Source organism: Rhinopithecus roxellana, chromosome 9 (assembly GCF_007565055.1).
Source record: "Rhinopithecus roxellana isolate Shanxi Qingling chromosome 9, ASM756505v1, whole genome shotgun sequence".
Taxonomy (NCBI): domain Eukaryota; kingdom Metazoa; phylum Chordata; class Mammalia; order Primates; family Cercopithecidae; genus Rhinopithecus; species Rhinopithecus roxellana.
In genome coordinates, this window is record NC_044557.1 from 15,766,495 (window position 1) to 15,891,942 (window position 125,448).

Below are 125,448 nucleotides of genomic sequence, written 5' to 3' on the forward strand. Positions count from 1 at the left end.
TGTTCGAACTCTGCAAATCTAAGCTCGCTCATCTGCAGCACGTGGTGTGTTCAGCTGGGGAGGGCTCAGCCCACTTCTGCCAGAAGGGCAGGGCTGAGTGTGTCTCCAGGAGCTCCCACCTCAGACCAGATGCCCGGACCTCAAATAAATCACCCAAGTAATCTAAGCTGAGTGTCTTGGGGGTTGGCTCCATTATCCAAATAGCAGCTTAAATCTCCCCCTCTCCTTCTCTTGGGGCCACAGTCCATAAATCTGAATGGCTTAAGAGAAGGGGCCTCAGCTCTCCACAATTCCATCCAGCAAAAACTGAACCTCAGGCTTGTGGTTTCACAGCCAAAGCACCCTCAGCTACCACACCAGGCAGCAGAAGCCGTGACAGGCCACCAACCTCTGCCTCACTACAACCTCTACCTCCCAGGCCACCAAGCCTGCCACCAGCAACAAACCAAAGGGATGAATTTGTCAGACAAGGGAAAATATTTCAAAGGAATATTGACTGCAATGAGAAACAGATGCCTCAAAATCTAGGTAAACACTCAAGGCATCTTCCAAAGCCCTCTGGTCTGGATTGTACTTGGTCAAGGAGGGGCCCAGATCACAAGAACCCACTTCCTGGAGACTAAAATTTGGCATTTATAGATGCACCAAGACTCCTCTAACATGGCTACTGATTGTTGCACAGTCGAGATCTAGGGCAGACTACTGCGGCCAAAATAGGACTGCCAGGGGTCTGCGGGCACTTCCCGGCAGTGCCTGTGGCTATGGGGGCCAAACCAACAGACAGGAAACTCTCCCAGGACACTCTGGGTCTGGAACGCACTTGCTCTTTGAGAATTCAACTTTTTAATATCTTACTCTTCTAAAACAGCTTTCTCTCTTCTAGACTCCTGGGGTTCACAGTGAACATCCCGTGTGATCATAATGCGTCAGTAGATGGAAAATCAGATTATGGGATGCAGAGATCTTAGAGATGAGAGGCAACAGAATGGAAGGAGTATTTATGGAAGCAAAGATTCTGCTCAAGACAGATGCAGCCGAGCAGACCTTGGGAGCAGAGAGGTCACGGCAGGGGCACATAGCTTCATTTAATGGCAAAAGAGACCACCTTAAGAAAAACATAACCTTTGTATCGCAGATGACATTTCACTACAGGGAACAAGTAATGTAAAACATGTTATCTGCCCATCACAGAAACGTTCTTTCCTCATCTAAGAGCTGAGAGCATTGTTTGTGGTCTCTAAAACGCTTCTGAGCAAGTCACAGGCCCCCCAATGAATAAACAGGATCTAGGCACCTACTTGGTCACTGCCACCTGCCTCTGACATGTAAACGGGACTTTCTATGAATGGTACTTTCACGTTGAACAGCCTTAGTGATCTCCACCTGAGAATTCAACGCTTAACTTCAGAAGAAGATTCACCTTTATTCCATTCCACTTACGCTGCTGTCAGGAGAGCCTTCACCCTAGCCCTGAGGGCTCACAGCTGCGGCCAGTTTCCCAAGAACCAGCAAACAGCCAAATCACAGCCTGGACTCACTTTGCAAAGGACTCGCCATGGTCTCTGCTTCTGCTCAGGTTGGGGGGAATGGGGGAGCTGTTCTACAGAGTCTGTCTCTACTACCCCTTCCTCCAGGTGGAAGAAAGCCCCCCACCCCCATTTGCTGTGAAACACTGATTTGAATACCCCATTTCCTTCTCTAGGCCAGTGCAGGCAAATGGAGCAAACCAGGCTGAATTCCCCATCCCGGGCAACAGGGTTCTATCCTGCTCTGAAATAGAAAAGTTTCCTGTCGTGGGGTCAGGTCTACTGTCATGAAGAAAAGCTATGACTTTCAATAACAAAACATTCTTAAGAACCATTCATCTGATGTAAAAGGTTCTCTGCTCTTCCCCTTCCCACACATACTTAGCCACTGGGAATGGAAACATTTTAGTAAAAGCCTTTGAGAAAATCTGGATGTTTGCAGAGGATGGAGAACTTTAAAATGTCTGAGTTTGTCTGACACGGTAACATATTTCAAAGGAGCATTGACTTCAACAGAAAACAATACCTGTCACCCAGCACATAAAAGAAATCCCTGAAATCAAAAAGGTAGCATTGATTGAGTCCCACTGCATCACACAGTGTTACTATTTTCATGGTAATTTGGAAAATAATGAGTTTGATTTTTTGAAAGCACATATAAAGTACTTTAAAAGCATATCATGAATATCAAAAAATGAATCTGTAAGTTAATGCAATGTCATACAAGACTTGAAAACATGTTTAAATACATAATTCAAAATTATATCTACTCTATTGATTACAATTGCAATACAGCACAACCTCATATTAAAAAACAAATAGGGCCAGGAACAGTAGCTCACACCCGTAATCCCAGCACTTTGGGAGGCCAAGGCAGGCGGATCTTGTACCCAAGAGACCAGCCTGGGCAATATGGTGAAACCCGGTCTCTACCAAAAAATGCAAAAATTAACCAGGTGCAGTGGTGCACTTCCGTAGTCCCAGCTACTTGGGAGGCTGAGGTGGGAAGATGGCTTGAGCCTGAGAGGTCAGTGATCCTCTTAAATTTCTCCCGAGAGAAAACACAGTGAGCTGTGTTTGTGCCACTTCTCTCAGGCAGGGGTGACAGAGCGAGACCCTGTCTCAAAAAAAAAGAAAGAAAGAAAAGAAAAAGCTGCAGGTTCCCCATGCAATGAAAGTGACATTCTTGTGTTTAGATATATTTTTGCAACTTATTAAATACCAATGTTACAGGCGATGTGGAGAAGGGGATGTAGGGATGATTCTCCCCAGGGCACACCCAGGACAGGAGCCTGTACGGCCCCACCTCCAGGAGAAACTGCTCCAGCAACCAGTTCATCCTGCAGCTACACGACAGTGACACGAACCCTCTCGTAACACACAACCAAAAGTAAAATCCACATGCTGTACAAATTCATCCCTACCTGACACAGCAAGAAAAAGCACTTGATTTTAAAATTGAAGAAAAAAAAAATCTCTCAAGCCATTAGTATTGTTAGTATTGCCCTAATAAAACCATTGCAACATTAATTAAAGTAATTTGTAGTACACTTACTATCCCACCACCTTAAAAACTCACTTATATCTTCCACATTTTCAAAATATTTCAACCTTATGATAACCCAATAAGCTGCACACAGAAAAAAAATCACTTCCAGATTTGGTAAAACTCAGTTGAAAGAAAACAATCCCCCCCCCCCAGATATTTATAAGAACTAGGAAAGTGACTGATCAAAACAAGGCATGTTTCCTACACAGCGTATTTTGAAACCCGACACACCTACATTTCTTTCTCTCTCAGTTCCAAACATGCCCAGGAGAAGTTGCACAAATATCCTGAGTATAGGGAACAGATATGTAAAGCACCTGACACTGTGACCCAAATTACAATTGACTTTCAGTCAATTCCATCACTAAAGTAGGGCTGGCCCATGGAGCAAGTGCAAGACTTAGAGGCTTCACTATGGTTTCTGCACCCTCTTTATCATAATCTCATTTAGTTCTTACAGCAAATGAAACCGTTTCTAAACAAAATAGTCACCCATGGATGCGGAATCGGAGCTCAGAACTTACTCAACTTAATCTTAAAAGTATGATTCCGGAAATTCATCAGGATTTACAAAGCAACACGGACTTGCTATGTGCATGCTCCTCCTAGTGACTAAACTGGGGAAATAAAAAAGATTTTCCAAAGTTCCATCCTCTCCATGTCTGACTCTCCGGACTGAGAAGCATGGGCTCCGCTAGTCCCGCGCGAAGACCACCCACCAGGCAGTCTTGGCTGTGCGTTCTCCATGTTGTGTAGTGCACTCTGTCCTGCCGTGGGTCTTCAGCTTATAACAACCTCCCAAGAGAAAGGCCTGTTCTGTTCTTGGTTTAGCAGATGACATTTCAGAAGGCCAGTGCTCATGTCCAGCACTTTACAAATAACAACTCAGGCAGACCTCAGCACATGTTTACCTTCAATGTCCAGCTTCTGAGAGGGTCCCGGCATCTACAGGCACTGCTATTTCTGTGTCAATATCACCTTGTTTCACCCTATTTTTAAGCCAGATTTCTTGTGACTCCCATTAAAAATGTAAAAAAGGAGACTAACATGGTGTTTATGAGTTTTAAAAAATACACTAATATTTTTATTAAAATACACAGCATCTGGGGAGACTTGGGGAGACAGCAACATCAGCACTGTGCAGGCGGGGAGGGGCTGGGGCTGGAGGCCAGGCCACCAGGGAAGTGTTCTGGCAGCAAGTTCATCCTACAGCTGCATCACGTTGACAGGGACCCTTTCACAAAGTGGTCAAAAGTAAAATCCAAGTGCTGTACGAATTCATCTTAAGCTCAAAATGCTGCAGAGAACCATATTGTCACAGCATAAGGAAAAGTCACTTGTGAGTTTCCTGAGTCCTCTGGTGTTCCAGAGCCCTGTTCTGTTTATACCATCCTAGGGATCCTAGCCTTCAAGGAGATGAAACTCCACGCCAGACAGAAAGGTGCAAGGCATAGGCTGGGCCCACATCTGAAATGCAAGAAGAGGCGCTTGTCTGAGCGTCTCTCGCTCCCCACGCCCGAGCACCTCTCTCCCTCCTCCACGCGCTGACCCTGCAGTCCTCCAGGGCCCGTTCTTGCCCCTCAATGCTGCAGCCAGGGGGACAGTGCTAAATGTGTGTCCACACATGTCCCTCCTCAGCTCAGGGCGCTGAAGTGGCTGCCTATGTCTCTCAGCGGGAAAATAGTGTCCTCACTGACCAGCCCATGGGCTCTGACCCCTCCCACCACCCTGGCTGCTCCCCCTCCTCCTGGGCCTCCCTTCTCACCTCCACCAAGGCCGGCCTGGCCTCCTACTAGAAGGTGAAACCTGGATCTGGGCACAGTGGCTCACACCTATAATCCCAGCACTTCGGGAGGCCAAGGTGGAAGGATCATTTGAGGCCAAGGAGTTTGAGACCAGCCTGGGCAACACAGTGAGACCTCATCTCCAAAAAAGAATTTTTTTTAAAAATTAGCCAGGCACAGTGGCATGGCTGTAGTCTCAGCAAGTCAGGAGGCAAAAGTGGGAGGCTCACCTGAGCCCAGGATTTCGAGGCTTCAGTGAGTCACCATTGCGCCACAGCACTCCAGCCTGAGTGAGAGTGAGACCCCATCTCAAAAAAACAAAAAAGGAAAAAAAGAAGTGAGACCTCCCACCCCACCCCCACATCCTCATGGTCATTCGCCGGCTGAGAACTCAACGGGATGTTCTAGCTACTTGTTTACTGAGCTATTTCAAGCGTAAAGAAGAACATGGACAATAAGATAAATATTATTTTGTCATATTTTCTTCTATTTTTATGAAACAAAGTCTGTCAACCAGGCTGGAGTGCAGTGGCATGATCTTGGCTCTCTGCAGCCTTAGCCTCCCAGGCTCAAGTGATCCTCCCACCTCAGCCTCCTGAGTAGCTGGGACTAAAGGTGCTCGTCACCACACCCAACTCATTTTGTGCTTTTCATAGAAACAGTTTTGCCATGTTGCCCAGGCTGGGCTCGACCTCCTGGGCTCAAGCAATCCACCCGCCTCAGCCTCCCAAAATGCTGGGATTACAGGCATGAGTCACCGCACCCAGCCTTTACTTCCTTTTCTAATGAACATGAGTTCACGGATCACACTGAAGCCCATGCACCACCCTTCTCCCCAGAGGAAAGCATTTCCACATCCCCATGTATACTCAGACGCTCTCACTACCATGGGCATAGAGGCTCCCTGTGAGTCTTCTGTCGAGTCCGCCTCCAGATCTCCTCATTTCATAAGGACACCAGTCCATACTGGATTAGGGCCCACCCTAATGACCTCATCTTAACTTGGCTTTCTCTGTAAAGACCCTATTCCCCAATAAGGTCCCATTCTGAGACACTGGGAGTTAGGACTTCAGGAGATCTTCTTGGAGGGACACAAATCAACCCAGAAGAGTCTGCTATATTTTTTCTCTCAAAGTTTTAGAGTTTTGCTTTTCACACGTAGGCCTGCATTTGTCTGGAACTGGTTTTTGAGTGTGACGAGGAATCTCATTCATTTCCTGTCTGCATAACTTCTCCTGGCGCCTTGTATGGAAGAGTCCATTCTTCCCCAGGAGTTCTCAAAGATCCCTCTGCCTTGGATCTAGTTTCCATACACATGTGAGTCTGTCTCTGGGCTTTTTCTCCTCTGCTTAATTGAGCTATTTCCTATTTCTGTCTCTTAATTACATAATCGTATAAAGGACTTGCTATCTGGTAGTAATAATACTCTCTCTTGGTACTTCCTCTCCAGATTGGGTTTTTACTGTTTACAGCTGTTAGAGTCTCCATGAGAATCTTAGGATCAACATCTCATGCTTTAACAAAAGTCAGTTGATATTTGATTGGTATTGTACTAATTAATCAGGGAGAAGTGATATTTCTTATATCAAGCCTTCCCAACAGTGCACACAATCTCACTTCCTACTTGCTCATACATTCAATGAAGTCTTACTGTTTAGTCCAAACATATCTGCACAAGTTTGTTTCATTTGTTATAACCTACAAATTGTTAAGTTCTGTTTATCTGGAGAACCCAGATTAACACAATGCAAAACAGTTTTTTGTAACTACTTCAAATTACCCTGTGACTACCTCCCTTCCCCTCCTCATATTAATAAAGACAAGAAAATTCTGTTGTCAAACAAGGTATTGGAGGTAAGGACTGCGAAAGCTCCTAACATCAAAAGCCAATGCTGGCCAGGCATGGTAGCTCACGCCTGTAACCCCAGCACTTTGGGAGGCTAAGCAGTGAAGATCACTTGAGCCCAGGAGTTCAAAACCAGCCTGGCCAACATGGTGAAACCCTGTCTCTACAAAAATTACAAAAATTAGCCAGGCATGATGTCATGCTCCTGTAGTCCCAGCTACTTGGTAGGCTGAGGCAGGAGGATGGCTTGACCCTGGAAGGTCAAGGGTGCAGTGAGCTGTGTTTGCACCATTGCATTCCAGCCTGGGCAACAGACCAAGACCCTGTCTTAAAATAAAAATAAAATAAAATAAACAGCCAATGGGCCTGGCGTGATGGCTCATGCCTGTAATCTCAGCACTTTGGGAGGTCAAGGTGGGCAGATCACAAGGACAGGAGATCGAGACCAGCCCCGTCTCTACTAAAAATACAAAAAAATTAGCCGGGTGTGGTCGTGGGTGCCTGTAGTCTCAGCTACTCCGGAGGCTGAAGCAGGAGAATGGTGTGAACCTGGGAGGTGGAGCTTGCAGTGAGCCAAGATCGTGCCACTGCACTCCAGCCTGGGCGACAGAGTGAAACTCCATCTCAAAAAAAACAAAAAAGAAAGAAAGAAAAAGGCCAATGGTGGCATCTACCATTCTAGTGCAATGCCAAAGATGTCATTCCTCAACTCGTCATGTTACACCTCTCACCCACTAAGATTATAAAAAACACAGCCAATATAGTTTCAGGATTTGTAGTAGGGGGAAAAAAAAAAGATGGTGGCAAAGCTTTACACTCTTGCCTTGCCCTTTTGATTTCCTGAGCTGTGATTCACACGGCCACATGATGCTCCCTGCTCTCGAGGGAGGACCGCACAGGCAGGAGGGACCATTCCACACACTGCTGAACAGACCCAGGGCTGCTGGGCCCCGGCAGCTATGGAAGAATAGGGCAGGCAGCCTCAGCACACACTGGGACATTCTCTAAGGAGCAGTGGGGCCGGAATCATAAATATGCTTGTGAGCACATATAAGCTGCCTATCTGGGGACTTGCAGAAATAATAGGAAAGGGGGTGCTCTGCAGGAAGGGAGAAGAAGTCCTCGATGGGCCTGGAAGGCCAGGAGCCTAGGTTGTCAATATGGTTATCAATAGGAAAGAGACTATCATGAATGCCTGTGTGTTTGCCTGCCCCACACAGCAGTGTCCCTGGAAAGACCCCTCTACCCCACCTTAGTCCCTATGGTCTGAGTGTGGCCCATCCCATCCTCCAGCTACAGAGTTTTCGCTGGAGGCTAGAGGGCTTTCATTCACCTAGGCCAGAGGGCCTGGCAAATGAGGACTATGAGTAGTTGGGCTCCTGGATGGAAAGGAAAGGCCAGATAGAGCAGGCAGCAACCCCAGGACCCCACAGGAACAACTGAGGGGTGGCAATCTGAGTTTCCAGGCAGAAGAGATCCCGCCTAGGGTTGCCTCCACCTCGTGGGTGGAAAGTGGGGTGTGAGAGTGCAGGAGTCCCCCTGCGAAGAAGCCCACACAGAGGCCAAAGCCATGAAGCAACCAATTCCTTGGCAGCCAACTGCATTTTTACTGGCCTGTGACGCATGAGACACACCTAATGCAGGGGCACTCCATGAAGGACATGGATAAAATGTCACATCTGTGCCTAATCAAAACCATTGGCAAACTAACCGTGCAAGAGCAGAAACTTCCTTAAGTGAGAGTCAACCTTTGATGGAGGGCTTCAGCAAACACAACCACTAACAACATCTTGTTCAAGCAGGAAGAAGACAAGACATTCGGGCCTGGCTGGCTGGGCCTCAGGTCTGTAATCCCAGCACTTTGGGAGGCCAAGGTGGGCGGATCACAAGGTCAGAGTTCTAGACCAGCCTGGCCAACATGGTGAAACCACATCTCTACTAAAACTACAAAAAGTAGCTGGGTGTGGTAGCAGGTGCCTGTAATCCAGCTACTCGGGAGGCTGAGGCAGTAGAATTGCTTGAACCCTGGAGGTGGAGGTTGCAGTGAGTCAAGATCACGCCACTGAACTCCAGGCTGGGCGACAGAGCCAGACTCCATTGCAAAACAAACAAAAAAGACAAAGTTGAGGTTCAAACCAATGCTACAAAGAAAGGGAAGAGTACTAGAACGGAAGAGAAAATGCTTGCCATATGAGGACGACTAGAACTTTTTTTTTTTTTTTTTTTTTTTTTGAGGCGGAGTCTCGCTCTGTCGCCCGAACTGGAGTGCAGTGGCCGGATCTCAGCTCACTGCAAGCTCCGCCTCCCGGGTTTACGCCATTCTCCTGCCTCAGCCTCCCGAGTAGCTGGGACTACAGGCGCCCACCACCTCGCCCGGCTAGTTTTTGTATTTTTAGTAGAGACGGGGTTTCACCGTGTTAGCCAGGATGGTCTCGATCTCCTGACCTTGTGATCCGCCCGTCTCGGCCTCCCAAAGTGCTGGGATTACAGGCTTGAGCCACCACGCCCGGCCGACTAGAGCTTTTGAATGATAAAATAGAATATAAGCAGCGTGAAAAGCGACAGGCTGGGAGAAACAGTTTTCAATGCACATGAAACCAATGGATTAATAGCCAACATTTATCAACAGTTTCTACAAAACCAACAGGGGGCCAGGCACAGTGGCTCATGCTTGTAATCCCAGCACTTTGGGAGGCCATAGAGAGTGGATCACTTGAGGTCAGGAGTTTGAGACCAGCCTGGCCACCATGGTAAAACCCTGTCTCTACTAAAAATACAAAAATTAGCCGGGTGTGATGGTGCACGCCTGTAATCCCAGCTCCTTGGGAGGCTGAGACAGGAGAATCGTTTGTACCTGGGAGGTGGAGGCTGCAATGAGCCGAGATCGCGCCACTGAATTCCAGCCTGGGTGATGAGTGAAACTCCGTCAAAAAAAAAAAGAAAGAAAGAAAGAAAGAAAATTATTTAAATAAAGCTGAAAATTTAAATTTGTTTTTTAAAAAACTAATTACCAGTGTGTGTTGGAGTCAAAATATAAAACTTGTACTCAACATTTGCTGAGGTTATTTAAGTCTTTACCTTTGTAGAAATAAAGTTTTCCAAAATAGTTACACAGGGCCAATTAGCTGGACGTGGTGACAGGAGCCTGTAATCCCAGCTACTCGAGAGGCTGAGGCAGGAGAATCTCTTGAACCCGGGAGGTGGAGGTTACAGTGAGCCGAGATTGCACCACCACTCTACTCCAGCCTGGGTGACAGAGCGAGACGCTGTCTCAAAAAAAAAAAGGGGGGAAAAAAAGATACTTTCCCCCTCAAAAAAGAAATTCCCAGAAGAAATGCAAATGGGTGATAAACATCTGCAAAGGGGCACAATATCATCAGTCATTGTGAAGATACAGATTGAATCTTAGTGAAATACAACTTTTTACTCACAGGATCTCTCCTCTAGAAATAATCACACATGTGCACAGAGGTTCATAACAAATTTATTCTTTGCAGCATCATCAGTAATGGTGAAAACTAAAAATTAACCTGAATGTTGGACCAACTGTGTGCAGGGGTCAAAGTGACTAAAGCATGGTGTGGACCCACATGTACTGCCAGGAAAAGGCTGATAAAACACATTGTCAGATTTAAAAAAAAAAGGGGGGGGGGAGGGGGGCGGGCACAGTGGCTCACACCTGTAATCTCAGAACTTTGGGAGGCCGAGGGGGGGCAGATCACAAGGTCAAGAGTTTGAGACCAGCATGGCCAACATGATGAAACGCTGTCTCTACTAAAAATACAAAAATTAGCTGGTGTGGTGGCCTGTGCCTATAATCCCAGCTACTCAGGAGGCTGAGACACAAGAATCACTTGAAGCCAGGAGGCGGAGGTTACAGTGAGGCGAGATCGCGCATCTGCACTCCAGCCTGGCGACAGAGCGAGACTCAGACTCAAAAAAACCTAAAAGCAAGCCATGGAGCATTACATGTAGAATAAATCCATTTATCCTGTTTTAAAAATATGTAAACACAAAAATAACGGAACTTCTCCAAGGCTGTAAGAAATGCGTGTTTTATTTTTGTTTTTTAAGTGTACAATGGTATTGAGAAACCATCTATTAATATTTATAAATGGATTTGTTGGGCCCAGGGCAGGGGCTCATGCCTGTAATCCCAGCACTTTGGGAGGCCGAGGCGGGCGGATCGCGAGGTCAGGAGATCAGACCATCCTAGCTAACACAGTGAAACACCGTCTCTACTAAAAATACAAAATAACTAGCCAGGCATGGTGGCGGGCACCTGTAGTCCCAGCTACTCGGGAGGCTGAGGCGGGAGAACAGTGTGAACCCGGGAGGCGGAGCTTGCAGTGAGCGGACATTGGGCCACTGCACTCCAGCCTGGGCGAAGGAGCCAGACTCTGTATCAAAAAAAAAAAAAAAAAAAAAAAAAAAAAAAGTTGGTGTGAATTCTGTAAATGTTTGGTAGAGTTCAGCGCAAAGCATTTGGGCCTGAGCTTTTCTTTGCAGTTAGTTTTTTGTAATTACTGATTAGATCTCTTTTCTTTTTATGGTTCTATTCAGATTTTCTGTTTATTCTTGAGTTAGTTTTTTAGTTTGTGTATTTCTAGGAACTTGTCTTTGTTATCTAGCGTGCTGGCATAATCCCTTTTATTTGTCTAAGATCAGTAATAATAACCCTGATTGGAGTCATTTCAGTCTTCACTCTTTTTATTTTCTTGGTCAGTGTAGTTAAAGGCTTGTCAAATTTGCCCATGTACAGACTCAGCAGAACTCAAGGTATCAAGAGACACCAGATGCCATCTGAGTCCCACTCTCATGTGTAGTGGTGGGTGAGCAAGCGCTCATCCCTCCATGCATGCTCAGAATCACACTCTCTTCCCTTCCCCTCAATGACATTCAAGTAGCATTGAAATTGGCCCTGTGTAAGTATTTTGGAAAACTTTATTTCTACAAAGGTAAAGGCTTAAACAACCTCAGTAAATGTTCAGCTCACGTTTCACATTTTGACTCCATCTAAAAAATTAAAACCAGCAGAATGATCAAACAATGACACATAATATCATTAGAAAATATATGTAGCATTGGCTGGGTGCAGTGGCTCACGGCTGTAATCCCAGCACTGTGGGAGGCTGAGGTGGGCGGATCACCTGAGGTCAGGAGTTCGAGACCAGCCTGGCCAACATGGTGAAATCCCATCTCTACTACAAATACAAAAATTAGCTGGGCATGGTGGCAGGTGCCTGTAATCCCAGCTACTTGGGAGGCTGAGGCAAGAGAATTGCTTGAACCCAAGAGGCGGAGGTTGTAGTGAGCTGAGATCGTGCCATTGCACTTCAGCCTGGGGGACAAGAGCAAGACTTCGTCTTGAAAAAAAAAATATGTAGCATCCTGGCCGGGTGCAGTGGCTCATGCTTGTAATCCCAACACTTTGGGAGGCCATAGAGGGTGGATCACTTGAGGTCAGGAGTTCAAGACTAGCCTGGCCAACATGGTGAAACCCCATCTCTACTAAAAATGCAAAAATTAGCCAGGCATGGTGGTGTGTGCCTGTAGTCCCAGCTACTTGGGAGGCTGAGGCAGGAGAGTCACTTGAACCTGGGAGGCAGAGGTTGCAGTGAGCTGAGATCACGCCACTGCACTCCAGCCTGGGTGACAAAACAAGACTCTGTTTCAAAAAGAAAGAAAAGAAAAGAAGAGAAGGAAGGAAGGAAGGAAGGAAGGAAGGAAGGAAGGAAGGAAGGAAGGAAGGAAGGAAGGAAGGAAGGAAGGAAGGAAGGAAGGACATATATGTAGCATCCATGATCAACTTACTTTGAAGTCATTTTCCCTCTGTTAACTAAGATTATTTAACCAGCCTCCAAAGTAGATGACCTAAGTACTAAAATGTTACAAACCGAAACCTGGACAGTCCCATAATTTTCAGAAGGACAAAAGGGTCCTTGTGCTTGCCTTACTGCTATGGCTTCCTGAAGTCACTGCCTGGGCAAGGAAAGGACATCTCATGTGCTGTGCACTTAAAGGGTATGGGCGAGTGGCCGTTCATTTCTTCTCTGTAATAAAGAAGTGATAAGAGTTGAACTTAAGTCTTAATATCGGTGGTGGCCTGGACAAGTACAAGATCGTAACATGAGAGAAACAGCCTTCACAGCGACCTTTCCTTGAAACCCATATCTGTGCCCCTGCACACAGTGTGCAAGTGTACACACACACACACCTGAACTAACCCCAAAACAGAGAGATAGAGAGAGAGATCTGAGCAGAACTAAGTCAGATGCACAGCTCCAGCTGCAGCATGACCTAGAATCAGGCTCATCCAAGTCATAACAGTTTGTTCCAGAAAAGAACAAGGTTTGACTGTAGCCATTCACGTTCTCTGCAGTCTTTCCCTCAGATCCCAAGCTCATTTTGTCCATCAATTTGAGCATCAGTTTTGGAGGTAAAAACGTCGAGAAGCAGGACGGCACTACACGTGCACTCTCGGGACAGCCATGATTCTGTAGGGAGGTAAAGACACAGAAGAACAGTGAACATTATCTATGCCATGTGGAGGACTGAGGCTTGCTCTACTAACTCCAGATGAGGAATCTAGCAGGTTGACTCTCAGATTTAAACAGTAAACAAAGAGTCAAAAACTTAAATAAAAGAGTAACTGTGACTGGATCAAGGCGACAGCTGCCTTGCTAGGCTGATGACAGTGAGAAGCTCCTCCCTACCCATCAGAGATGAACAAATGAGTAAAGGAGAGTGCTGTGGACTGAACTATATCTTCCCCAAATTCATATGGTGAAGCCCTAACCCCAAATATCATTGTATCTTTGGCAATGGGCCTTTGAGAGGAGTTAGGGTTAGATGAGGCCATGAGGGTAGGCTCCTCATGATGGGGTTGGTAGCCTTATAAGGAGAGAGAGAGGGTTGTCTCTCTCTACTCCATGTGAGGACACAATGTGGGGGCTGGCTGCAAGCTAGGAAGGGGTCCTTGCCAGATAGCAAATCAGCCAGCACCTTGATCTTGGATTCCCAGTTTCCAGAACTGTGAGAAATAAATTTCCATTTCTTAAGTCACCCAAACTATGCTATTTTGTTATAGAGACTCAAGAGAATTGATACAAGAAGCAATCACAGAGCTGGGTCTTGACTGAGCCCTACGTGTCTTTTCCTACAGATTTGCAGAGGAATGATCGGAAGCACTGTCACTTTCACGGGACTACACCGCGCGTGTGTGTGTGTGTGTGTGTGTGTGTGTGTGTGTGTGTAAATATGTGTAATGGCTCTGACCTTAAAAAGGTCAGGACTCCAGCCTAAGCAACATAAGAAGACTCCAGTTCTACAAAAAATTTAAAAATTAGCACAATGGTGCACAGCTGTAGTCCCAGCTCTTCAGGAGGCTGAGGCAGGAGAATCATTTGAGTCCAGCAGGTTGAGGCTATGGTGAGCTATGATTGCATCACTACACTTCAGCCTGGGCGACAGAGTGAGACACTGTCTCAAAAAAGAAAAAAAAGAAAAAAAATAGAGGTTAGGACATGGCAAAGAAGGATGTCAATATAAAGTAAGAGTATTATCCTACCTTCCATTTTCTGTCATTGCAGATGCTGAGACACATACAATAATCACACAGTCCAGCAGGAAATACTTGCGAACTTACAATTATCTTACTAATAGGACATGCTAACCTCACAAAAATTTCCTAGAGGCATTTTTATAGCACATATATTTTCATAGCAGCATTTCCCAGTGGATAACACTATTGTATAATCAATCTTATTGATACTTTGAAGATAAATGTAACATGGACCTATAAGTCTATAAGTTACTTTCTCGTTGGGAGCACATCAATCTAGTGAAGGAAAGAGTGTCCCAAGATGTCTGATTAGAGTGTTTTAGACCAGCAATTTTCAAATCAGTTGGTGCAGAATTCCTCACTGCTTCAGGGAAGTGGAGCCCTGGGGTGGGAGGTCAGGGGAAGGGCTCCACAGTCCTCCAGCACCGCCCCTCACTCACAGCTGAGCCACTTTTATCTGGTTCACATACTGTACATAAAAATTATGGGGTTTATGTGTATCTTATATTGTATATACTTTATCTTTTCATGTTACGTATTTATATACTTATATCTCTGCTAGAACTCATAAATTGACATAAAATACTATTTATAATAGGATAAAAATCTAAAAGATTGGGGGTACACTGAAACTACTAAATATTGTTGACAGAAATCAAATAAAACAAAAATAAATGGAAGGCCAGGACTGGTGGCTCATGCCTGTAACCCTAACACTTTGGGAGGCTGAGGCAGGCAGATCACTTGAGGCCAGGAGTTCGAGACCAGCCTGGACAATATGGTGAAACCCAGTCTCTACTAAAAATACAAAAAAAAAATTAGCCAGGCATGGTGGCACACACCTGTAATCCCAGCTACTCAGGAGGCTGAGGTGGGAGGATTGCTTGAACCCAAGAGGCAGAGGTTGCTGTGAGCCGAGATTGCATTTCTGCACACTCCAGCTTGGGTGACAGAGCAAGACTCCATCGCAAATAAATAAATAAATGGAAAGATACTGTATTGGGTTCTCCAGAGAAACAGAATATATATATATTCTAAAAACATATATATTCTGAGAAAGGGAGAGAGAGAGATTTATTATAAGGAATTGACTGGGCTGGGCGTGGTGGCTCATACTTGTAATCTCAGCGCTTTGCCCACAAAAAAGAAAAAAAAATGAAAAAAAGAAAAAGCTATTGGCCTGTGTGATTCTGGAGGCCAGCCAGTCTGAATATCTGCAGGGTGAGCCAGCAGGAAGGAGAGCTGGGGACTGAGAGCTTCAGGCTGAGGCTGGGAGGCAGAAGACCCAGGAAGAACCAGTGTTTCCGTTTGAGTATGAAGGAAGAAAAACTGCCAATGTCCCAGCTCGACGGCAGGCAGGAGGAACCTTCTCTTACTTGAGGAGTGCTTTTGCGACTCTTTTTTCTCTTGTTGTTTCATTGTGGATGCTTTCTATTGCCATGTAGTTAACTTCACTACTACTTATTCTGTAGTATCTAATCTATTAATCCCATTCGGTTAGGATGAATTCCTAATCCTATCAATTCTACTTTTCATCTCAGACATTGTGGTTTTTACTTCTAGAAGTTCTACGTGAGTCTTTTTTATATTTTCTATGTCACTACTTAATATGTTCAATCTTTCCTGTAGCTTCTTAAATGTATCAAATGCAGTTATAACTGTTTTAATGTTCCTGTTTGCTCATTCTATATCTATGTTATTTCTGGGTCAGTTTTGATGATTTTTTCTCCTCATTGTGGATCTTATTTTCCTATTCCTTTGCATGCTAGGCAATTTTTTTATTACCAACGTGATTGTCAGGTGCTAGACATTTTTGTATTCCTAAAATATTCTTGAGTTTTGGACATAGTTCGTTTCTTTTTATATTTATTTATTTGTTTGTATATTTATTTATTTATTTATTTATTTTGAGATGGAGTCTAGCTCTTTCACCTAGGCTGGAGGGAAGTGGCATGATCTCGGCTCAATGCAAGCTCCACCTCCCAGGTTCACGCCATTCTCCTGCCTCAGCCCCCTGAGTAGCTGGGATTACAGGCACCCACCACCACACCCAGCTAATTTTTGTATTTTTAGTAGTGACGGGGTTTCACTGTGTTGGCCAGGCTGGTCTTGAACTCCTGACCTCCTGATCCACCTGCCTCGGCCTCCCAAAGTGCTGAGACTATAGGCGTGAGCCACCACGCCCAGGCATAGTTTATTTCTTAAAAACAGTTTCATCCTTTTAGATCTTGCTTTTAAACTTTGCAAAGCAGGACCAGGTCAGCATTTAGTCTCTGGTCAATTCATCCTCATAACAAACTGGCTTTTTCCCATTTATCCAGCTGTCTTTCAAGATTAAAAGTTGGGGTTTTCAAGGGAAAAATTGTCTTCATGACTGAGGCAACACCCTTCTGTGTGTTCTGCCTGACTGCTGGGGGAACAAGCTCTGTCTCAGGTCCCAGGTGAGCTCTGAGGAGTGGGCTTCAGATCATCCCAGGTGTCTCTTTCCCCAGTCTCAGGTGCTTTTCTCACACTCGTGCTAATCTGTACTGAGCTGGATACTCAATGCGGACCTCTGTAGACCTCCAGAGTTCTTTCTTACTGTGCACCTGTCTCCTCTCCAGCACTCTGCCCTGCAAAATCCAGCCATCCTGGCCTCCCAGATTCCCAGCTCTGCCTCCCAAGTCAGGGAGGCTGTGGGCTCCTCCTGGGTTCTCCCTCCCATGCCACAACCTGGAAACTCCCTGCACGCAGCAAGCTGGGGCAGCTGCGGGACTCAGCTCCCTTGTTTCCCATCTTCATTGTTTGATATCCGTGGTTTTATATCTTCTGTCTGGATTTTTGGTTCCTTCAGGTAAAAGAATATATTTGGTCCCTGTTAAAGAAATGCCTATCCTTATCTGTGCAAGTACCCTATAGCAAAACAAGTGAAAATTATGAACAAGTATTTCATCATGAACTTTTTCATATTGTTGAAGCAACTGCCAATATGATGCAGGAGATTTAAACCCCTACAAAGAGGAAATACGAGGACACAGAAAATATTTGATAAGGAAATAGTGTATTTTTTTAATGACTGGCAGACCTTGGAAAAGAAGTAGAAGGAAAGAAAATCACAAAAATAAAAGCAAAATTGGAAGTAACACAAGGCAGACTAAGCATTGCCAAAAACCCAGGAAGAGCCGCAGAAGAGAGAATTAGAAAAGCAGGAGAAAGGAAATGGAAGCAAATAATTAGGAAAAAAAAAAAAAATCAGAGAGAAACTAACTGGTACGGATGAATGGCAATGGTGGCCCAATTTAGGTATAAGATGAAAACAAAAATAATGAGACAAACTAAATGTTTAAAAATATAACTCAAGAAACTGTTCCAGAACTAGGAGAAAACATAAATCCACCATGTCCGAGAAAAAATTAACACAAAGCATTCAACACTGAGGCATATTCCAAAAAGCCTGTATAGCTCACGCCTGTAATCCCAGCACTTTGGGAGGCCATGGCGGGTGGATCACCTGAGGTCAGGAGTTCAAGACCAGACTGGCCAAAATGGCAAAACCCCATCTCTACTGAAAATACAAAAATTAGCTGGGCATGGTGGTGTGTGCCTGTAATCCCAGCTAAACAGAAGGCTGAGGCAGGAGAATAGCTTGAACCCTAGCTAGGAGGCAGTGGTTGCAGTGAGCCGAGATCACGCCATTGCACTCCAGTCTGGGCAACAAAGTGAGACTCTGTCTCAAAAAAAGAAAAGAAGAAGAAAACAAAAAGCCTGTGTACATCCAGGTAAAAAGTTCAAGTCACCCATAAGTAGAGGCAGCAGGGAGTGGATGAGGCTGACGCCAAGGCTCTGCCCATCAATATTCAATGCTGGAAGACAGTGGAGTAATGTATAAATGTGCTCAAGGAAAGAACAAATAGCCTGAGAACTTTATATACAGCCAAGCTGTCATTCAGGAGCTAAGGTAAAAGATTAAAAAGCCTCAGCTTCCTGTTTTCCATAAGTTTGTCTTTAGAAACTACCAAAGAATGAATGTCAGCCAACCAAACATAACAGGAAAAACTATTGCAAAAAAGAAGCCAGTCGTGGTGGCTCACACTTGTAATTCTAGCACTTTGGGAGGCTGAGGGCAGGAGGATCACTTGAGCCCAGGAGTTCGAGACCAGCCTGGGCAACATAGTGAGATCCCATATCTACAAAAAAAATACAAAAATTAGCCAGGTGTGGTGGCACACACCCGTAGTCCCAGCTACTTGGGAGGCTGAGGTGGGAGGATCAATTGAGCCCAGGAGGTTGAAGCTGCAATGAGCCATGATCAAGCCACTGCACTTCAGCCTGGGCAACATAGCAAGACCCTGTCTCAATAAAAAGCAGGGGTGGGCTGGGTGTGGTGGCTCACGCCTATAATGCCAACACTTTGGGAGGCTGAGGCAATATGGTGAAACCTCCATCTCTACAGAGTGTGCATGATCATAGCCAACCAGGTGGTGGAGCAGCCAGGGCTGCCACGACGGCAGGCTCTGTCAGACCTACCAAGCCACAGGTCCAGAGAGCCCATCACCTCACCTTGCAGGGAGCAAGCCACTGGGAAGGGAAGGGGTGCCCGGGGTCGGGCACAATCTGGACCAGAAGGGGCAGCGAGCCCACAAGCCAGCGCTCTGAACATCACACCACCCCATCATCACCTCAGTGTCCTCCTCCTCCGGTGCACACCTGTGGCCACACTGGGAGGCAGGAAGTCTCTGGAGCAGCTCTTCATGGAAGAGCAAGGCCCACACAGCTCCTGTGCTGGTCCCTGGTGTGTCATGCACCACAGCCCCACCGAGGACAGCCCTGCAAGGCGACAGCCCCTGGCCCACACCCACCGTCCCTGCGGCCTGAAGTTGGAACACACAGGGACTTGTGGAAGAAGCAGCAGGCTCGGCTGGCAGGGAGGGGCCTGAAGGAAAACAACGGGAAGCCAGAGACATGGAGGACGAAGGAAGGGGCCGCGGCGGCCCTGTGGGAGTGGCACAGAGCGCGGGCACCATGCCTACCACAGAAGAGACACCCAACACCCAGGCAAGCAGAGCAGTTCAGCAGCCAACACCAGAGGGTCTGTCATCAGCCACCTTGGAGCCAGCATGGCAGGCGCATGCAGAGAGTGTCAACAGTGGAAGGAAAGGTGGAGGCCGCAGGGCCACAGCCTGGGCTTCCACTCCCCAAGGTCACTCTTCCAACCACCGCTGTTCAGTGTCCCACCCACTTATGACAGCGACCGACACAGGGCCCTGTACACCACCACTCCAGAGATGGTCAACCAGATCCCTGGGGCACAGAGGGTCCGCTGGAGCCCTTCCCCTGGGAAGGATGGCTCCACCCCGTCTGGAACAGATATCCCCTTGGGATGGGTCAGCTCTTCCTGCCTCACACCCTGTTCCTAGCGGCAGCCAGGACCACGGCTGTCTGATGGACATAAAGGCCCAGCTCCCTAAATTCAGACAGTTCTGAAGGGCCGTCCCTCTGTTGTGACTGTATCACAGCTCACATTCTCCCTCTGCCCATTCCTGATCTTTTTACTCCCAGGGGTGTTGCTCCCAGGAGCAATTCTCAACAACCTCCCTGCATGAAAAGCTCCACCTCATAGCCTGCGTCCTGGAGACCGACTTGCAACAGGAGGCCAGGCTAGAGACAGAAAGATCAGATGAGGCCAGTGTGTGTGGGTACCTCTCCACACACCTCACTGTTGGTCCAGACCAGACAGCTAGGCATAGTCTAGTGTTAGGTTCTCAAAGACAAAGCAGTTGATTCTGATCTCTTGAGTTTCCATCAAGGGATCCAGGCAGCCGCTCACAGACCTGAAGGTGCATCCAGGGCCTGGACCTCTGGCTTAGAGAATCAGGATTCCAAGAGAAAACAAGAAGAATTCTGTTAAACTGGCAAATACACTTAACAACAACAAGGGCCCCATTTGCAGCCACAGGCTGTGATGTAACTTGCATTAAGTAAATAAAAATCATAAAATAAAATGCACCCTGCCGGGTGCGGTGGCTCAAGCCTGTAATCCCAGCACTTTGGGAAGCCGAGACGGGCGGATCATGAGGTCAGGAGATCGAGACCATCCTGGCTAACACGGTGAAACACCGTCTCTACTAAAAAAATACAAAAAACTAGCTGGGCGTGGTGGCGGGCGCCTGTAGTCCCAGCTACTTGGGAGGCTGAGGCAGGAGAATGGCGTAAACCTGGGAGGCGGAGCTTGCAGTGAGCTGAGATCCGGCCACTGAACTCCAGCCTGGGCGACAGAGCGAGACTCTGTCACAAAAATAAATAAATAAATAAATAAAAATAAAATAAAATACACTCTGTGTGAATTTTAAAACAACCAGAACAGAGGCTGGACATGGTAGCTCACGCCTATAATCCCAGCACTTTGGGAGGCTGAGGCGGGCAGATCACCTGAGGTCAGGAGTTTGAGACCAGCCTGGCTAACATGGTGAAACCCTGTCTCTACTAAAAATTCAAAAAATTAGCTGGGTGTGATGGTGCGTGCCTGTAGTCCCAGCTACTCGGGAAGTTGAGGTAAGAGAATCGCTTGAACCTGGGAGGTGGAGGTTCCAGCAAGCTGAGATCGCACCACTGCATTCCAGCCTGGGAGACAGAGCAAAACTCTGTCTCGAAAAAAATAAACACTGAACAGCTTGGCTTGAATATGGCAGCAAGGATGAGAACATTAGTCTTCTGACTTGGAAAATGGGTTGTGTCTGGAGGAGAGCGTATTATTAAACTGGATTAAACTACACTAAAATAATGTCTCTGCAGTCAGCTAGGTGATCCCTATCAACAACCTTCAGTGAGTCGATCCATAGTGACACAAAGCAAGGTGCTGTTTTTATGGTGCTATTCGCAAGGTACTATTCTTAATCCCCGCAAAACATGAAAATAGGCAGTCATACAAATCCTGAAATGACTTAAATATGGCTAATATGGCTCACTAAGAAAACTGCCAACTCTGATAAGTCAAGGAGAAATAGAGATTTAGTTACTGTATCCCCCTTTCCATTCCGCTTTCCCTTTTTTCCTTTTTTTTTTTTTTGTTTTTGAGATGGACTCCAGGCTGGAGTGCAATGGCATAATCTCGGCCCACTGCAACCTCTATTTCTCGGGTTCAAGCAATTCTTCTGCCTCAGCCTCCTGAGTAGCTGGGATTACAGGCACCTGCCATCACGTCCGGCTAATTTTTGTATTTTTGTAGAGACAGGGTTTCACCATGTTGGCTAGGCTGGTCTTGAACTCCTAACCTCAGGTGATCCGCCCACCTCAGCCTCCCAAAGTGCTGGGATTACAGGCATGAGCCACTGTGCCCAGCCTCTTCCCTGATTTCTCAGAAGTCTCTTTTCCTGCCACAAAAGCCAGAAATTACCAAATAAAAATAAGCCCTTGAAATCATATAAGGCTACTTGCAGGGCCTGACACAAAAAGATGATTCTGATATCTGTCTTCCTAGAACTTTAATTTTTATAGATGCCATAGTTATAAACTTCATATTAATCCTAATATCTCTGTTCAATTTATCAAATGAGTATAATAAGATATCTAAGCAATTCAATATTGCAAATTTTCTTATGATTTTATCACACTTCATTAAATGACCTTCAATATATTAAAACAAGATAAATCCTGTAGATATAAAGACACAGCCAAATCCCTGTTAAGACATAACCAAATAAGGTGGCAAAAGTGATAAAATCATAATTTAGGGCCCTAGAGAAAATATGGGTTCTAATTCAATACTGGAAATACCAGAAATTCAATCAGAAAGCAGATAACAGCCCTCCTGGCGTTTGATTTTCTCAACCAATATTCTGATATTAACCAACAGTTTTATGTCCCTGGGTAACTCTGGTACATTATCTGTTTGCTTGTCTAAGATCAGTCTCTGTTTACAATGGGTATTCCTTTTTTTTAAAACTGCCAGGGGCCAGACACGGTGGCTCATGCCTGTAATCTCAGCACTTTGGGAGGCCGAGGCAGGCAGATCACCTGAGGTCAGGAGTTCTAGACCAGCCTGGCCAACATGGTGAAACCCTGTCTCTACTAAAAATACAAAAATTAGCCAGGTGTGGTGGTGTGTGCCTGTAATCCCAGCTACTCGGGAGACTGAGGCAGGAGAATCACTTGAAACCAGAAGGCGGAGGTTGCAGTGAGTTGAGATGGCGCCACTGCACTCCAGTCTGGGTGGCAGAGCAAGCTTCCATCTCAATCAATCAATCAATCAGTCAATCAATAAAAACAAAACTGCCAGGATCATTTGAGGAAACTCTATCCATAGTTTCTCTGAACATGGTTGCCACATATTGAAATGGCACATAGCATTCCATAAAAAGAAGCATGGGCGTGCTCCTCTCACAGGTTTCTGAACCCTCATCCCTGTCTCCCACAGCCAGGCTGGCTCCACCTCGCCCTGTGTCTTCTGCCAACAGACTCAGAACTAGAAGGGAAGGGAGTCATACTCAAGGTAACTTACTTTTTTAAGAGCAACAGAGGAAGACAAAGGGCTTCAGAACTATCTAGGTTTCACTTATGTGTTCACAGCACAATATAAAAAGTGAATCTTCAGGAGAATCAAAAAGGAAAAGCACCTTCATGCTCTAAGGACATGCATTTGCTTTCTGATGAGTCTCTCTAGAGACCTGTGTTTTTATGCACACACTCGTCTCACCCAAGCTGGACTCCCTCCATGTACACAGTGCTGAATGCTATGGTCGGCTCTGATTTCTGTTGTGTCACATGAAAGGCAATTGCAATAAAACATATATGCACATTTTTACATTTATAAAGTGCCTGATACTAAACAAGTCAGGTATTTGCAAACTTTCAGCTTTTACTTAGCAAAACCAAAAGTAAAACAAACAAATGCCCTGTTTCTCTTAGGAACTGCCTACTGGCAAAACAGTTCTGGTCAAACACAGGAATTTTTGCTCCCAGAAGGCCAAGATAACACATGTGCCTATAAATAGCAAAGAAGCTGTTCTGGAAAGTAATACACGAAAATGGGCTATGTCAAGCTTCTTTCTCTCTGAGTCTTGCATCAGCCCCAGTAAATTTCCTCAAATGGCTGCCTTGCTGAGCCTGCTTATTTTCAAGTCAGTCTGGTCACCTCCAGCTATTACATTCACTACCAGGTCAGAAGAAACAGATGGGCTTTTTGCAGGTAATCCTTTATCCAGAGCACTGCCAAGTAACACCATTACTCACCCAGATTAGTACTGTTTTTCTTGAATTGTAAAGGCTGTTAACCGTAACAATAGAATAGAAAGCACTATGTTATTCAGATGTTCTTTATTTAGCTTAAGTTTTAGGTGTCTCCACTGCTTCCCACTTCAGCTGGATGGGAAGTGACAACTTACTTGATGAGCTGGTACCTCAGAATTCAGTCAGCTCCAGTTTTAGCAATATTCCACTCCTTTCTTTGCATACTGCCAACCAGGAAAGTCAGTCCTGGAAAAACCGAGGAGGCAGAGTAAGATGGTAGAACAGATGGCTCCACCAATCTTCCTTCCCCTGCAATGACACCAGTTTAACAACCATCTACACACACACACACACACACACACACACACACACACACACACACACAAAACCTTCATGAGAACCAAAAATCAGGTGGACACTCACAGTAGCTGGTTGTAATTTCTTATCACTGAAACAGGCACTGAGGAGTTAAGAAAAACAGTCCTAAATCACCAATGCCACCCCTCCCCAACCCCTGGCAGTGGCTGCATGGTGCCCAGAACATATCTGTGCACTGGGGAGAGGGAGAGCACAGCAATTGTGAGGCCTCGAACTCAATGCTGCCCTGTTATGTCAGAAAAGAAAGCCAGACCAAACTCAGCTGATGCTCACCCAGGAAGGGAGCATTTAAATCAGCCCTGGCCAGAGGGGAAATGCCCATCCCAGCGATCTGAACCTGAGTTCCTACAAGCCTTGCCACCATAAGCTGAAGTGCTCTAGCACCCTACATCAACTAGAAAGGCACTCTAGGTCACAAGGACTGCAACTTCTAGGAAAGTCCTAGTGCTCAACTGTGCCCAGAGCCAGAGGACTGGGGGGCACAAGACATACTGAGTCACCAGCCAGGGCAGCTAAGGGTGTGCTGGCATCACTCATCCCTTAAACCCAGGCTACACAGCTCGTGGCTCCAAACAAGACCCCTTTCGTTTGCTTGAGGAGAGAAGACAGATGAGCGGGGTGGACTTTGTCTTGTATCTTGGATGTCGGCTCAGCCATAGCAGGATACGGCACTGGGCAGAGTCACGAGGCCCCTTTTCCAGGCTCTAGTGCCTAGATGATATTTCTAGACACACCCTGGGCCAAAGGAAACCTGCTGCCTTGAAGGGAAGGACCCAGTCCTGGCAAATTCATCACCTGCTAACTGAAGAGCCCTTGAGCCCTGAATAACCAGCACTGACACCCAGGTACTGCATCAGGGCCTTGGCTGAGACTCAGACTCCACACATTCCCAGCTGTGGTGGCTATGGGGCAAGACTCCTTCTACTTGAGTAAAGGAGAGGAAAAAGCAAAGGGGATTTTGTCTTGCACCTCAGGTACCAGCTAGGCCACGGGGGAGTAGAGCACCAAGTGAGCTGTTGGGGTCCCTGATTCCAGGACTTTTCTCTTGGACAGCATTTCTGGACCTGCCTTGGGCCAGAGGGGTGCCTACTGCCCTGACGGGTGAGTCCTTGGCCAGACAGCATTCACCACAAGCTGAATGAAGAGCACTTGGGACTCAAGGGAACATTGGCAATAGTCTGACAGTACTCCCCATGGGCCAGTGGAGGCGGTGGTCATGGGGTTAGGCTCTGCTACCTTGGAAAGGGGAGGGAAGAGTGGGAAGGATTGCATCTTGTAGGTTCAGTGCCAGTTCAGGCACCGTACAATAGAACACAAAGTAGACTTCTAACATTTTTCACTCTAGTTCCTGGCTCCCAGACAGCACCTTTAGACCAGTCCAGGGCCTGGGAGAACTTGCCACCTTGAAAGGAAGCTCGCAGGCCTGACTGGCTTTGCTACCAGCTAATTGTAGAGTCCCAGGGCCTTGAGAAAACATAAGCAGTAGTCAGGGAGTGGCTACTTAGTAGCAGGCCTTGAGCAAGACTTAGTTCTGTACTGGCTTCAGGTCTGACCCAGCACAGTCCTAGTGTTGGTGGCCACAGGGGTACTTGTGTCACTCATCCCCAGGTCCATGTAGCTCAGAACCAAGAGAGAATTTTCATTTGGGAGAAAGTAAGGGGAAAGAACAACAGTCTCTGCCTGGTAATCCAAAGAATTCTTCCAGATCTTGCCCAAGACCATCAAGGCCATACCTCTACAAGTCTACAAGAACCACGGGGGCTTGGGATGACCCCTAATGCAGATACATCGTAAATAAAAACACTTAAGTCCTTTTGAATATCTGGAAAGTATTCCCAAGATGGACAGATTCAAACAAGCGCAGACTGAGAAAACTACAATAAATACCTAACTCTTGAATGCGCAGACACAAACAAACATCTACAATTATCAAGACCATCCAGGAAAACATAACCTCCCCAAATGAACTGAATAAGTCACCAGGGATGAATCCTGGAGAAACAGAGATATGTGACCTTTCAGACAGAGAATTCAAAATAGCTGCCTTCAGAAAACTCGAAGAAATTCAAGATAACACAGAGAAGGAATTCAGAATTCTAACAGATAAACTTAAAGAGACTGAAATAATTTAAAAGAATCAAGCATACTAAAGAATGTATCAGAGTCTTTTAAAAGCAGAACTTATCAAGCAGAAGAATTAGTGAGCTTGAAGACAGGCTATTTGAAAATGCACAGAGAAGGTTGGGCATGGTGGCTCATGCCTATAATCCCAGCACTTTGGGAGGCTGAGGCAAGTGGATCAACTGAGGTCAGGAGTTCAAGACCAGCCTGGCCATCAGGATGAAACCCATCTCTACTAAAAATACAAAAATTAGCTGGGTATAGTGATGGGTGCCTGTAATCCCAACTACTCAGGAGCCTGAGGCAGGAGAATTGCTTGAACTCAGGAAGTGAAGGTTGCAGTGAGCTGAGATCACACCACTACACTCCAGCCTGGGCAACAGAGCAAGACTTCATCTCAAAAAAATAAAAAGAAAATATACAGAGGAGACAAAATAAAAAAAGATTTTTTTAAATGAAGCACACCTAAAGGATTTAGAAAATAGCCTCAAAAGGTCTAATCTAAGACTTACTGGCCTTAAATAGGACGTAGAGAAAAAAATAGGGGTAGAATTTATTCAAAGGAATAAAAACAGAACTTCCCAAACCTAGAGAAAGATATAAATATCCAAGTAAAAGAAAGTTAAAGAACACAAAGCAGATTTAACTGAAAGAAGACAACCTCAAGACATTTAATAAACAAACTCCCAAAGGTCAAGGATAAAGAAAGGATCCTAAAAGCAGGAAAAAAAAAAAAAAAAAAAATACAATGGAGCTCCATTACGTCTGACAGCAGACTTTTCAGTGGAACCCTTACAGGCCAGGAGAGAGTGGCATAACATATTTAAAGTGCTGAAGGAAAAAAACTTTTACCCTAGAATGGTATATCTGGTGAAAATATCCTTCAAACATGAAGGAATAATACAGATTTTTTCCAGACAGACAAAAGCTGAGGGATTAAAGCTGAGAGATTTCATCAATGCCAGGCCTGTCCTACAGGAAATGCTAAAGGGAGGACTTTGATCAGAAAAAATAAAGGACATTATGAGCAATAAGAAATCATCTGAAGGTTCAAAACTTGCTGGTAATAATAAGTACTCAGAAAAACACAGAATATTATAGTGCTGTAACTGTGGTGTTTAAAGTACTCTGAAGTAGAATGACTAAATAATGAACAATCAAAAATAATAACCACAAGAAGAAAAATAATAATAATAATAACTCCAACTTTTGAGACATAGACAGTACAATAAAATATAAATAGAAACAACAAAAAGTTTAAAAGTGAGGAGATAAAGTTAAGGCATAGAGTCTTTATTAGTTTTCTTTTTGCTTGTTTCTTTCTTTATGCAAACAGTGTTATCAGTTTAAAATAATAAGTTAAAAGATAGTATTTGTAAGCTTCATAGTAACCTCAAATAAAAAAAAATACAGTGAATACACAAAAAATAAAAAGCAAGAAACTAAATCGTATCACCTGAGAAAATCATCTGCACTAAAAGGAAGACAGAAAAGAAAGGAAAATAAGAATACAAAACGACCAGAAAACAAATAACAAAATGGCAGGAGTAACTTCTTACATATCAATAATAACATTGAAAGCAAAGGGAATAAACTCTTCAATCAAAAGATATAGAGTGAATGAATGGGTAAAAAAGTAAAAAAATTTTAAAAAAACACACAATGATCTGTTGCCTACAAGAAACATACTTTACCTATAAAGACACACATAGACTGAAGGGATGGAAAAAGATAAAATTCCATGCCAAATGATACCAAAAAACAACAGTAGTAGCTGTATTTATATCAGAAAAAAATAGATTTAAAGACAACTATAAGAAGAGACAAAGAAGGTCACTAAATGATAAAGAGATCAAGTCAACAAGAGGCTGTAACAATTTTAAATATATATGCACCCAACACTGGAGCACCCAGATATATAAAGCAAATATTAGAGCTAAAGAGAGTCATGGGTCACAATACAATAACTAGAGACTTTAAGGCCGGGCACGGTGGCTCAAGCCTGTAATCCCAGCACTTTGGGAGGCCGAGACGGGCGGATCACGAGGTCAGGAGATCGAGACCATCCTGGCTAACATGGTGAAACCCCGTCTCTACTAAAAATACAAAAAAAAAACTAGCCGGGCGAGGTGGCGGCGCCTGTAGTCCCAGCTACTCAGGAGGCTGAGGCAGGAGAATGGCGTGAACCCGGGAGGCGGAGCTTGCAGTGAGCTGAGATCTGGCCACTGCACTCCAGCCTGGGTGACAGAGCGAGACTCCGTCTCAAAAAAAAAAAAAAAAAAAAGGGACTTTAACACCCCACTTTTAGCACTGGACAGATCTTTCAGACAGAAAATCAACAAAGAAACATTGAACTTAATCTGCACTATAAACCAAATGGACCTAATAGATTAATAGATATTTACAGAACATTTCATCCAATGGCTGCAGAATACACATTCCTCTATTTTTTTTTTTTTTTTAAGATGGAGTCTAACTCTATCACCCAGGCTGGAGTGCAGGGACACGATCTTGGCTCACTGTAACCTTTGCCTCCCAGGTTCAAGTAATTCTCGTTACTCAGCCTCCCAAGTAGCTGGAATTACAGGAGTGCACCACCATGCCCAGACAAATTTTGTATTTTTAGTAGAGACTAGGTTTCACCATGTTGCCCAGGCTGGTCTCAAACTCCTAAGCTCAGGTGATCTGCTGGCCTTGGCTTCCCAAAGTGCTGGGATTACAGGCATGAGCCACCACACCTGGGCCAGAATACACATTGTTTTCTTCAGCACATACATCATTCTCAAAAATAGACCATATGTTAGGTCACAAAACAAGTCTAAAAGCATTAAAAAAAAATGAAATAATATCAAGCATCTTCTCTGACCACAATGGAATAAAATTAGAAAAATGACAAGAAGAATTTTGGAAACTATACAAATACATGGAAATTAAACAATATGCTCCTCAATGACCAGTAAGTCAATGAAGAAATTAAGAAGGAAATTGAAAAATTTCTGGCAACAAATGATAACCAAAACACAGCATACCAAAATCTTAGTACTGTAAAAGCAGGACTAACAGGAAAGTTGATAGCTATAAGTGCCTCTATCAAAAAAGAAGAAAAACTTCAAAGAAACAATCAAATGATACATCTTAAAGAATTAGAAAAGCAAGAGCAAACTGAACCCAAAATTATTAGAAGAAAAGAAATAATAAATATCAAAGAATAAATAAATGAAATTGAAATGAAGAAAACAATACAAAAGATCAATGAAACAAAAAGTTGGCTTTTGTGGGAAGTTAAACAAAATTGGCAAACCATTAGCCAGACTAAGAAAAAAGAGAGAAGATCCAAACAAATAAAATCACAGATGAATGATGATACATTAACAGCTGAAATGATACATTAACAGCTGATACCACAGAAATTCAAAGGATCATTAGTAGCTACTATGAGCAACTATATCCCAATAAATTGGAAAATCTAGAAGAAATGGACAAATTCCTAGACACTTACAACCTACCAAGACTGAACCATGAAGAAAACCACAATCTGAACAGACCAGTAACAATAACAAGATCAAAGCCATAAAAAAAGTCTCCCACTAAAGAAAAGTCTGGCACTTTGGGAGGCTGAGGCAGGCAGATCACCTGAGGTCAGGAGTTCAAGACCAGCCTGGTCAACATGGTGAAACCCCATCTCTATTAAAAATACAAAAACTAGTTGGGAGTGGTGGCACACACCTGTGGTCCCAGCTACTTGGGAGGCTAAAGCAGGAGAATTGCTTGAACCCAGGAGGTAGAGGTTGCAGTGAGCTGAGATCGTGCCACTGCACTCCAGCCTGGGTGACAGAGCGAGACTCATCTCAAAAAAAAAAAAAAGAAAAAGAAAAGAAAAGAAAAGAAAAAGAAAAGCCCAGAACCCAATGGCTTCACTGCTGAATTCTACCAAACATTTAAAGAACTAATACCAACCCTACTCAAACTATTCCAAAAAATAGAGGAGGAGGGAATCCTTCCAAACTCATTCTATAAGGCCAGTATTACCCTGATAACAAAACCAGAAAAAGAAAGAAAGGAAGAAAGAAAACTACAGGTCAATATATCTGATGAATATTGTTGCAAAAATCCTCAACAAAATACAAGCAAACTGAATTCAACAATACATTAGAAAGATCATTCACCATGACCAATAGGATTTATCTCTGGGATGCAAGAATGGTTCAACATACACGAACCAGTCAATATGATACATCATACCAACAGAATGAAAAACGAAAACCATGTGATTTAAAAAAAAGAAAACCAGCTGGGTGCGGTGGCTCACACCTGTAATCCCAGCACTTTGGGAGGCCAAGGCAGGCAGATCACGACGTCAGGAGATCAAGGCCATCCTGGCTAACACGGTGAAAACCCATCTCTACTAAGAATACAAAAAATTAGCTGGGCGTGGTGGTGGGCGCCTGTAGTCCCAGCTACTCGGGAGGCTGAGGCGAGAGAATGGCATGAACCCAGGAGGCGGAGCTTGCAGTGAACCAAGATTGTGCCACTGCACTCCAGCCTGGGCAACAGAGCGAGACTCTGTCTCAAAAAAAAAAAAGGAAGAAAAAAAAAAAAAGAAAACTATATGATCATTTCAATTGATGATGAGAAAGCATTTGATAAAATTCAACATCCCTTCATGATTAAAAATTCAAAAATGGGATATAAAAGGAACATATCTCAACATATTAAAAACCATATAAAACAGACCCACAGCTAGTATCATATTGCATGGGGAAAAACTAAAAGCCTTTCCTCTAAGATCTGGAACATGACAAGGATATCGCTTTTACCATTGTTATTCAAGAGAATACTGGAAGTCCTAGCTAGAACAATCAGAAAAGAGAAAGAAATAAAGGGCATCCAAATCAGAAAAGAAAAAGTCAAATTATCTTTGTTTGCAGATGATATGATCTTATATTTGGAAAAACCTGAAGACTCCACAAAAAAACTATTAGAACTGATAAATTCAGTAAATTTGCAGGATACAAAATCAGTATACAAAATCAGTAGCATTTCTACATGCCAACAGTGAACAATCTAAAAAAGAAATTTAAAAAGTAATCAACATAAAATAGTCACAAATAAAAGTAAATACTTAGGAATTAACCAAAGTAATAAAAGATTGCTATAATGAAAATTATAAAATGCTGATGAAAGAAATTGAAGAGGACACCAAAAAAATGAAAAAATATTCCATGTTCATGAATTGGAAGGATCAATATTGTTAAAATATCCATACTACCCAAACCAATCCACAGATTCAGTGCAATCCCTATCAAAATACCAATGACATTCTTCACAGAAATAGAAAAAAAGAACCCTACAGTTTATACGGAACCACAAAAGACTCAGAATAGCCAAGGCAAAAAGAATAAAACTGGAGGAATCACATTACCTGACTTCAAATTATACTACAGAGCTATAATAACCAAAACAACATGGTACTGGCATAAAAACATTCACATAGGCCAATGGAACTGAATACAAAACTCAGAAACAAATTCACACACGTACAGTGAACTCATTTTCAACAAAGGAGCCAAGAACATACACTGAGGAAAAGACAGCTTCTTTAGTAAATGGTGCTGGGAAAACAAGATATCCATATGCAGAAGAATGAAAGTAGACCTCTATCTCTCACCATATTAAAAAAAAAAAAAAAAAACAAATCAAATGGATTCAAGACTTAAATATAAAACCTCAAACTATAAAACTACTACAAGAAGACAGCAGAGAAACTCTTCAGGATATTGGTCTGGGCAAAAATTTCTCCACAAGCACAGGTAACCAAAGCAAAAATGGTCAAACAGGATCACATAAAGTTTAAAAGCTTCTGCACAGCAAAGGAAACTATCAACAAAGTGAAGAGACAACCCACAGTATGGGAGAAAATATTTACAAACTACCCATCTGACAAGGGATTAATAACCAGAATATATAAAGAGCTCAAACAACTCTATAAGAAAAAATCTAATAATCCAACTTAAAATGGCCCAAATATTTGAAATAGCCATTTCTCAAAAGAAGACATACAAGTCCTCACGCAGTGGCTCATGCCTGTAATCCCAACACTTTGGGAGGCCGAGGTGCGAGGATCACTTGAGCCCAGGAGTTCAAGGCCAGCCTGGGCAACATGGAGAAACCCTGTCTCTACAAAAAATACAAAAATTTGCCAGGCATGATGGCATATGCCTATAGTCCCAGCTACTCAGGGAGCTGAGGTGGGAGGACTGCTTCAACCTGAGAAGCAGAGACTGCAGTGAGTCAAGATTATGCTAGTGTACTCCAGCCTGGGTAACAGAGTGAGACTCTGTCTTTAAAACCTACAAACAAGGCCGGGCGCGGTGGCTCAAGCCTGTAATCCCAGCACTTTGGGAGGCCGAGACTGGCGGATCACGAGGTCAGGAGATCGAGACCATCCTGGCTAACACGGTGAAACCCCGTCTCTACTAAAAAATACAAGAAAACTAGCCAGGCGAGGTGGCGGGCGCCTGTAGTCCCAGCTACTCGGGAGGCTGAGGCAGGAGAATGGTGTAAACCCGGGAGGCGGAGCTTGCAGTGAGCTGAGATGGCAAACAGGCATATTGAAAGGTGCTCAACATCACTGATCATCAGAGTACAGAGAAATGCAAATCAAAACCACAATGAGGTATCATTTCACCCTATTTAAAATGGCTTTTATCCAAAAGACAGGCAATAACCAATCCTGGTGAGGATATGGAGAAAAGGGAACCTTCACACACTTCATACACTGTTGGTGGGAATGTAAATTGTAAAACTACTATGGAGAACAGTTTGGAGGTCCCTCAAAAAGCTGAAGAGAGAGCTACCATATGATCCAGCAATCCTACTGCTGGGTATATACCCAAAAGAAAGAAAATCAATATATCAAACAGATTTCTGCACTCCCATGTTTGTTGCAGCACTGTTCACAATAACTAAGATTTGGAAGCATCCTAAGTGTCCATCAACAGATGAATGGATAAAGAAAATGTGGTACATGTACACAATGGAGTACTATTCAGCCATAAAAAAAAAGAAAAAAGATGAGATCCTGTAATTTGCAACAACATGAATGGAAATGGAGGTCATTATGCTATTGAAATAAGCCAGGCACAGAAAGACAAACATCTCATGTTCTCACTTATTTGTGGGATCTAAAAATCAAAACAATTGCCTGGGGTCAGGAATCCGAGACTAGCCTGGCCAACATGGTAAAACCCCATCCCTACTAAAAATACAAAAATCAGTCAGTCATGGTGGTGTGCACCTGTAATCCCAGCTACTGGGGAGGCTGAGGCAGGAGAATTGCTTGAACCCAGGGGGTGGAGGCTTCAGTGAGCTGAGATTGCACCACTGCACCCCAGCCTGGGCGACAGAGCGAGACTTTATCTCAGAAAAACAAACAAACAAACAAACAAAAAAACAATAATAATAATCACATACTCTTTGAAAATAAACAAAGTCAGTACATATTCAAGACAGTAGGAAATAAAGTCATACTCAAAAGAAAACTTGTAACAATGATTTCATGAAAAACAAGAGTGAAAATAAATTAATTCATCTTCCACTACAAGAAAGTGGTAATAACAATAGTAGCTAACATGCATGGAGGGTTCGTATGTTCTAAGTGTTTCATGCGTATTACTTCATTTAATTCTCATGCCACACTACAACACAGGCATGATTATATTGTCATTTTGCTGATGAGGGCACTGAGGCTCAGTGTCTACTAAACATACTGGTACAACAAACTGAGAGGAAGCTTCCACAGCCCAAGCTGTTAACACTGAACTGTCTATGACTCTAATAAAAACAGCAAAACAAAGCCAGAGCAAGCAGAGAGCAGATAATACAGAAAAAAACAGAAGTGAATGAAATGGGAAATATAATTTTCAAGAAATACAGAAAGAACCAAAATATATTTGACAAGTAGTATAAATACTAAAGAAAACAATAACCTCAGAAGTTTAAGGTTAATTCCAAATAGGTGATACATTCTGAATGCTCTAAGGGAGAATTATACCAAAGCTTTAATGAGCCTACGATTACTATAAACTGTCCAACAGAGCAGATCATGTTGGGAAGCTTCTAAATTCATTATATTACTACCACAAATCCTAGTGTAACCCTGATAACCAAATTATACCATAACAGAACAATTAAGAAAAACTCAAAAATGCCAAAAAATCAACAGGTAAATGTCCCTATGAATAAAACTGCAAATATTTACAAAAAGTAGCATACAAAAGCCATCAATTTATTAAAATTATTATAGTACAGCAGTAATGCATGGGAAATTTATCATTACTACATTTAGCAATATAACTTGCCTTATTAATAAATATTGCTTTCTAGGCTGGGCCCAGTGGCTCATGCCTGTAATCCCAGCACTTTAGGAGGCTGAGGCAAGCAGATCACCTCCAGTCAGAAGTTCAAGACCAACTTAGCCAACATGGTGAAACCCCGTCTCTACTAAAAATACAAAAATTAGCCGGGCATGGTGGCGGGTGCCTGTAATCCCAGCTACTTGGGAGGCTGAGGCAGGAGAATCACTTCTTTGAAAAATATACAGAAAGAGTTCATACATAAGATGAATACCTAAACAGAAAAAACAAACAAGGAGTAAATAGCAAGGGAAATACAAAGGAATAAGCTTATTAGAAGATGACCAGGCAGGGCATGGTGGCTCCCACCTGTAATCCCAGAACTTTGGGAGGCCATGGCAGGAGAATCACTTGAGACCAGGAGTTTCAGACCAGCCTGGGCAACATAGCAAGTCCCCATGTATACAAAAAAAAAAAAAAAAAATGATCCAGGTGCAGGGGTGCATGCCTGTAGTCCCAGCTACTCGGGAGGCTGAGGTAGGAGGGTGACTTGAGACAAGGAGTTCCAGGCTGCAGTGAGCTCTGATTATACCACTGCACTACAGCCTGGATGACAGTGTCTCAATTGAGACCTTGTCTCAATCTGTATGCTTGAGGAAATTGATTATGTTGTCTACTCTTGGTTCAGCCTTTGAAAAGAAAATTTGGCAGCTTTCTCTTAAATTTTTGAGTTTGCCATTTCTAGGGAATGATCCTATAGAAACACACATTTATAAGAGTATGTACAAAAGCTGTTCACTGCAGAATTATTAAGAGAAAAAAATAGATGTTCACCAATAGCAGTTTATTAACCTGATACACCCATAGCATGGAATGCTGTGAGCAATGAAAAAGAATAAGGTAATTTATATGTATAAACATGGAAAGATCTCCAAGACAATGTAAAAAACAACAAAAATATGTGCAGAATATATAGTCAATATGGTACCACTTAAGTAAAAACACACAAACTCCCAAACTCTGTTTCTAACCTTACATAAATATGTATTTAAATATATAGAAACCAATCTGAAATAACAAAGGCAAAATTGTTTTTTTTGTTTTTTTTTTTTTTTGAGGCAGAGTCTCGCTCTGTTGTCCAGGCTGGAGTGCAGTGGCTGGATCTCAGCTCACTGCAAGCTCCGCCTCCCGGGTTTACACCATTCTCCTGCCTCAGCCTCCCGAGTAGCTGGGACTACAGGCGCCCGCCACCACGCCCGGCTAGTTTTTTGTATTTTTTGGTAGAGATGGGGTTTCACCATGTTAGCCAGGATGGTCTCGATCTCCTGACCTCGTGATCCGCCCATCTCGGCCTCCCAAAGTGCTGGGATTACAGGCTTGAGCCACCACGCCTGGCCCAAAATTGTTAAAGGTGGTTATTTGGGGAGAGAAATGGAATTAACAAGGGAGAGGAGGTTGATGTAGGAATAGGGGCTTGCATTTTAACATTTTTCTTAAAAATAAGCAAATATCATATATATATGTATATATAAAATTTAGCAAAATGAGAAAGTCCTAGAAATATGCAGACATTTAAAAACACTATTGGCAAAATAAAGGCTCAAACCAAAAAAGTGACAGACCAATTTTTGGTTCAAATAATGGTTCTCAACCCAGGTGCCATAAAGTAAAGACTATGCATTTTATAGCATATTAAAATTAAGACATATGGCAAATGACTGGGGGAAATTATCCTCAATACATATGACAGATAGCTAATTTCCTTAGGAAGGGATGGTCACAAAACAGTGAGGGGGGACAAATGAACGACTGAAACATGGGTGAACAGCCAGGCATGGTGATGTGCACCTGTGGTCCCAGGTACTCAAGAGGCCAATGCAGGAGGATTGCTTGAGCCCAGAAATTGGAGGCTTCGGTGACCTATGACTGTGCCACTGCACTTCAGCCTGGGTGGCACAGAGACCTTGTCTCTAAAAAAAAGTTTTTAATTAAAAATTTAGGCCAGGTGAGGTGGCTCATGCCTGTAATCCCAGCACTTTGGGAGGCCGAGGCAGGCAGATCACCTGAGGTCAGGAGTTCAAGGCCATCCTGACCAGCATGGAGAAATCCTATCTCCACTAAAAATACAAAATTAGCCGGGCGTGGTGGCACTTGTCTGTAATCCCAGCTACTCGGGAAGCTGACGTAGGAGAATCGCTTGACCCAGGAGACAGAGGTTGCAGTGAGCTGAGATCACACCATTGCACTTCAGCCTGGGCAACAAGAGTGAAACTCTGCCTCAAAAAAAAAAAAAAAATTTAGAAATCAAAAAATGAGTAAAATATTTGAGAAGGCTGTGAACAGAGAAATGACAAAAAGTTATCAATTATGATCACCTTTATTTTTAGCAATGAAATTACAACCAGCTGGGCACAGTGGCTCATGCCTGTAATCCCAGCACTTTGGGAGGTCGAGATGAGTGGATCACCTGAGGTCAGGAGTTCAAAATCAGCCTGGCCAACATGGTGAAACCCTGTCTCTACTAAAAATACAAAAATTAGGCAGGCGTGGTGGCATGCACCTATTATCCCAGCTACTCGGGAGACTGAGGCAGGAAAATTGCTTGAACCTAGGAGGCAGAGGTTGCAGTGAGCTGAGATCATGCCACTGCACTCCAGCCTGGGGAACAGAGTGCGACTCTGTCTCAAAACAAAAAAAGAAAGAAAGGAAAAAAGAAAGGAAGGAAGGAAGGAAGGAAGGAAGGAAGGAAGAGGGAGAGAGAGAGAGAGGGAGGGGGGGGAGGGAGGGAGGGAGGGAGAGGGAGGGAAGAAGGGATGAAGGAAGGAAGGAAGGATGGAAGGAAGCAAGGAAAGAGGGAGGGAAGGAGGGAAGGAGGAAGGGAGGGAGGCAGGGAGGGAAAGAAGGGAGGAAGGAAGCAAGGAAGGAAGGAGAGAGAGAAGGAGGGAAGGAGGGAGGAAGGAAGGAAAAAAGAAAGAAAGAAAGAAAGAAAGAAAGAAAGAAAGAAAGAAAGAAAGAAAGAAAGAAAGAAAGAAAGAAAGAAAGAAAGAAAGAACAGAAATTAAAACCAACATCCTTTTTACCTATCAAGTTGACAAAGATGATATATTTTTATTATAAGTCCAGTGATCCTCAATATGTGAGAAAATAGACCCTTTTACATTATAGGCTGAGTGGAAAAAAACAAAAACTTTTTCCTCTGCTCTCACATCACAGTAATAAACACAGAAGACTCTGTGACCACACATGTGGGGATTCCTCTCCATCAAACAAGCACACAATCAATTCTTCGGTAGACACCACCTGGGTGTCCTCCAGTTCAACTGGAACACTATCTACCTGGACATAGCATCAGATCCCAGAGGCCCACAAGACTGGCCTCCACTTCTAACGACAATGGCAAGCCCCAGTTTGTTTTACCTGTGCTTCTGACAGACTAGCTATAAACCAGGTTTCCACCACCCCCTCTTTGAATTCCATTAATCTGCCTAGAGCAGCTCACAGCACTCAGGGAAACACTTACATTTACCAGTTTATTATGAAGGATATTGCAAAAAGTACAGATAAAGAGATGCATAGGGCCAGGTATGGGGGGAGCCAAGCACACCTTCCAGGAAGTTCTAACCAGAAGGTCTCTAAATCCAGTCCTTTTGGGGTTTTTATGGAGGCTTCATTACATAGGCATGATGGATTAAACCATAGGCTATTGGTGATCAACTCAACCTTCAGCTTCTCTGCCCTCCATGGAAACTGGGTTTGGAGCCGAAAATCTCAGCCCTCTAATGTTGCCTTGCTCTTTCCTGTGAGCAGCCCCATCCTGGAGCTACCTAGGGGCTGCCAGCCACCAGTCAACTCATTAGCACGTATCCAAAAAAAGACATCACTTTAAAGATTGCTAGGATTTAGGCCATGTTGCCCAGCCTGGTCTCAAACTTCTGGGCTCAAGAGATCCTCCCATCTCCAACTCTCGAAGTGCTGAAATTACAGGTGTGAGCCACCTTGCCCCGCCACGGGACTGCTTTTTCATAAATCATGGATATACTTCATGATTTTAATCCCATTAAGTCCAAGCATTTAAATGACCACCGCTCCTTTGAAAGTTACAATAAAATATTCAAAGTAATGAATGATTAAAACATTGTTATCAGTACCGGAAAATACAAGAGTTATGAGCTTTGAGACACTACTGCTGCATTGTAGAGATGCGCATGGTTCTCAATCCCAAGGAAGCAGCACAAGGTATAGTAATTACCAATCCCAGAGGATGACTCTAAATGCGTCTATCCACTGTATCTTGGTATAGCATTCACCAAGTGAACATAATGCAGACAAGCACTGGATGGAACAAGGCTTTAACTACATGCAGAGAGAGGAGACAGTGGAAGTGGAATATCAGCTTCAGTGGTGTCCATCAGTCCCCCATGGTTAGCAGCCAACCCTAACACCACTCCAGGACAGAGGGCAATTTGGCTGCTCATACCCCTCTCCTGCAGCAGCTCCAGAAGGCCCTTGACTTCTGTCAGTATAGTGTGAAATACTGAATGCTGGGGGTACACCTGGGAGTCATTGATGCACACTCTGAAGCTAAATAAAGGAACAATGAGTCTGAAACAGGGCAAGTGTCACTTGGAGCGGAAGTATTCCGGGCTCCAGGTCCAGTCTTAGGTGGCCCAGTGGGGTCAAAGACTGCACACATGAGACTGTTTATCCCAGGCAGTTCGATGAAGTTCTGAATGAGTCAAACTTGTTTTGCACCATTTAAGAGTAAAATATGCTCAAATTTAAGCTGACATCTTATTTATACGAGTCATGTAAAGGAAGAAATGACGCGGTTGAATGTTAGATTTGTTGGTTTAATGACAATTTCAGTGTTGTACAAAAGGCATGGATATCCCTCATAAATGCCTATTGATGTAATGTAAAATTAATCATCTACTAATCAGCAAAGAATATTACCAACACTGGCCAGACACAGTGGCTCGCACCTGTAATCCCAGCATTTTGGGAGGCCAAGGGAGGTGGATCACCTGAGGTCAGGAGTTTGTTGGCCAGCCTGGCCAACATGGTGTAACCCCATCTCTACTAAAAATGCAAAAACATTAGCCAGGTGTGATGGTGTGCGCCTATAATCCCAGCTACTTGGAAGGCTGAGGCAGGAGAATCACTTGAACCTGGGAGGCGGAGTTGCAGTGAGCCGAGATTGTGCCACTGCAGTCCAGCCTGGGCAACAGAGTGACACTCTGTCTTTAAAAAAAAAAAAAAGGAATATTACCAACATCTGAACAAAATATTCATGATTCATCGGCCAGACTTAAAACATAAGTTCTTAAAATAGCTAGTGGGTTCATTGAAGGAAATGAGAATATCCTTCAAATTTAGAATAGAGTGAGAGTGGTATAATACGCCACCAAAATTTATTTCAGATGTAAATCATTTAGAAAAAGAGAAGATGAATTAAAGTCATAAGTTATCTCAGGAGGCTTGGAAAAAAGGAAGAATTGTAATGAAAGGAGAATGTAATATACGTATAAAACAAATGTTATTTTCTTCACAAAGCAACAAAGAATGAAACAGTGTCAGAAATCCTTCTCCCCTCACCCTCAGTGTCCCTAAAAGTCCTTGGAATGAGACATCAACTCTGGGAATGGAAAGCTGTTGACCCTTAATGAGGCCACCAGGCAAACGAAGGTAGAAAATATTTATGTTCTGATGTAAATATTTATGTAAAACCAGGTATTTGTCACACCTGAGCATTGCCAGTCTCAGTCTGATTAATACAACTATTCAGAATCACCCTCCTCCAATCAGTGCTCTCCCCACCTGGTCCTGATTTCTCCAAATGACTCCAGAGCAGAATAATATTTAAACAAAAGACATTCCAATTTTTTCTTAAAGGTCTTTTGGTGAACACGCGTGGTTCTTAAACTGCCATGCATCAGGGGCAGGGGCAAGGCTTCTTACAACACAGATCTGCAGATCTCTGGGTTGAGGGTTACAAGGATGCTGCTGGTCTCAGAGTCACAATGTGAGAACCACAGAGCTAGACGGTTTTCAGGGTTTCTCAGAGTCACAATGTGAGAACCACAGAGCTAGACGGTTTTCAGGGTTAAGTGCCATTAATTCATCATATATTTGGCCAACAAAAGTTCTAAGTTTTTAGACTGTCCCAAATGTTTCAAATGAAAGCAAATCAGGAAAGCATCTTCCTATGCGGTGGAGCCTGGGAAAGCTGGGTGAGACTCAGGGAAAAAGGCATAAAGCTCCAGCCCTTTCCACTGTCAGACCCCGCCCATTAAGCCCACCCTGGCCTGATCCTTGCAGAGGACGGCAGTGGTTAGAGCCTGCTGCTGGTTCTGGATGCACCCGGGAGCTTACCGCATCCTATGACCTGGGAGCGGATTCAAAGGACAGGACAGAACACTTGGGTAAGTGAATCTCTGTCTGTCTCATTTGTTTATTCCCACTTTCCTAAGGAGCACACACTTCTCACCACACACACATACTCAGTCACTCTACCCTTCATATTGGGGGTCAGAAAAGAAGTAAGAGACCCTGGGAGCTCCTGGTTTCTAATCATGTCTGCATCTAAGAACAGTGGGGTCTCACCTGGCTCCTTCTGTGAGCAGTCCCCCAGCCCGGTCTCAAGATCCATGCCAGCCTCACCCGGCTTCTCTCTCTCCCCTCCCAGAAACTCAGACCCAGGAGGGGGCTCCTCACCGGGACCCTGGGGCTACTTTTCATCATCCCCTAGGGCTTTACTACACTCACTTCCTCCTTCACCAAAATCCCACAATATCCCATTTCCCTTTCCTAACCATGAGGGACAATCACAGAAGCCACTGGGCTCTGCCCTTCCCTGGGGCTTCTTCAGAGTCACCACATGCATCAGTAATATACCATATGTTCTTACTGCCATCGCCCCACAGCTCACCCCCAGCCCTCAGGGACTCTCCTGTGTCTCCCAGCTACTCCTCAAACCACCGATGATTTCTGACACAGTCAGCCCGTCACACCCAAGAATTACATAGAGACTCACAGACCTCACTGGGATCCTCCCCTATGACTCCCACCCCTTCAGCTCTAGCCCTCAGGGACTCTCCCATGTCTCCCAGTTACTCTCTAATCATCCCCACATGTCTCCAACTGACTGTTGCCCCCCAACACTCAAGAATCACCTGCAGACGCAAATCTGAGTGGCCTCCTCCACGCTGTCTCTCAACTCTTCTCCTGCAGCCCTTTGGGACGCTCCAATGTGTCCCAGCTCCTCTCCAGCCATCCCCAGATTTCTCCTGGGGGCAGCCCCTAACACCCAGGAGACCCCTAGAAACTCACAGGCCTTCCTGGAATCCTCCCCCATGTCTCCATCCCAGCCCTCAGGGACTCTCCGGTGTCTCCCAGCTCCTCTCCAACCATCCCTGCATTTCAGCTGGAGTCAGCTCCCCACACCCAGGAATCACCTAGAAACCCACAGACCTCCCTGGGATCCTCCCCCATGTCTCCACGCCTTCACCCTTTGCTCTCAGGGATGCTCCTGTGTCTCCCAGCTCCTCTCCAACCACCCCCAGATTTCTGCAATAGTCAACCCTACACATCCAGGAAACATCCAGAAATTCAGAGACCTCACAGGGCTCCTCCCCCATCTCTTTCAACTCTTCACCCCCAGCCCTCAGACTCTCCCATGTCTCCCAGTTCCTCTCCAGCCGTCCCCAGATTCCAAACGCCTCACATCCAGGAATCACCTAAAAACTCACAGACCTCCCTGAGATCCTCCCCCATCTCTCTCACCTCTTCACCCCCATTCCTTAGGGACTCCTGTGTCTCTCAGCTCTGCTCCAACCATCTTCAGTTTTCTGTAGGAGCCAGCCCCAGGCACCGAGGAGACCCTTAGAAACTCACAGACCTCACCAGCATATTCTCCCACAACCTCCATCCACACAGCAGTAGCCACCACATATTCCTCAGTGGCTCGCACCCATCTCCTTTCACACTCAGACACTCCCAGGGCCTCACAGCCACTCCCCATTGTTGTCCTTCAGCTCATAGTGCTGGCCAATCTACCGGCCAGCATGATCCACTTACCTGTCCATTCCCCACATTCCTACTTAGGGTCCCACATCCAGCCACAGAAGAGCCCCTGCTGCGTTCCAAACAGGCCTGTCCTTCTTTCTACTGTCACACACTTGCCAGCAGAAGGGCCCCTCTAATGGCCGACCTCACCACCCAGGCTATCATTACCCCCTCAGCTGGGCATTGGGACCCTCCTGCCTGCCGATGTGGCTGCCAGCGCCCATGCCAGTGTGAACCCCAGTCTGTCTGCAGCCCTGCGGGCGACCCTCCTGTCTGGCAGTGACACTATTGGTGTGAACCTTCATTTTCAGATCTCTGATTTGTAAATATGACCATGTTCCCTTCTCTCTATTTCTTCCATTCACAGGACGTCTCATTCTCTCTGTTTCTGCCTCCATAGCAAACATTTACTCGTTTTTTTCGTTTTTCACTACATCTGCCCCAATCTCAATATAGATGCCCTAGATAAGATTCACCCATTTAAGGTGATGGATTGAATGGCTTTTAGTATATTCATAATTGCACACAGTTGATTTTAAATCACAGTTTTATAACACTTTATTCCCCCTCCCCCAAGGAAACCCTATAAACATTAGTCATTCCTCATACTGTCTCCAGCCCCACCCCCAACCACAACCTCGGCCCTAGGTAACAGCTCCATAGAGAGCTCTCCCCTATCTCCATAGATTTGCCTATCCTGCGTATTTCCTATAAACAGGATAACACAATATGTGAGCCTGTGCAACTGTCTTTTTACTTAGCATAATGTTTTCAAGGTTCATCCACATTGTAGCATTACCCACAGTTTCATTCACTTCATGGCCAAGTGATACTCGACTGCATGAATATGCCCCTGGGAATGCTAATGAGTTGATGGGCATTAGGTTGTTTCTACTTTTTTGCTTTTGTGAATAATGCTGCTGTGAACACTCCTGTACACTATTTGGTGTGGACATCTTTTCTCTTGGTGCATACCCAGGAGTGGAACTCTTGGGTCATATGAAGACTTATGTGACGTTTAACATGTTGAGGAACTGCCAGATTGTTTTCCAGCATGGCTGTAGCATTTGACAGTCCCACCAGCAATGCAGGAATGTTCCAGCTTCTTTGCATCCTCATCAGCATTTGTCATTATCTGCTTTTCCATTCTGGCCATTCTGGTGAGTGTGAAGTGGCACCATTGTTGTTTTGACTTGACTTGAGGATACAGAGAATTATTTCATGTGTTTCTTGTCTATTTGTGTATCTTCTTTGGAGAAATATCTACTGCAATCCTTTGCCTATTTAAAAATTGGATTATTTTTCTTCTTTTTATTGAGTAGTAAGAATTCTTTTTGTAATCTAAATACAAGTTCCCTATCAGGTATATGATTGCAAATATTTCTCCCATTTTGTGGTTGTCTTTTCACATTTGAAACACAACAGGTTTTGCTTTTTATAAAGTACAATTATTGTATTTTCTTTTGTCACTGGTGGTTTTGATGCCACATCTTAAAAACCTTCATCTCACCTGCAGTGATATTTTCTTCTAAGATTTTATCTTTTTTTTGTTTTATTATTTTTTATTTTTTAAGATTATTTATTTATTTATTTATTTATTTATTTATTTATTTATTTATTTATCTTTTGCGACAGAGTTTCACTCTGTTGCCCAGGCTGGAGTGCAATGGCACAATCTCAGCTCACTGAAGCCTCTGCCTCCCAGATTTAAGCAATTCTCCTGCCTCAGACTTCCGAGTAGATGAGATTACAGGCACGTGCCACCACGCCCAACTAATGTTTGTATTTTTTTTTAATAGAGACGGGGTTTCGCCATGTTGGCCAGGCCTGGTCTGGAACTCCTGACCTCAGGTAATATGCCTGCCTCAGCCTCTCAAAGTGCTGGGATTACAGGAGTGAGCCACTGCGCCTGGCCAGATTTTATCTTTTTAGCTCTTAAATTTAGATCCATAGTCACCTTGGAGTTAATTTTTGTGTGTGGTCTGAGGAAGGTATCCAACATTATTCTTTTGTATGAGGGTATCCCATTGTGCAAGTACCATTTGATAAGAAGAGGATTCCTGGCTGGCCACGGTGGCTCATGCCTGTAATCCCAGCACTTTGGGAGGCCAAGGCGGGCAGATCACCTGAGAGGTCAGGAGTTTGAGACCAGCCTGGTCAACACGGTGAAACCCCATCTCTACTAAAAGTACAAAAATTAGCCGGGTGTGGTGGTGCCCGCCTGTAATCCCAGCTACTCAGGAGGCTGAGGCAGGAGAATCACTTGAACTCGGAGGCAGAGGTTGCAGTGAGCTGCGATCACACCACTGCACTCCATCCTGGGCAACAGAGTGAGACTGCATCTCAAAAAAAAAAAAAAAAAAAAAAAAAAAAAAAAAAAGGGATTCCTACCCACAATGAGTTTTCTCAGCACAGTCTGAAAATCAGTGGACTGTAAATGTCATGGCTTACTTCTGGGCTCTGTTTATTCCCCTCATCTATATCTCTATGTCTGTATCCCAGTACCATATGGTCATGATTATTGTATCTTGCAGGATGCTTTAACATAGGGAAGAGTCTTCTAATTCTGTTTATTTCTTTGAAGATTGTTTTAGTTATTCTGGGTCCTTGATATTTCCTGTCTGAATTTTACAATCAGCTTACCAATTTCTGTGAACTTGCCAACTAGGCTTTTGATGGGAAGTATGTGGAACTGACACAGGAATTTTCTCAGTTACTTTGTCAGTCGGGACCTCTAGCCAGCGATGCCCCTGCAACCCTGGGACTTGCTCAGCCCTGGGACTGCCACTGGTGGTGCCCCAGCTCACCTGTGTTACATCTTGGTGGTTCCTGAATTCTTGTTCTATGTCCAAGAAGAATGAGGATACACTGACAGTTGAAGGGTAAGGATAGGCAGAGAATTTTATTGAGCAATGGAATAGCTCTCAGCGGAGAGGGGGTGCGGAAGGGTGGGGAAGGGGGGTCCCCCACCTCCGCAGTCGGGTGGTTTTTTTCTCTCAGCGTGGCTGGGCCCCAGGCTTTTTATGAATTCAGAATGGGGAGTGTTTGCTGATTGGTTTGTGAGTATGCGGAAAAGGTTAAAGCAAAGACACCACTCAAAGGTGGACATGACATTGTAGAAAATCAATTAGGAAAGATTAGGTATATGTAAAACAGGTGAAGGGTGGGGATCAATCAGAGGAGAAAGCGTGCCAAATAGGAAGACAGGTTCTCAATCCAGTCCGAAGATTTAACTTGTAGCTTGGCTTTCAGGCTTTAAACTGCCTTCAGCTTGGAGGTAGGGTTTAACCGGGTACTCGCACCTATCTGCCTGGGCATTTGGCTGCCTCCTGTCACTATCTGAATGTGTAGAACACTTTGGGAATTATTACCATCCCAGCAATATGAAGTCTTTCCATCCATGAACGTTTTTTGTCTTTCCATTTATTTATGCCATCTATAATTTCAACAATATTTTGTAGTTTTCAGGGTATATGTTTTGTATTTTTTGGTCAGGCTTATTGCAAGTATTTTATTCTTTTTGATGCTATTGTAAATGGAATTGTTAAATTTCATTTTCAGACTATTCATTGTTATTGTGTGGAAATTTAATTGATATTTGTATATTGATCTTGTATCCTGAAACCTTGCTGGACGCATTTCTTTGTTCTAATAGTTGTTTTAATGGTTTCCTTAAGATATTCTATATGTTGGATAATGTCTGCAAGGAATAGAGCTTGTTTTTCTTCTTCCTTTCTAATCTAGATGCCTTTTATTGCCTAATTTCCCTGGCTAGAAACTCTGGTACAATCTTGAATAGAAGTGGCAAAAGTGGACATCTTTGTCTTTCTTATTCATGATGTGAAGGGGAAGGCATTCAGTATTTTGCCATTAAACATTGGTTTTTTGTGGGTTTTCTTTTGTGTGTGTGTAGCTGTTCTTCATCAGGTTAAGGAAGCTCCCCTCTGTTTACAGTTTTTTAAGTGTTTGTGTTATGAAGTGTGTTGTAGTTTTTCTTTTTTTTTTTTTTTTTTTTTTTTTTTGAGACGGAGTCTTGCTCTGCCACCCAGACTGGAGTGCAGTGGCCGGCTCTCAGCTCACTGCAAGCTCCGCCTCCCGGGTTCACGCCATTCTCCTGTCTCAGCCTCCCGAGTAGCTGGGACTACAGGCGCCCGCCTCGTCGCCCGGCTAGTTTTTTGTATTTTTTAGTAGAGACGGGGTTTCACCGTATTAGCCAGGATGGTCTCGATCTCCTGACCTCGTGATCCGCCCGTCTCGGCCTCCCAAAGTGCTGGGATTACAGGCTTGAGCCACCGCGCCCGGCCTTGAGCCACCGCGCCCGGCCTGTGTGTTGTAGTTTTTCAAATGCACTTTTTGTGTCGATTGAGATTGTCATGTGGTTTTTGTTTTTATTGATATTGATAATTGATATGTATGTTTCACATTTTAGTTCTCCAAGAACTCTCCTTCAGGACTCATATTTCTAGTCATGATGAAAATATCTTTGTGTTTTTGCTCTGTCTGGAGATATTTCTTCTATTTGACATTCAAGTCCACACTATAGTTGAAATATGCCAAAATTTCTCTTTTTATCTCCTATTTCAAATGTTTAAATTTGTGAAACTGATTAAGTTTCTGGTTTTAGTACCACCAAGCGTCTTCCCCTTCCTCCCTTCCTTACTCCTCCCTTCCTTCCTTTACTTTCTTCCCTCCTTCCCATTCTTCCTTCCTGTGTGTTTCCATGTCAAATCCTTGAGAGTTCTCAGTACAATTTCACTATTGTTATGTATCGTTGTCTTTCTTCCATGGTTCCCCATCAATTGTAAACATCTACTGGTTTCTCTCAAGTCACTTAGTATCCTTTCATTAGTTACACCCTTTTTGCCTTATACAGCTACTCCTGGATTTTCAGTGGTGTTATGTACTGCTCAACCCATCATAACTCAAAAATGCATTTAATATCCCAATAAACCAATTGTAAAGTTAGGGGAAAAAGATAATGGAACAGCGATTAGACAAGAAAAAGAGATCAAAAGTATTTAGATTGGAAAAGGAGAAAAACTATTTGCAAATGATAGGATCTTATATATAGAAAAGCCTAAATAGTTTATGCAGAAAAGCTACTAGAGTTAATGAACTATTTCAGCAAAATTGCAGGATACCAGACCAATATACAAAAATCAGTTGTAGCAATAATCCAAAACTCAAATTAGGAAAACAGTTCCGTGTACAATAGCATCAAAAAGAGTAACATATGTAGGGATAAACTAAAATGGAAGTGCAAACTTACATGCTGAAAACCACAAAATATTGTTAAACTAAAGAAGATATAAGTAAATGAAAAGATATCTCATGTTCATGTGTTGGAAGATGTAATATTAAAATGGCAATACTCCCCAAAGTGATCTACAGCTTCATTGCAATCTCTACCAAAACTTCAACAACCTTTTTTTTTTTTTTTTTTTTGGCATAAATACAAAAATGCAAGGAACCCAGAATAGCCAAAACTGTCTTGAAAAATAAAATTGGGCCTGAACAGAACAAAAAGTGGAGGATGGGAAAACTTGTCCCTTCTGCCTGATGTTTCAGCTGGGACATCAGTCTTCACCTGCCCTTGGACTAAGACTTACACCATCAGCCCTCCCAGTTGTCAGGTCTTTGAACTCAGACTTTCCTGCATCTCCAGCTTACAGACAGCACATGGTGATACTTCTCCACCTCCATAATCATGTGAGCCAGGTCCTCATAATAAATCTCTATCAATTGATCTATTGGTTCTGTTTCTCTGGAGAACCCTCTATAGTGACCTTGGACTAGCTTCTTAGATAAAATCTCAAAAGTACAAGTCACCAAAAAATATATATAGAGAGAGAAAAATTGGGCTGCATCAGAATTAACTTTTTTTCAATCAAAGGATAATATTAAGAAAGTAAAGAGACAATCCAAAGAATGGGAAAAATATTCAAAAGCTATATATTTGATAAGATCTAGTATCCAGAATACATATATAAAAACTCTTACAAGTCAACAAAAAATGGGCCAGGCACGGTGACTCATGCCTGTAATCCCAGCACTTTGAGAGGCCATGGCGGGTGGATCACCTGAGGTCAGGAGTTCGAGACCAGACTGGACAATATGGCAAAACCCTGTCTCTACTAAAAATACAAAAATTAGCCAGACGTGGTGGCACACGCCTGTAGCCCCTGCTACTCAGGAGGCTAAGGCAGGAGAACTGCTTGAACCCAGAAGGTGGAGTTTGCAGGGAGCCAAGATCGTGCCACTGAGACTCCATCTCAATTAAAAAAAAAAAAAAATGACAAATAACCTAAATTTCAAAATGAGCAAAACAGCTGGGCACAGTGGCTCACGCCTGTAATCCCAACACTTTGGGAGGCTGAGGCAGGTGGATCAGTTGAGGTCAGGAGTTTGAGACCAGCCTGGCTAACATGGTGAAACCTGTCTCTACTAAAAATACAAAAATTAGCTGGGCATGGTAGCACGTGCCTGTAATCCCAGCTACTTGGGAGGCTGAGGCAGGAGAATCACTTGAACCCAGGAGGCGGAGGTTGCAGTGAGCCGGCCGAGATCGTACCACTGCACTCCAGTTTGGATGACAGAGCCAGACTCCATCTAAAAAAAAAAAAAAAAAAAAAAAAAAAGCCAGGCGCACGGTGGCTCACACCTGTAATCCCAGCACTTTGGGAGGCTGAGGCGGGCGGATCACCTGAGGTCAGGAGTTCGAGATCAGCCTGACCAACATGGAGAAACCCCGTCTCTACTAAAAATACAAAATTAGCCAAGCGTGGTGGCGCATGCCTGTAATCCCACTACTTGGAGGCTGAGGCAGGAGAATCGCTTGAACCCAGGAGGCGGAGGTTGTGGTGAGCCGAGATCGTGCCATTGCACTCCAGCCTGGGCGACAAGAGAGAAACTCCATCTCAAAAAATAAAATAAAATAAAATAAAAGGCCAGGCGTGGTGGCTCAGGCCTGTAATCCCAGCACTTTGGGAGGCCAAGGCAGGTGGATCACTTGAGGTCAGGAGTTTGAGACCAGCCTGGCTAACATGGTGAAACCCTGTCTCTACTAAAATACAAAAATTAGCTAGGTGTAGTGGTGCATGCCTGTAACCCCAGCTACTTGGGAGGCTGAGACAGGAGAATCGCTTGAACCCGGGAGGCAGAAGTTGCAGTAAATCGAGATCACACCACTGCACTCCAGCCTGGGCGACAGAGCAAGACTCTGTCTCAAAAAAAAAAAAAAATCGAATGAGCAAAGGAATTGGACAGGATTTCTCCAAAGATATACAAATAACCAATAAGCACACGAAAAGATGTTCAGCAGCACTAGTAATTTAAAAAAACAATGTGAAACCCTGTCTCTACTAAAAATACAAAAAAAATTAGTGGTGGTGGGCGCCTGTAGTCCCAGCTACTCAGGAGGAGTGAAATACCACTTCAAAACTACCAGGAAGGCTAGAATTTAAAAGACGAGCAATAACAAATGTTGGTGACGACAGGGAGAAATTGAAACTCTCATCCACTGCTGGTTAGGATGTAAAATGGTACAGCCACCTTGGAAAACATGCTAACAGTTCCTCAGATGGTTAAACAGCTTCTGTATGACTCAGCAATTCCACCCCTACCCAACAGAAATGAAAACGTCTACACAAAAACTTGTACACAAATGTTTATAGCAATATTATTTAAAATAGCCAAAAGGTGCAAACAGCCCAAATGTCCATCATTCTGGAATGTTCTGGAATTAGTGGTAATGGTTACACAATCTTGTGGCTATAACAAAAAACACTGAATTGTACAATTTAAAATGGTGCATTTTATAGTATGTAGTTTATATTTCAGATAAAAAATAAATAGAAATGAAAAACCCATGGAAACAGAGGCATGACAGAACCTCACCTCCCAGCCATTCCTGTCCTCCGAGCTCAGCACCACCAAGGTTAGAACTGAGTGAGCCTCATGGAATGGCAGGGCCACATTCCAGCACTGGCCAACATGACTTCAAGTCCAGTGACCACCCTGGGCACACAAGTCATTCATGCTTACAAGAATAAAGAGCCCACTGGGGCCAGGTGCGGTGACTCACACCTGTAATCCCAACACTTTGGGAGGCCAAGGTGGGTGGATCACCTGAGGTCAGGAGTTCGAGACCAGCCTGACCAACATAGCCAGGCATGGTGATGCATGCCTATAAGCCCAGCTACTTAGGAGGCTGAGGCAGGAGAATTGCTTGAACCCAGGAGGCGGAGGTTGCGGTGAGCCAAGATCGTACCATTGCACTCCAGCCTGGGCAACAAGAGCCAAACTTTGTCTCAGAAAAAAAAAAAAAAGAAAGAAAAAAAAAAGCCCACTGGGCAGTGTTTCATATGAAGTTAACTCAAAAGTGGACTGGCTTCCTCTACATGCTCTACCTCCACATGTCAAGGGTGCATCTGACACATCCAAAGGGGACCTGTCTAGCCCCTACTTGGTTACCTTGGAGACTGACAGGTCTATATTTCTGGTGGCCTGCACCAACCAGCAGGGCATGTGCCAATACATGGGCCCCAGTAAGCACTCGATAAAGACTGACTGAAGCATGAATAAATTACACCATGAACAACACTTCCAGATTCCATCTGCAGCTTGCATTAGGACAGAAAAGCAAGGCAAACAATCATAAACCTACTCATAGCTCATGTGATCATGGAAAAGGTAGGCATGGAGCTGGGCTTCAGAAATCACAGGAGACAGCCCTGAATCACAGCACCTTCTCTTCTCTCCAACCCCACGTCTGTCTCTGTGGGCCAGCTTGTCCTCTCAGACTGCTTTCACCCTCACATGGGGAATTACAGCCCCTAGCATCCCCTCTCTCCCATATCACACACATCTGCCCTCAGGGGGCACTAATCAACGTCCACCTCTCAGATGAAAGCAAAGAGGCCAGCAATGGGTATCTCCCACACTGCTTTGCAAACTGTTTTTCAAATTATACAGAACTCATGAAAATTTCCTTCCAGGCTACAGCATAAATATTTAGAACCTGAGCTGACAAAAAATGTTCTGAGTCATCGTGGGGGATTATTTGTACCTTTACTGTTTGCCTAGAGAAAACGATTCCAAAAAGCAGTACATCTCCTGACAAAAAGAGGCATACTTCTCAGTGATGAAAATATTTTCAACACAAAGGCTGCTCGTGATGAAACTATTCCCATCTTTGGTTCTGGCAGGATCCACCTGTAACATAGCTGATCCTTGACAAGTAGCTGACTTCTTCCTGGCCCACGGAACATATCTTGAAACTCAAGTGGTAACCAAATAGTTAGAGCCACCATTTAATGAGAAATATTCTCAAAAGAAATTATTTCGGCCGGGCGTGGTGGCTCACGCCTGTAAGCACTTTGGGAGGCTAAGGTGGGAGGATCACCTGAGGTCAGGAGTTCGAGACCAGTCTGACCAACGTGGAGAAACCCAGTCCCTACTAAAAATAGAAAATTAGCCAGGAGTGGCTGGGCATGGTGTGGACTTTTGTGTGTTCATATACACACAAAAGCTCTGAAGTTTGAAGTAGTTGAAACTCAGCTTGAGAATATGTTTCTTTACATCTTAAAGGGAAAAAAAGTGATTTCCATGGTAGAGATCTTGGAAAGCTCCCTACCTAGCCCCAGGGTAGATCGCTAGGAGGTAGATATGCAGGGGCAGAACCCAGCAGGGATTCAGCCTGGGTTTGGGTGAACTGACTCAGGTTTCTCTAATGCTGGTGGGAGGGATGGCATTTGAACTCGGACAGTCTAAAAGGCTTCCCCCCATCCCTCACAAGCCAGGCCAGAGGATGAGCCCTGGTGTGATGCCATAATTCTTACTCATGTCTAAAAGAAAGTATGTATGTTATCACTGTGGCCTTTTAAATCAAGAATACTGTGCTTGCAGGGCGCGGTGGCTCACGCCTGTAATCCCAGCACTTTGGGAGGCTGAGGAGGGTGGATCACGAGGTCAGGAGATCGAGACCATCCTGGCTAACACGGTGAAACCCCATCTCTACTAAAAATACAAAAAAAAATTAGCCGGGCGTAGTGGCGAGCGCCTGTAGTCCCAGCTACTCCGGAGGCTGAGGCAGGAGAATGGCGTGAACCCGGGAGGCGGAGCTTGCAGTGAGCCGAGATCGCGCCACGCACTCCAGCCCGGGCGGCAGAGCGAGACTCCGTCTCAAAAAAAAAAAAAAAAAAAAGAATACAATGCTTTATGTGTGGTAGACATCCAGGTATCTGTCGCTGGGTTCTGGGGTGTAGTTTCCATGGGCAGAAGGATATTCCTAGTAAAACTGTGGCCAGTGTAGTTTTGTTGTTTCCATTATCTTCTCCCAGCCCATGGCTGGGAGAGAATCATGAGTTTTTAAAAACATTGATGTCCTTGTGTTAAACTATGCTTCAACCCTCCTCCACTAGCACAAGTCTTCAGTAAAATTGGCCAAACCCAAAAAGCTGATATCACTTACAGGATATGAGCTTTCATTAGTGGATTAAGGGATCAGAGTCCTGTCCAATTGGGCGGGGAGGGCAAAGTGTGAGTAGCAATCACAGGAGGCAAGATTCAGAACAGAGATCCAACGTTTCAACAGATGCAGGATCCTGGAAACAACAATGACCCTGTGAGTGGTCACTGCTCCATGATTTGAAGGATAATTAGGGGAAGTGTGCCATTCACAGTACACAGGCTACAGGTTCAGCTGCTCTGTTCAATATGAAAACATGGGAGAACCCAAATAGACTGCAGAACTAAGAGCTATTCAAGAAGCTTACACTTGGCTTACAGGATTTTCTTGTTGTTGTTGTTAATTCTTTAAAATAAGTAGCTGGTGAAGGTAGGGGGAGGGAGAGTATAGGGATAGATTTGCTCCTGGATACAAAATTACAGCTAGATAGGAGGCATGAGTTCCAGTGCTATATGACTATAGGATGACTATATAATGACAATGATATATAGGCCAGGCATAGTGTCTCATGCCTATAATCCCAGCCCTTTGGGAGGCCAAGGCAGATGGATTACCTGAAGTCAGGAGTTCGAGACCAGCCTGGCCAACATGGTGAAACCCTGTCTCTACTAAAAATACAAAAATTAGCTGGGCATGGTGGCAGGCGCCTGTAATCCCAGCTACTCCAGAGGCTGAGGCAGGAGAATCGCTTGAACCCAAGAGGAAGAGGTTGCAGTGAGCTGAGATCGTGCCGTTGCACTCCAGCCTGGGGGACAAGAGCAAGACGTTGTCTGAAAAAAAACAGAAAGAAAGAGAGAAAGAGAGGAAGGAGAGGAAGGAGAGGAAAGGAAGGAAAGGAAATTAGCCAGGCGTGATGGTGCATGCCTGTAATCCCAAGCTACTTGGGAGGCTGAGGTGGGAAAATTGCTTGAACCCAGGAGGCAGAGGTTGCAGTGAGCCGAGATCACACCATTGCACTTCAGCCTGGGCAACAAGAGTGAAATTCTGTCTCAGAATAAAAAAAGAAAAGAAAAGAAAAGAAAGAAATTATCTCAAAATTAGAGAAAAGTCATATTCTACCAAAAGTGCTAACAGAGGCACTTTAGGTAAATAACAACACAATCTCAGAAAAATGTTTGTAGTGCTTAGAACACATTACAAGGCTTTCTACCTCACAAATTGACAAATATCTACTATCTATTTGTATCTATCTGTCACATATCTATTGGCCCTGGTCATTTAAAAATTTTTCAGGAGTATATACTGAGTTAAAGCCCCCCCCAACAGTTCTGCCGTGCTGAGACATGAGCAAGGGGCTGCACTCTTCCACTGTACACTGGCGTTTCTACCTCACCCCACAGCTTGTTTCTGCCCGCCCTGACCCTCACACCCAGGTGCTCTGCTGGCAGCAGGCAGGGTGGCTGGTGATGGTGAGCATGGCACACACACCACAACAAACACTTTGTGACTTCCATCTCATTATTTGCCTTTATCAATACAGCTTGAGGGAGAGACAAATAAGCATGACCTGCAATTTTTTAGTTGAAAAGGTAACATTTAAACTTGGCCTTAACAGATGGAAGGACACTTTTGGGATATAAAACCTACCTACTATGTTTTTCCCTGAAATAAATTTCATTCGTTCTGCAAAAGGAAGCAGTTATGTGCCTGGAACAGGGATGAGGAGGAGAAGCTTCCCAGGCCTGCGGAAAGGGCACGTGTGCCCGGAGATGAAGGTTAGAATCTGTGAGGTGGCATCAGGAAATGCCCACCAGGTGAAGGGCCCTGCAAATACAGCCCAGAAGACTCAGTGCTGCAGGTGTGCACCCACAGGTCATCTACAAGGTGCCCAAGCTCAGCAAGGGGATGTGCCAGAGACATCATAAAGATTATTGTACACACAGCCCAGATGGGAACATTTAAAAAGAAACTGATTTTCGTGATGTGGCAATGTTAAAATTTAAATATTTGCGGTGAAATTGCCCTCTATGCCCATCCCTGCACACACACAAATATACCAAATACACAGGCTCTGAGAGTCAGAAGGTCTCAAAAGTATGGGGCTGGAGAGGAAGTTCCAGCAGAGGGCCACGAAAAGTGAGCGGGCAGGGAGTTAGGGAGACAAAACCAAAACAGCCAAGGACACCGTGGTGAGACCATGCTTGCTCCTCTGTAAAGAGAATTTGAGTATATGCACCCCAAACATGGTCTGCATTTCCTACTCCACGATGCCCGCCAGACACACTTCCATTAAGCCTCCTCCCAAACCACTGTTTATTAAGCCCTTTGCTCCTCAAAGTGTGGTTTACCAACCAGTGGCCATCATGGGAAGCCTGTAAGAAACAGAACCTCAGGTCCCACCACAGACCTACTGAATTAGAATCTGCACTTTAACAAACCCTCAAGAATGCCATTAAAATCTGAGAAGCACTGGTCTATACCAAAATGATATCCTTTCAAAAGACAGACTGTATACTACATGTGAATAAAACTATACTTCTGTGTGTCTCCCATAGGACCAGCAAGGTTCCATACACCGTAAAGCATTCTATGCTCTTAGAATACACAGTGTAGGCCAGGCACAGTGGCTCATGCCTTATACCCAGCACTTTGGGAGGCCAAGAAAGGAGGATCACTTGAGCTTGGGAGTTCAAGACCAAACTGGGCAACATGGCAAGACTCCATCTCCACAAAACCCGCAAAACTTAGCTGGGTACAGTGGCTCATGCCAGTAATCCCAGCACTTTGGGAGGCCAAGAAAGGCAGATCACTTGAGCTCAGGAGTTCAGGACCAACCTGAGCAGCATGGCAAGACCCTATCTCTACAAGAAATGCAAAAATTATCTGGGCACAGTGGCTCATGCCTGTAATCCCAGCACTTTAGGAGGCCAAGGCAGGTGATTATTTGAGCTCAGGAGTTGGAGACCAGCCTGGGCGACATGCTGAAACCCTGTCTCTACAAAAAAATGCAAAAGTTAGCTGATCGTGGTGGCCCATGCCTGTAGTCACAGCTATTCAGGAAGCTGAGGTGGGAGGATCACTTGAGCCCAGGTGACAGAGGTTGCAGTGAGTTGAGATACTACCACTGCACTCCAGCCTGAGTGACACAGTGAGATCCTGTCTCAAAACACACACACACACCACACACATAGATTAAATGACTGAGAAATTAAGTTAGCACCAAAGGTGTCTAAGAAATTGACTACTCCAGTTTCCATTTTGTCAAGACTAAACTATTCCCGAGAATGTGTGGGCTGTCCAGAGTCTAAGAGGTAAAGCTCAGGATCACTGATCATTAGAGAAATGCAAATCAAAACCACAACGAGATACCATTTCACACCAATCAGAATGGCTATTATTACAAAGCCAAAAAAACAAGATGCTGGTGAGGTTGTGGAGAAAGGGGAACACTTATACACTGTTGCTGCGAGTGTGAATTAGTTCAACCGTTGTAAAAAGTAGTATGTCGATTCCTCAAAGAGGTAAAAGCAAAACTGCCATTTGACCCAGCAATCCCATTACTGGGTATATACCCAGAGGAATATAAATCATTCCACCTTAAAGACACATGCATGCAAATGTTCACTGCAACACTGTTCACAACAGCAAAGACATGGAATCAACCTATACGCCCATCAATGACAGATTGGATAAAAGAAAATGTGGTACATATATACTGTAGAATACTATGCAGCCATCAAAAAAGATGAGATCATGTCTTTTGTGGGAACATAAATGGAGCTGGAGGCTATCATTCTTAGCAAACTAACAGGAATAGAATACCAAATATGACATGTTCTCACTTATAAACTGGGGCTAAATAAGAACTTGTGAACACAAAGAAGGAAACAACAGACACTGGGGTCTAGAGGTGGGATGGTGGGAGGAGGGAGAGGAGCAGAAAAGATAACTATTGGATGCCAGGCTTAATACCCAGGTGATGAAATAGTATGTACAACAAAACTCCATGACACGTTTACCTGTATAACAAACATCACATGTACCCCCAAACCTAAAAGTGTAAAAAACGTTTTTTTTGTTTTTTGAGACAGGGTCTCACTTTGTCACCCAGTCTGGAGTCCAGTTGTGTGATCACAGCTCACTGCAGCCTTGCTAACCTCCTGGCCTCAAGTGATCCTCCCACCCCAGCTTCCCAAGTAGCTGGGACACGCCCAGCTATTTTGTATTTTGTGTAAAGACAGGGTTTCACCATGTTGCCCAGGCTGGTCTCAAACTCCTGGGCTCAAGTGATCCACCCACCTTGGCCTCTCAAAGTGCTGGGATTGTACAGGCGTGAGCCACTGCGCCCAACCAACAATGTAACTTTTTTTTTTTTTTGAGATGGAGTCTTGCTCTGTCGCCCAGGCTGGAGTGTAGTAGAACCTGGCGTGCCAGGCTCAAGCGATTCTCCTGTCTCAGCCTCCCAAGTAGCTGGGATTATAGGGACACGCCGCCATGCCCAATTTTTTGTATTTCAGTAGAGATGGGGTTTCACCATGTTGCCTAGACTGGTCTCAAACCCCTGAGCTCAAGCAATTCACCTGCCTCGGCCTCCCAAAGTGCTAGGATTACAGGCGTGAGCCACCGCGCAGGGTTTAACTTTTTTTTTTTTTTTTTTTTTTTTTTCTCCTGAGACGGAGTCTCACTCTGTCGCTGGGGCTGGAGCGCAGTGGCACAATCTCGGCTCACTGCAAGCTCCGCCTCCTGGGTTCACCCCATTCTCCTCCCTCAGCCTCCCGAATAGCTGGGACTACAGGCACCCGCCACGACGCCCGGCTAATTTTTTTTTGTTGTTATTTTTTAGTAGAGTCAGGGTTTCACCATGTTAGCCAGGATGGTCTCGATCTCCCAACCTCGTGATCCGCCAACCTCGGCCTCCCACAGTGCTGAGATTACAGGTGTGAGCCACCGCGCCCGGCCTCGGCTAATCTCTTTAACAGTTACCAAACACCAGGATAAGGAGCAAACTCGTCATATGTAGGTATAGTTTATATTCTCCTTAAAAGACAAGCTATTAATAACACTTGCTGTAGCGCTTTTCAACAACCTCAGAAATTTAGTCCTGGCTGGGCATTGTGGTTCACACCTGTAATCCCAGCTCTTTGGGAGACGGAGAAGGGAGGTTGACTTGAGCCCAGCAGTTCCAGACCAGCTTGGGCAACAAGACAAAACCCCATCTCTGTTAAAAATACACAAAGTTCGCTGGGTGTGATGGGGCACACCAGTAGTCTCAGCTACTCAGGAGGCTGAGGCACGATAATCGCTTGAACCCAGGAGGCAGAGGTTACAGTGAGCTGAGATGGTGCCACTGCACTCTAGTCTGGGTGACACAGCAAGACTCCATCTTAAATAAATAAATAAATAAAGAGCCTATCTCTAAGTTCCACCAAATTGTACATGTGAGAAAAGAGGCTATGTATCTTCAGCATCTAACAGTGCCTGCCCAAAGGCAAGAATAAGACAAAAGCCCTAGTCTCAAGATTTGCTGGAAGCACCACCCACTGATGCTTATTAAAAGTAGAAATCGACTTTCTTTCACAATTCATATGACTTCACTGTGATTATATTCACAAGTGACTAGTGGAAAAGATAAGCTTAAAATGTAATCTCCCTTTTCTAATTAATCAAGTTACTTTACATAGGTTGCATATATGAAGAACTGAGTTTTCTATTATAATGTAGTTAAACCATGGACTTTTCAACCCAAGCTTTGTGAACCTGGCTTTCCATTACCAGTAAGTTACCTCTTTCCAACGGACTTCATCTTAATGGCCTGCTGCTGGTACCAAAGCAATTGTGCCCAATCTGAGATGTATCCACCAGGGCCCCTGCAGCAAGATGTGTGGGGGCATCCTCTCAGCAGTGTGGGGGCATCAAGAAGCCTATCACAAACATCCAAAAGCCTATCTGTTCACCTTTGACCATGGGCAGAAATTAACTGAATTCAGAATGCACAAATGCCTTAATGGCGTCCCATATGACCTCTTTTAAAAAACCAACCCATTCTTTACATAGAAGTACAGGCTTGATGCAAATGTATATTTTATTTTATTATTATTTTTTGAGACGGAGTCTCGTTCTGTCACCAAGCTGGAAACAGTGGCATGATCTCAGCTCACTGCAACCTCAGCCTCCTGAGTAGCTGGGATTACAGGCATACGCCACCACGCCCAGCTAATTTTTGTATTTTTAGCAGAGATGGGGTTTCACCATGTTGGCCAGAATGGTCTCAATCTCTGTATCTCATGATCTGCCTGTCTCAGCCTCCTAAAGTGCTGGGATTACAGACATCAGCCACCGTGCCCGGCCACAAATGCAAATTTTAACATAGACTAAGCGTTCTTAGATTAATAACATTAAGAAATATTACCATTTATTGATCACTCTGCATCAGACTGTGATGAAACCCATTCATGTTATTTCATTACACGACAACTCAGAGGCAAGCACAGCTTTTACAGAATAAACTAAAGGTTATGGGGCTAACTGCCCACAGTCACAGGGCAAAGGGCAAAATAGGTGTTTTCCCTAGGATTTGCAGTAGATTCCTCTGGACTGCTCTTCATTTATCCATATTACTATCCAGTACCAATTAGAACATTGTGATAATTGCTTTATTTATCCATATTACTACACAGTTAAGCTGAGAACATTATGCTAATGGCTTCATTTTGCATATTACTATCCAGTTCGGTTTAGAATATCATGCCAATGGCTTCACTTATCCATATTACTGTCCAGTTCAGCTTAGAACATGATGCTAATGGGTAGTTAGACTCTACCAGATAGAAGGTGCCAGATAAGGGACTGGCAGACTTGAACATCATCTCTGTTACGAAGAGTTGACAATAATGTACATATATTTACCTATGAACTCAATATTATCATCTACATACAAGTACCAAGTAAGTAGCCTTTTATAAGGACTTCATATACGGAGGGTTTAATAACAAGCATGCCAACATGTTTGATAAACAGAACTCAATAAAATTTTCATTTCATAAAAAATTACCTAGTTTTTAGCAATAAAGCCTTTTTTTTTTTTTTTTTTTGAGATGGAGTCTTGCTCTGCTGCCCAACCTAGAATGCTGTGGCATGATCTCAGCTCACTGCAACCTCTGCCTCCCAGGTTCAAGTGATTCTCATGCCTCAGACTCCCAAGTAGCTGGGACCACAGGCACACACCTCCATGCTCGGTTAATTTTTGTTTTTTTTAGTAGAGACAGGATTTTACCATGTTGGCCAGGCTGGTTTCGAACTCCTGACTTCAGGTGATCTGGCTGCCTCAGCCTCCCAAAGTGCTGGGATTACAGGCGTGAGCCACTCCGCCGGAACCACTTTATAATTTTAAAAGATCTTGCAGTTTTGTTACAGGTCTAAAGAAGAAGAAGAAAAAAAAAATCTAAGAGCCTAAGTTCAAACAATGTATGCATTAAACAATAGTTTAATAAAAATAATTCAAGACAATACTAAGTCCACAAGAATTTTCCTTCTCAAAGGGATCCATGTTACTAAAATTTAAAAACCAATGCAATTAATTTACTCTTCTTGTGAACTCAATTATTTTCACTTGAGTATTAGGATAACTGAAAATGTGCCCATCACCCACTTTGAATTTGTCTGAATAATCATTGCAATTATCCAGATTTTTTTACCTTATAGCAACAAAAAGATAATTTATAATAATGGATGGAATCAGAACATCTGACCACCATTACTTAAGTGGCTAATGTGGCTTGATAAGGAATGAAACAATATCTTATCATATCAACTGTGGAAAAAATCTGTTCTCCAAGTTAAAGGCTGATAAACCTCAAGGGCTATCAAATATAATAAAGCATTTGCAAGTATCAAGTATCATGTTTATTAATTATAAATGGATGAAAGTCTTTAAATGAAAAAACAGGACATTCAGTATTAAAACTAATTTTACTACATTTTAATATGAGGATGTCCTGTTAAAATCTCATTTCATGGCCGGGCGCAATGGCTCAAGCCTGTAATCCCAGCACTCTGGGAGGCCAAGACGGGTGGATCACAAGGTCAGGAGATCGAGACCATCCTGGCTAACATGGTGAAACCCCGTCTCTACTAAAAAATACAAAAAACTAGCTGGGTGAGGTGGCGGGCACCTGTAGTCCCAGCTACTCAGGAGGCTGAGGCAGGAGAATGGCGTGAACCTGGGAGGCAGAGCTTGCAGTGAGCTGAGATCCGGCCACTGCACTCCAGCCTGGGCGACAGAGCGAGACTCTAGTCTCAAAAAAAAAAAAAAAAAAAAAAAGTCTCATTTCATGATAATGTGAATTTTTGATTACCTTGTAATCTATTACTAAAAGGGGGAAAAAAAACTGAGCTGGGCAAGGTAACTCATGCCTGCAATCCCAGCACTTTAGGAGGATGGCGTGAGGCCAGGAGTTTGACACCAGCCTGGACAATACACCGAGACCGCCACTACAAAAAATTTTTTAAGAATTAGCCAAGTGTGGTGGTGTGTGCCTGTGGTTTAGCTGCTCGGGAGGCTGAGGCAGGCAGGAGGACTGCTTGTTTAAAAAACAAAACAAAAAAAACAAAAAAGCCTCCTTGTAATCTTTGAACAATGTTTTTCTTTCATTACTCAACTACTGTACTGAACAAGCAATGCAAAGTATTCACTACAGATAAGGTCAACAATTTGCTTTTCTATTTACCACAGGTTTCTTTTGACTATTGGTTTCTTAGTGCCAACTAAGAATAACAACTCTGCTACTCTGCTTTTGTATAATCTTTTAACTGCCAAAATTTCTAGATAAAGTAGCTGCTCACTACTGACGAGGCCAAGATAAAAGAATTCACACACTGAGTCTATATATTTGGCAGCAAATGGATCACTGCACAACACTTACATGGTATTTGGTCAGTTAAACACTGGAGAAAGGATAATCCCTGGAATTTTCATAAGAAAACAAGATCTATCAGCCTTTATCATTTATTTCACAAATTAACCTGAAACAAAAACTTTGAGATGGTCATATAGACTACACAGAAATATGAGATGCCAGCCAGGGGTGGTGGCTCATGCCTGTAATCCCAGCATTTGGAAGGCTAAGGCAGGAAGATCACTTGAGGCCAAGAGTTTCAGACCAGCCTATACAACATAGTGAGACCCTGTCTCTACCAAAAACAAAAAACAAAACAACAACAACAAAAAAACCCAGACATGGTGGCGTGCACCTGTATGTAGTCCCAGCTGCTAAGGAAGCTGAGGCGGGAGGCGGGAGGACCACTGGAGCCCAGGGTATCAAGGCTAAAGTAAATCATGATTGCACCAACACACTCCAGCCTGGGTGACAGAGCGAGACCCTGTCTCTAAAAAAAAAATATATATATATATATATATATAATTTTAAACATGAGATGGAGCAGATTCTTAGGAATTTTTTAGATGAAAAGATCCTACTAAGGATATAAACACCATAGCAACTTCCTCGTATCCAATGATTTTTTTCAATCATGTAACTCACTCCTTGAGTTTGCACAACTCCTTTATTGCAACAAAATGGACTTTAACTTGTCACTTATTTCCTATATCATTAAATACCTTCATTAATTTTCTCTTCAGAAAATACTTATTATGTATCTTTATTTTCAACACTCCACAATACTTTTTAAATAAACATTTTCAGTACGAACTATGGTAAGATTTCATCATTCTATAAGGCATATTATTTAAGAGGTATTCCTTCCTATGCAGTAAACTCAGTATCAGGTAAAAATTAACTGCTAATGTTCCTATCAACAATTCATCCATTCCTTTTTATGACACTTTTATCTTGTATAGAAAAAAATACACTTTTCCCAAACCTTGAGTTGAATTTTGTGTGTGCGTGACAATAATTAAAAGCCAGTCAAGTTGTAACTAGAAAATTATTTTGATACTTATCAGAAAAGTAAAAGCAGTGCCTTTCAATCCATCCCAGCAACAAATGATACCATGACATTACACATACAGATGCCTAAAAAGCATACATAAAAGGAAAATTCCTGAAATGCCTCCAAAATCCTATTATGCATATTAGACTTTATCATCAATACTTATATTCCTCAAAATGTACCTAATACAATCACATGCTCATTAAAAGAGTTGATACAGTTTTGATGGCAGGCTACAGTTCACTGCTGTCTTTCCATGATGAATCAGCAGAACCATCCAAAGCCACACACACCAAACCTATTAAGAAAAAAGCATTCATAATTCCCAGCTGTGTCCTCTACATTTTCAAAACAGTATTAATTTCACATGTATTTATCAATATTATATATTTAGTGGGAATTAACATTAAAATCAATATATTGTTCTTAAGTAATCCAGACTAATAAACCATGAGTCAAACAAATCTACTCTGCGAAAACCTCAAATCACTAAGTGTGATAAATTATTTTAATAACATAAAACTATAAATTTTCTCTATTTTTATATCCAAGACTAAATACCATTGACTATCTTTCAAAATGTTTATGTTCCAAAATCCTGTAGTTACACATAAACCCACAACAAAAGACATTACTTTAGAATGCTAGAAAAAATATTTTTTAAAATTATCAATTCTTAAAATTGGTTAAGTAATTAAAACCATTAAATCATAACACTGACCTAACAGGACAAGAAATTTCTTTTGGTAATCTTTATTAATATATGATCACCCTCAAGGGTTTCACTTGCTAGCCTTTTAAACAAATTTCTAAGGCAATTTTACAGTTCATTTAAAAGGTAATACCACACACTCCTACAACCTTAGCCACTTTACAAAACAAAGGAAAAATTTCTTCCAAATGTTACTATAATTAAGAGCTTCTCTATATTAATTCCTCTTACAGTCTCCCAGTGTGTCTTAGATTGCCAAGTACATCTTGATTGTGACATGCAGAATGGATTCTGCTTTAGAAATGGGTTAAATGGCATGCAAATTTCTGCAGAGATCCATAATCTCACAACCAAGAGGGGAGATGAACATTATAGGGCTGACTCTGACAACATGTACTTGGCAGGAGAAGGGGGTGGGGGGTTGGCAACTTCACAATCACAGATTTGGGGGAAGGAAAGAGGACAAGAGACTGAGGTACCCAGACCCTCATCCTGCCAACAGCACAAGTAGTTACTAGCTTCCATGTATAATAAGACACATTTTCAAAATGGAAAGGAGGTTATCAGAGAGATGGATTCAGATTATCAGTTACCATTAGACTACAGTGTCAGTTCATTCAATTTAATCTTCTTTAACCATTAAAAATTTTTAAAGACTATATTTCAAGGTAATAGTTCATTTCAAATTTAACAAATTACACATGCACCAATTTGTATGTATGTGTATGTTCTCTATGTATCATCTTAAAGCATTTTAAATATTTTTGATAAATAAAATGGAACAGCCATGTTGAAATTGTTTACATAAACTCAGTGACTTTAATGTACTATTGGCCAAGAAAAGGTAGCTCAAAGCTTTAACTTTATATGAGCTTGATAAAAGCCTTTCGGGGCATGTTTGAGAAATGTGCCCTACCATAAAAGTAACTATTTTAATATACAGCCAAGGTCAATTATTAATATATATTTTTTTGAGATGGAGTCTTGCTCTGTCGCCTAGGCTGGAGCAGTGGTGTGATCTCAGCTCACTGCAACCTCCATCTGCCAGGTTCAAGCAATTCTCCTGCCCAGCCTCCCGAGTAGCTGGGACTACAAGTGCCCACCCACCACACCTGGCTAATTTTTTGTATTTTTAGTAGAGATGGGGTTCCATCATGTTGGCCAGGCTAGTCTCAAGCTCCTGACCTCAAGTGATCTGCCTGTCTCAGCCTCCCAAAGTGCTGGGATTAGAGGCATGAGTCACCGCATGGCCAATACTTTACTTTATAAGCAAAGTTTGAACATCTAATTTAATATTTGATAAGGTTTTGGTTTGCCTATATATATACCGGGGTAAAGTATGAGACAAATTATTAAGCTTGACAAAATAAAAGGAGACTTTACCTGACCACTTTTCTATATTCTTCAGTGAATTCATCAAACAGCATTTTCAACAAAGCTTTGCATCCAGTACTTTGAAGTGAAATAGTGACCTAACGCCTCACGTCACTTTGGTAAAAGCAGAACATAAATGAATTTTCAACTTCAGAGTTCATATTTATTAGAGTAGAGAACAGTGGAATGAATAAAGTTATCCTTGCTAGTATTAAAAGCCCTAACTGGAAGATAAAAGTCTCCAATTAGTTCATCCTATTTATTAACCAAAAGCTTCACAGAAAAACAACTAAAAAAGATGTTATGATTTTAAAAATGGGATATGTATTTGGATAATTTGCAACCTATAATCCTAAAAGAATTGCCAGAATGCAAAGATCTTTTTAATAATATTATTTCTGGTGAAATCAAACTCAAAATATAATACCTAGGACTCCTCCTTGTCCAAAGAAGAAATTAAACTAGATAATTTCTTTTCTGAAATAGTCTGCACATTATAATTCACAAGAAGTACACAAAATAGGGTAAATAAAAGTGTGTATACAGGAAAAGCTACATAATTCCAATTTTTGCTTCCCTAGTATGGTACTGTACATATACTACATCAACATAATAGAAATGGCACAGTCTCTGAGGACACGTTCCACATTTTATTTACATTTTAAGACTAACTTTAATCTCAAAATCACATATCCATACACCTATTTCCTTTTTGTTGACTTCACTTAAACTTAAATGTATGGTTAAACAAAGACTGTAAACAAATATTTACCATGTCTGTTACATGTAACGCACAAGAACAGCTTTTAACAGAAATTCATCAACTCCCCCCAACATTTTTTATTATAAATACAGGTATCAAAACAATCCTGAACATATTTTTGATACTACTAGTAGTCAGCACCCACACCGCTTCAAAAATTAACACATCTGTGACAATATTCGTTGTACCTGCTACTTTTTAAACAATTTCAACTGCAGCTCTCTTTCACTAAGCAAGATGGGTAAAGCATGCCGTTTCTGTTTTCTTTCTTGAGATTTTCACTTTTTAGAAACACACATGCTTCCACTGCCATCTGACACTTCTCCACACGCTTTCATCTTGTAAACCTGAATTCTACTTCGAGTACTCCAGGTTTATGTTCAAATGACAGTGCCTTAACAAGAGAAAAAAAATTGTGCTGCATTTTTCCTCCTGTTACCTGAAAACATAATGGGTGTACATGTATTAAATATATTCTTACAAATGTCCAGGTCATGTTTACCAGCTGGAATTCTTTTACTTAATGTGTGGGTATTTTTCATTGTGATATTTAATCAAGACATTAACATGAGTAGAAGGTTGTTGATTTAAGACAAGTTTGAGATCCACTAAAATTAATTGTTGTATGTTTGTCCTTCTGGTGGCTGTGGAAGCTTCATATTTTCTTTGGACATCATTAGACGTCTTAGCTCTTGAAGTACAACTTTAATGCTATATGAATTTTGCCATTTTGCTAACACTGGTATGCTCCGGGCATCCACCTGAAAGGGGAGGAAAGAGTACAGTTAACTAGCAAGTTTAAAGTACTATGGCACCAATTTGTTAAGTGTATTTTAATAAGAATGACTTTGAAAATTCATAGCTTGCCTCTATTTTCACAAAACATACACTATGAAATTACTAATACCATAATTAGTATATTTTATCATAATTAGTTTAATATTTTGGGAAAATATAAAGATATAAAACATATAGTGAACTTTGGTCATCAGAAATAAATGTTATATTAAATAACTACTTTGTAAATAAATTTACCAATTCCTTCTTAATGGAGTAAGGTCAAAAGGTTCCTCTCCATTTCCAATGCCACTACCCAAAATCTGGGGAATTACCTCACACTGAGATTTAGACGAAAGCTACTAAGCTGATCTCTTCTTTCAGATTTTTCTTTCCAATGTATTCTATGCACTATTCCTAATTATTCTTTTTTTTTTTTTTTTTTTTTTTTGAGAGAGAGTCTCACTCTGTCACCCAGGTTGGAGTACAGTGGCATGATCTCAGTTCACTGCCACTTCCGCCTCCCAGGTTCAAGCAATTCTCCTGCCTCAGCCTCCCAAGTAGCTGGGATTACAGGTACCCGCCACCACACCTGGCTAATTTTTCTATTTTTCATAGAGACGGGGTTTCGCCATGTTGCCCAGACTGGTCTCGAACTCCTGAGCTCAAGTGATCCACCTGCCTCAGACTCCCAAAGTGTTGGGATTACAAGCATGAGCCACCGCACCCGACCCAAATTAATCTTCTGTGAAAGAGTAACAGAATGGGAATGGAGCTCCTTGCAAGCCCATTCTCAGTTAACTGTCAGCATTTGACCTGTCCTGCAGTTCCCCGGAAAACTCCACTCACAGAGCTTTCCTTTATCTGACCTCAGAGCTCACCTATCTTCAATCACCTCCTACCTTGGGCATTTGTCAAAAAAAGTTGAGTCAAACAGGAAGGTGGGCTAGATACGGTGGCTCACGCCTGTAATCCCAACATTTTGGGAGGCCAAGGCAGGTGGATCACAAGGTCAGGAGTTTGAGACCAGGGTGGCCAACATAGATAGTGAAACCCCGCCTCTACTAAAAATACAAAAATTAGCCGGGTGTGGTGGCACATGCCTGTACTCCCAGCTCCTTGGGAGGCTGAGGCAGGAGAATCACTTGAACCTGGGAGGTGGAGGCTTCAGTGAGCCAAGACTGCGCCACTGCACTCCAGCCTGGGCGACAGAGTGAGACTCTGTCTAAAAAAAAAAAAAAACACCAGAAGGTAACCAAAATACTTAAGCAGACAAGCTGGGAAATGAGGTGTCTATACAGGTGTTGAAAAGCCCCAAAACAGGCCTGGGAATCTAGAAGACCACACACATGTGTTGGGCTATGCACCGGCTTATGAAAGAGCTGAGAAGGCCATAAGCTGTCATCTACAGCTGACCTCAAGCAACATATAAGACTATATACAGGCTGGGTGCAGTGGCTCACGCCTGTAATCCTAGCACTTTGGGAGGCCGAGGTGGCGGACTGCCTGAGTTCAGGAGTTCGAAAACAGCCTGGGCAACACGGTGAAACCCTGTCTCTACCAAAATACAAAAAATTAGCTAGGGGTGGCGGTGTGCGCCTGTAGTCCTACCTACTCAAGAGGCTGAGGTGGGATAATTGCTTGCACCTGGGAGGTGGACATTGCAGTGAGCTGAGATCGTGCCACTGCACTCCACCCTAGGCGACAGAGCAAGACTCCATCTCCAAAAAAAAAAAAAGAAGATTATATACAAGTAGGACCTAGCCCAGAAACAGAAGATAGATTCAGTATTTTAAAAATCAGAGTAATATATCATATTAACAGAACAGAGAACAAAAACCATGATCATCTCAATGGATGCAAAAAGCATTTGACAAAATCCAACAACCTTTCATGATATAAATACTCAATAAATTAGGAATAGAAGGAAACTACCCCTCAACCTAACAGGAATCTACAAAAAACTTAGAGCTAGCATCATATTTAATAAAGGCCAAATGTTTTCCTCCTAAGATGAGGAATAAGACAAGGATGTCCATTCTCATCACTTCTTCTTATATATTCTTTCTCTTTTTTTGAGACAGGGTCTCACTCGTTGCCCAGGCTAGAGTGCAGTGGCACAATTGTGGCTTACTGCAGCCTCGACCTCCCTGGGCTCAGGTGATCCTCCCACCTCAGCCTCCCAAGTTGCTGGGACTACACGCATGCACCACCACAGGCCCAGCTACTTTGGCTCACTGCAACCCACGCCTCCCCAGTTCAAGTGATTCTCCTGCCTCAGCCTCCCAAGTATCTAGGAAGACAGGTGCCCACCACCACACCCGGCTGATTTTTTGTATTTTTAGTAGAGACAGGGTTTCACTATGTTGGCCAGGCTGGTCTCGAACTCCCGACCTCGTGATCCACCCGCCTCGGCCTCCCAAATGCTGGGATTATAGGCATGAGCCACTGTGCCTGGCCAATTTTTGTATTTTTTTATAGAGACAGGGTTTCGTCATCTTGGCCAGGCTGGTCTTGAACTCCTGGGCTCAAGGGATCTGCACGCCCCGGCCTCACAAAGTGCTGGGATTACAGGCATGAGCCACCACCACCTGGCCCCGTTCTCATCACTTCAACATTGTACTGGAGAGTTTCTAGCCAGGACAATTAAGAAAGAAAGTGAAATAAAAGGCACCCTGATTAGAAAGAGAAGAAGTAAAACTACCTCTATTTGCAGAAGAAATGAAAGAAATTATCTGGTATATAGACAATTCTAAGGAATCCACTAAAGAAATTATTAGAGCTAATAAACAAGTTCATCAAGGCAACAAGATTCAGGTTCCATATACAAAAATTAGTTTTTATTTACACTTGCAACAATCTGAAATAAAAATAAAATACCTAAATATAAATTTAACAAAAGTGCAAAACTTGTGCACTGAAAACTGTAAAATAGCTCCCCTCCCTCCTTCCTACCACCCTCATACCTCCCCCTTTCCCTCCCTCCCCAGAAAAAAGAGAAAAAAAGAATTAAATAGAAATAATTTAAAGGTCGGGTGCGGTGGCTCATGCCTGTAATCCCAGCACTTTGGGAAGGCGAGGCAGGCAGATCACCTGAGGTTGGGAGTTTGAGACCAGCCTGGCCAACATGGCAAAACCCCCGTCTCTACTAAAAATACAAAAATTAGCCGGTACATGCCTGTGATCCCAGCTACTTGGGAGGCCTGAGGCACAGGAATTGCTTGAGCCCACGAGGCAGAGCTTGCAGTGAGCCAAGATCGTGCCACTGCACTCCAGCCTGGGCAACAGAGCTAGACTCCATCTCAAAAAAATAAATAAATGAAAATAATTTTTAAAAACTGTAAAATATAGTTGATAGAAATTAAAGAGCTAAATAAATATACATGGGTCAGAAGACTTATTACTGTGAAGATGACAATATTCATCAAGTTAATTTAGAGATTCAATACAACTCCTATTAAAATTTCAACTGCTTTTTTCTTGCTTGCAGAAATAAAGGCTTATCTTAAAATTCATATGCAAATGCAAGAAACCCAGAGTAGCCAAAACACTATTAAAAAAAGAAGAACAAAGTTATGATTTCAAAACTTACTACAGGCCAGGCGTGGTGGCTCACTCCTGTAACCCCAGCACTTTGGGAGGCCAAGGCAGGAATATCAGCTTGAGGCTGGGAGTTCAAGACCAGCCTGGCCAACATGGTGAAACCCTGTCTCTACTGAAAACACAAAAAATTAGCCAGGCGTGGTGGCGCATGCTTGTGATCCCAGCTATTTGGGAGGCTGAGGCATGAGAAGTGCTTAAATCCAGGAGGCGGAGGTTCCAGTGAGCCAAGATCACGCCACCGTAATCCAGCCTGGCTGGCACAGCAAGACTCTGTCTCAAAAACAAAAAAACTACAAAGCTACAGCAGTCCAGAAAGGCAGGCCAGGTGCAGGGGCTCACACCTGTAATCCCGACACTTTGGGAGAGATAGGCGGGTGGATCTCTTGAGCCCAGAAGTTCGAGACCAGCCTGGGCAACATGGCGAAACCCCATCTCTAGTAAAAATACAAAAACTAGCTGGGTGTGGTGGTGCACACCTGTATTCCCAGCTACTCAAGAGGCTGAGGTGGGAGGATCGCTTGAGCCCAGGGAGATCAAGGCTGCAGTGAGCCATGATCACCCCATTGCACTTCAGCCTAGATGAGAGTGAGACTCTGTCTCAAAAAAAAAAAAAAAAAAAAAAAAAGGTGGGGCGTGGTGGCTCATGCCTGTACTCCCAGCACTTTGGGAGGCTGAGGCAGGCAGATCATCTGAGGTCAGGAGTTCGTGACCAGCCTGGCCAACATAGTGAAACCCTGTCTCTATTGAAAACACGAAAATTTGCTGAGTGTGGCGGCAGGCGCCTGTAATCCCAGCTGCTCGGGAGGCTGAGGCAGGAGAATCACTTGAACCCAGGAGGCAGAGGTTACAATGAGCTGAGATTGCTCCACTGCACTCCAGCCTGGGTGACAAGCGTGAAACTCTGTCTCCAAAAAAAAAAAAAAAGAAGGGGTGCTCCCATAAGGATATACAGATCAATGGAATACAATTCAGAGTCCAGAAATAAGTCCTTATGTTTATGGTTAATTGATTATTGACAAGGATGCCAAAACAATTCAAGGGGAAAAGAAAAATCTTTTCAACAAATGGTACTGGGACAATTAGATATCCACATGCAAAAGAATAAAACTGAACTCTTAACTCATACCATTCACCAAAAAAATCTCAAAATGGATCACAGACCCAAATTAGGACTTAAAACTATAAAACCATTAGAAGAAAACATAGGAATAAATCTTTGTGATGTTGGATTTCACAATGGTCTCTCAGATATGACACCGAAAGCACATTTGACAAAAGAAAAAGTAGATAAATTATGACCGCATCAAAATTTAAAACTTATACTGCTAACAATGCCATCAAGAAAGTAAAAAGAAAAATCAATAGAATGGGAAAAAAATACTTACTAATCATATATCCAATCAGGGATTTTTGTATAGCACATAGAGAACTCTTACAACTAAATAATAAAGGCCAAACCACCCAATTAAAATGTGGGCTAAAGGCCGGGCATGGTGGCTCATGCCTGTAATCCCAGCACTTTGGGAGGCTGAGGCAGGCGGATCTCCTGAGCTCCAGAGTTCGAGACCGCTCTGGGCGACATGGTGAAACCTCATCTCTACTAAATACAAAAAATTAGTAGTAGCGCCTGTAGTCCCAGCTACTCGGAAGGCTGAGGCACAAGAATTGCTTGAGCCCGGAGGCAGAGGTTGCAGTGAGCCAAGACTGCACCACTGCACTCCAGCTTGGGCTACAGAGTAAGACTGTCCCAAAAAAAAAAAAAAAAAAGGGCAAACGCAGACTGTGATAGGCAGCTTTTAAAACAGCTCCCAAATATCCCCAACTCCTGATATTCATGCCCTATGTAATCTCTCCTCTTGAGTATGGGCTAGACCTATGACTTGTTTATTTTTGAGACATGGTCTCACTCTGTTACCCAGGCTGGAGTGCAGTGGCACAATCTTTGCTTACTGCAGCCTTGACCTCCTGGGCTCAAGCGATCCTTCCATCTCAGTCTCCTGAGTAGCTGGGACCACAGGCATGTGCCACCACGCCCAGCTAATTTTAGTTTTTTTTTTTAGAGACGGGGTTTCACCATGTTGCCCAGGCTTGTCTCGAGCTCCTGAGCTTAGCAATATGCCTGCCTCAGCTTCCCAAAGTGCTGGGATTACAGGCATGAGCCACTGCACCTTTCTTTTTTTTTTAAATGTTTTTGAGACAGAGTCTCACTCTGTCGCCCAGGCTGGAGTGCAGTGGCGAGATCTCAGCTCACTGCAAGCTCCGCCTCCTGAGTTCACACCATTCTCCTGCCTCAGCCTCCCGAGTAGCTGGGACTACAGGCACCCGTCACCACGCCTGGCTAATTTTTGGTATTTTTAGTAGAGATGGGGTTTCACCATGTTAGCCAGGATGGTCTCGATCTCCTGACCTTGTGACCCACCCGCCTCTGACTCCCAAAGTGCTGGGATTACAGGCATGAGCCACTGCGACCAGCCTTAATATTTTTTTTATTCATTGTTTTACATACAAAGAGTTGTACATAATTAATGTATACTACTGGATAAATTGGAGATAAGTATACATCCATAAAACCATCACCACAATCTATATCATAAACCTATCCCCTACTTCCAAAATTTTCTCCTGCCCTCTTATTATAATTTGTGTGTGTGTGTGTGTGTGTGTGTTTGTGTGACTCTGATTTTTAAAAAGTCTGGCTTCCATCTTGCTCTCTCTTGCTTGCCTTCACTGGCCTCACAGACAGACATCACCTGCCTTGTGGTGAACTACCCTATGGAGAAGCCTATGTGGCAAGGAACTGAGGGTGGTCTCTGGGTAATAGCCTGAGAAAAACTGAGGCCCTCAGTCCAGAAACCCACAAGGAACAAAATCATGCCTACAACCATATGAGTGGGCTTGGAATTGGATCCTTTCTTAGTTAAGCATTCAGATGAGATGGTAGCACAGGCTGACATCTGAATTGCAGCCTATGTGAAATCCCAAACCACGGGACCTACTGAAAACCGCACCCACATTCCTGATGCACAGAAACCGAGAGAATGTTTGCTGTTTTAAACTACTTTTAAAAAATGGGCAAAGAATCTGAATATATATTTCTCCAAAGACATACAAGCACATATAAGGTCCTTAACATCATCAGCGATCAAGAATTGTAAATCAAAACCACAATGAAATACCACCTCACACCCAACAGGATGGCTCGACTCAGACATAGTAATAAAGTCCTTGATAAGTAAGGACTTGCTTCTGCCATTTTGTTATTTATTTTCTGGTTGTTCTGTGGTCTTCCTTCCCTCTTTCCTCGTTGTTTTCCTTTTTTTGAAAGTGATTGTTCATGTTGTTATGTTTTAATTTTTTGCTTTTTATTTCTGTGTTTGTGTTGTAGATTTTTTACTTGAGGTTAGCAACGATGTGGAGAAGCTGGGAACCTGCATACACTAGTGGTAGCAATGTAAGATGGCCCATTCACTTTAGAAAACCTTTCTTGACAGTTCCTCAAAAACTAAAACATAGATACTATATGACCCAACAATTCCACTCCTAAATATATATCTAAAAGAAATGAAAATATTTGCCCACTTGAAAACTTATACACAAATTATCATAGCAACAGTATTCATAATAGCCAAAAGTAGAAAAATAGAAATATCTACCAGGTGATAAATGGATACATAAAATGGGATCTCCATACAATGGAATATTATTCAACAATAAAAAGGAATAAAGTACCAATACACACTAAAAACATGGGTAAATCTTGAAAACATTACGTTAAGTCACCGAAGAACACATTATGATTCTATTTATATGAAACATCCAAAATGGGCAAATCTATAAAGACAGAAAGTGGATTAATGGTTGTTTAGGGTTGAGGGAGGTGGGATGGAAAATGACAACTGATGGGCACAGATTTGCTTTGGGAAGAACAAAAATGTTCCAAACCTGGGTCATGGCAGTGATTCCACAATGTTGTGAATACTAAAAATCCTTGAATTTTACACTTTAAATGGGCGAATTGTATGTATGGTATGTGAATTATATCACCATGGAAGTGTTTGAAAGTAGAAAAGAAAAATAATTTGAGTGATATTTATTTTAGAAACTAACACCAGGTGCAGTGGCTCACACTTGTAATCCCAGAACTTTGGGAGGCTGAGGTGGGTGGATCACCTGAGATTAGGAGTTAGAGATCAGCCTGGCCAACATAGTGAAACCCTGTTTCTACTAAAAATACAAAAAATTAGCTGGGCATGGTGGTGGGTGCCTGTAATCCCAGATACTAGGGAGGTTGAGGCAGGAGAATCGCTGGAACCCAGCAGGCAGAGGTTGCAGTGAGCTGAGATCGCACTATTGCACTCTACCCTGGGCAATAAGAGCGAAACTCCATCTCAAAAAAAAAAAAAGGAAAAGAAAAGAAACTAACTAAAAGAGTAAGAAAAATGTTACAGTGGTAAGGTACATTTAAAATGCTTCCTCTAACCCTTTCACTTTAAAGAGTGGCAACCTCATTAGCTTATTTTAAATAGACTCCATAATTGAACAGTTTATAAAAATAAGTAGAGAGAATACCAAGCTATTTCTAAAGCAGACACAAACATTTCCAGCTGTAAATGGTAGTTAAATAAACATCAGTGATTGCAAATCCTGTGAAATACCAACAGGGTGAAGAAAAAAAAAACACTGGAGGAAAAGAAAAACAAAAAAGATCAAGAGAGAAGACAGTAAAGAGCATGAGAAAATAAATATCATGTCAGAATAAAATCTGCATCTTATCAGTCTACAACATACAATGGACCTCCAAAATGTGAGATCTCACTGCATAAGACAATGAAATTTATACTTCAGAATGCTAACCAACCACAGGGAATAATTTTGCCTCGTCATATTAAATACACATAAACTAAAATTACTAAAGCGACACCCACCATCAATGCCTGTGAACTACAATTCATGAGATACTTAAATAGCCTCAAAATATATAAAACTATCCTGGCACAATCACCAGTGTGAAATTCTGTACCATTTGCTAGTTATAAAAGTAATAATCCAAACTCTTAGATGTAAATGGAAGAGAAAAACAGATGTCCAATATATTCACCCTACCCACAACCCTCTATACACACATCTACACTCCAATAATGATTAAAATCAGTATTTCTTTTTCTGTTTCCCAGTCCCCATTCCAGATTGACAGTAAGAAGGGTTGGTGGGAATACACATTCACAGGGTCCTGTTATACACCACTGGTGGGGCTGACATTGACCCAGCCCTGCGGAGAGCAGCTTGGCAATATTCAAGCTGAAGAAAGCCCCACGCCATGGCACACTTGTAGATGTATTCTGAGAATAGCGCTACTCAAGGTATGTCCATGGAAAGGGGCAGGCCACGAACTGAATTCTACTGGTCCTTGACAAGATAAACATTGCAATTGAGAGTAAGAATTTAGAAAGTTTTACAGCCATCTGATGGAGAACATTTTAATTTAAAAATTTTAAACTTGGCTAGACATAGTAGCTCACGCCTGTAATCCCACCCAGCACTTTGGGAGGCCGAGGCAGGCAGATCACCTGATGTCAGGAGTTCGAGACCAGCCTGGCCAACATGGTGAAACCCCATCTCTACTAAAAATACAAAAATTAGCCAGGAGTGGTGGCGGGCACCTGTAATCCCAGCTACTTGTGAGGCTGAGGCAGGAGAATCGCTTGAACCCAGGAGGCAGAGGTTGCAGTGAGCTGAGATTGTGCCACTGCACTCCAGCCCGAGCGACAAGAGCAAAACCCCGTCTCAAAAAAAAATAGGAAGGGGAAACAAGAGAAAGCCACACACAGAATTAACTCTATTTATAATGTAGTCTTTGTACCAATAAGAAAAAAATCTGGCCGGGCAGGGTGGCTCACACCTGCAATCTCAGCACTTTGGGAGGCCGAGGCAGGTGGATCATTTGAGGTCAGGAGTTTGAGACCAGCCTAACCAACATGGTGAAACCCCATCTCTATTAAAAATACAAAAAAATTAGCTGGGCGCGGTGGCACATGCCTGTGGTCCCAGCTACTTGGGAGGCTGAGGCAGGAGAATTGCTTAAACCCGGGAGACAGATGTTGCAGTAAGCCAAGATCACGTGACTGCACTACAGCCTGGGAGACAGAGTAAGACTCCGTCTCAAAATAAAAAGAAAAAAATCTGTTACAAATAAGACAAATGTTAACATTTAACAAAGCTAGGTGGAGGACACATAGATGCTGGTTCTATCATTCTCTAAAACTTTTTCTATTATATTAGTAACATTTCTTTTAAAATCAAAAAGATATATTTATAGTAAGTGCAACAAAAGAATAAGAGTGACTATAACAGACCAATAGAAGGGACATAATTCAAGTTGGAACATCAATAAAGAGTTCTATTAAAAAGTGGAATTTAGGCTGGGTGCGGTGGCTCACGCCTGTAATCCCAGCACTTTCGGAGGCCAACGTGGGTCAGGAGTCCAAGAACAGCCTAGCCAACATGGCAAACCTCCATCTGTATTAAATTAGCCAGGTGTTGTGGCACACACTTGTAGTCCCAGCTACTTCAGAGGCTAAGGCAGGAGAATCACTTAAACCCAGGAGATGGAGGTTGCAGTGAGCAAGACAGTGCCACTGCACTCCAACCTGAGTGACAGAGCAAGACTCTGTCTCAACAAAAAAGACAGGGGAATTTACAGTGAGAAATGAAGGACCCATAGGAGTTAGCCAGACTGTGGAGGAAGGAGGAAGAGCAGAAGTGCAAAGGTCTTGAGACCAAACGAAAGGCATGCAAGCCAGTGTGCACCTTGAGCATTTCCCCCCAGTGAGCCATGGCAAGAAGCAAGCATGCTGAGGCTGATGCCCCTAAAGGAATTTGAAGTGCAGAAATGACATGACACAATTTGTCTCTTAGGAGGATCCCTCTGGCTGCTAACTTTGGAAAGATTGGAAGGGATTTTAAAAAGCAGAATCAGAGATGTTGTTGCAAGAGTCCAGGAAATAAATGATGGCCAATATTCACTTGGTGGCAATGTAAACAGAAAAACAAGACCTAAATCGAGTTACAGTTGGAACATAAAACTGACAAGGCTTAATGATAAATGGATTGGGGGAAGGGAGGTAGAGAGGGAGGCAAAATATCAACTAATGGACCAAAAGCCCAAGAGATCAGATAAGCTTATTAGAGGTAGGTCTGAAATTTAATCTAAATTTCCTAGCTTCCATGACAATGTAGAACACACCATTAGTTACTTAATTTACAGAAACTATAATGTAAAAACAAACTAGTAGTGGAGAAAAACAGATACATCTAGTAGCAAAATCTAACCAAGATCTTCCTCATAAAGGCAATGCTGTGTGTCACACAGGACATTCCCTAAATAATATCCTTTCTGTGTACTCATATGCTTTATAATCCTGCTCCTATCAAATTTCTTAAAAATAGATAAGTGTGCATAATTTCTAGAATAACCACTGAAAGAACACAAACAGAATGAAAGAAGTTGAGAACAACCATTCCAAAAGTAGGCAAGAAACATGCAGAAAAATAGAAACCACCAACTAAGATGATCTATTTAAACCTGAACATGTCAGTAATTATGTATATTAAATGTAAATGGACTAAATGCTCCCAGTAAATCACAAAGACTGATCAACTGAGGGCTGTGAGGGCTAGAGAGACTCTCAGGTCCCAGCTCTGAGTTGGCACAGGAGTGGGTGGTGGGAGGGGTGTGGGAGGTGTTAATGGCCCAGCAGGTGCAGGGCTAAGGTTTCCAATGACCTTTCCCCACCTTCTTCCTTTCTCGGGGTCATGCTTTATTTGGCCTGGTGCCTCCCTGCTGGACGCAGCAGCCAATCTGGGGCCCTGCCTCAGACCTGCATATTAGGTTGGGGATGTGGGGCAGGGAGCTGGCTGTGAATCCAAGATTCAACTTGTTGCCAGAAGTACAGTTATATGAAGGGGAAATTGAGTAAATAAGTAAATGCATTAGGGAGCATGGGAGCCAGGTTTCTCAAACGGAAAGGAAGAATCACAGAACAAACCCTATAGTCTTAGAATAAAATTAGTGGGAGTTGTTAGTATAAACTCGTGATTTTTAACAGATGGTAAATAGATGGAAAGAGAGAAGAAGAGAAGAAAGGAGGATGAATTTGTATACATATGTGACACATTTGTAGTACAAATACACTGGTAGAGAGAGGAAATACAGGGATGGGATGAGAAATCAAGGATACTGAGGTCCTATTTCCTAAGATGGATGATACTAATTTTATGATGATGATATGTTATTTTGCTTCCTAAAATGTATTTTGTATGTGGTGTGCTCTCAACATGGCACCAAGAGAGCCTAGGCTTCAAAGACTTATCATGAACTTAACAATCTACTCATATTTTCTACTAACTTGTGTGGGTCAAGCAGGGCATGTCATTTTGTTTAAAGAGACAATAGGCTGGACACAGTGGCTCACGCCTGTAATCCCAGCACTTTGGGAGGCCAAGGTGGGCGGATCACTTGAGGTCAGGAGTTTGAGTCCAGCCTGGCCAACATGAGGAAACACCATCTCTACCAAAAAATACAAAAATTAGCTGGGCTTGGTGGCATGTGCCTTGTAGTCTCATGTACTTGGGAGGCTGAAGTGGGAGAATCACTTGAGGCCAGGGGAAGTTGGGGAGTACCACTGCACTACAGCCTAGGGGACAGAGTGAAACCCAAAAATAAACAGACAATGATGCTCAGCCATGACTATTTCAACACAGATATATCTGCTCCTCAAAAAAAAAACCCTTCATGAATATTCATCCTTTTCATGAATAGTCATCCTTTTAATCCCACCAAATGTACCTTAACCCTCAGAAAAGCAACATTCAAAGAGAAATAATGATCATCTTTTTTTTTTGACAGTTTCACTCTTTCGCCCAGGCTGGAGTGCAGTGGCACAATCTCTACAGGACTGAGCACCATGCCCCGCCCAATAATGGTCATCTTTTTACCAAATAAAGATCAACTGAAATATGACTACTAAGGCAATTAAAACCCTAAGAAAACTTTTGGCCAGGCACAGTGGCTCACATCTGTAATCCCAGCACTTTGGGAGGCCGAGGCAGGCAGATCACCTAAGGTCAGGAGTTCAAGACCAGCCTGGCCAAACACTGTGAAACCCCGTCTCTACAAAAATACAAAAATTAACTGGGCATGATGGTGGGTGCCTGTAATCCCAGCTACTCGGGAGGCTGAGGCAGGAGAATCGCTTGAACCCAGGAGGCGGAGGTTGCAGTGAGCCGAGATCACACTATTGTACTCCAGCCTGGGCGACAGAGTGAGACTCTGTTTCCAGAAAAAAAAAAAGAAAGAAAAAAAAAAGTTTTAACCACCACATACATCTATTCCAGGCAAGCACATTAGGTTTTTAAGGATGGCCTAATTTATATTAATAAAATAAAAACAACATAATGCAACCTTCTTTAGACTTCTGGCTTAACAAAAGTCCTCTTTTAAAAACTTTCTCCTAACTACATATTAATATCTTACACATATTATGCTGTGTGTATGTATAATTAACATATAACTCTATATATTATGTTATATAAAACCAAAATGACTATATTAACTTACCATCCCACTGGAATTATTTATTCCATTCATATTAATTTTTGTTACAAATCTAACTGACGGAGGAGCTTCTGGGTATTTAGGTCCACATTCTACTTTCAGGCTATATATTCTGTTTTCATAATTTGTCTGGAAGGCAAAAAACAAAAGGACAATCAAAATAACAATACGTAAAATATTAATGTCTGCTAAAAAAAGGAAAAGTACAATATGAATGTACTTGATAAGACAGTGTTTATGATTAATAATTTATTTTTCCACATTCAAATTTATTTCACCTATATGGTGAGAAAAAATGCAATAAGCATACTTAAAAATTGAGATGTTACAAAATTAATTCCATGAGATCTTACAAAATTAATTCTACAAAGTATTATCAATATGATCACAACTTGCTTTTGTGATAAAAATGATGCCTGTAACAAATTAGAAGGAAGAAGGAAAAAGGAAAAACCAAACCACTTAAATTTAGATTTTGCTAAAAAGTTTACATTGTAGAGGGAGGGGCTACTTGAGACTTGTGTCAAACATATATGAAGGTTTCTGTTTTACACAACAGTTCTGCTTATTCCTATTGTTCCAGAATTGACTATTAATAGTGCCTGTTTTCATTCTCAAAAGGGTCTTGTTGGATAACAAATTATATGATCATCCTACTTAATATGGCAATCAATAACTTCTAGCAAAAAAGAAAACCCCACATTATACCATTGTGCAGCAATAAAACATAATTATTTTATGTCTCCTGTTAGTTATACTTACGTTGCTACTTCATTAATTTTGAGGTTCATTAAATCCCATTATCTGAATTCAGAGATACAATAGCAAACTTCATGTTTACACATCATTTTCAAATAGATATCAAACAAAGCTTCTAGATTATCCAGGGCTTATTTGCATGCCTATAAATTAGCTCTTCTTTCTCCTATGGCTTTTGTTCACTTGGTTAATTTAGTGTACCATTAAAACAGCAAAGTAAAAAATAAATGAATCCTCACCTTGACTCAGGAGATTAAAAAGAAAAAAATTGTTTTAAAGAGAATTTATAATTATTGAAATTTTAATAAATTTTCTACATTATAATTAAAATAACATAAAAATATATACATAAATAAAAGAAAGTGAAAAATTTAATACCTGCTGGCTGCTGAATAAGACCAGAGAGGGAGGAAGCTAATCAACCATCTACAGATCTCACCTACTCAAACTGATCCCATCCCCATGAACAAGAGCTATCCAAATGGAGGTCAGATTTGCAGTATTAAACTACTCTAATGTAAAACCTATGCAACAATCTTATATGTATGTTATTAAATACTTCAATGCTTTTAAGAAAAAAGATATATAAAACTTATCTGAGATTAACAGCAAGCAAATATTAATAATATCCCCAGTACTTTCAATATATAAAAATGACTAAAATCAGACAGATCTCAAGATTATCTTGGCTGTGATTCTCCAATCTGGATGCATATCAGACTCCCCTATGATAGAGCAATTCTTTTTTTTTTTTTTTTTTTGAGATGGAGTCTCGCTGTCGCCCAGGTTGGAGTGCAGTAGAGCGATCTCGACTCACTGCAAGCTCCGCCTCCCGGGTTCATGCCATTCTCCTGCCTCAGCCTCCCAAGTAGCTGGGACTACAGGCACCCACCACCACGCCCAGCTAATTTTTGGTATTTTTAGTAGAGACGGGGTTTCACCGTGTTAGCCAGGATGGTCTCCATCTCCTGACCTCTTGATCCGCCCGCCTCGGCCTCCCAAAGTGCTGGGATTACCGGCGCGAGCCACCGCGCCCGGCCCTGATACAGCAATTCTATTCCTAGGCATTTACCCAAACGAAATGGAAACAAACATGTTCACAAAAAGACTTCTACAAAAATGTCCATAGCAGCTTTATTTGTAAAAGCAATAAAGTAGATTAAATCCAAATGTCCATAAAAAAATTGATAAACACACTGTGGTATATCCATATAGTAAAATACTATTCAACAATAAAAAGAAACACATTCCTATTACCTGAGATAACACAACTGAATTGCTCAGACTTCATGCTGAGTAAAGACGAGAACCGTAAGTGTATACACTACATGACCCTACTTATCAAAGCTCTACAACATGCAAATCTCTCAGGTGCAGGAAGCAGGGGTGGGTGTGGGACAGGGCACAGGGAGCTTTCTGGAATGACGGGAATGTTCTGTATTTCCGTAGGGGTAACAAGCTACATTTGTCAAACTCACAGCACATCTGTGCATTTCACTACATGTAAATTCTACCTCAATTCCTTTTAAGTTAAAAAACAAACAAATAAACAAAAAACCAAAGCCCTTTTCTGAAGGATTTTATGTTAAGAAAAAAATTTTAGGCTGGGCGCCGTGGCTCACACCTGTAACCCCAACACTTTGGGGGGCCGACGCAGATCACGAGTCAGAAGATCGAGACCACGGTGAAACCCCGTCTCTATTAAAAATACAAAAAATTAGCTGGGTGCGGTGGTGGGTGCCTGTAGTCCCAGCTATTCGGGAGGCTGAGGCAGGAGAACGGCATGAACCCAGGAGGCAGAGTTTGCAGTGAGCTGAGACTGCGCCACTGTACTCCAGCCTGGGTGACAAGAGTGAGACTCCATCTCAAAAAGAAAAAGAAAAAAAATTTAATCCCAAAGCTAGCCTATTAATCTAATCCAACGCTTACAGTAAATATCACACTAACTTCTGACACCTTTGATTTTATCCCCTCTAAATTTTAAATTAACAGGCTGGGCATGGTGGCTCATGCCTATAATCCCAGCACTTTGGGAGGCCAAAGGCAGGCATACTGCCTGAGGTCAGGAGTTCGAGACCAGACTGACCAACATGGTGAAACCCCGTCTCTACTAAAAAGACAAAAATTGGTAGCACACGCCTGTAATCCCAGCTAGTCGGGAGGCTGAGGCAGGAGAATCACCTGGACTCAGGAGGTGGCGGTTGCAGTGAGCTGACATCAAGCCACTGCACTCCAGCCTGGGTGGCAGAGCAAGACTGTCGCAAAAAAAAAATTAAATTAACAGCCAAGTTTTCCTGTTATTTAACAAAAAGCAAGAGCAAAAAAAAAAAAAAGAGGAGAAAAACAAACTAATATTTACTAAGTCAAGTACTCAGGTATTCTCCTACTATGTAATTATTATTTCACTTAATTCTCATACTGTTTCTATTTTAAAGATGGAGACAGTACCTTCATTTGCATATGAGAAAACTTGAAAAAGTACTAAACTTTAGTGACAAAAAATATTGCTTCAGAAAACTGAACACAGAAACATAGAAAAACAAAACTGCTAATCATATAAATCCAAATAAATACTAGAACATAAAAAATGAGGGATCTGGATGGATGCGGTGGCTCACGCCTGTAATCCTAACACTTTGGGAGGCCGAGCAAGCAGATCACCTGAGGTCGGGAGTTCGAGACCAGCCTGACCAACATGGAGAAACCCCATCTCTGCTAAAACTACAAAATCAGCCGGGCATGGTGGTGCATGCTTGTAATCCCAGCTACTCAGTAGCCTGAGGCAGGAGAATCGCTTGAACCTGGGAGGCAGAGGTTGCGGTAAGCCAAGATCCCGCCATTGCACTCCAGCCTGGGCAACAAGAGCGAAACTCCGTCTCAAAAAAAAAAAGAGGGACCTTTAGTCAATAAAGCATAAAAAATAAAAAACAACTGGCCAGGCACAGTGGTTCATGCCTATAATCCTAGCACTTTGGCAAGCCAAGGCATGAGGGCCATTTGAGCCCAGGAGTTTGAGACCCATCTTGTCAACATAGTGAGACCCCTGTCTCTACACACACACACACAAATTAGCCAGGTATGGTGGTGTGCCCCTATAGTCCCAGCTACTCAGAAGGCTGAGGTGGGAGGATTGCTTGAGCCCAGGGGGTTAAGGCTGTGAGCTGTGATCGGGCCACTACACTTAAACCTGGGTGACAGAGTGAGACTATGTCAAAATAAAATAAAACAAAAATAAAAAACAACCAACCATGTAACAATATGTTACAAGTCTTCTTCCTCTCAACCGGGCATGGTGGTTCACGCCTGTAATCCCAGCACTTTGGGAAGGCCGAGGTGGGCAGATCACCTGAAGTCAGGCTGAGACCAGCCTGACCAACATGGAGAAACCCCGTCTCTACTAAAAATACAAAATTAGGCCAGGTGCAGTGGCTCACACATGTAATCCCAGCACTCTGGGAGGCTGAGGCGGGCGGATCACAAGGTCAGGAGATCGAGACCATCCTGGCTAACACAGTGAAACCCTGTCTCTACTAAAAATACAAAAAATTAAAAGGGCATGGTGGCAGGTCCCTACAGTCCCAGCTACTCAGGAGGCTGAGGCAGGAGAATGGCGTGAACCCGGGAGGCAGATGCGGTGGCGAGCCGAGATTGCACCACTGCACTACAGCCTGAGCGAACTGAGCAAGACTCTGTCTCACAGAAAAAAAAAAAAAAAAAAAAAAAAAAAAAATATATATATATATACACACACACACACACACACACACACACACACACACACAAAATTAGCTGGGTGTGGTGGCATATGCCTGTAATCCCAGCTACTAGGGAGGCTGAGGCAGGAGAACCACTTGAACCTGGGAGGCAGAGGTTGCAGTGAGCCAAGATCACACCATTGCACTCCAGCCTGGGCAACAAGAACCAAACTCCGTCTCAAAAACAAACAAAAAAGTCTTCCTCTTCTTCCGGCCAGATGTAGGTACTCTACCCTGGAGACAAAATTGTTCTCAACATCGCACCTTCTAAGGAGAAAACAACTGTGGTAAGACACCAACTCCTGCCTGTTTTATGAAAAGGCAACTGAATATACCCGCTATAACCTCCTGCTTTCAAGAGAACTAAGAGAGGGTGATGCAGAGAAGATCATCAGGTGGTGAGCAGAGGCCAGCTCCAGAAGAAGTCTGTGCCTTTGCAGGGCCCATCCTCCTACCTCTGCCTGGCACTCAAAGGAAGTGAGCGGGTCTCTGATGAGGTTCAAGACACTATCCCAAAATACAGCACCTTGGCACTTAAGAAAACAGCAGAAGCAAGGTTACTCTTACCTTACCTTCACCCCCTTCTCCCCTGAAGCAGACCCTAAAATCTAGCTGACCTCCCCATGAAGTAGGTCATGAGAACCACTCCAAAGGGGTCTTGTCTTATGCCAAGAAAGGAATGAAATCCATAGACAAATCCATAGACAGATTTGTTCAGACATAATCTGAACAAACAGGCCCTGGTTAAGTTCCCCAGTTTATTACCTAGTGTGTTACCATCAGATCCAATCACGCTGTTGCATCACTGTCCACTCTTCATCAAATTTAGCATAAAAATACGCAGGTTTCCCTGTTTCTTTGGGTCTTCCTTTCTGAATGTTCCCATGTCATGTAAAACTTAAATAAATTTGTATACTTTTGTCTGCCTTTTATTATAAGTGCCTCAGCAGTTGAGCTTGAGACAGGTGAGGAAAAGCTATTACGACCTTTTCTCCCCTGCAGCTCCAAAACCACCAACCACAGAGAGTGGAGGACCGCTGTAGCATCTTGTCTGTGTGCCCTGTGCCCCTTGAGCGAAGAGAGAGTTGCGGAGAAGCAGCCCTCACCCCCACCCCAGTGGATGGAGTTTCCTGAGGTTCAGTGACACCAGGAATGGCAACTAGTTGGGGCATCCTGCAGGGGGCCCCAACTGGGTGAAAGACCAAGCAGGAGCCAGTCCACCACAGCTAGGAACTGTGCTGTGGGTCAGCCCACAAGACCACTGATGAACTCCAAAACATTCTTAAAGAATAAAGTCTGCTGCAGGCAGTGGCTGGAGAAAAACCAAATCTAAATAATTCCAAATTTATATTCTACCAAGTTCTGACTGTTAAATCTTCAAATCAGTGAGTCAGAATGTTCATCAATTATAACCAAATTTGGCACTTTTTTAAACCAAACAGACCATAGTAATAACGTTCACAGGCAGTAAAAATCAAGGTTTTCATTATGCATACCAAGTTATAAGGAACTCTATCCATCAATATTATATTTCCTTCCTCAAATGTCTTTAGGAAAAAATAGAGCAAGGTACACAGGGAGCCTATCAGTTTAGGAGTGTGCATGAATTTTGCAAAGGAACACCAGAAAACAACATAAAACATACTAATTCATTCTCTATAATTAATGTTGCTAATTACCTGATACATTTTTCTTTTGTAATAATCAGGAGGGGCGGGGTGCGGTGGCTCACACCTGTAATCCCAGCATTTTGGGAGGCCACGGCAGGTGGATCACTTGAGGCCAGGAGTTTGAGACCAGCCTGGTCGACATGGTGAAACCCCATCTCTACAAAAACTACAAATATTAGCCAGCAGTGGTGGTGCACACCACCTCAGGAGGCTGAGGTGGAAGGATCGCTTGAGCCCAGGAGGCTGAGACTGCGGTATGCTGAGATCACACCACTGCCTGGGTGACTGAACAAGATATTGTCTCAATCATCATCATCATCATCATCATCATCATCATCATCATCATCAGAAGGAACTCTAAACTCTACCCAAGAGCAAAACGGCTGAAATGCTCTCATCATAAGGTAGCAACCAGTATACAAAACCAAAGACTTGAAAAACCCTTCAAATGTGTGCTCTTTCCAACAAGCCAAAAACATTACAGACACACATTTCAAAGATTCACTGCAAGGAGTGCAGTGGATGGGACCATTAAGTAAGGAATGCAACTTAAAAAAAAAAAAAAAAAATCCCAAGCTAGATAAAAAGACTTTGAGTAAAAATAAAACTTCATAAACCCAAGAAAGACCTAAGACAAAGTACAATGGGCCAGTTGCCAACCATACTAGAAAAAAGTGTAAGAATCATAGACTTTTTATAGATGAAGAAACTGAAACCTACAGCATTTCTATGGCATGTGAAGTGTCAGAGGGCAAATAGCAACATGCACTCAATACAAAGCAATTTAGAAACCCTCAGGTTCACACCAGAGGTTAGTAACATGTTACGTCAAAATGACTGCTCTCCCCACATACCCCCTCCATTTCCTCACCTTTTGTCCTATCTATCTGGAATGTTCTCCATCCCCATCACCACCTTCTGAAATCCTACCAGTCAGTCCTTTAGCGCTCATTCCAAAGGCAATTTCCTCCACTGTTCAGCCTTCCTCAATTATTCCAGCTAGAAGAAACATATTCTAAAGTCCCGCAGTGAACTTGCTCTGTCATATTTAGAATCTGTCAATTTGTACTGATTTTTTCTCCTTTACTAAACTGCCAAATTTTGATGGCAATGACCGTATCAACCTTCCTCCCCGCAATCCTCTACGTAATCAAGCATTATATCCTGCACGTGGGAAGCATCAATAAATGTAAACAAAATAAATAAAAAGGAACTATTTTAGAAGTTATCATAATTGTTTAATATCAATAGTATAAAATTAAATGTTAATTCTAAAGTAACAATAAGTATTAATAGAAAAAATATAATTTATAACACTGACCCTTGGTGGCCCAATAATCATGCCTGTCCACCTTGTAAGTGTCATATCTTCATCATCTTCAAGGCCCCAGCTAACCGTACCATCGCCTACTCCTTTTTGTCCTTCTTCAAGTTCTTCCAACAAGCGAAAATTACGAGGAACTTTAACTCCTATACAAAAGAACGTCAGTGTAAATGTAAAAAGCTCGTAATTATAAAAGCTACACATATTTAAATTCAGCTTTTTCCAAATTAACTTTTATAAATTATTTCCCAAAAAGACAAAATTCCCTTTAAAAGGCATTCTGCTCCAGAAAATGCTGGATCTAATAACCCCTCAAAATGAAAACCCTAAAGAAAGCACTGTACCAAAGATTAACAGCAGTATACAACGCGTGTATAAATTCCTCATCCATTTTATACTGACATGTCAATCAATCATAAGGAAATCGTTAGAAAGTGAACGTTTTCCCTACTTGAGGTTTCTGTTACAGTCAAGGACTCTGCATCAAACAAACAGCCATGACCAGAAAGTTAATAAAAGCCAAAGTTCATTAATATATACTCTCTAATGATTTTTAAAGAGTAGAATTATGTTCCATCTTAGAAAGTGCACCAGAAGGTACTGTCTTTTAGAATCCTGAAGCAGTCCCACCCATGTGAGGGCATGTGAAAACAGAATCTGTCAGATCGCGAGTTCGTGACCAGCATGATCAACGTGGAGAAACCCCATCTCTACTTGAAATACAAAATTAGCCAGGCTGGTGGTGCATGCCTGTAATCCCAGCTACTTGGGAGGCTGAGGCAGGAGAATCGCTTGAACCCGGAAGGTGTAGGTTGCGGTGAGCCGAGATGACACCATTGCACTCCAGCCTGGGCAACAAGAGTGAAACTCCGTTTAAAAAAAAAAAAAGTGTGTTTACACAAGTAAAGTGTGTCTGCTTTGTAAGAGTTTATTCAGTTTAGGAAGGGGAGTCAAAATTTGTACTTGATTTCAATTTATTGAAATTGAAAGTATTCCTAACTTTTTTTGCTTTCGTGTATATGCAAAGGTAAATATTTATTAATCAAACCTTATAAATTTGAGGTTACTTTAGCCTGATTTCTCAGAACTTTTGTCTGTGTAGAAATGGGTTTACTAAATATTTTTAGACAATTTCTTAAGTATCTACTTTTATTTGCATACAGTAAGTTAGGAAAGACATTTAAAGTTCCTCATACACCTGCTGTGTTATTTTGTGTGAGTGAGACAGTCTCGCTCGTAGCCGAGGCAACCTCTACCTCCCAGGTTCAAGCTATTCTCCTGCCTCAGCTTCTCAAATAGCTGGGATTACAGGCGTGCGCCACCATGCCTGGCTAATTTTTGTATTTTCAGTAAAGATGGAGTTTCACCATGTTGGCCAGACTGGTCTGGAACATTTAATGTTCCAGAGGCGGAGGCTGCAGTGAGCCGAGATTGCACCACTGCACTCTAGCCTAGGCGACAGAGTGAGACTCTGTCTTAAAAAAAAAAAAAAAAGCCGGGCACAGTGGCTCACGTCAGTAATCCCAGCACTCTGGGAGGTCGAGGTGGGTGGATCACGAGGTCAGATCGAGACCGTCGTGGCTAACACGGTGAAACCCCGTCTCTACTAAAAATTCCAAAAATTAGCCAGGCGTGGTGACGGGTGCCTGTAGTCCCAGCTACTCCGGAGGCTGAGGCAAGAGAATGGCGTGAACCCGGGAGGCAGAGCTTGCAGTGAGCTGAGATCACACCACTGCACTCCACCCTGGGCGACAGAGCGAGACTCCATCTCACAAAAAAAAAAAAAGGAAAAAAAAAAGAGCAGCCTGGCCAACATGATGAAACCCTATCTCTACTAAAAATACAAAATTTAGCCAGGCATGGTGGTGCACACCTGTAATCCCAACCAGCAACATGTGAGGCTGAGGCAGGAGAATCGCTTGAACCCAGGAGGTGGAGGTTGAAGTGAGCCGAGATCAAGCCCCTGCCTGGGAGACAGAGCAAGACTGTCTCAAAAACAAAAAGAAAGCAAAACAGAGGGGACACTTTCCTAGATTTTAAGACTTCCTCATCAGCTAAAGAAATCATTAAGAAAATACGGAATTAGTGCAGAAATGAACAGACTAATGAAAAAGAAAAGCCCCAAAGCAGACATATCATATATGAAAATGTGCTTTTTAGTAGAGGCAACACTAAAAGTCAGTAAAGAGACTAGAGGCATGACAAGTAAATGCAACCTTGGTTATCAGGAAAAATATTATTGTCATTATTTTGCTTTAAAGAACAGTAGTGGTGAAATCTGAATAGGGCTGGTAGATAACAGTCCTTTCTCAACATAAATTTCCTGGTTTTAACAATTACATTGTAGGAAAATGTCCTAGTTGAAGTATGTAGGGGTGAAGAGACAGTATCTGTTAACTTACTCTTGAATGGTTCCCCGAAAAAACAAAATCGAATGTGGAGGGAGGGGGGAAGAGAGTACACACAAGAGCAAGCAAAAATATTAAACATTAATATTTGATGGATCTGCATGAAGGTATATGGGAATCCTTCGTACTACTTATGTAACTTTTCTGCAAATCTAAAGTTATTTAAAACAAACAAACAAACAAAAAAAAGTAGGAAAGTCTAGGCATGGTGGCTCACACTTGTAAACCCAGCACTCTGAGAGGCCAAGGTGGGTGGGCCAATCAACTGAGCCCAGGAGCTGGAAACCAGCCTGGGCAACATGGCAAGACCCCATCTCTAAAAAAATACAAAAATTAGCCAGGTGTGGTGGCTGGCACATGCCTGTGGTCCCAGCTATTCAGGAGGCGAGGATCACCTGAGCCCGGGGAGGTCAAGGCTGCAGTGATCTGTGATCACACCACTGCACTCCAGCCTGGGCCACAGAGTGAAACCCTGTCTCAAAAGAGAAAAAAAAAAAAAAGCAGGAAAAGTTAATGGTGTTGGAACATTTTACCAATATGAAAAAATAAAATTAGAACCCAATCTGATCTCATAATATATATAAAAATCAATTATAGGCAGATTAAATGAAAAGATAAGCCACAGACTGAAAAAAGATATGAATAACAAACAGCAGACAAGAATGTTATTCAAAATACAGAAAGAATTCCTCCTAGAAATCAACAAGGAAAAGAAAACCCTAGAGAACAATGAGAACATATTAGGAATAAGGTTTACAGAAAACAGTAATGACCAACAAACATAAAAATATTCTCAACCTCATCAGTAATCAGGGAAACGTAGCAGCTTATTCTAGCCACCAAACTGACAAATATTAAGTCTGATAATTCTTAATCTGGGCAAAGATGTAGATATTGGAAGTTCATTCACTGCTGCAGTTAGAATACACTGGTATAGAAGCTATAAACAAATGTAGTTTTTATACATATATACATATGTAGCAAAAAGTATAAAGGTGTTAGTGGAAAAGATATTTAAAAATCAGGGGTGGGGCGAAGCAGTGGCTCACGCCTGTAATCCCAACACTTTAGGAGGCCAAGGCAGGTGGATCACCTGAGGGCAGGAGTTTGAGACCAGCCTGGTCAACATGGTGAAACCCATCTCTACTAAAAATACAAACCTATCTCTACTAAAACTTCTCCTGAGGCAGGAGAATTGCATGAGCCCAGGAGGCAGAGGTTGCGGTGAGCTGAGATCACGCCACTGCACTTCAGCCTGGGTGACAGAGCAAGACTCTGTCTCAAAAAAAAAAAAAAATCAGGATTATTGGGCCAGGTGTGCTGGCTCATGCCTGTAATCGCAACACTTTGGGAGACTGAAATGGGCAAATCACTTGAGTTCGACACCAGCCTGGTCAACACGGTGAAACCCTGTCTCTACTAAAAATACAAAAAATTAGCTGGGAGGCTGGGCGTGGTAGCTCACACCTGTAATCCCAGCACTTTGAGAGGCTGAGGCAGGTGGATCATTTGAGGTCAGGAGTTTGAGACCAGCCTGGCCAACGTGGTGAAACCCCATCTCTACTAAAAATACAAAAGAATTAGCCAGGCATGGTGGCGTGCGTCTGTAGTCCCAGCTACCTGGGAGGCTGAGGTAGGAGAATCAGTTGAACACGGGAGGCGGAGGTTGCAGTAAGCCAAGACTGCGCCACTGCACTCCAGCCTGGGAGACAGAGCGAGACTGCATCTCAAAAATAAAATAAAATAAAATAATAATAATAATAATAATAATTAGCTGGGCATGGTGGTATGCACCTGTAGTTCCAGATAATCAGAAGGCTAAGGCGGGAGGATCACTTGAACAGGGAGCAGAGGTTGTAGTAAGCCAAGATCACGCCACTACACTCCATTTTGGGTGACAGAGTCTGACTCTCTCTCAAAATAAATAAATAAATACAAATAATAAAAAATCAGGATATTGATGATCTCTGGGCAAAGAGAAAGTGGCCTAGGACTTAGAAGGGAAAATAGGACTTGAAATGTACTAGAAATGTTCTATTTCCAAAAAACAATCTGAAGCAAGAATTTATTAGAATGTGAACAGCCAGGGTGGGTACATGTACATTCACATATTTTTCTGGTGTTTGAAATATTTAAAAAGAAAAGGGAGGATTGGGCGGGTGGAGCCAAAAAAAAAAAAAGGCATGGGGAGGACATTACAAAAGAGAGACAGAATGCTGGGCAATGTTTGGGGACTGCAACTGAGTATGAGAGCAAAGAGTCAGAAATGGCCTGGAAGGGCACCCTTAGCAATTCAGCCTTTATCTGCAGTAATGAGGATTCAGGGAGGACATAAACTTCACTTTGCTGCAACGTGGGAATGGATTGGGAGGTAAGAGGAGGAGAAAAGTATCAGCTATTATAAAAGACCAAGAAAGAGGATGATCAGGGAAGAAGTGCTAAGCACTCAGTTGACTGAGAAAGTTGTGGTTCATTTTACTGTTGTAATTATTTGGTTTTATTTATTTATTTCCATTTAAACAGCACCAAATGTCTATTGTGAGCCAAGAATTGTGGCTAGGCCCCTGATCTTGCTGTGATAGTCGAAGTCCTGCTCTTGTGGAGCTTAATTTTCAGCAGGGCATCAAGACACAGAAATCACGATTAGAGTAGGAGAAGCGAGAAAAAGGAGGTAACAGCATAAAGTGAGAGTTTTGCTCTACTAAGAACCTAGCTAGATGACTGAGCAAAGTGTTTTCTTTTTATACTTTGCATACTTCGACTAAACCATATCAGTGATGTATATACAACTTTTTGTCTACCCCAATATATCTCAATATATCTCAATGACCAACACACAAGAGTCTAGCACAGGAAGGCAACCCACTGCCCTGGGTAGAAGAGACAAAAGAAAGAAGAAATCCTATCGCTTTGCTTCCGTCCCCCACCTCTATCCCTAGTCAGAATCCCTGCTGAAACACATTATTTCTAAAGCCTTAGCCTTTCATATAAACTGATTCTAAAAGAAACAACCTAGCCCTCTGATGCCCAAAATGTCACTTCCTAAAACTTCATAACCCATATATGTATTTTTCTTTTTAGAGACGGAGTCTTGCTCTTGTCACCCAGGACAGAGTGCAATGGCACGATCTCGGCTCACTGCAACCTTTGCCTCCGGGGTTCAAGTGATCCTCCCGCCTCAGCCTCTGGAGTAGCTGGGATTACAGGTGCCTGCCACAATGCCTGGCTAATTTTTGTATTTTTAGTAGAGACGGGGTTTCGCCACGTTGGCCAGGCTGGTCTCAAACTCCTAACCTCGTGATCCACCTGCTTCGGCCTCCCAAAGTGTTGGGATTACAGGCATGAGCCACAACGCCTGGCCAACCCTTATATATATTATCTGTCATGAGTCAAGAATCTGGATACCACAAATACCCTGAGATTTGATCTATACATTCTATGCACACAATGAAACATCACATGTACCCCACAAAATATGTAAAATATTACATATCAACATCACTTGAAAAAATAGTTTTGAGTCGGCCAGGCAGTGGCTCATGCCTGTAATCCCAGCATTTGGGAGGCCAAGGCGCGCAGATCATGAGATCAGGAGTTCAACACCAGCCTAACCAAGATGGTGAAACCCCGTCTCTACTAAAGATACAAAAAATTAGCCGGGCGTGGTGGTACACGCCTGTAATCCAAGCTACTCGGGAGGCTGAGGCAAGAGAATCGCTTGAACCCGGGTGGCAGAGGTTGCAGTGAGCCAAGACCACGCCACTGCACTCCTTCCTCAGCAACAGACTGAGAGTCTGTCTCAAAAAGAAAAAAAACAAAAAATATATATATATACATACATACACACACTTTTTTTTTTTTGAGTCAAGAATCGTTATACTCTGTACCAAATTAGATGGCCACAAATTCTTTGCTTTTCCTCCCACTAATAGGTGAAGTCTGATTTTCCTCCTTTAATCTTCCTTCATTTCATTTGGAGCACTACTTAAGAACATCATACATGACCCTATCCTAAGATGTTTTTTTTAAAAAAAATTGGGTAAGTGTGGTGGCTCATGCCTGTAATCTTAACACTTTGGGACACCAAGGTGGGAGGATCGCTTGAGCCCAGGAGTTCAAGACAAGCCTAAGCAACATGGCAAAACCCCATCTCTACAAAAAATGCAAAAATTAGTCAGGCATGGTGGCACACATCTGTAGTCTGAGCTGCTCTGGAGGTTAACATAGGAGGATCACTTGAGCCTGGGAGGTAGAGGTTTCAGTGAGCCATGTTTGTTCACGCCACTGCACTCTAGCCTGGGTGACAGAGTGAGACTCGGTCTTGGAAAATAAAAAAAGAAATTAAAGGCAAAGGGAGAAAAGTAATAATTACAAGGCACACAACTTTCAATTTTTTTTTTTTTTTGAGATGGAGTCTCACCCTGTCACCCAGGCTACAGTGCAGTGGCATGATCTCAGCTCACTGCAACTGCTGCCTCATGAGTTTAAGTGATTCTCCTGCCTCAGCCTCCTGAGTAGCTGGGATTACAGGCACCCACCACAATGCCCGGCTAATTTCCGGATTTTTAGTAGAGATGGGATTTCACTATGTTTCCAGGATGGTCTCAAACTCCTGACCTCAAGTGATCTACCCGCTTTGGCTTCCCAAAGTGCGGGGATTACAGGCTTGAGCCACTGTGCCAGGAACAAGCTAATTTTTTAAACTATTTTTTAAAACTCTGTATCAGCTGGGCACAGTGGCTCACGCCTATAATCTCACACTTTGGGAGGCCAAGGGGGTGGACCACTTGAGGTCAGGAGCTCAAGAGGAGCCTAGCCAACACAGTAAAAGCCCCTTTCTACTAAAAATACAAAAATTAGCTGGTCATGGTGGCACATGCCTGTATGCCCAACTATTCGGGAGGCTGAGGCAGGAGAATTGCTTGAACCCCAGAGGCGGAGGTTGCAGTGAGCTGAGATAGTGGCACTGCACTCCAGCCTGGGTGACAGAGCAAGAACCTGTCTCACAAAACAAAAACCCCGCCAGGCGCGGTGGCTCACGCCTGTAATCCCAGCACTTTGGGAGGCCGAGGCGAGCAGATCACCTGAGGTTGGGAGTTCGAGACCAGCCTGACCAATATGGAGTAACCCCATCTCTACTAAAAATACAAAAAATTAGCCGGGTGTGGTGGTGCATGCCTGTAGTCCCAGCTATTTGGGAGGATGAGGCAGGAGAATCACTTGAACCTGGGAGGCGGAGACTGCAGTGAGCCGAGATTGAGCCATTGCACTCCAGCCTGAGCAACAAGAGCGAAACTCTGTCTCAAAAAAAAAAAAAAAAAAATCTGTATCAATAGCTAGTTCCACTAATCAAGTAGTAAATGTATGTATATGCATGAACTTTCTGTCTCAATAGATACACAATATATGATACACAACTATAAAAGAAGAAAATAAGAAAAATATGCAAACTATAAGAACTACAAAGTTGCCGATTTCTGAGCACTGGGTAAAAAAATAATGTTATTACTACACATCCATCAAAAAATAAAAATTAAAAACAACCTAACACAATGTTGGTAGAACTGTGAAAAAATTTATTTTTCATCATTAGTGACACTGGAAATCTTGCTGATGAGGTAATTTGATAAAATATAACAAGAATTTTTGGCTAGGTGTGGTGGCTCACACCTGTAATCCCAGAATTTTGGGAGGCTGAGTTGGGCGGATCACCTGAGGTCAGGAGTTTGAGACCAGCCTGGTCAACGTGGTGAAACTCCATCTCTACTAAAAATACAAAAATTTAGCCGGGCATAGTAGCATATACCTGTAATCCCAGCTCCTGCAGAGGTTGAGGCAGGAGAATCACTTGAACCTGGGAGGTGGACGTTGTAGTGAGCCAAGATCACGCCACTGCACTCCAGCCTGGGAGACAGAATGAGACCCAGTCTCAAAGAAAAACAAACAAACATACACATACACACACATATATGTACACACACACACACACACACATAAAAAACAAGAATTTTTAAATATGTAGCATGATTTGACTTAAATGCTACTTTGTGAAATTTCCCCTCAGGACAAAACACCAGGGCGCAGAATGCCTGCAGAGTGCTGTGAGCCATTCTCCACCCTCCAGACCCAGGCGCACCCCTCCTCCCCCTCGAAGCTGCGCAGGCCTTCCTACCTGTTTTATCAATAGAATAGGGAAGCAGTGGCAGGGCATGGTGGCTCATGCCTGTAATCCCAGCACTTTGGGAGGCCAAGGTGGGCAGAACACCTGAGGTTAGGAGTTTGTGACCAGCCTGTCCAACATGGTGAAACCCCATCTCTACTAAAAATACAAAAAAAAAAAAAAATTAGCTGGGTATGGTGGTGCACACCTGTAGTCCAGCTACTTTGGAGGCTGAGGCACGAGAATCGCTTGAACCCGGGAGGCAGAAGTAGCAGTGAGCCGAGACTGTGCCACTGCACTACATCCTGGGCGACAGAGTGAGACTCTGCCTCCAAAAAAAGAATAAACAGGGAAGCAGCAATGCTAGGCCAGTTTTGGCACCTGCTTGTAAGAGGAATGCTAACTTCTGCTTTCGTTCTTTTGGAAGACAACTGTCATGTAAGAATTCTGAACACCCTGACACCACCAGGATGTGAGGAAGTCCTAACTGGTCACCTGCAGAGGCTGCAGGGAGGGGGAGCAAGGTGTCCCGGGCAATAAGCCTATCCCTTCACCAACTTGATGCAACCACATGAGTGACTCTAAGTGAAACCAGCAGAACCACCCAGTCAACTCCCATATTATGAGAAAAAAAATCAGTCATCGTTTGAAGCCACAAAATTTTGATATAATTTGTTACACAGCAATAGATAAATGAAGGGAGGGGGGTTGGAAAAGCAATCTGAACAAAAATGTTTATTTGGCAGTGCAAAAACTTAAAGAAGTCAATTGGTATACATTCAGGCAAACTATGTCACATAATTTAAAACATTATATAAACCCATTTAAACTACATGAATTATATTAATTGTGTATAAAAAAAAAAAGGAGTGGGGGAGACCTAATAGTAAGTAACACATATATTTTGATCATAATTATTAAAAAATTCTCATATATACATCAGCATGGATCCAAAGACAACCTACAATTGACATTTTAAATTTATTGGGGCTGTAGAATCTTTTTTTTTTTTTTTTTAGACGGAGTCTCGCTCTGTCGCCCAGGCTGGAGTGCAGTGGCCGGATCTCAGCTCACTGCAAGCTCCGCCTCCCGGGTTTACACCATTCTCCCGCCTCAGCCTCCCGAGTAGCTGGGACTACAGGCGCCCGCCACCTCGCCCGGCTAGTTTCTTATATTTTGTTTTTTTTGAGACGGGGTCTCGCTCTGTCACCCAGGCTGGAGTGCTGTGGCTGGATCTCACCTCACTGCAAGCTCCGCCTCCCGGGTTCATGCCATTCTCCTGCCTCAGCCTCCTGAGTAGCTGGGACTACAGGCGCCCGCCACTCGCCTGGCTAGTTTTTTGTATTTTTTAGTAGAGACGGAGTTTCACCGTGTTAGCCAGGATGGTCTCGATCTTCTGACCTCGTGATCCACCCGTCTCGGCCTCCCAAAGTGCTGGGATTACAGGCTTGAGCCACCGCGCCCGGCCAGGACTGTGAAATCTTTCAAAAAAGAAAACAGGGCGAGTGCGGTGGCTCACGTCTGTAATCCCAATACTTTGGAAAGCCGAGGCAGGGGGATCACGAGGTCAGGAGTTCCAGACCAGCCTAGCCAACATAGTAAAACCCCATCTCTACTAAAAATACAAAAAAAATTAGCCAGACATGGTGGCGGGAACCTGTAATTCCAGCTACTCGGGAGGCTGAGGCAGGAGAATCGCTTGAACTCAGGAGGTGGAGGTTGCAGTGAGCCAAGATGGCGCCACTGCACTCCAGCCCAGTGACAGTGCGAGACTCCATCTCCAAAAAAAAAAAAAAAAGAAAAAGAAAACAGAGGTCAAATATGAAGACAGAATAAAAACAGTGGTTACCAAGGTTGGGGCTGGAAAGGAAATAGGGAGCTGTAGATCAACGATGCAAAGTAGCAGGTATGTAGGATGAACAAGTCTGCAGATCTAATGTTCTGCAGAACAGCATGAGGACTTTCTTCTTTTTTTTTTTTGCAACAGGGTCTCCCTCTATTGCCCAGGCTAGAGCACAGTGGCTCAATCAAAGCTCACTGCAGCTTCCTCCACCTGGACTCAAGCAATCCTCCCACCTTAGCCTCCCAAGTAGCTGGGACTATAGGCGCATGCCAACATGCAAGGTAATTTTTGTATTTTTTGTAGATAGGGAGTTTTGCCATGTTGCCCAGGCTGGTCTCGAACTCCTGGGCTCAAATGATCGGCCCGCCTCAGCCTCCCAAAGTGCTAGGATTACAGATACGAGCCCGCACCCAGCCATGAGGATTTTTAATAAGAGTTTGCTATGGTCAGGATTTTTGCTCTTGCCACAGGAAGGAAAAACAGGTAACTGTAAGATGATGGATATGTTAATTTGATTCACTACAGTAACCATTTTACTATATGTCTCATAACATGATATATATACCTTAAACACACACAATAAACTTTATTTAAAAAAAAAAAAGAAATGAGCCAGGTGTGGTGGTTCATGCCTATAGTCCCAGCACTTTGGGAGGTAAAGGCAGGAAGATCACTCGAGTCCAGGAGCTCGAGACCAGTCTGGCCAATATGGTGAGACCCCATCTCTACTAAAAATACAAAAATTAGCCAGCGTGGTGGTGAAAGCCTATAATCCCAGTTACTCAGGTTGCAGAGGCAGGAGAATCGCTTGAATCCGGGAGGCAGAGGTTGCAACGAGCTGACATCGCACCACTGCACTCCAGCCTGGGCAACAGAGACACTGTCTCAGGAAAAAAAAAAAGAAACAGAAAAAAAAAATCAGAGTATTTTTGCCTTGTAAAGTTGTTAGAATATTTGAAGACACTAAGAAAAGTCAAGTCTTTTCAAGCAAATGAGTCCTTCATGTGAGAACTTTATTCTGCCTTGTGCTCTGGATGGTATGTCCCTGCTCCTTTCAAGGCATCCTCGGTGGAATTCCTTGCTGAGTGGGTCTGCCATCCTATCTGCTTTTAACATTCATCCAGCAGAGTAATGAGTGTGAATCATAAGCCCCATCACAGTTCTACACTCAGGAAAACTGTTCCAGAATCCTAACTGGGCCCATAACCCCACTGGCTGTTCCAAAAACATCAGTTACAACCCCACTCTCAAGAACACTATTTGTTGACATTAATAATGTCAATAATGTCAATAATACACAATCATTGACATCAAAGTATATGCTGGGGTGTGTGTCCATGTGTGTCTGTGTGTTCGTTTTGAGACAGGGACTCTGTCACCATGGCTAAAGTGCAGTGGTGCAATCATGGCTCACTACAGCCTCAAACTCCTAGGCCTTCCATGTCAGCCTCCGGAGTAGCTGGGACTGCAGGCATACACCGCCACACCCAGCTAATTTTTAAAATATTTTTAGTAGCGACAAGGTCTTGCTAGGTTGCCCAGGCTGGTCGCAAACTCCCAGGCTCAAGGGGTCCTCCTGCCTCAGCCTCCCAAAGTGCTGAGACTATAGGTGTGAGCCCCATGCCCAGCTACATTTTTTCTGAACTTTAAAATTGAAATACATCCATCATTCAGACACTGTGAATTTATACAAATAGATTTAATATTAAAAACTATATTTACATAATTCACCAAAAAACATCAGAAGGTAATATTCTTTTGCTGAAGTGAAAGTTTACCAGATAAACCAATTTTCAACTTTAGCCTCCAAAATATTTCAAAAAATTGTATGAGATTAAAAACATATTTCAATAGAACACATTTAAGTTTAAATTGATCACAACTGTTTAGTATTCAGTTAATAAATGAGAACACACTGTCAGTATGTTTGTAGAATCCAGTATTTGAAATCTATTACATATTCACCTCAATGTGGGCATCTTAACAGTTTTTTTAAATACTGTCTTTCATCAAATCTAAGATGGCATAACCAATTACATGACACCATAATTTTAAAAAATTTAAAAACTCTACCAATTAAACTATAACACATATATCCATTTTGGATATTTAAATGTTTTAGAATTGATGAAATACAGTAGATAAAAATGTAATTTATAAAAACAAAATTTACTCACACCTGTAATCCCAGCACTTTGGGAGGCCAAGGCGGGTGGATCACGAGGTCAGGAGACTGAGACCATCCTGGCTAACATGGTAAAACCCCGTCTCTACTAAAAATACAAAAAAATGTGCCGGGAGTGGTGGCATGCATCTCTACTCGGGAGGCTGAGGCAGAAGAATCACTTGAACTTGGGAGGTGGAGGTTGCAGTGAGCCAAGATCACATCACTGCACTCCAGCCTGGGTGACAGAGCGAGACTCCATCTCAAAAAAGAAAAAAAAAAAATTCAAGTCAAACTTTGTACATCTGAAGCATCTGTACTACACTTTCAAACACAAGTGGGAAAACCTCTGGATTAGAGGATTTCCAAAGTATTTCAATGCTGTGGTGTGGAGAATACATTACATACAGGAGAAATTAATCACACTACTGTTATTCTTTAGGTTGTAACCAAAACCACCCTGCCCCCAGCCACTGCCAAAAAATCACCACGTATATGGAGAGTTCATTTAGAATCTATTTGTTAGATATTAACTCAGCTAGATAAGGGGAAAATAAGCAGCTTCATGATTTTAGATTTAATGAATATATATGACTAAATTTTAGTAGTTTTACTTCAGAAAAGCAAACTAAAAATAAGACAGTGAAATATTACAATCTACAAAAAGGAAAGCCTGTTTTTTTTGGTGGGGGGAGGGGATTGTTTCTTTGTTTTGAGAGTCTTGCTCTGTCACCCAGGCTGGAGTGCAGTGGCGCCATCTCAGCTCACTGAAACCTCTGCCTCCTGGATTCAAGGGCTTCTCCTGGCTCAGCCTCCCAAGTAGGTGGGATTACAGGTGCCTGCCACCACACCTGGCTAATTTTTGTTTTTGTGTTTTTGGTTTTCTTTCATTTTTTGTTTTTTTTTTCGAGACAGAGTCTTGCTCTGTGGCCCAGGCTGGAGGACGATGGTGCAATCTCAGCTCACTGCGACCTCCACTTCCCAAGTTCAAGTGATTCTCCCGCCTCAGCCTGCCAAACAGCTGGGACTACAGGCATGTACCACCACTCCTGGCTAATTTTTGTATTTTTAGTAGAGACGGGGTTTCACCATTTTGGCCAGGCTGGTCTCAAACTCCTGACTTCAAATGATCCGCCCCACTCAGCTTCCCAAAGTGCTGGGATTTCAGGAGTGAGCCACCATGCCCAGCCAGTTTTTGTTTTTTGTTTTTGAGACAGGGTCTCACTCTGTTGCCCAGGCTGGAGTGCACGATCTCAGCTCACTGCAACCTCCACCTCCCAAGCTTAAGCAATTCTCCAACCTCAGCCCCGCAAGTAGCTGGGACCATAGGCGCATGCCACCACATCCAGCTAATTTTTGTATTTTTAGTAGAGACGGGGTTTCGTCATGTTGCCCAGGCTGGTCTCCTGGGCTCAAGTGATCCGCCCGCCTAGGCCTCCCAACATGCTGGGATTAGAAGCGTGAGCCACTGCGCCCAGCCTGAAAAGCTAGGTTTTACTTGAGCCATTTATTTTCTCATTATTAAATCCCTGACACAGAAAGAAACTGTACCACAGAAAATGATGACACAACAGGCACTCGATAAACACCTGGTGAATTTATGGCAAATGCTTGCTTTTAATCTTTCTCTCAATATATACAAACTGACAGCAGATGTTGCTGACACTGAACACAGAATCCTTTCCCCAGGACATTACTATCTAGTGGGGAAGACAACCATGTAAGCGAATACATTCAAATATAATGCAGTAAGTTATTGCAGAAGATTTCACCTGGATACACTACAGATATCCCAATGAGATAAGCCAATGAATGGAGTAGTTACTTCACATTCTCCAGTAAGGTAGCTAAGAATGTTTACTGCAGAACTATGAAGGGAGACTTCCCTTAGAATACACTAGAGAGTGGAAGAAAGTTAAATAAGCTAATATATTCTGGTTCCTCTCTCGTTTTAATTTCTAAGTAAAATTAGGACGGCATGCACTTTAAAAGACGTGAGGTCTTCTGACAGAGACTATTAAATGGGCATAACTGCTCACCTGTGAGTCCAGGAAGCTGTAGCTGGCTTCTAGTCAGAAAGTCATATTAAGCAAAATAAACAGATTCTCTCTCCATATCACTGTTTATGAGGTAAAAACTTGAGAAAACTAAAGACTTCTCAATAACATAAGTATTTCCTCTGAGGACATAACAATTTACATCAGTACTGTTTTGTAAAAAACAATCAATAATTTAGGTAGTAGCAGATGACACTGGCATGAAGAGCAGTACACCAAGCAATGCGTTGTCTGTACTTTTCGAGAACATTCCAATCCATAAATTGAAAAACCTCTGGCATAATTATACGACTTCCAAAGAATAAACTGTTTACAGTATGCGTGGTATCTGGCTATTGAACTTTTTTTAGTGAGATTAAACTTCACCTGGCAAGGTGAAGCTCAGACTCCTGCCCTTCTGTCATACAGTAATCATAACCAGAGCATCAACTAGAACTCACAGTATTTCATCAAGTTGTTTTTATTCATTTATGTTTTAGTTTCTGACCATATTCTGCATGAAACATGGTTCTCTGATGTTTGTGAGTTCATTTTAGAGACAGGGTCTTACTCTGTTGCCCAGGCTGGAGGGCAGTGGTACAAACACGTCTCACCGCAGCCTCGAACTCCTGGGCACAAGTGATCCTCCTGCCTTAGCCTCCTGAGGAGCTGGAACTACAGGCACACACCACTGTGCCCAGCTAACTTTTTTCTTTTTTTGTAGAGACAGGGTCTCAGTATGTTGCCCAGGCTGCTCTCGAACTCCTGACCTCAAGTGATCTGCCTACCTTGGCCTCCTACTGCATCCGGCCTGAAACATTATTGTTTTTAAAACAAATAACCAGTTAGGTGATGAGCTACATACAAGAAGCCAGAATCTGCATTTTAATGAAGTAGAAAAAAATAAATTGGTCTTCATCAAAATTTTAAACTTTTGGGTTTCAAAGGACAACATCAAGAAAGTGAAGACAATCTACAGAATGAAAGAAAATACTTGCAAACCATATATCTGATAAAGGACTTGTATCCAGAATATATAAAGGACTCCAATAACTCAACAATAAAAAGACAAACAGCCCAATTTAAAAATGGGTAAAGGGGTCCGGTGCAGTGGCTCACACCTATAAACTCAACACTTTGGGAGGCCAAGGTAGGCAGATCACTTGAGGTCAGGAGTTTGAGACAAGCCTGGCCAACATGGTGAAACTTCGTCTCTACTAAAAACTACAAAAAAATTAGTTGTATTGGTCTGAGCGCAGTGGCTCACACCTGTAATTCCAGCACTTTGGGAGGCTGAGGTGGACGGATCACTTGAGTTCAGGCTGAGACCATCCTGACCAACTTGGCAAAACCCAGTCTCTACTGAAAATACAAAAATTAGACAGGCATGGTAGTGCAGGCTTGTCATCCAAGTTACTTGGGAGGCTGAGGCAGGAGGATCACTTGAACTCAAGAGGCTGAGGTTGCAGTGGACTGAGATCGCACCACTGCACTCCAGCCTGGGCGATAGAGCGAGACTCCATCCCAAAAAAAAACAAAAAAAAAGAAGTCTCCCTTTGGAAAACAGCTTAGCAGTTCCTCAAACAGCTAAACATAGTTAACACATGACCCAGCAATTCCACTCCTAGGTATCTACTCAAACAAAAAAAAAACCTTGTACATAAATGTTTACAGCAGCCTTATTCCCAATAGCCAAATGGTGGAAAACACCACCAAAATGATGAATGAATAAACAAAATGTGGTGTATCCAATGCAGTGGAATATTCTTCACCCATAAAGACATGTAAATACTGATACATGCTATATAACATGGATGACCCTTAAAAACATTATGCTACGTGAAAGAAGCCAGTCACAAAAAAACACATAATATATAATTCTACACATATGAAAGTACAGAATGGGTAAATCTATTGAGACAGATTATAGTAGCCAGGGGCTGAGGTTTGGGGGTATAGGACAGTGACAGTTAAAGGGTACAAGGTTTCTTTCTGAGGTGATAAAAATATTCTAAAATGACCACAGTTGCACATATGTGTGAACATGCCAGAAATCAGTGAATTGTATACTTTAAATAGACAACTATATGGTATGTGAATTATATCTCAGTAAAGTTGTTTTCAAAAACAGCTCCCTGAAACCAAATTCAATATTCAGCTACAACTCCATCTACCAAAAGTTCAGCTTTCTTAGGAAGCATCCCTCAAAGGTGTGGTCAAATCCTAGAGGAAACTGGCCCTTTTCTATAAAACTTCAGATTTTAGTAACCACTTCATAAGCCCTAGAGAGAATAAGAAGCCCAGGTTACATAGCTGTTATCCAGTCTTCCCAGTCCCAAAACTCCTGGAACCAAGTTCTTCCTACCTGATAATATACAGTCTTATCTAGAGGCAGCCTACTTGGGGAAGAAGGAAGGAAGGAAGGAAGGGAGGAAGGGAGGGAGGGAGGAAGGGAGGAAGGGAGGAAGAGAGGAAGGGAGGAAGAGAAAGAAAAGAAAGAAAGAAAAGAAAGGAACAGTACTAAATGTTCTAAAGGGTCACTTTAGGAATAACAGATGCCATACTAAAATGTTTAGGACACTTCATCAGGCTGTAAATTCTACCTCTGATACACAGATAAGTTTCTATCAAACACTTACAACACTCCCAGTAACCTCCCTTTCCCTCCCCTCCCTTAGATAAACCTCAGATAGAAAATCCAGAGCTGGGCGCGGTGGCTCACGCCTGTAATCCCAACACTTTGGGAGGCAGAGGTGGGCGGATCACGAGGTCAGGAGATCGAGACCATCCTGGCTAACACGGTGAAACCCCATCTCTACTAAAAATACAAAACAATTAGCCGGGCCTGCTGGCGGGTGCCTGTAGTCCCAGCTACTCGGGACGCTGAGGCAGGAAAATGGCGTGAACCTGAGAGGCGGAGCTTGCAGTGAGCGGAGATGGCACCACTGCACTCCAGCCTGGGCGACAGAGCAAGACTCGTCTCAAAAAAAAAAAAAAAAAGAAAATCCAGATTTAGGCCAGGCACGGTGGCTCACGCCTATAATCCCAACACTTTGAGAGGCCAAGGCAGGCGGATCATTTGAGGTCAGGAGTTCAAGACCAGTCTGGTCAACATGGTGAAACCCTGTCTCTACTAAAATACAAAAAAAAATCAGCTAGGCGTGGTGGCGCACACTTGTAATCCCAGCTACTCAGGAGGCTGAGGCAGGAAAATTGCTTGAACCCTGGACAAGTTGCAGTGAGCCGAGATCATGCCACTGCACTCCAGCCTGGATGACAGAGTGAGACTCCATCTCAAAAAAAAAAAAAAAAAAAAATCACAGATTTATAACAACCACTGACTGGCCGGGCACGGTGGCTCACGCCTGTAATCCCAGCACTTTGGGAGGCCAAGGCAGGTGGATCATGAGGTTAGGAGATCGAGACCATCTCCTGGCTAACATGGTGAAACTCCACCTCCACTAAAAATACAAGAAGTTAGCCGGGCATGGTGGCACACGCCTGTAGTCCCAGCAACTCAGGAGGCTGAAGCTGGAGAATCGCTTGAACCCAGGAGGCAGAGGTTGCAGTGAGCTGAGATTGCACCACTGCATTCCAGCCCGGCAACAGAGCAAGACCCGTTCTAAAAAAAAAAAAAAAAAAAAAAAATCACTAAGGGAATAATTAATATATATGTATTTACCCTCAATACTAAATATTTGCTTACAAAAAAGATTGATGTGAATATTGACCAGCATTTAGCCACTCAAATTGCTTTTTCTAAATTTTTGTTACTTATTTCAATACAATCCTTCACACCTTAAAAGAACATAGAGTTTTAATAATCTATTAACGCCTTCAGACTCTATCAAGTATTTTGTCTTGATCCTTAATGGCATTTATCTGTAAAATAACATCTCTGGGTTTCCAGGAAATAAAAGCAACCAAGCCATACACAGGACACAGTCTGATACAGAAGCAGTATTTAAGATTTTTTTTTTTTTTTTGAGACAGAGTTTAGCTCTTGTTGCCCAGGCTGGTGTGCAATGGCACAATCTCAGCTCACCACAACCTCCGCCTTCCGGGTTCAAGCAATTCTCCCAAGTAGCTGGGATTACAGGCATGTGCCACTATGCCTGGCTAATTTTGTATTTTCAGTAGAGGCAGGGTTTCTCCATGTTGGTCAGGCTGGTCTTGAACTCCCAACCTCAGGTGATCTGCCTGCCCTGGCCTCCCAAAGGACTGGGATTACAGGTGTGAGCTACCGTACGCGGCCAAGAATCTTAAATCAAGACACCAGCTCTGGACTCAACATCTAGCTAAAAAATCCTGCAAAAGCCATTTCTTATCTGTATTTCTACTGCTCATCTATAAAATGAACTTGGTCTAGAGTCCAGGCAATCCATAACGTATGTTCTATTAATCTGTTTTTTCTATTTCTATTTAAGTACCTATACATGGCCACAAGGATTTAGCTCCTTCTAAGGTTTGAAACAGCTGCTGAGTTCCAGCTTACTGAAAATACCATCCGCTCTCACACAAATCAGCTAAGACTTTATAAACAAGAATAAAGCACTCCCAAATACAGTCCCAAACTCCCATCTTACATATGTCAAAGACATTTTATTTTACTTTACTTTATTTTATTTTATTTATTTTATTTTATTTATTTTTTTGAGACTGGAGTCTCGCTCTGTCACCCGGGCTGGAGAGCAGTGGCCGGATCTCAGCTCACTGCAAGCTCCGCCTCCCAGGTTTACGCCATTCTCCTGCCTCGGCCTCCCAAGTAGCTGGGACTACAGGCGCCCGCCACCTCACCCAGCTAGTTTTTTTGTATTTTTTAGTAGAGACGGTGTTTCACCGTGTTAGCCAGGATGGTCTCGATCTCCTGACCTCGTGATTCGCCCGTCTCGGCCTCCCAAAGTACTGGGATTACAGGCTTGTGCCACTGCACCCGGCCCTAAAGACATTGTAATCAGCTCTTTGAAAAAGAGCCCTTGAAAAGGTGAACTACTTTTGAAACAAACTTTCAAACATTGATTTTTTTGTTTTTTTGAGACAGGGTCTCACTCTGTCACCCAAGTTGCAGTACAGTGGCGCAATCTTGGCTCAATGCAACCTCTGCCTCCTGGGTTCAAGTGATTCTCCCACCTCAGCCTCCCAAGTAGCTGGAACTATAAGCAAGCACCATCATGCCTGGCTAATTTTTTTATTTTTAATAGAGATGGGGTATCACCATGTTGGCCAGGCTGGTCTCGAACTCCTGACCTCAAGTGATCCTCCTGCCTTGGCCTCCCAAAGTGCTGGAATTACAGGCGTAAGCTACTGAGCCCAGCCCGAACACTGAATGTTATTCTAGTTTGCATGCTGCATATCCACTTCTATCAAGTTTTATGTTAGGCTGGGAATGGTGGCTCACACCTGTAATCCCAGTACTTTGGGAAGCCGAGGCAGACGGATCACCTGATGTCAGGAGTCCAAGACCAGCCTGGCCAACATGGTGAAACCCTGTCTCTACTAAAAATACAAAAATTAGCTGAGCATGGTGGCGCATGCCTGTAGTCACAGCTACTTAGGAGGCTGAGGCAGGAGAATCACTTGAACCCAGGAGGTGGAGGCTGCAGTGAGCCAAGATCGCACCACTGCACTCCAGCCTGGCAATAGAGCAAGACTCTGTCTCAAAAAAAAAAAAAAAAAAAAGTATCTCTAAAGAAAAAGTAACAAAAAAACTGTATAAATATGGAGAAAGTCATAAGTATACGGCTACAGGTTGAAGGGTCTCCAATCAGACTCAGTCCAAATAAGACTACCCCAAGACATGTTATAACCAAACTGTCAAAGATAAAAGACAAAGAGAGAATCCTCAGGGCAGCAAGAGGAAAGAAGCAAATAACATACAAGGGACTTCCAATATACCTAGCAGCAGACTTCTCAACAGAAACCTTAGAGGCCAGGGGAGAGTGAGATGATACATTTAAAGTGCTCGCAGGGGCTGGGCTCACACCTGTAATCCCAGCACTCTGGGAGGCTGAGGCGGGCAGATCGCTTAAGCCCAAGAGTTCAAGACCAGTCTGGGCAATAGACCTTGTCTCTCTTTAAAAAAAAAAAAGTGACCAGGAAAAAAACTGTCCTTTAGACAAAGATGTCTGTCCCAGGACAAAGCTGTTCTTCAGAAACAAAGAATAAAGACTTTCTCAGGCAAACAAAAGCTGAAGGAGTTTATCACTACAAGACCTGCCTTACAAGAAATGCTATGGGAAGTTCTTCAAGCTGAAAGAAAAGGATACTAATGAGTAACACAAAAACATCTGAAAGTATAAAACTCACTGGGAAAAGTAAACACAAGGTCAACTTCAGAATACACTAACACTGTAATGGTGGAGTGTAAATTACTTGTATCTTTAGCAGGAAGGTTAAAAGACAAAACTATTCAAAGTAACTACAATAATTTGTAAAGGAATATGCAATATAAAAAGATGCAGGCTGGGTGCGGTAGTTCATGCCTGTAATCCCAGCACTTTGGGAGGCCAAGGCAGGTGGATTACCTGAGGTCAGGAGTTCGACAGCAGCCTAGCCAACATGGTGAAACCCTATCTCCACTAAAAATACAAAAATTAGCGGGGCGTGCTGGCAGCTGCCTATAATCCCAGCTAGTCAGGAGTCTGAGGCAGGAGAATCACATGAACCCAGGAGGCGAAGGTTGCAGTAAACCAAGATCAGACCACTGCACTCCAGCCTAGGTGACAAGAACGACACTGTCTCAAAAAAAAAAAAAAAAAGATCCAAACTGTGACACCAAATATTCAAAATGGGAGAGTAGGGTAAAAATATAAAGGATTTTTTAGGCAATCAAGGCTAAGTTGTTATTAGCTTAAAATAACCTTTTGTAACGGTAAGACGTTTTTTGTAAGCCTCATGGTAACCACAAAGCAAAAACCTATATGCCAGGTGTGGTGGCTCACCTCTGTAATCCCAGCACTTTGGGAGGCTGAGGCAGGTGGGTCATCTGAGGTCAGGAGTTCCGGACCAGCCTGGCCAACATGGTGAAACCCCGTCTCTACTAAAAATTAGCCAGACGTGGTGGTGCATGCCTGTAATGGCAGCTACTTAGGAGGCTGAGGCAGGAGAATTGCTTGAACCCAGGAGGCAGAGCTTGCAGCAAGCCGAGATCATGCCATTGCACTCCAGCCTGGGCAACAAAGTGAGACTCCATCTCAAAAAAAAAAAAACAAAACAAAAAAAACGAGTTCAAGACCAGCCTGGCCAAAATAGTGAAACCCCGTCTCTACTAAAAATACAAAAAATAAGCTGGGCATGGTGGCAGCTGCCTGTAAGCCCAACTACTAGGAAGGCTGAGACAGGAGAATTGCTTGAACCCGGGAGGAGGCAGAGGTTGCAGTGAGCTGATATCACGCCATTGCACTCCAGCCTCGGCAAGGGGAGTGAAACTCCATCTTACAAAAAAAAAAAAACTCTAATAGATAAAAAATAAAAAGCAAAGAACAGGCCAGCGGAGTGGATCATGCCTGAAACCCCAGTGCTCTGGAGCCCAAGGTGGGAGGAGCACTTGAGGCCAGGAGTTCAAAGCTGGCCTGGGCAATATACTAAGACTCTTCCTCTACAAAAAATTAATAAAAAAAAAAAAAATTAGCTGGGCATGGTGGCACATGCCTGCATTCCTAGCTACTCAGGAGGCTGAGGCAGGAGGATCGCTCCAGCCCAGGACTTCAAAACCAGCTTGCGCAACATGGCAAGACCCTGTATCTACAGGAAAAAAAAAATTAGCCAGGTTTGGTGGCACACACCTGTAGTCCTAGCTACTCCCAAGGCTAAGGCAAGAAGATTGCTTGAGCCCAGGAGTTGGAGGTTACAGTGAGCTATGATCATGTCAGAGCAACACACTGTCTTAAAAAAAAAAAAAAAGAAAAGGTGAGGAAAAAAACATACTACCAGAGAAAATCAACCACCAAATAAGACCGTAAGAGAGGAAGAAAGAGTGACTGAATGGTTAAAAAAAACAAGACCCAACTATATGCTGCAACAAGAGACTCACCTCACCTGTACGGACACATGTAGACTGAAGGTGAAGGAATGGAAAAAGATATGCCATGCAAATGGAAATCAAAAGAGAACAAGACCCTGTAATCCCAGCACTCTGAAAGGTCAAGGAGGGAGAATTGTTTGAGCCCAGGAGTTTGAAAGCATCCTGAGCAACATTTTGAGAACCCATCTCTACAAAAAATATAAAAAATTAGCAAGGCATAGTGGCATGCACCTATGGTCAGCTACACAGGAGGCTGAGGTAGGAAAATCACTGATCTCAATAGTTCAAGCCTGCAGTGAGCCATGTTCACACCACTGCACTCTAGCCTAGATAGGGAGACCCTGTCTCAAAAAAAAAAAAAAAAAGAGAGAGAGAAAGCCCAAGAATTGCTTCACTTATATCAGATAAAATCATTTTTGCTTTTGTTTTTAGACAAAGAGTCTCACTAACTCTGCCCCGGTTGGAGTACAGTCACAGCATCTTGGCTCACTGCAGCCTCCACCTCCTGAGTTCAAGCAATTATCCTGCCTTAGCCTACCAAGTGGAATTATAGGCGTATGCCACCATGCCTGGCTAATTTTATTTGTATTTATTTATTTTTTTTGAGATGGAGTCTAGCTCTCTCACCCAGGCTGGAGTGCAGTGGCGCAGTCTCAGCTCACTGCAACTTCTGCCTCCCAGGTCACGTGATTCTTCTGCCTCAGCCTCCTGAGTAGCTGGGATTACAGGTGGGCGCCACCATGCCCGGCTAATTTTTGTATTTTTAGTACAGATGGGGTTTCACCATGTTGGTCAGGCTGGTCTCGAACTCCTGACTTTGTGATCTGCCCGCCTCAGCCTCCCAAAGTGCTGGGATTACAAGCATGAGCCACCGTGCCCTGCTGGTTTTTTTATTTTTTTTTTTTTTTTGGAGACAGAGTCTCGCTCTGTTGCCCAGGCTGAAGTGCAGTGGCGCAATCAAGGCTCACGGCAATCTCCAACTCCCAGATTCAAGCAATTCTCCTGCCTCAGCCTCCTGAGCAGCTGGGACTACAGGGGCCCGACACCACGCCCAATTTTTGTTTGTTTTGTTTCGTTTCGTTTTGAGCAGGAGTCATGCTCTGTCACCCAGGCTGGAGTGCAGTGGCATGATCTTGGCTCACGGCAACCTCTGCCTCCCGGGTTCAAGCAATTCTCTGCCTCAGTCTCCCAAGTAGCTGGGGTCACAGGCACCCGCCACCACACCTGGCTAATTTTTGGACTTTTGGTAGAGATGGGGTTTCACCATTTTGCCAGGCTGGTCTTGAACTCTCAACCTTGTGATCCACCTGTCTCAGCCTCCCAAAGTGCTGGAATTATCGGTGTGAGCCACCGCTCCCAGTCCAATTTTTGTATTTTTAATAGAGATGGGATTTCGCCATGTTGGCCAGGTTGATCTTGAACTCCTGATCTCAAGTTATCCACCCGCCTCAGCCTCCCAAAGTGCTGGCATTGCAGGCATGAGCCACCACACCTGGCCCTCAATAAAATAGATTTTTAAATCAAAAACTGTAAAAAGAGATAAAGAAGGTCATCATATAATAATAAAGGGGTCAATTTAGCAAGAGAACAATTGTAAATATATATGCACCCAACATCAAAGCACCTAAATATATAAAGCAAATATTAATAGATATGAAGGGTAAGATAGGCTATAATACAGTAAAAGTAGGAGACTTTCACACTTCACAATTAGCAATGCACAGATCATGCAGACAGAAAGTCAACAAGGAAATATGAGACTTAGCTACACTATAGAACAAATGGACCTAACAGAAATATACAGAACATACCATCCAACAGTGGCATAATACATTATTTTAAGCTGCACATGGAACATTCTCAAGGACAGATCATATGTGAAGCCACAAAATAAGTCTTAACAAATTTAAGAAGATGGAAATCATATCAAATATCTTTTCTGACCACAATGGTATAAAACTAGAAATCATTAACAGGAAGATCTTCAGAAAATTCACAAAAACATGGAAGTTAAACACATGCTCTTAAACAACCAATACGTCAATGAAGATATTAAAAAACAAATTACCAAGTTTATTGAAACAAATGAAAACTGAAACACAGCATACAAAACCTATGGAATACAGCAAAAGCAGTTTTAAGACAGAAGTTTGTAACAATAAACACTGACATCATATGTCTTCTGCAAACAGGAACAGTTTAACTTGTTCTCCAATTAAGATGCCTTGTATTCCTTTGTCTTACTGCTCTTTCTAGGACTTCCAGTACTATGTTGAACAGAAGTGGCAAAATTGGGCATCATGCAGCTGGGCATGGTGGTGGCTCACGCCTATAATCCCAGCACTTTGGGAGGCCGAGGCATGCGGATCACCTGAGGTCAGGAGTTCAAGACCAGCCTGGCCAACATGGCGAAACCCCATCTCTACTAAAACTACAAAACATTAGCCAAGTGTGGTGGCATGCACCTGTACTCCCAGCTACTCAGGAGGCTGAAGTGACAGCCTGGGAAGTTGAGGCTGCAGCGAGCCGTGACTATACCACTGCACTCCAGCCTAGGTGACAGGTTGAGACCGTCTCAGAAAAAAAAAAGAAAAAAGAAAGAAAAAAGGCAATCTATGAAACTACTAGAAAACAGGAAGAAAAGTCAATGGCATTGGTCTCGGCAATGATTTTTGGAGGATATGACCTCAAAAGCACGTTCAAAAGCAAAAACAGACAATTTGGGTCACATAAAACTAAAAATCTCCTGCACAGCAAAGGAAACAATAAAGAGAGAACTAGCGGGGGACGGTGGTTCTCGCCTGTAATCCTAGCACTTTGGGAGGCCAAGGCAGGCGGATCAGCTGAGGTCAGGAGTTTACAACCAGCCTGACCAACATGGAGAAATTCCGTCTCTACAAAAAACACAAAATTAGCAGGGCATGGTGGCATATGCCTGTAATCCCAGCTACTCAGGAGGCTGAGGCAGGATAATCCCTTGAACCCAGGAGGCAGAGCTTGCGGTGAGCTGAGATAGTGCCACTGCACTCCAGCCTGGGCAACAAGAGCAAAACTCCACCAAAAAAAAAAAAAAAAAAGAGAGACAGAGAACATAAAAAATGGTTCACTCTACTTGCAAACCATATATCTGATAAGGGGTTAATAACCAAAATATATAAGGAACTCAGTTCAATACCAAGAAAATAACCCCATGTAAAAATGGGTAAAAGATCTGAATAGACATTTCTCAAAAGACATACAAATGGCCAAGAGGTATATGAAAAAAATTCTCAACATCAGTAATCATCAAGGAAATGCAAAAAAAAAGCCACATGAGATATCACCTCACTCCCATTAAGATGGCTATGATCAAAAGGATGAAAGATGAGGCCAAGCGCAGTGGCTCATGCCTGTAATCCCAGCACTTTGGGAGGCTAAGGTGGGTGGATCACCTGAGGTCAGGAGTTCGAGATCAGCCGAGCCTGGCCAACAGGGTGAAACCATGTCTCTCCTAACAATATGAAAATTAGCCAGGCATGGTGGCAGGTGCCTGTAATCCCAGCTACTCGGGAGGCTAAGACAGGAGAATTGCTTGAACCTGGAGGTGGATGTTGCAGTGAGCCGACATCTCGCCACTGCACTCCAGCCTAGGCGACAGAGCGAGACTGTCTCAATTAAAAAAAAAAAAGGTTAGGCATGGCGGTTCATGCCTGTAATCCCAGCACTTTGGGAGGCCAAGGCAGGCGGATCACCTGAGGTTGGGAGCTCGAGAGCAGCCTGACCAATATGGAGAAACCCCATCTCTACTAAAAATACAAAATTAGCTGGGCGTGGTGGCGCATGGCTGTAATCCCAGCTACTCGGGAGGCTGAGGCAGGAGAACTGCTTGAACCAGGAGGCGGAAATGAGCCGAGATCACGTCATTGCACTCCAGCCTGGGCAACAAGAGCTAAACTCCATCTCAAAAAAAAAAAAAAAAAGATGAAACATAACAAGTGTTGGTGAGTATGTGGTGATAAAGGATAATCTAAGCATGCTGTTGGTGGGAATGTGAATTAGTACAGTCATATGGAGAAAGAACAGTATGGAGGTTCCTCAAAAACTTAAAAATAGAGCTACCATATGATCCAGCAATCCTGCTACTGCATATATAGCCAAAGAAAATAAAATCAGTATGTCAAAGAGAGGTCTGCACTCCCATTTTATTGCAGCATTACTCAAAATATGCAAGATATAGAATCAACCTAAGTATCCACCAACCAACGAATGAATAGGCTGAGCGTGGTGGCTCACGCCTGTAATCCCTGCACTTTGGGAGGCCAAGGTGGGTGGATTGCTTGAGGTCAGGAGTTTGAGACCAACCTGGCCGACATGGTGAAATCCCATCTCTACTAAAACACAAAACAGCCAGGCGTGGTGGCGGGTACCTGTAATCCCAGCTACTAGGGAGCCTGAGGCAGGAGAATTACTTGAACCCAGGAGATGGAGGCTGCAGTGAGCTGAGAATGTGCCACTGCACTCCAGCCTGGGTGACAGAGTCAGACTCTGTCTCAAAAAAATAAAACACACACACACACACACACACACACACACACACACAGACAAATGGATAAAGAACATATGCTATATGTACATAGTGGGATACTATTCTAATCATTAAAAAGAAGGAAATTCTCTCATTTGCAACAACATGGATGAACCTGGAGAACATTATGTTAAGTGAAATAACACAGGCACAGAAAGACAAATACATACTATCTCACTCATATATGGAGTCAAAGTTGATCTCACAGAAGTAGACAGGAGATGGCATACCAGAGGTTAGGATGGTTGGGGTTATGGGGGTGGGGATTGGGAAGATGTCAGACAAAGGATACATAATTACAGTCAGGAGGAACAAGTTCAAGAGCACTACTGTATAGCATGGTGACTAGTTAATGACATACTGTATTATTGAAAAATACTGAGTAGATATTAAGTATTCTCACCACAAAAATGATAACTACCTGAGATAATGTATTTGGTACTTAGCTAGATTTAACCATTCTACAATGTACATATAGTGTCCTTTAAAGCATTAGCAAGCATTGTTCAAATTACTTTTAATTTTTTTTTTTTTTTTTTTTTTTTTTTTTTTTTTTTTTTTTGAGACAGTATCGCTCTGTTGCCCAGGCTGGAGTGCAGTGGGGCCTGATCTCGGCTCACTGCAAGCTCCGCCTCCCGGTTTACGCCATTCTCCTGCCTCAGCCTCCCGAGTAGCTGGGACTACAGGCACCCGCCACCTTGCCCGGCTAGTTTTTTTGCATTTTTTAGTAGAGACAGGGTTTCACCGTGTTAGCCAGGATGGTCTCGATCTCCCGATCTCCTGACCTCATGATCCACCCGTCTTGGCCTCCCAAAGTGCTGGGATTACAGGCTTGAGCCACCGCGCCCGGCCTAATTTTTTTTTTTTTTGACACAGTGTCTTGCTCTGTTGCCCAGGCAGGAATGCAGTGACACGATCACAGCTCACTGCAGCCTCAACCTCCTAGGCTCAAGCCATACCCTACCTCAGCCTCCCAACTAGCTGGGACTGCAGGTGCACATCACCACACCCATCTAATTTTTGTATTTTCTGTAGAGATGGGATTTTGTTATCTTGCCCAGGCTGGTCTTAAACTCCTAGGCTCAAGTGATCCACCCACCTTGACCTCCCAAAGCACTGGGACTACAGGTGGAAGCCACTGCAACCAGTCTCAAGCTACTCGACAATTTTTTTTTTTTTTTTTTTGAGATGAAGTCTTGCTCTGTCGCCCAGGCTGAAGCGCAGTGGGGCGATCTCGGCTCACTGCAAGCTCCACCTCCAGGTTCACGCCATTCTACTGCCTCAGCCTCCTGAGTAGCTAGGACTACAGGCGCCTGCCACCACGCCCGGCTAATTTTTTGTATTTTTGGTAGAGACGGGATTTCACCATGTTAGCCAGGATGGTCTCGATCTCCTGACCTTGTGAACCACCCGTCTTGGCCTCCCAAAGTGCTGGGATTACAGGCGTGAGCCACTGCGCCCAGCCAACAAGCTTTTTTTAACAAAATAAAACATTTTAATTCTTAATATCTGATACTTTAAATTACGACATACTAAATATTATTGTTTTCATTTTCCTGCACATTTCTAAACAGGGAGCATTCTTAATGTTTTGACATTTTTGAAGGTCTCAGAACAACCATAATTTTCCCAATTATTAAGATTGCTTTGAGTTTTTTGCACGGCCATTTTTACCTCTGCAAACTGCTGTTCAAAGGACTGTACAGTGAGGTTGTACCATATTATCAAAAGCATGTTTATCAAGAGAATTCAGGCTCCCAAATGACCTAGAAAAATCAACCAGGCCAGTTATGGAAGCCTCGAGAGGGAAATACACTAGACTACCACAGTTCAGCTCTTCTATTGTTTAGTTACCAAGTTCTAGGTTATGATTTAAACTATGTAATTCTCTTCTATTACCACACCCAAGTTCTGTCCATATCCAAGCATCTTCATCTAAAGAAGAGGAAAACAAAATCATGTTGTCCAATCTTTTCACAGATGGGATGAGAAAAGCAATGTTTAGTGATTTAACTGACATGCCCATGGTGGCACGGTAGTCTGTCAGGGGCAGCAGGGAACTCAGACCACTGCTAAACTAGTTCTTCCAGTATATACAATGCTACCCACTTCTGAAGAAGGCAATTAGTAGGTTATATTCTGGTTTTGTTTTCTGCCTACGTAGCAGAAAACATATTCTTTAATCAATTTTTTCTGAGTTTCTCATTACTCAAAGACATTTTCCAGGCATCTATAGTCAAAGAGACTAGAGCTTCACTGTACCACTAATATTACCTAAGTGATAAATATAAAACATTTCACGATACAATGTAATGTGGTATCCTGGATGAAGTCCTGGGACAGCAAAAGTATATTAAAGAAAAACCAAGGAAATCTGAACCTGTTAATAATAAATGTGTCAATATTGGTTCCTTAATTGTGACAAGTGTACCATACCAATATAAGAAATTAACAGGGAATATGGACGCGGTGGCTCACGCCTGTGATCCCAGCACTTTGGGAAGCTAAGGCGGGCGGATCACGAGGCCAGGAGTTTGAGACCAGCCTGGCCAACATGGTGAAACCCTGTCTCTACTAAAGACACAAAAAATTATCCAGGCATGATGGTGCACGCCTGTAATCCCAGCTACTCAGGAGGCTGAGGCAGGAGAACCGTTTGAACCCAGGAGGAGGAGGTTGCAGTGAGCCCAAATCGCGCCATTGCACTCCAGCCTGGGCAACAGAGGAGGACTCTGTCTCAAGAGAAAAAAAAAAGGAAATTAACAAGGAAAACTGAATGTAAGGTGCATGGAAACTTTCTGTACTATCTTCACAACTTTTCTGTAAAACTAAAACTACTGTGTTTTTCTAAAACTACTGCACATACTTTTCTTTTTTTTTTTTTTTTGAGATGGAGTGTCACTCTTCTTACCCAGGCTGGAACGCAACGGCACGATCTCGGCTCACCACAACGTCCGCCTCCCAGGTTCAAACGATTCTCCTGCCTCAGCCTTTTGAGTAGCTGGAATTACAGGTATGTGCCACCACGCCCGGATAATTTTGTATTTTTAGTAGAGACAGGGCTTCTCCATGTTGGTCAGGCTGGTCTCGACCTCCCGACCTCAGGTGATCTGCCCGCCTTGAACTCCCAAAGTGCTGGGATTATAGGTGTGAGCCACCCCACCCAGCCTGCACACTTTCTATCTAAACTAATTGTTATTATTAATGTTGGAATTTTGACTCATGAGTATAAAACAGTATCAGATTTCTATTTCCAAAAGTAGCTTCTTAACCTTTGTCCTGTGAAATACTCTTGAATTCCATGGGTGACTCTGTCTCTTGGAAAGGGATAACCTAGCTGGTGAGGGCTATGTTCCCCTTTCATCCATAAGAAGCATATGAGTCTGAAACAAGGATTGTGCTACAAAGGGAAGTGTGAAAGGGAGTAATTAAGATTCGTGTTCTGACAAATATTCCAAATTCAGAGTTCTTCATAATGGAGAGCGCATCAGACTGAGGGTAAAAGACCTGGATTCTAATCTTGCCTGTACTAATAACCACCTATACATAGCCTTTTACTTGTTTGAGCCTCAGTTTTCTTATCTGTAAAATAAGAAGACCAGATGGTATGGCAAAAAATGTTTCTGCTTAAAAGTCTCCATCTGGCCATGCACAGTGGCTCAAACCTGTAATCCTAACCTCAGGCCAGGGCAGGAGGATCACTTGAGTCCCGCAGTTCGGACTAGTCTGGATAACATATGGAGACCCTGTCTCTAGAAATAATTTTAAAAATTAGCCAGGTGTGGCAATGCGTGCCTGTGTTCCCAGCTACTTGGGAGGCTGAGGTAGGAGGATAACCTGACTCCAGCGGGTCAAGGCTGCAGTGAGCCATGATCGCATGCCACTGCATTCCAGCCTGGGCAACAGAGCGAGACTCCATCTCAAAAAGTCTCAAATTAAAAGTTTTTTCCTTCCAAAATTCTCTTCCAGTAAAACGAAGGGTTAAAGGAGCTAAGGTATATGATGCACACTGAACTCAAGATCAAAACATATTTGTCAGGGCTTTTTCTTTTTGGCCTCTTAAACAACTGTTATCGAGATACTTTGGCTTAAATAAAAAACACGTGTATTAGACCAGGCTCAGTGGTTCGTGCCTGCAATCCCAGCCCTTTGGGAGGCCAGGGCGGATGGATTACCCGAGGTTAACAGTTTCAAACCAGCCTGGCCAACATGGCGAAACCCCGTATCTACTAAAAAAAATATATACAATAAATTAGCTGGGCGTGGTGGTGCATGCCTGAATCCCAGCTACTCAGAATGCTGAGGCAGGAGAATTGCTTAAACCTAGGAGGAAGAGGTTGCAGTCAGCCGAGATTGCACCATTGCACTCCAGCCTGAGCAACAAGGCGAGACTCCATCTCAAACAAACACGAGCATCACATCCATGCAGCTCATCTAATTTTAAATTTTAAGCTGTATCATGCTGCTTTCACAAATACACAGGTACTATTTACTTCCCATGTTACCAAAAAGCAAACAAAAGTATAACTAATAGTAAAATTAAAACTAATTAGTAGGCTGGGCATGATGGCTCACACCTTATAATCCCAGCACTTTGGGAGGCTGAGGTGGGCAGATCACCTGAGGTCAGGAGTTTGAGACGAGTCTGGCCAACATGATGAAACCCCATCTCTACTAAAAAAATAATAATAATAATACAAAAAAATTTGCTGGGCGTGGAGGCGTGCGCCTGTAATCCCAGCTACTCGGAAGGCTGAGGCAGGGGAATTGCTTGAACCAGGGAGGTGGAGGTTGCAGTGAGCCAAAATCACACCATTGCACTACAGCCTAGGCGAAGAAGCGAGACTCTGTCTCAAAAAAAACAACAACAAAAAAAACAAAACAAAACAAAAAAACAAACCCAGGCGTGGTGGCTCACACCTGTAATCCCAGCACTTTGAGAGGCCGGATCACAAGGTCAAGAGATCAAGACCATCCTGGCCAACATGGTGAAACCCCGTCTCTACTAAACATACAAAAAATTAGCTGGGCATGGTGGCACATGCCTGTAGTCCCAGCTACTTGGGAGGCTGAGGCAGGAGAATCACTTGAGCCCATGAGGCGGAGGTTGCAGTGAGCCAAGCAAGATCCCACCACTACACTCCAGCCTGGGTGACAGAGCAAGACTCCGTCTCAAAAAAAAAAAAAACCTAGTAGACGGGAACAGTGGCTCACCCCTGTAATCCAGCACTTTGGGAAGCTGAGGCGGGCAGATCACCTGAAGTGAGGAGGGTGCAGTGAACCAAGATCATGCCACTGCACTCCAGCCTGGGCAACAGCAAGACTCCATCTCAAAAAAATAAAAATAAAAAAAAGACTCCCTATGTACAATATGCTAACTATTTATCAGTAATCTTTATATTCAATTTCCAAAACAACTAAAAGTGATTAACAAAAAATATTTGCCATCATGTAACCTTTGATCTTTTCAAAATATTAACATTCACTCATATGTACAGTGTTATGAAAAAATTGTGTTTAATAATGCAATCCACAAAATGAAAATGAAAATGAAAAGTATTAAATTAAAATGCATTATTTTATTACTACATTTTCAAAAATCTATGAGGTTCTAAGCACAACTGTTAAAAAGATATGGCCCCGTTAACGAGCACATAGATTAGACTTCAGCAAGCACAGTAAAGTCGTAACACTAAAACTCCACTTTAAAAATAATCCTTGCCTTACTAGTTAGCTCTGACCCAAGTATATATACTATCCCAACACTAGAACTGCTAAAGATCTTAAAACCTATGACACCTATATGTAATAAAGATGTAAAAGACACTACCTAATTAAAATGTATGCAGAATGTATCCTGAGCTATTAAAGTAACAATTACAACATATATTTGAAGCCTTCCATTTCAGTACATACAGATTTGAAAACTCATTTTATTATGCAATGATGACATGAACTATTAAATCACACTGTTCTACAATCCAGTTTCAATGAAGTCTAGAAAAAGGCAGATCAGGTCGAGCGCAGTGGCTTACGCCTGTAATTCCAGCACTCTGAGGCCGAGGTGGGCGGATCACCTGAGGTCAGGAGTTCGAGACCAGCCTGGTCAATATGGCGAAACCCCGTCTCTACTAAAAATACAAAAATTAGCCTGGCGTGGTGGCACGTGCCTGTAATCCCAGCTACTTGGGACGCTGAGGCAGAAGAATCGCTTGAACCTGGGAGGTGGAGCTCGCAGTGAGCCGAGATCACACCACTGCATTCCAGCCTGGGCAACAGGGTGAGTCTCTGACTCAAAAAAAAAAAAAAAAAAAAAGAAGAAAAAGGCAGATCATACATGTTAACATTTTTAAATGTAAAGTAAAACTTAACATTTTCAACATTTTTGAAATGGTCTAATGTCTAAAACCCCAACGTTAATACTTGTGTGCTCACAGGAAACCAAACATTGTATTCAGTAGGAAAGAGGAGTTGAACAGCTTATCTAAGAAACCACTTGTTCTTCAATTAGCTTTCATCTTGCTCTGGTCTTTTATTTTGTTTGCACTGCAGTTTCCTCATACATAATAAAAAGATAACACGTATTCAGTCAGGTAAGAACGATCCTCTCTTTCTTAAGGAGCAACCGTCCTCTCCTCCCCAACCCATGTCAAGGAGAGTCCCATGGAATGGGACCCCTACTCTGATCCAGGTCACCTCTTGGCCTGACCCATCTTCGGTGCCGGAGGTTGACACCCGCCCACCTTGGGCCTCCTCGCCTCCCTCCCGTAGAGCCTTCAGCCTACAACTCGGACCCGCGCCCGCCGCACCCTACGGGTGCGCCCGCGTGGGAGCCACCCCGCCCCCAGCCCGCCGGCGCGCGGCCGACGCGCGAGCACGACTCGCCAACCCGACGGCCGCCGGGGGCCTCGGCGCCGGTCCCACCCGGTCCCAGGCTAAGCTCCGCGGAGAGCGCGGCATTCGAGACAGCGCACTCGGGCTTCTCCCGCACGGTCAGCGCTCGGCCGCCAGCAGCAGGCTGAGGGGCAGAGCCGGGTAGGAGCAGAAAATCAGGCAGCCCAGCCCGGGAACCGACCTGTGGAGACCGCCATCTTCTCCTGCAGCCCGACGCAGCCGCCCGCACGCACGCACGAACCGTCGCGCGTCACTTCCGGGAGCGCGCTGCCCTACACGCGTCATAGCGGACTCCGCCCCTGGCTGGCGCGGGGCTACCGGAGCCGTGACTGTGAGCACGTGGGCCAAGGGGTCGCGGGGCCTCGCTGCTGTTTCCGCAATTCCCTGTGACTCCGCTCTCAAAATGAAACGCTAAAGAATAAGTTCATGAGGGCCGGACATGGTGGCTCACGCCTGTAATCCCAGCACTTTGGGAGGACGAGGCGATCGGATTACCTGAGGTCAGGAGTTTGAAACCAGCCTGGCCAACATGGCGAAACCTCGTCTCTATTAAAAATACAAAAATTAACCGGGCGTGGTGGCGCGCGCCTGTAATCTCAGCTATTCGGGAGGCTGAGGCACGAGAATCGCTTGAACCAGGGAGGCGGAGGTTGCAATGAGTCGCGATTGCACCACTGCACTCCAGCCTGGGCGACAGAGCGAGACTCCGCCTCAAAAAAATAAATAAAAATAAGTGGGCATTGACAGATTTGCGTTGATAAATGATTCAAAAGAGTTGGACGATAAATTTGAACAGCTAGGGATGCTGAGGTGGGAGGGTCACTTGAGCCCTAGAGGTGAGGCTGCAGTGAGCAGAAATCGCTGCACTCCAGCCTGGGCAACAGAGGGAGAGTCTGTTTAAAAAAGAAAGAAAGAAAGAAATAGGAAAGTAATACAGGCTGGGGGCTGAAGCTCGCTTCTGTAATCCTAACACTTTGGGAGGCCAAGGCAGGAGGATCACTTGAGCCCAAGGCTTTGAGACCAGCCTGGACAACATAGTCATACCTAGTCTCTACATAAAACTGAAAAAAAAAAAAAAAAAAAGGTTTTTCACATCCGTTGTAAGTTGTTATTCTCTTTGTAGCAATTATGAATGGGCGTTCACTCATGATTTGGCTCTCTGTTTGTCTGTTATTGGTGTATAGGAATGCTTGTGATTTTTGCACATTGATTTTGTATCCTGAGACTTTGCTGAAGTTGCTTATCAGCTTAAGGAGATTTGGTGCTGAGAGGATGGGGTTTTCTAAATATACAATCATGTCATCTGCAAACAGAGACAATTTGACTTCTTTTCCTAATTCAATACCCTTCATTTCTTTCTCTTGCCTGATTGCCCTGTCCAGAACTTCCAATACTACATTGAATAGGAGTGGTGAGAGAGGGTATCTTTGTCTTGTGCCCGCTTTCAAAGGGAATGCTGGCTGGGCGCGGTGGCTCACGCCTGTAATCCCAGCACTTTGGGAGGCAGAGGTGGGTGGATCATGAGGTCAGGAGATCGAGACCTTCCTGGCTAACACGGTGAAACCCCGTCTCTACTTAAAAAAAAAAAAAAAAAAAGACAAAAAATTAGCTGGGCGTGGTGGCAGGCCCCTGTAGTCCCAACTACTCAGGAGGCTGAGGCAGGAGAATGGCGTGAACCCAGGAGGCAGAGCTTGCAGTGAGACGAGATTGAGACACTGCACTCCAGTCCAGCCTAGGGGACAGAGCGAGATTCCGACTCAAAAAAAAAAAAAAAAAGGAATCCTTCCTTCCAGTTTTTGCCCATTCAGTATGATATTGGCTGTGGGTTTGTCATAAATAGCTCTCATTATTTTCAGATACGTTCCATCAATGCCTAGTTTATTGAGAGATTTGGCATGAAGGGCTGTTGAATTTTGTTGAGGCTTTTTCTGCATCTATTGAGATAATCATGTGGTTATTGTCATTGGTTCTGTTTATGTGATGGATTGCGTTTATTGACTTGCATATGTTAAAGCGGCCTTGCATCCCAGGGATGAAGCTGACTTGATCGTGGTGGATAAGCTTTTCGATGGGCTGCTGGATTCAGTTTGCCAGAATTTTATTGAGTATTTTTGCATCAGTGTTCATCAGGGATATTGAGCCCATGTAGCCAAGACAATCCTAAGCAAAAGGAACAAAGCTGGAGGCATCACACTACCTACCTGACTTCAAACTATGGCTACAAGGCTACAGTAACAAAAATAGCATGGTACTGGTACCAAAACAGATATATAGATCAATGGAACAGAATAGAGGCCCCAGAAATAATGCCACGTATCTACAACCATCTGATCTTTGACAAACCTGACAAAAATAAGCAATGGAGAAAGTACTCCTTATTTAATAAATGGTGTTGGGTAAATTGGCTAGCCCTATGCAGAAAGCTGGAACTGGATCCCTTCCTTACACCTTATATAAAAATTAACTCAAGATGGATTAAAGACTTAAACGTAAGACCTAAAACCATAAAAACACTAGAAGAAAACCTAGGCAATACCATTCAGGATGCAGGCATGGGCAAAGACTTCATGACTAAAACACCAAAAGCAATGGCAACAAAAGTGAAAATTGACAAATAGAATCTGATTAAACTAAAGAGCTTCTGCACAGCAAAAGAAGCTATCATCAGAGTGAACAGGCAACCTATAGAATGGGAGAAAATTTTTGCAATCTATCCATCTGACAAAGGGCTAATATACAGAATCTACAAAGAACTTAAACAGATTTACAAGAAAAAAATAAGCCCATCAAAAAGTGGGCAAAGGATATGAACACACACTTCTCAAAAGAGGACATTTATGCAACCAAACAAACATGAAAAAAAGCTCATCATCACTGGTCATTAGAGAAATGCAAATCAAAACCACAGTGAGCTACCATCTCACACCAGTTAGAATAGTGATCATTAAAAAAGTTGGGAAACAACAGATGCTGGAGAGGATGTGGAGAAATAGGAATGCTCATGCCGGGCGCGGTGGCTCAAGCCTGTAATCCCAGCACTTTGGGAGGCTGAGACGGGCGGATCACGAGGTCAGGAGATCGAGACCATCCTGGCGAACACGGTGAAACCCCGTCTCTACTGAAAAATACAAAAAACTAGCCGGGCGAGGTGGCGGGCGCCTGTGGTCCCAGCTACTGGGGAGGCTGAGGCAGGAGAATGGCGTAAACCCGGGAGGTGGAGCTTGCAGTGAGCTGAGATCCGGCCACTACACTCCAGCCTGGGCGACAGGGCAAGACTCCTTCTCAAAAAAAAAAAAAAAAAAAAAAAAGGAATGCTTTTACACTGTTGGTGGGAGTGTAAATTAGTTCAACCACTGTGGAAGACAATGTGGCAATTCCTCAAGGATCTAGAACTAGAAATACTATTTGCACGGCCTGGCACAGTGGCTCATGCCTGTAATCCCAGCAATCTGGGAGGCCGAGGTGGGTGAATCACGAGGTCAGGAGATTGAGACCATCCTGGCTAACATGGTGAAACCCTGTTTCTACTAAAAAATACAAAAAATTAGCCGGGCGTGGTGGCGGGCACCTGTAGTCCCAGCTACTCGGGAGGCTGAGGCAGGAGAATGGCGTGAACCCAGGAGGCGGAGCTTGCAGTGAGCTGAGATCGCTCCGCTGCACTCCAGCCTGGGCGACAGAGCGAGACTCCATCTCAAAAAAAAAAAAAAATACTATTTGACTCAGCAATCCCATTACTAGGTATATACTCAAAGCATTGTAAATCATTCTACTATAAAGACACATGCGCATGTATATTTATTATGGCACTATTTATAGTAGCAAAGCCTTGGAACCAACCCAAATGCCCATCAATGATAGATTGCATAAAGAAAATGTGGCAAATATACACCATGGAATACTATGCAGCCATAAATAAGAATGAGTTCACGTCCTTTGCAGGGACATGGATGATGCTGGAAACCGTCATTCTCAGCAAACTATCACAAGAACAGAAAACCAAACACCTCATGTTCTCACTCATAAGTGGGAGTTGAACAATGAGAACACATGGACACAGGGAGGAGAACATCATACACCAGGGCCTGTCAGGGATTGGGGGCTAGGAGAGGGATAGCATTAGGACAAATAGCTAATGCAGATGACAGGTTGATAGGTGTAGCAAACCACCATGGCACATGTATACATATGTAACAAACCTGCACGTTCTGCCCCTGTTGCCCAGAACTTAAATTAAAAAAAAAAAAAAAAAAAAAGGAGAAA

The 125,448-nt window shown here is 43.2% G+C and overlaps 1 protein-coding gene across 3 annotated transcripts; it reads right to left on the bottom strand.

The window, feature by feature from the left end:
- Window positions 1-62,345: 62,345 nt before the first annotated feature.
- On the bottom strand, window positions 62,346-121,452 carry UBE2V2 (ubiquitin conjugating enzyme E2 V2). 3 transcript variants are annotated; one of them, XM_030937841.1, is made up of 4 exons: window positions 121,370-121,452; window positions 87,094-87,242; window positions 79,592-79,717; window positions 62,346-66,356 (listed from the first exon to the last, which is right to left on the bottom strand). In XM_030937841.1, exons 1-4 carry the CDS (start codon window positions 121,383-121,385, stop codon window positions 66,210-66,212), a joined length of 438 nt encoding a protein of 145 aa, XP_030793701.1. In that variant the 5' UTR covers window positions 121,386-121,452; the 3' UTR covers window positions 62,346-66,209. The 3 variants fall into 3 exon arrangements, with proteins under 3 accessions (XP_030793701.1, XP_030793702.1, XP_030793703.1); XM_030937842.1 differs by lacking the exon at window positions 121,370-121,452 and adding an exon at window positions 101,711-101,728; XM_030937843.1 differs by lacking the exon at window positions 121,370-121,452 and adding an exon at window positions 95,311-95,331.
- Between the last annotated feature and the right edge of the window lie 3,996 nt (window positions 121,453-125,448).

Excerpts from the sequence above, each read along its gene's own strand:
- UBE2V2 (XM_030937841.1), bottom strand. Across the intron at positions 79,718-87,093 it reads TGATTATTGGGCCACCAAGG|ACAAATTATGAAAACAGAAT; the intron begins GTCAGTGTTATA and ends TTTGCCTTCCAG. Across the intron at positions 66,357-79,591 it reads TAAATAATTCCAGTGGGATG|GTGGATGCCCGGAGCATACC; the intron begins GTAAGTTAATAT and ends CTCCCCTTTCAG.